At 43.3% G+C, this 120809-nt stretch overlaps 4 protein-coding genes across 10 annotated transcripts; 2 read left to right on the forward strand and 2 right to left on the reverse strand.

The window, feature by feature from the left end:
- Nucleotides 1-15955: 15955 nt before the first annotated feature.
- Nucleotides 15956-34945, reverse strand: TMPRSS3 (transmembrane serine protease 3). Of its 2 annotated transcripts, XM_068179615.1 has the most exons (13): nucleotides 34625-34945; nucleotides 33128-33272; nucleotides 31494-31604; nucleotides 30499-30615; nucleotides 28980-29103; nucleotides 27864-27989; nucleotides 27158-27201; nucleotides 26255-26420; nucleotides 23926-24095; nucleotides 22446-22541; nucleotides 21185-21327; nucleotides 19869-20021; nucleotides 15956-17165 (listed from the first exon to the last, which is right to left on the reverse strand). In XM_068179615.1, exons 1-13 carry the CDS (start codon nucleotides 34640-34642, stop codon nucleotides 17145-17147), a joined length of 1434 nt encoding a protein of 477 aa, XP_068035716.1. In that variant the 5' UTR covers nucleotides 34643-34945; the 3' UTR covers nucleotides 15956-17144. The 2 variants fall into 2 exon arrangements, with proteins under 2 accessions (XP_068035716.1, XP_068035715.1); XM_068179614.1 differs by lacking the exons at nucleotides 15956-17165; nucleotides 19869-20021 and having other exon boundaries at nucleotides 20867-21327.
- Nucleotides 34946-36478: 1533 nt separating this feature from the next.
- UBASH3A (ubiquitin associated and SH3 domain containing A) lies at nucleotides 36479-57461 on the forward strand. The gene is made up of 14 exons (XM_068179616.1): nucleotides 36479-36653; nucleotides 40702-40755; nucleotides 42094-42280; nucleotides 44117-44315; nucleotides 45008-45177; nucleotides 47193-47401; nucleotides 48199-48325; nucleotides 50409-50517; nucleotides 51554-51676; nucleotides 52442-52534; nucleotides 53558-53702; nucleotides 55618-55724; nucleotides 56229-56335; nucleotides 57027-57461. Exons 1-14 carry the CDS (start codon nucleotides 36541-36543, stop codon nucleotides 57162-57164), a joined length of 1881 nt encoding a protein of 626 aa, XP_068035717.1. The 5' UTR covers nucleotides 36479-36540; the 3' UTR covers nucleotides 57165-57461.
- Nucleotides 57462-65512: 8051 nt separating this feature from the next.
- Nucleotides 65513-72136, reverse strand: RSPH1 (radial spoke head component 1). Its single transcript, XM_068178913.1, has 9 exons — nucleotides 72086-72136; nucleotides 71623-71736; nucleotides 71404-71509; nucleotides 70320-70410; nucleotides 69949-70084; nucleotides 69594-69665; nucleotides 67997-68130; nucleotides 67457-67566; nucleotides 65513-65688 (listed from the first exon to the last, which is right to left on the reverse strand). The coding sequence occupies exons 1-9, from the start codon at nucleotides 72134-72136 to the stop codon at nucleotides 65666-65668; spliced, it is 837 nt and encodes a 278-aa protein (XP_068035014.1). The 3' UTR covers nucleotides 65513-65665.
- An 11147-nt stretch (nucleotides 72137-83283) lies between these two features.
- On the forward strand, nucleotides 83284-119048 carry SLC37A1 (solute carrier family 37 member 1). 6 transcript variants are annotated; one of them, XM_068179617.1, is made up of 21 exons: nucleotides 83284-83552; nucleotides 84377-84471; nucleotides 87733-88009; nucleotides 89682-89763; nucleotides 90561-90681; nucleotides 92750-92828; nucleotides 93634-93769; nucleotides 95265-95341; nucleotides 97180-97346; nucleotides 98337-98374; nucleotides 102849-102932; nucleotides 106735-106866; nucleotides 108457-108547; nucleotides 109469-109531; nucleotides 110376-110461; nucleotides 111028-111076; nucleotides 111893-111966; nucleotides 112849-112927; nucleotides 113897-113994; nucleotides 115789-115841; nucleotides 116480-119048. In XM_068179617.1, exons 3-21 carry the CDS (start codon nucleotides 87954-87956, stop codon nucleotides 116493-116495), a joined length of 1581 nt encoding a protein of 526 aa, XP_068035718.1. In that variant the 5' UTR covers nucleotides 83284-83552; nucleotides 84377-84471; nucleotides 87733-87953; the 3' UTR covers nucleotides 116496-119048. The 6 variants fall into 6 exon arrangements, with proteins under 6 accessions (XP_068035718.1, XP_068035721.1, XP_068035724.1 ...); XM_068179620.1 differs by having other exon boundaries at nucleotides 87736-88009; XM_068179619.1 differs by lacking the exon at nucleotides 83284-83552 and adding an exon at nucleotides 83815-83835.
- The last annotated feature ends 1761 nt before the right edge of the window (nucleotides 119049-120809 follow it).

The raw sequence follows: 120809 nt of genomic DNA on the forward strand, positions 1-120809 counted from the left end.
GGAAAGGCAGAGAGGGATGTACAGTGTGACAGGGTCTGTAAAAGAATTGAGGTTAGAAAGTGACCTGGGCTGGCTCAACTGAGCTGATAGCAAAAATTACCTACGGAGCTGGCAGAGTGGAGTCAAGATTATTGCTGTTTTTAGCAAGTTTCACTTACTGCTCTTTTCATTGATGACTGTGAAGCGAGGAAATATTGGCTAGGAAGTGTTTCTTCTGCGTCAATTAAATGTGGTTTAAAATAGAGGGAGAAATATTAAGCTCCAATGTTAGCAAGAGTTGATATATGATGATTAGTGGGAGAGCTATTTCAGGGGAAAACTGTGTCTCTGTTCAGGTCAACTCTTCAAGGGATTTAACAAAATAATGACAGAAAAAACTAGAAAGAAAAAAAAATAGAAATTTCAACAGAAGAAGAAAAGGCTAGCTATGAAATTCCTCTGACATCTTCAGTTTAAAGATTTTAAAGAGACCAGGCATACAAAGTGAACTGTAAAGTTCTGGCAAGAATCAGGAGAGAAAAAAAAATTATCTCGAGATGGGAAAATCTTAACAATAACATCTCATTGTACTGTGTTCTTTCATAAAATGTTACTGCAGGTAAGAGCACTGCAGAAGCCAGAGCTCAGCCTAGAGGGGCACACTGGAGGTTTCCAGCTGGGATGAAGGATGCCACGGCACAGGAAAGGGCACTGAGGCTGCCCTTGCTGTGTCCTGCTTACCTGGAGTAACCCCAGGAAAAGTGCTGCAAGCACTCACTGATCTACAGCTGAGGAGCAAGAACTGGATCAAATGCACCCAGCAGGATCAAAATACAGCTTCTTGAGCTGGCTGGGATCTCTCCAACATAAAGTTTTGTCAGGATGAGTAGATTGAAGCAGAAACTTGATGCCTGCAAGGATTGCATTGGCTGTGACAGCTCTTCCCCACCTGAAGGTGTTTTGGGACAGGGAAGACAGCAAGCAAGAGGGGTCCTTGCCATCTTTACAAAAAGCCATTTGCAACAGCTCCTGGGAGGGAAAATCCATCTGGGCTTTTAAAGCCACCAAAAACATCACACCTGGTTCATGAATTCCCTGAGTCTGGAATAGCCAGCAGCTGGGGGACACGTGAAAAGGAGACTCAGGGGTGACCTTATCACTCTCCACAGCTCCTGAAAGGTGGCTGTGGCCAGCTGGGGTTGGGCTCTTTCTCCAGGCAGCACTGACAGATCCAGAGGACACAGCCTTGAGCTGCACCAAGGGAAATACAGGCTGGATATCAGGAAAAGGTTTTTACAGAAATGGTGATAAAGTTCTGGAGTGGCTGCCCGGGGAGGTGGTGCAGTCACCATCCCTGGGTGTGTTTAACAAAGCCTGCATGTGGCACTGGGTGCCAGGGTTGAGTTGAGGCGTTGGGGTTGGTTGGACTCGATGATCTTGAAGGTCTCTTCCAGCCTGGTCATTCTGTGATTCTGTGAAGGGGACACTTGCCCTCTTGTTGGGGCCAAGTGTGGCCAGGGCCCAAGGCAGCAGAGCTTTGCCCTTCTACACTTGCCAAGGACGTGGCACTGGCTCAATCTTCCCCACTCTCATATAAAGTCCTACCTCAGATCTTCAGGACAAAGTGAGAGCCAGAAAACCTCTTTGGTAGTGAGAACACAAAGCTAGTTTGGTGCAAATAGCAGAGCAATTAAATTTTCATGATGAAAGATTTTGTTCACACTTTCTCTATATGTCACACAGACAATGCAGTAGCCCAAGAGGGCTCTCACTTTGGATCACTGGGTTAAATCTGTCATTTGTAGCACAATAAAATGAATTGTCAAACATATTTCTATCCACAGGAGTAAAACAGCAATTAATCCATGTCCATAAATGCGGGGGGGGGGGGGGGGGTGTGGAATGCTAATACTGCAGTAAACCAAGCAGCTTCCCTCTCTAACATATTTTGCTTTTCATAAATGGGACCTGAATTCTTAATGTCTCTCTGCTAATGGGAAAATTCTTAAAACCTAATTAGAAGGTCTCTACTCAATGGGCTGTGGAGAATTAATAGCAGTGAAACTGCCTGTGTCAGACAGATATGCTACTGATAGTCCTCTGGGAGCTAATGATGAAGGGCTGCAAGTCAGAATGGAGAGGAAAAGGAACTGGAAGAGCAAAAAGAACTGGGCAGCAGGCTGGGCATGGTTTCAGACAGCTGTGGTGGTGTGCAGGGAGGCTGGGGAGGGGACAGGGCTGGTGTCAGCCCTAAAAACGTGCTGGTGAGATCCAGTGGCTGTGGTAAAAGCCACTGAGGCTTCTGGAAGGGCAACAGCACCAGCATCTGTGAGGAAAAACAGATGTGCTGAGAGCAGGCTCTGCCACTGATGAACTGCATGGAAACCTGATGGATTCAGGGGGAGTGCACAGCACTTCTCATTTCAGCAGCCACAGGACAAAGACCGCTTCTCTCCCAAAGTAAAACCAGTTTGCCCAAAGCTGGAACAGGCTCTTGCCCAGCATTACAGGCATGCTCATGCCAGGCAGGTAAACAAAGGAAAAGCAGCCCAGCTCTTTCACCAGCCCTGCCTCACTGAAAATGCTTAATTGGTGGCAAATGTCCCCCTCCCGCACCTTTAGAGAGCCAAGAGTTAAATTCTGAGCTGGTCACCAGCACAGTGCACAGGCACGCAGCATTTTGCAGCCAAGGGTCTCTCACTGGAGATATTCCAGAGCCATCTGGACACAATTCTGTGCTCTGGGATGCCCCTGCTTGGGCAGGGAGGAGGGACCAGATGAGCCTGACCCATCCTGTGAAGGGCTTTGCAGTGGCAGCACCCAGTGCTGACAGGAGACCAGTGGGGTTTAATTGCTAATAAACTGAACTATGAGTTCCTGGTTGCTGGAACCCACTGTTCTACAAATGCTTTCTGGGTTTTAGTCCCAGCCTGGCTGGACTTTGTTTGGAGTGGTTCAAAACCTCTTTATTCACCTCCTCGATAACAAAGGAGAGGTTTGGAAATGTGGAGAACATGAGGCCCCTGTAAAAAAAGGGGACTGATTTCTGAAGAACCCTTCCCTGCCTGCTGAATGTCCTCCTCATTTGGCAGCAGGAGCAGCCACTTTCACCTAATGCCCATTTAATTGTTTGCATTAAGAAGGGCCACCTGCGAGGGGAGAAGCTGAGAGGGGAACTGTGTGAGTCAGAATGAAGCCTTGGAAGTTGGGAGCCCCAGCCAGCTGCTCTCACCTGAAGGTTTCAGGATTGGGGCTTTTCCCCTCATTCTCTCCTCTAGTCTGGACTGGAGGTGATTCCCTGGTTCAGTCCCTTTGCCCCTTAAAGATATTTTTACTTAATTAAATTGCATTAGCAGTAAGAAAGAAAATGTCCTGCCAGTGATTAAAATTATTTGTTGCTACCTCTACAAGCCCTGCTGTTTGTGCTGGGATCTATTCAGAGTAACTGTTATTTAGTAAATGCTTTGTTTGCTATTCCTAAGAGTAGTTTTATACAAACTTTGATTAGAATGTTCCCTACCAGTTATGGGAGTGAACACACTGGTCAGGAATTTTTAGTAAGAGGTTTTCTTCCCAGGCTAGAACTAAACTTGGCCATTGTAACTGCATGATGTAACAAAATAATCACTACTGCAAGGCCTAATTTGGTGAATTTCTTGGTCTTACATTGGTCTCAGAGATTTGCAATGTTCAAAGCAAGTGATCCCTATTGCTGGCCTCAGGGAAGCACAGACCTGCATGGGGTGTGAAATGATGGGATACCCTCAGCTGAAATGCTCCTGAAAAATAGCTCCCACACAGATTTCAGGTGAGAGGACAGCTGGGAAGGTCTTTAAAGGGCAACCTCGGCAATGAGGCTTTGTCCCTGTTTGAAGGAGCCTGTCTGGACATGGAAAGGTGAAATTGATTTGCTTTAGATGTCACCAGGGTCAGGATCAGCCTGGCATGAACATTTGGCTCCCATTCACATTAGGTGGGTCATCCTAGTGCCAACAGGACTTTCTGGGACTTCCCTGACCTCATTCACTTCACCTTTGAATAGAAAGGAAGAAAGAAAACAAGTTTGCTTGAGACCAATTCCTGTGCCATGGTGGCAGCAAAGTGGCTGAATGGGGACAGGATGAGGACAAAGGGCTTTGTGTGCTCCACTGTCATCTTTATGTTCCTCTAGGATATAAAAATGTGAGTCATCTGTCTGTGGGACTGATAGAGAGAAAGTGAACCCTTAAATAATCTCTCTTTCTTCCTCTTTTTAGTTGGTTAAATCCAACAGGCTTTGTGCATAGAGACCTCTACAAAGCAGATGTTTCTTAAATCCTGTGCTTCCCTAAAGTTTGGGCCACTCCTGCCTTGGACTCATCCCTCTCATGACACAGCTCAAAGGAGGGTGAGATTTAGGAGAAGGAAATAATTTTCTTTTAGCATCCTTTTACCTTCCTAGGCATTTTAAAATAATAATTAAAAAAAAATTGCTCATGCCATAGTGAATACTTGCTTTAACTGCTTCAGGGCTCCTTGCACTGCAGGTTACCCCTCTGACTACAAGTCACCTGAAGCTCAGTGTGGGCCACTGATGGCTTGATGTGACTGTTCATGGTCACCAGGGAAAACAGCCCTGCAAAAGCCCCATCCTAATGCTCCTGCTTGGGCTGGTGCATTTCAGTCTGATTCCAGGAAAATGCAACAACAACCCCAGGCTGAGGTGGCCAGTCCCTTTTGTACCTGCCTTCACAGCCCAGGAGGCAGCAGGGCTGTCCTGAGCCCCTCCATTCCTGCTGGGTCGGTGTTTGCTCCCACAGGAGCAAGGCTGGAATTGCTGGATCAGCCTCTCTCCCTGCTTTTGGGAGCCAGCCTTTTGCTCCAAGCTCTTGCCTGCCTCATTTTCCTCACAGGAGAGAGTCAGCAATCCCTCTCCTCGGGAAAGCAGCAGAATGAAAGCAGGTTTCAGCAGGTTCTCTGCTTCACCCCCTTGCCATCCAGCTAAACTTAGATGGTGTCTTTCCTCTCCAGTCCTCCATAACAAGCATCCTGGACCTAAAAGTTAGCAAAACTGGTTTTGAAATCACAAATTATTTAGGTTGGAAAAGACCTCTGAGATCATGGAGTCCAACAAAAGTCTCCTCCATGTGCCGTGGGGTGTGGTTAGTTATTCAGAGCTGAAGTCATGGGAGTAAAACCCATCTGAAATGTGAGATCCCTGCAGGAGATGGGGGCGGATGAAGCCACAGCCCGGCACTTTTTGCCCCACTTTCCCTGAAAGCACAAGTGTCCAGGGATAAAGCAGCAGGAGTTCAGCTTTGACTGGGCCACAGGGAGGGCAGAACCTGCACCAGCCATGGCTGGACCCTGCCTGTCCCTGGATCTGGGGCCATCCCTGACCCGAAGGAGCTGCACCCCTGGAGCTATTCCTGAGGGCTGCATGGGAAGGGCTGATAATTGCAAACTCCATGTTTTCCTCCAGCTTTCCTCTTTTCCAGCAATACTGGGACAGGAAATATGAAGGGGCTAATTATCAGAGATAGGTATTTTTATTTTTTTCATTACAATTTGAAAAAAAGTGTTTTTTCTTCACAAATTGGACACGTTTGGGTATGCCCAAGTCCCTGAGTGCTCTCCCTCAGGGCTCAGTTTGGTTGTCTGCACCCTTGGTGCCAGCTGCAATAGCCCATGGCATCTGCAGCACTCCTGGGAGCTGGGCAGCACCACACAGCACCTGGGGAATTTGCACAACAGCCCGGTGTGAGCATCCCAATCCATCCCCCAGCCTCTCTGCCCTGCACAGGTGGGACAATGCTGCTTGTTTAAAAGATTGTCATAATCCAGGGGTTCTGAGGGGTCAAATTTCCCCCTTCCCCTCCCTCCCTCCACCAGCATCTGAGCACATCCATGCCTGAGCTTGCTGCAGGAGAAAGGAATTGATTTTTTTCTGGTTAATTTGTGTGCTTAATGACCTCGAGATAGAGTTGTTTTCCTTTGGCTCGGGCCAGCACCAGGATTACCCTGAGCTCCTCCTAGCCCTTGTTCTTGCTCCCAGCCATGCTCAGGAGATCTCTGCTATGAGCACACGGTGGCATTTGCCCCCCAAGAGTCCCCAGGTGCCTCCTCCCATGCCACAGCCCCGGAAGAACCTGAAGGCTGCATGTCACAGAATCATAGGCTGGTTTGGCTTGGAAAGAACCCTAAAGATCATCTGGTTCCAGCCCCCTGCCATGCCACAACGTCCTGCTGTCAGCTTCTCCTTGGTCCTTCTATTCCTGTCAGGGCCACACCTGCCCTTGCACTGATGGGTAGCCAAACCTGCATCTAAAGTAGCCAAAAGTAGCCATGAGCTCAGGGCTGCACTGCCACTATAAATAGGCCCAGCACAGGTCAATCCTCTGAGCAAAGGGCTGCTTAGTGAAGTAGGTTATGGTCCTGGCCTGCTGTCAGAAGTAGAATATATTAATCTTCACACTTCAATGCAGTATTTTTTTTTCCTATTCTATGCCTGCAGCCAAAACGTTGCTGTGCAGGCTGGTGTGCCCCTGAGCAGCACCCCGAGGAGCCTCTGAGGGGGTGACACTGCCTTTCCCTGTGCAAACAGGCAGTGCTGGAAGCTGGAAACATCAGCTGTTCAACGGTGTCAGCACAGGGGATGTGCTCAGCGCGGTAAGAGAGCGATGCCATGAGGCTGTGGGCAGTGCCAGGGATGGTCCATGTGACAAGCAAAAGGCTCAAGAAAAACCCCTCAGCTCCAGCGTGGCACTGATGATGGGTTTGGTGGCTGCTTTTGGCCTGCTCTGAGGCAAACCAGCCCTTCTCCCTCCATCCCCTGGCAATGCTCTGCTCCAGCCACCTTGCCAAGGATGCCCCAGGGGCCAGAGGTCCAGCCAGAAGGTCTGAGGCATCACAGCTTGTCTCCCCCTGCCTGGCCACAAACACCTCCAGCACAAATCCTTTCATCCTGTTTGACAGAGAATTGCCCAAACAACACCTGAGAGACTCTGCCTGTCCCTGTGCCTCTCCTACTGCTCCTTTTCCAGGGCAGCTAAAGGCACCTCCATAAGAAACCTTGAAGATTTTTCCAGAAGAAACCTTTCAGTTAAAGGTTCCTCCATAAGAAACCTTGAAGATTTTTCCAGAAGAAACCTTTCAGTTAAAGGCTCCTCCATAAGAAACCTTGAAGATTTTTCCAGAAGAAACCTTTCAGTTAAAGGTTCCTCCATAAGAAACCTTGAAGATTTTTCCAGAAGAAACCTTTCAGTTAAAGGTTCCTCCATAAGAAACCTTGAAGATTTTTCCAGAAGAAACCTTTCAGTTAAAGGCTCCTCCATAAGAAACCTTTCTGAGCTGCCTACAGCACGGATTATACAGGATGGTGCCACAGAAACTTACTTAAATAAACCTTACGCTATTAGCAGATTACCTAAACATTAAGAAAATCTCTTTTCCCTTCTGAATATTGGCTTGTTTTTTGAGTTCAATTATCTTGGGGAATGAAAATTGATTCGATCTTTTGTGGCAAGGTCCTTGAGGCAGGTTCTCAGCACCACTTTATTTTTCCTGATGGCACATACACAACAGAGTGAGAGGCTCCCATACAGAATTTGAAAGCAGCAACAAAGCTTTACTCCCCAGTTCTCTGCTGGTAGGATGGGGCTGCTCCCTTTGAGCTGCTGAATGGTTTCAGTCCAAAATTAAACCAGCTTTTCACCAACTCAAGAAAGAAAGAAAGAAGCTGCAATGATTCCTGATCTGATTCAGAAAAATGTTATTTTTGATCTGCTCAAAAAGCAGCACTGCTGGGAAAGCAGATCTCTGTGTGACCGTGCTACCACAGCTCTGAGAAACACAAATCACTGGTGTCCCAACCTTTACCCTCCCTCCTTTTCTGAGGAGCAATGCTCAGATTGCCTTCATTTGCTGTGCCCATCATGTCCCTCATGATCCTGGACTGAGCTACTTTTCACCTCTGCACATAACTTCACCTCTGCACACAACTTTACAGCTATAAGCACAGTATTTACTCAATGTTTAGTATTTCTTGACAGTGAAGCAAGCTCCCTATGAAGTGTTATGCAGCAGCCCAGGCTAATTTCAGATGCTGGATTTTACAGTTCCTGGATGCTGATAGAGAAACTCCTGAGCTTTGTCTCTGGGTCACTGCTGTCCCACAGCCAGGGAGGTGGTTAGGATTCAGGATAATGTCCCTCTGCAGGCTTTGGGCAGGATTTGTATCCAAAGGAAACAATCCCTTTTGAGCTTTTATTTTACTCTGGTTGCGTTTACTCAAACACGCTGATTTTAATTGTGGAGCTTTGTTACTGTTTTAATTTTTTTAGTCACCTTTGATTAACATGTTATTAGCACATTTAAAGCAGGCTAGTGGCTGATCCTGGGCGAAGGGAAGTTCGGCCATCAAGTTGGGCATTCTCACCAGCCTGGCTCTCATTTATCACTGGGTGTGTGCTCTGCCAGCTGCTAAATAAGTTATCCAATACAGTGAATCACCAGATCAATGCTTTTATATGTGTGTGCAGCAATATTTTCTATTTGCTTCTTAAATTATGCAAGTGATGGGGATCCTTCAAGCAGTGCTCAGTCCAAGGGACAAAATGAACAGGGGCTGCAAGTGATGGGGGGAAGAAGGAAGAAATTGTTTTTTTTTTTTTCTTTAGTGAAGCAAAGATGTGCAGACCCAAATGAGACAGGATTTGCAGAGGGGCGTGTTATCATTCCTCCTTTCTTTTACCAGTGTTGGGCAGATTTGGTACCTGTGCCTTCAGGTAAAAGGCAGAGCAGTGGTGCAGTCCTTCCGCTGCAGGCAGACTGCCTTGCTGGATAATGTGCAGAGGTTGTAGCACTGGGGAAACTGGGATTACGGGGCTGCAGCCCTGCAGTTCTTCCTGCTGCAAAACCATCACTGGCAAAAAAGCCTGGAAGAAGCCCCATTCCCGTGGGTGCCTGTGGTTTTCTGTTGCTTCCTGGGAACTTCCACAGGGCCTGAAGAGAGGTCGTTAAATGTTACACTCATTGCAGTAATTACTATCCACAGGGACTGATTAGGGCTCAGTCAACATTGCAGAGCTGGTGACGTCAGTGGGGTACAAAAGGTGACACTGCTGCCTGCCAAGCTTTGGGGTGGAGGGGTTACCCCAAAGGCACCAGCTGGGTGCAGGCAGGAGCTTTTGGGAAAAGGCAGCCCTGGGGAACAGGGAGCTTTTGGGAAAAGGCAGCCCTTGGGAAGAGGAACAGGGAGCTTTTGGGAAAAGGCAGCCCTTGAGAACAGGGAGCTTTTGGGAATGGGCATCCCTTGGGATGAGGAACAGGGAGCTTTTGGGAAAAGGCAGCCCTTGGGAAGAGGAACAGGGAGCTTTTGGGAAAAGGCAGCCCTTGGGAAGAGGAACAGGGAGCTTTTGGGAATGGGCAGCCCTGGGGAAGAGGAACAGGGACCTTTTGGAAAAGGCAGCCCTTGGGAAGAGGAACAGGGGCCTTTTGGAAAAGGCAGCCCTTGGGAAGAGGAACAGGGAGCTTTGGGGAATGGGCAGCCCTGGGGAACAGGGAGCTTTTGGGAAAAGGCAGCCCTTGGGAAGAGGAACAGGGAGCTTTGGGGAATGGGCAGCCCTGGGAAACAGGAACAGGGAGCTTTTGGGAAAAGGCAGCCCTTGGGATGAGGAACAGGGAGCTTTGGGGAATGGGCAGCCCTAGGGAACAGGGAGCTTTTGGGAAAAGGCAGCCCTTGCAGGACTGCAGGAGCCCTTCGTGGGGGGAAGGATGCCCTGTGGGCTGGGAGCTCTCCCCAACAGCTCCCCTGTCCCTGGGATGGCTCTGGCTCCATCCCTGCCCTGCTGCAGTCCTCACACTTGAGTTGTGTGTGGTATTTGTGTGATTCTCATGAGTGATAAATCCCCCTGTGAGCACGGGTCTCACACTGACATCCCTGGTGTCTTAGAAAGGGATGCTGGCAGCACTCAGAGGGTTCTCAGGAACAGCAGTCATCACCCTCCTCTCCAGCAAATCCATATCTCAGGCAGGGACTAGGAATTTTTTAGTCCTAGAATCAACATCTGCAATGGGAAGGGAATTAATTAATCACCTGAAGCAGCATTTCTGAATTTCCACTCCCAATCTGTCGGTGACCACAGCTGTTGCTATAAATATGAACACATGCCCATGGATCTACATGGGTGAACAGGAAAAGGGAAATCACATAAATAAAGAAGCACCTCTACTTGTAAATAAAAAATCATTTGGCTGCATGGTCCAAGGTGGTCCTGACTTTGTTTAAAATGACTGTGGCCCTCGGGCTGAGGAAGCTGGCAAGGGCTGATCCAGAGGTGCAGCACATCTGGCACTGCTCAGCAGGCAGTGCTGCCAGAGGGAAGGTCTGGCATTTGCCAGCACATGAACTGGGATGCTCCCAGTTTGCTCCATCTGCTGCTGGCAGGGAGGGGAGCAGCTCTGGTTCCTCGCAGCCCCCCGAGGCAGTGAGGTGTGCTCTGCCTCTGCTGCCACTGACCTGGCCTTGAGTTTCTCTGTGGAGCCCAATCTCCACCAAACACACCCTTTTGGGAGCTCCTGGACTGTGAAAGGGGGGAGCAGAAGCTCCTGGATATAAACCACAAATGTCAAGCTCTTTAACTTTTCCAAGGCATTTTTTCCCTTTTTGTTTGCTGGCTTATATTTATTTTCAAGCCTATCTGCAGCTTGAGGCTTCGTTCCTTTCTCTGCCTCCCTCCTTTCTCTGCAAACACCCAGGAGGCTCAGTCCCACACGAGTGAAGGATGGGGTGGCCAGTGGGGCTGTGGCTCCCTTGGGAAGGAGCAGTGCTTGGTGCCCAGACATCACCGGAGCAGGGGACGGGGAGCTGCTGCCAGTGACACCTGTGCAGGGACAGCAGGACAAGTGCAGGGATGCTCAAGGACTGGCTGGGACTGTGACAGGGGCACAGGGCAGCGTGGCAAGAGGCTCCACCCCAGAGGGGTGAGGAGCTGGGGAGCAGGAGAGGGAGCTGCCTTTGCATGGGGATGAAGGCTTGAAGTTATCTCATACCTTGGGGCTCTGCCTGCTTCTTGCAAGCAGGGAGCACATCTGCCCTCCTCCCTCTGGGCTGCCCAGTCCCCCAGTCACCCCATGCCCTGGTTTTGGCTGGGATAGAGTTAATTCTCTCCTCAGTAGCTGGTACAGTGCTGTGTTTTGGATTTAGCAGGAGAATATTGTTGATAACACACGGATGTTTTGGCTGTTGCTAAGTAGTGATCACCTTAAACCAAGGGCTCAGTCTCCCATGCTCTGCCAGTGAGGAGCTGCACAAGAAGCCACGAGGGACAGAACAGGTGATCTGAAGTAGCCAAAGGGATATTTCATGCTGTGGAACCTCATACTCAATGTAGAAACTGGGGGCAGTTGTCTGTGAGGGGCTGGGGCTGGGCTGGGCATTGGTCAGCGCAAGGCGAGCACTGGGCATCACTTGTGTCTCTTGGGTTTTATTTCTCTCCCTCTCTCCTTTTCAGTGCTGTTGTTGCTTTTATTAATATTATTCTTTTCAGTTATTAAACTGTTCTTATCTCAAACCACAAGGTTCACCTTTTCCTTCTGATTCTCCTTCTTCTAAGGCAGCTGCATGGGACTGGAGTCAAACCTCAACACTCCTCATCCCGTTGGACAGAATTTGAGACAGAAACTGCAGGAGAAACTACTGAAACGGTGATACCAACATCTGACACGTTTTGTGCCAATTTGTGACTCTTCCCACTGAGGGAAAAGCAGGGATGTGGCACATTTGGCTTGGCAGCAGCTGCTGGGCTGATGGTCTGCTGCCTGCCCTGCCCCCTGCCCAGCCAGTGCCATGGGCAGGGTACACGAGGGACAGCCAGCAGAGGGAAGGTTGGCATTTAGGGACACAGACCCGTGGAGAAAGCAAAGGGCTTGTGAGGCAAGAAGGTCTCTGAGAGGCAGAGAGGGTCTGGGGTATTGCAGAGGAGGAGCTATAAAAAGCAGGGATTATCGTGGTGTGAGTGGGTGAGGGGATGCAGAGCCACGGAGGGGCAGGGACACAGAGCTCTGCAGCTGCCATGGACATGTTTTCCTCCTTCTCTAGGGAGAAACTGGAGGAGGAGGTGAAGGAAATCTTGAATAGGTGTCACCTTTCCTTCCTTCTTCATTGCAGCCATAGTGCAATGAATTATTTTGTTTCTGGAGAAGTTTAACTTCCACTTCCCTACCAGCTTCCTAAAATTCAGTTATCTGTATGTGGCTGGAAGTGTCTAGCACCAGGTACCTGTGCAGAAATATTTTTATGTGATGGTCTTATTTTTGCATTGAGGCCTATAAGTTGCGATCCCATCCCAGTCCTAGCAAAAGTGCTAATAAAAAGGAAGGTTGATAAACCTTTAAATAAACTTTTTTCTTTCTGTCATTGGTGAGTGACAAAATAATTTCTAAGGAGAAAGTTCTTTTTCACTGTTAATGTCCAATTATAAATTCAGCCTCCACTGGGAATAGACAGGTATTTGGAGATGTGGATAATAAACTGCTCAACAGCTCTCTCTGGATCAAAGCCAGCTCTGCAGTGACACCTCACTGCTATTCCACTGTAATTTTTTATTTTTTTTTTTATATTTTGAAAATAACAATATATCAGAGCATGAGAAATCCTGAGGCTGTGATTTCCAGGGTATCCCACAGCATGAGAAGCCAGCAGCACTAGCACACAGTAGCCACACAATCTGGGGAGCTGGGGCCAGCACCACCAGAGGACACCTGGGGAGCTCTGGGGATGCTCTGACCACACTCCCAGGAGCCTGAGAGTCCCCTCCTCTGCTGGGGGATCTGCATCTCGTCAGTAACCTCTCCTCAAACAGCCAAAAATGTGACAAGTGCTGCGACTGCATTTGCGTTCTCCACTGCTGGTGGCTGAGGCACAAACTGGTCAGCGTTTATTTGTTTATTCTTTTAACAGAGGATGGAGGCAAAATTTTGCTGTATGCTGCCATCTGCTGTGGGCTTCACATGGTTATGAGCATTTCAAATTGGTTTCTGACAGAGATAATGCTGCTTAGAGTAAAGGTGACAAATAAATGACACATGGAGTTGTATGAAAAGCATCTAAAACTCCCTTCCACTTGACCCCCTCTGCAAAATGTCCTTCAAACAGTGGGAAACCTGTAGGAAGGAATTATGATTTACTGGTGATTTTAAGGGCAAATTATTTCTTCTAAGTGCTTCATGCTGTGGTGCTTCAAGGCATTCTTGTTCTTTTCTCTTCCCTTATAATTTCCACACCCCCCCCCCCCCTCCTCCCGCCTTCCCTCTCTCACCTGAAAGCTCCAGGGGGACCAATTTATGGCTGGCAGCCTCAGAGCAGAGCTCTGACATGGGTGCCTGAGGCAAGGCCAGGCTCCTGTCTCAGCTGCCAGCCCTGTGCCTGCATTTACCTTGAGTAAATACACTCCAGCATTAGGAGGTGGGGAAATCAATAATCTTTTTTTCCTCTTGCTCATTGCATATTACAATTGCATTGCTCAGACTATCAAAGCTCTCTTCAGGGAAATGAACTGGTGATGGAGCCAGCTTTCTTTTGATCAGGAAATACTGGTCTAGTTGTATTTTGACAACCCATAAGATTGGTGCCTTTTTACCTCTCCCTTGCCAAAAATGATGCAAACTATTCAAAAACTTACTCATATACCTGGTGTCGATGCTGGGGCCACAGCCTGCTGTCCTCTACTGGGGCTGGAGCTCCACCAGCAAGAAAACATGTGACAAAAGCAACAAAACAAACTTGGAAGCCTCTGCTCGTGTTAAACACATCAAAAGAGAGATTAGAGGCAATGATCGAGTGTGCTCTTTCAGTCCAGATAAGAAACACTTCCTTGTACCTTCCCTAAAGTCAAACACACCAGGTAAGCTCCTTTCTTACTGTGCTTTGTGTAATCTGGGGCTCTTGGTGCCCACAACTCTGATACTGCTTCTCACAGGGCTTTTTGTTGGAGGAAATAAATTTGGCCTGCAGATCTTAAACCAGTGCTGCGCTCCCAGAGATGCTGGAGTGTGGGCACCTCTCAGGGATCAAACTAGGCTGGAAGCAGCACCAGCAGGATGCACAGTGCAGCACTTAGAGTGAAAGCTTTCAACCTGCTTTCTTTGGGTATTGGAGACACTCTAAAAAGTGAAGAACCTTTTTTTAAGCCAAACGTACAGCTGTTAAATTTGCATTTACAGACTTACTTGAACCTTGCCTTGTCAGCAGAGCTGGGCAGATCCCGACCACTGTGCTGGGATGTCCCTGGTGCAGGATGTGTTAAAAGCATGTCAAAAGCAAGTTAAATGCATGTCACCTCTTAGAAGGTACTTTGGCTTCCTCAGACACCAATCATAGGCTCTGGTTTTTATGCTTATCTCTGACTCTGTACAGAAATTTCCTGCTTATTTGTACATCACAAGTGGAAAAAAATATTTTGGATTGGTCAAAGGAGAGTTCATCCATGTGGTATTGCTCAGAATCTCTAGGAAAACTTCATATTGAATAAAAGTCACTCGTGGTTCATCCCAACTTCCCAGCTTTTTCTCTGTTTCTTGGCTAAACAGTCATGGTGACAGGAACAGATGATGAATGGCAAAGGAATTTTTCTTCACGTGCTGGACATGTCTCACAATGTCCAGCATGTGGAGAACATTGGATTAATTTCCTGACAGTCTGTGACATGTTACTGTGGTTGTAATTTAACCCTGTGTCACACCAGTGATCCGAGCTCCCAAACCAGAGGCTGTTTCATCAGCCTCTTTAATAACGTGGCAAATAGACACTCCCCTAATATAAAGATCTTAAACACTCCCAAGGTGTTTACCATGAAACCCCTAATCAGGATTACTTAAACCAGAGCTGCCTTCAGCCCCACCTGCTTTGGCAGCCCTCTGTACCTGCACATGTGGTGTTGAAAATGACTTTTGTTGAATGAAGAGAAGAAATCCCAAGGAAAGGGCAAGGTTTGGTAACCTGCCCTAAAAACTCTTTGAAGAGTTACTCTCCTGTGCACCAGTTCATTCCAGCTGTAATACTGATAGCCAGTTCATCAGTCCCACCTCTCTGAATAAAACACAATGCCCATGTCCATGCAAAACGCCTCCCACAGCAAATGTCCTAAACCCCCAGGTATACTCACTTGGCTTAATATAAATAAATATGTTAATATTGTGATTGTATTTATTTTAAAGCCTCTGGCATGAATGTTAATGGCATATGGAGGGGCAGGAAAATCCAGCTGTAGGGAGTGACTCTTTTATGTAGCAAGGGGCTTGGAGCTGGATGATGTAAGGTCCCTTAGAAACCAAACCATTCCATGATTCTGTGATTCTACATCCTGCCTGTGCATTATTAAGACAGCACAGCAAGGGGTCTAACAAAAATCAGAAGGAAGAATAAAGGAAGATTTGCAGGCTCACAGGGCTGGGTCTACCCATAAGCGACTGGCATTGAACTGGGGGTAAGTGTGTCTTCTGGTTGGGAAGATTTCAGTAGCTTTCCACATTTTACAGTGGATTTCTCTTTAATACAAAAGCAGAACACAATGGATACTTATCATACAGTCTTTTTATAGAAACAGAAAAGTTCAAAAGGAATTTTCAGGGGTCCTTTCAGAAATATGAAATAACAACACTGTCAGCTCCAAGAGCGGCACCCTCGTCTCCAGACTGCTGATAATGCTAAAATATCAGCCATGTTGGGCTGTGAAAATGTCATGATAACAAGCAATGAACATCAAAACTCTTCTGAAAATGTCTTAGCTACACAAGGGTTCAACATACTTTGTTGTAGTTCTGTCATGCTTCTGTCAGTTGAAATTAATTCCAGTTTTGGTGTCAGCTTTGCAATAATGATTCCCTCTTCTTTTTAACAACACGCAGGCTTGGGAAGTGCTGTTTCCATTGCACTGCAGTTTCTTCAGTCGGGGTGAAAGGTTTTGGAGCAGTGTCCTGTGATATCAAGGTTTGACAGTCCACGTGGGTTTGCAGTTTTCTCTCGGATTTGACCCAATGCATTGCAGTAAAAATTAAGTTCTGATTCTGCCGGCGCTTTCTTGCAGCAGTGGTGATGCAAACACTGATTTAGAAGCACGCAGACTGCATCCAAAACCACATCTCAAGCACATCACCAGCACCTGATAAGATGATAAGATCAATTTTGGCTGATATTGGAAAGCTCTGACAATATTATCCATTATTCAGCCCACACCATCCTTGGTGATCAATTCTGAAATTGACAACTTTCACCCTGGGATTTTTACAAAGGGCAAGTGTCAAACAATCAGGCATTTTCCAGCCTAAAAAATAGCTGAGACTGCTGTATTAAAATGGAAATCAGGAAACCACAGCAGCATTTCGGATATTTTGTCCTTTGTCTGGCTGGCATCAGTCCATCCACACACTGATGTCACTAAGAGGCACAAAGAGTGTGGAATCTGTATTGTGCCAGTAGAAGAGAAAAGGAGGGAAAGCAGGGCATAAAGAAGCTCCTCTTCAATTTAAGTTCAGTAATCTCAGAATTTTCCAGTCAAGTTACAACCTGTTGCTCATTTCAGAGCTATTTACTGCAGGAAACACACAAGAATTTTTTATGAACTTTGTTCACAGCCATATGATAATACATTTGAATTCAGAGATTATTTTTTCTAAGAGTTGAACATACTTGTCAAAAGTGCCAACCTTCCGCTTCCTGCTTGCTTTTGGATGCAAAGAAAGCTGCTGCTGCCTCTGCAACAGAGCGCAAACCTCTTGTGGACCTATATGAATATTTTCAGGGAAAAAGGTATTTTTTTAGTCTGGTTCTTGGAAGATAAGTACTAAAATAACAGTGAGCAACTGACCTATAGTTATTCTAGTCTTTTTCTGCAAAACTTTATTGTGACAGCACTCAGGGTTATCAGTTTTAGCTTTTTTCCTCCATGTAAAATCTGTAGCTGACAGTAAACACACATGCTGATCATCCATCTGCTTCTTCCACCCAAAACAAGCTGAATGTGAAACAGTTTGCATCAAGTGCAGCTGCCAGTAACAAAAAGAAACAGTGAAAGGTGCTCTGTGAGGGTCCAGAGCTCAGAGCAGGTGGCCAGAAGAATGGGCTGGGTCCTTCTGTGGGGCTGGAGTGTGATGTGGGTTTTCAGGAGCCCAGAGAACAGCCACTCCCCTCAGGTCTGCAGTTCTTCTCTCTGGGGAAAAAAAAACAAAACAAACATTTCTGCATCTGTTGCAAATGCTGGTGCTGTCACCCGTTGAGCTCAGGAAGGGTTTTCCCACTGCACTCAGGTCTCCAAGGGGATTGAGGGGCTGCAGGAGCTGATCCTGCCAGCGGGATCACAGAAACATGGAAAGGCTTGGGTTGGAAGAGACCTTAAAGATCATCTCATTCCAACGCCCCTGCCATGGGCAGGGATACCTTCCACTGTCCCAGGTTGTTCCAAGCCCTGTCCAACCTGGCCTTGGACACTTCCAGGGATCCAGGGGCAGCCACAGCTTCTCTGAGCACCCTGTGCCAGAGTGTCACCACACTCAAAGGGAAAAATTTATTCCTAACATCTAATTTAAATCTACTCTCTGTTGGTTTGAAGCCATTGCCCCTTGTCCTGTCACTCCAGGCCTTTGTCAATAATTTTTCTCCATCTTTCCTGCTGCTCCCTCAGGCACTGGAAGGCTGCAATTAGGTCACCCCAAAGCTTCTCTGCTCCAGTTTGATCTGGGCTATGCCCCAGTTCAGCTCTGCCAGGTACAAGCCATTTCCTTGGCCCAACTTCCAAAGGCACACTAGTTCTCCTTTCTTCAGGTTTGCTTCAGAGTCCATAAAAACGTGCCCATGTTTCCATGCTGCACCTGAAAATCCTTTCTAAGGTGATAAACTTACAGCTGAAGGATATCCTTCTGAAAAATTCCAATATTTTAGCACTTGGCTCAACAAAGATTTTGCTGTACTTTTTTTCTCCCTTGATCACTTTATAATGGAGATCTGTGAGTTCATGTGATATGAGCTCTTAATCTGAAATGTTTGTAAATGCAAATAAATCACAATGATATATTCAGGAGGAATAAAATAAAGTAATATTACAGGTCTTGAAGATTCAGAAATATTCTGTTTTCCTGTTTTCTTTGAGTGACAGATAGGCTTGTGAGAGCACAAATCATCATGTGCAATGCAAGTTGTGAAAACAGTGTGTGTCATCCAGCATTCAGATGTGGGCTGAGCTGAAATTGCACACATCACCTTGTTTTGGGCATTTGCTTATCTGTGAATGTTTGATATTGGCAGTTTGGTTTGAGGAGGAGGTCTCACATATTTCACAAGTGAGATGGCCACAGGGGTGGTCTCAGCACGTGCCTGCATTGCTGGAGCTGGAATGGCACCACTGCTATCCATGCATGCTCTCATCCCAGCAGGCTGGGTGTGGGAACAGCAGCTCTGTCTGCAAGGGCAAGGCTGCAGCAGACGGGATGCACACTCTGTGGCTTTGCCTCAAAGACAGGATAATTAATTAAGCAATTAATTAATAACAATTAAAAGCCTGTGCACAGCTCTCTACCTGCCCAGAATCCTCCCAGGGCACTGGAGGAGGGTTCTCCTGCCTTGCACTTGCCCTGTCTAGTGCCACTTGAGGTGCCTTAGTGCACTTGGCATCACCCGAGCCAACATAGGGTATCTGAGCCATCCCCATGGGGATGGGTGGTGGATGCAACCCAGGGCGAGCTGCAGATCCTTGCCTTCTGCAGGAACACCTGTGAGCCAGGCAGGACAGCCTGAGATCTCTGAAATGGCTCTGGCTGACCCTGCCTAGGCCAGGGAGCCCTGCCTGGGAGTCCCACCGGGAGCACAGTGCCTGTCTGGGCTCAGCTGACTGAACCCAGCACCTCTCTGGCAGCACTGGAGAGGCGCTGGCAGCAGCAGAGCTGCTCTCCTGTCCTGGGCCACCCTTGGGTCAGGTGAAAGTGGCTGCAGTGTCCCCTCACTTCCCTGTCTCTGCTCTCCTTCCAGCCAACACCATGTTCCCTCTGCAATTTCTTTGGCCCACTCAGCTTCCACTCCCCAGGCTTCTCTGTAGCAGCCCCAGGGCTCCAAACCAAGCACAGAATCACAGAATGTTAAGGGTTGGAAGGCACTTCTGATCAGCTCATCCCAGCCTCTCCTGCCATGGGCAGGAACACCTCCCACTATCCCAGGCTGCTCCAGGCTTTATCCAACCTGGCCTTGGACACTGCCAGGGATGTGGCATCCACAACCTTCCTGGGCAACCTGTGCCAGGGCCTCACCACCCTCACAGTAAAGAATTTCATCCTGTCTAACCTAAATTTCCCCTCTTTCTGTTTGTACCATCACTCCTTGTCCTGTCACTACAGTTCCTGACAAAGAGTCCTTCTCCAGCTTCCCTGCAGCCCCTTCAGACTCTGGAAGGTGCTCTGAGGTCTCCACACAGCCTTCTCTTCTTCTGGCTGAACAGCCACAACTTTCCCAGCCTGCACTCCAGTCCTCTTAGCAACTTTGTGTTCCTTCTCTGGACTTGCTCCAACATTCCCATGCCCTTCCTATATTGGGGGCACCAGAACTGTACACACTGTAGTCCCCAAGGATCTCTTTCCTTGACCCCCATCTCCTGACGCAGCCCTTCCACACCTCCCTGCTCCCTGTTCTGCTCCAGTCCCCCTCCCCAGTGATTCCCACCTCGATGGATGTGCTGTCTTCTCCTCTCTGTCCCTGTGGGGTGGCCCCAACCCCTCACCAGACCCTTGCACCCTGCTCTGCCCGAGGGACAATCCCCAAACACCCCCTCCAATTTCCATACAAGAGAGCTCAGCTCTGACAAATATGGGCCAAGCCCCGTGTGGCACAAAGTGACAGCCAGAGGTGGAGGAGCAGAGCAAGCCCAGACCTCCATCTGCTCGTGGATCCAGTCCAGGAAGGAGGTGGTTCTGCTGTAGACGCCCGGCTTGTTCTTCTCTGCACAGCCCACTCCGAAGCTGGTGGTCCCCACCAGCTTCCAGACACTCATATCTTCACAGGCTAAAGGCCCCCCACTATCTCCCTGAGGGAAAAAGAATGAAAACAAATGTCAGTGTCCCAGAAAAGGAGGGAATTGTCTGTTTGGGGAGGTAGGGGGAGAGATATAGTCCAGTAATTCAAAATCTCTTGTTTCTGCTGGGCTCTGGGTCCTGGGAAAAGCACATTACAGCAGGGCTTGGAGACTTTTGAGACATGTATGAGACCATATTTTTCTTTCCCTGGCTACTGAGCTGAGCTGAGCCCAAGGTTGCAACACCAAGCTCACATCTCACCTCCTCCCCTGCCTGCTCCTGCCTGCTTTTCCAGCCCTTCCCAAACACTTTGCTACGCAGATTCAGCTCAATGGGCTTGCATCTAACTACTGAAAACTTCCTATTTCGTTATTGCCGGGGCAGTTTCCTGCCCTACAAGAATCAGAGCCAGCACAACAACTGGAAAAAAGGGAATTTGGAACAAGCCCATCCCATGGGTGAGCAGGGCTCCTCCTGTCACGTGCAGCTGTGTGCTGAGCATGCTGCCTTTGGGCAGGTCTCCTGGGCAGACCTGGTGCCAAGTGCCTTCTTGGGGGGGTTGTGTGCAAAAAGGGGATGAAATGTAGATCTAGGCACCCACTGCCTTTGTTTTTTTTTTGGTTTTTTTTTTTTTTTTTTTTTTTTTTTGTTTGTTTTTTTTTTCCCCAGCAAATCTGGAAACATGAAGTTCACAGAATCATAGAGATTTGGGTTGAAGGGACCTTGAAGTATGTGTAGATCCAAGCACCCTGCTTGGAAAAGGGACATCTTGCACTAGGAATTCCTCCCCAGCCCTATCTGGCTTTTCACCATGGGCTTTCTGCACCTTGCATGTCTCTGGAGCTGTTCAAGTGCAGGGAAGTGCAATTCAGTGCAGTGCAGAGGTCACAGCCAAGGCAGAGAAAGGATGGCACCGTGCTGCAGCACATGCAGCAAAATATGTCTTAAGCAAATTTGGCTTCAGAAGTATCAGATAAGGTCCAGAGGAGAAGTATAAAAAGGAAATTGTAGCGTGTGAATGCACACGGTCAGTGATTGATAATTGTGGTAAGCAGAATAAATGGCACAAACCCAAATGTTTGCCCAAGAAAAGCCTGGGAGTGCCTTCTGATAACTTATCACTCATGTTTTTCCATTTCCAATGAACACAGTTGCAGTTTGGAAACTTCCATACCTGGCAGGTGTCCACTCCTCCCTTTAGGAAACCAGCACAAAGCATTGAAGAAGTTATGATCCCACCGTAGACATCCCTGTGATTGCAAATTGCATTGGAAATCAGAGGGACACCTGCATAATTCATGGTGTCAGATGTGTCACCTGTTAAAAAAACCAAGAAAAAACCTTCCTGTCCTTGAAAATAATCTCCATGTGTAAACAGAGAATGTTTTATATACAAAGAATTGGCAAGGAAGGATGGAAGAAACGTGGTTAAATGGCAAGACAAAAGTAAGGCAACTTGGTGTCTCATCACTTACAGAACACAGCAATTATCCACTCTGTAGAGATGTGGATTATCACAGTGTATAAAATAACAATGAAACCTGGACATTGTGTGTTTCCACTTCAAACTACACAATTAATGACACTAATAAACTAAAAAGCTTGTTGAACATTGTGTTCAGTACTAGCGCCAAAACCTGTTCTGAATTTATCGCCTGTTCTGTTAGTCAACAAATCATCTGCAAACAGCTGATTTACTTTATAAATATTTATTTTATTTCATTCAGAGCCTGAACAGATCCTTTCTACAAATGGGAGTATTTGCACACTGCCTATTGTCAATTTAGGGCTGTTGTTTTTATGTGGCAAACCTTGCTTTCATTTTCTCCCCACCTTTGGCTGTTATCTGTGGGTCAGGTAATGTTCTGTTCTTGTTCTCTGAACAACAGGAACACATTCAGTGACATGAATGAAGAGTGATAAAAAACAATTAATGGGTGACAATTCACTCATTTTCACGTGAAGGTGGTTCAGTTTATATTATTGATTAACATGACCGATGAGTCATGGTAAAAAAAAAATCTCTTTTCTTTTTGATATTGTTTTATCCAATTTCTACATCGCCCCACCTGCCTTAAAATACACATATGCTTTCTCTAAAAAAAAGGGATGGTTAATTCTTGCATTCATGCTGTGCTTCCTATGCTTGGAGTTCTAAAGGGCACAGCCTGTTTGACTGAGGCTGAGAACAACACTGGGGACATTTTATATGTGTAATTTTCAACTTTTTCAGAGGATATCCATCCATTCCTTGTGATATGACTTTGCACAGTGCTTTTGCAGTTCAGTTTGTGCATAAAATTTAGTAACGTCTTCTTTCCCCCTCCAGATATTCCAGAAAATTTAGTGTTAAACAGTGCCCCAACCAAATCCTGTATTTACTGTATGTAAGATGTGTGCATGTAGTGAAATCATCAGCATACAATTTAAAATACCTCCTTCCACAGTTGCTCCCCATCCTGATACCCAACACATTTTCCCTGCTGGGAAATGTTCACCAAAATTGGGCAGACAGATCGGTTCAATGTGACCTATTAAAAAAAAAAAAAAAAAAAAAGGGAGAGGGAAGACACTCAAAATTTAGCATAAAAAGTTTATATGTCTCAGGAAAACTTGAAGATTTGGCTCGCAATGAACTTGTGATGAACACCACCCACTCCCCACATAAATAGCCTGGCAGTTTTCTGCAGGCTTTTTGTCTTGTGGGCAACACTGAGGGTTTGAGACAACACCCACAGTAGCTCCAATGAGTTTTGGGTACGAAGCAACACAAGGAGGTATCAGCAGGTCAATAAATTGAAGAATGAGCAAAGAAGAAATACAGCTGAAAGGCAGATCAGAGGCCCCGGGGCTGCTGGGGTGAGGCAAGGAGCTGGGTGTGCACATCCCTGAGAGGGCAAAAAACTTCTTGGATTCTTTGCTTCCCACCCATCAGCTCACAGAGTTTCGGTGCCTCTGCGCTCCGGGACATGGAATTTCATGGGATAAAATCAGAGCTTGATGCTTGCAGGGACAAATGGGTGTTGAGAAAAGGGAGGGAAAATACAAAATATAACTGGGCAGCTCCCAGTGGTTCTGTTCTGCACAGTGCAGTGATCCCAGCTCAAGGCATCAAGCCCCCAGCATGGAACACAGTGGGATCGTGCTCAGGTGCAGAGCCACTATTCCTTACTATTCCTTCCTACTATTCCTTATTCCTTAAGTATCCCTTAATATTCCTTATTCCCAAAGCTATTCATGAGCAGAAGAAATCAGCAGAAATCTGAGAGACAAAACAGAACAAAATCGAGATGCATTTTCATTAAAAGTGAAATTTTAAACCATTACAAGAGAATTGATTTAGAAAATTATTGCCTAGATGTGTCAAAGAACACCAGCTCCTCTCTGCACCCAGCTCACAGTGATTAGGAGGTATTGGCAAATATTTCAATTCATACAATATTATTGCATATTATTTCAACTCATTGAATCAACTGCAGGTAGCATCCAATCAAAAAAAGTAAGAGTAGTTTTCATTTAAATCATCATTATATTCAAATTGCCTTCTCTTCTCTTTGAAATTCAAGCTTGATTTTTAGCTTTGGACACTTCTGGATCCCCCAGTACTCATGGAAAGGACATGATAAAAATCTCTGTGACCTCCAAGCAGAATGAGGCAGGGTGTTTATTTTAGATAGGAAGAATATTTAGAAAGAATAAAGTTAATGTTTGCCTATTAATAAATGCCTGCAGTAAATCAATACCAGAGTGGACTGGGAACATTTTGCAGCACGTTGTTGCTGTCCATGCCTGGATATGGAGTACAGAGGAGGTGCTCACACTGAGGCTGGGGGGTTTCTGCTGGTGTTGTGTGGGCAGGGGTGTTTTAGCTGGGACGGTGAGAAAGTCAAATGCAAGCACACAGAGATAAATTACCATTGAGAGCGAGAGGTGCTGCCAGTTTCATCAGTGCTATGTCATTCCCCATAGTCTTGGGTTTATAATTCCGATGGTAAATGATTTTTTCCACTGAATGTGGGTGAACCTGGGTGTCCTGCTGAGTCACAAAACCGACCTGAACGCTCCATGAGCTCGGCAAGTACAAGCTGGAACAAACAGGTAGAAGAGAGGGTCAAACCTCCAGGAAAACCCTCAGGTTTTTCTAATTGTCCCCTGAGCTTACACATGCAACAGGCAAATAACTCCAGTCTGCTGTACTGGCTTACCTCTCTATTAATAATGGCTATGTTTTGCATCTAATTTTTTAAATGTAAAACTAATTTTAGTAAGACACTGGGTGACTAACCTTAGTAAGACTCTGGGTCACTGGTACATTATCAGGGCAATTATATGTATCTTACTACAAATATCTGAGGGTTTTTCATCAGCCCAGCTGTCTGTGCTGCTATGAGACCCCACAGCTGCTGCCTGGCACACCTGCACTCAGCCAGACCTCAGCAGCACTTGTGGCAAGGCATTTTAAAGGAGAAACTTCCCTTCTGGAAGGTGTTTCTACCCCAGTTCACAAGCTGGCACATCCTTCAGCCTGCAGCACATGAGCAGCTCCTCTCCTTTTGGCCTCACTCCCCTGGAAAAAGGCTCCAGGGGAATGTGGGTTGTGTTGCCAGCTCTCATCCTCATCACCCTTCAAACACACCACAACCACCTGGGTCGGGGGGTCAAAGTCAAGGACTTTCTAAAATGCTGAATTCCTAAGTAATTATTTTTGTGGCAACACAGGGCTCTAAAGAGGAACTAGGAGAGGGGTTTGTCTATCCCATCTCTTCTCTCTACTGGGTGTAAAAGCATCCTATAAGACCTTACTCAGAAGAAGGCATCCATGTGGTAGGTGCTTAAAAGTGGTCAGACAAATCCCATTTTAGCTGCCTAAATGTCTTTGGTGAAAGTGGCCTGGAGTTTGTAGGAGCAATAGGTGCTCCTGCACTATTAGCATCAAACAAGACGGCAAAGCCAGACAGCTCATTATAAATATGTTTGTAATTACACAAAGAAGAAGAGCTTAAATAACTATTTAGCATCTATTTACAGCCTGAAGACCTCTTCAACTGCATAGAAAGGAGCAGTGAGTAACTGGCAAATTCTGTACATGCAATTTACAGAAATTGCAGGTTAGGATACCTAAAATCTAGGATACCTTAAATCTTGTTTTGAGATGTTTTCTCAAGGAGCTGGGAGTGGCCAGAACATCTGGAAACTGGGGTCCTGGGTTTAGACCGGGGAAGCTTTTTTTCAATAAAGACTCATGCAAAAAGAGAGGAACCACTTAAATTTTATGATGCCTTTTTGGGGACTACCTTAAAACAGATGTCAGACAAAATTAAGGGAATAAAAAGCAGTTCTATTTATTGAAGGGCCTTCAGGTACATTTCAGGCAGACAAAGCCCCCCCCAGGGGCTACACCCAAAATGGATGATGGGTCACAGTTTTCACACTTTCGTAAGTTTGGTCCATTTGTATATTGGGGGTGTGATAGATGAGTAATGCCATGGCTGAGTCTCACAATTAAAAGGGAAATATCATGTATATATGTTCAGAGAAGTTTTATAGATTTACAGTTATGTTTTACCCCCCTTGTGTTGTTATTATGGGGTGGCCTGGGTTTGGGACATTTGGGAGGGTCAGCATGTTACTATGGCAGCACCTGACCTCCAATCAAGATTTAAGGATGTGATCTCCACCACTGGACAGCAAAGAAGGAGTCGATAGACAGAACTTTGGGAGGGGCTAAAGGGTTAAAAGGCAAAACTTCCATTGTGTGGATGAGCACATGGTGGGAAAGATCCTCTGCTCCCAGGGCTGTAATATTTTCTCTATTCAGTCTTCTGTTGTATTTTTTATAAAGTTTTAATAAACCTTTTAAAATTTTGGAAGTGAGTATCATTTCTCACAGGGGTTAATACTCCAATTACAGCTTCAGGTAATGAAGAAATTTAATCCAAGTTTGCTCCCCCAAACTCACTTTTGTCTGCATTTCTTGAGGCTCAAGACAATGAGGTGTCCTTGATTCCCAGGCCTAGAGAGGAATTTTTTGTGCCCAAAATGGGAAAGCAGCAGCTCACACTCTATGTGGAGTCTAGAGCTATACACTGAAGAATTGCAGGATTGCAAACACATGAAAAACATAAAAGCCAAAACCCTAAAGCATCAGCCACGGATGAGGCAGTGCGTCCTGCAGGTTATTTTTGAGAGCAAGCAGAGTGTCCCCCCTGGGGGATTTGGGGAGCAGGGGGATTTGGGCACTCACTCGTAGACGCAGTGGGCGGCCGTGAGGATCCAGAGCGGGGTGATGACCGAGCCCCCGCACAGGTGGTGGCCCTGGAACTGCAGGCTGACCTGCCATGGCCACTGCCGGGGGGACGACGCGTTGCCCCCCACGATCCGCGGCCCGTAGCTGGCCCGAGTCCCACACGCTGCCAGGAAGCAAAGGTTACAGTCCAGAGGGGAAACACAGCCCTGGTTTGGGTCACATTCAGCCCCTCTCCTCCCAGCCTTGCTGGGGGTGGGAGGTCTCTGCAGCTGGAGCGTCCCCACCCCATCCCCATGGCCACATCCCAGAGGTTTCTCCTGCTCCCTCCCATCCCTGCAGGTCACTCATGGCCTGGGTTTTGTGGGTTCCATGTCTCTCCCTTCCATGCAGGTGCAGTGCTCAGCTGAGCTGTAAACCCCCCCTGCCCTGCTCTCCTTCATCCTCAGGGTCCCACACAGGCAGGCTCAAGCATCTCCTCTCCCCTCGTGGTGATTTTGCTGTTGTATTTTGATTTTTTGTATCCCAATCTGAGAACTAGGTGTCATGGAGAAGTGTGGGATGGAAATTCCATTAAGGCAGAATTTCCCTTTTCCTGCCAAGATGCCAAAGACTTGGAATTGCAGTGTGAGTCCATGGACTCAACACACAGTCCTTGAATATACACTTCCTACTGGGATTCTCACTGAAATGCTCCTGCTATCTGATGCTCCCAATCTGCCCTCCCAGCCTATTTTACCTTCTGAAATTCTTTCAAATTTTACATAAAAAATACAATTTTTCTTTGGTGTGATAAGCTGATAGTATAATATGCTCTGAGTAAACAGTTGCTCCCAACTCTTTCCATGCAGTGGATAAAGAAGGAGAGTTTCTGCTTTTATTTTCACTTTTTCTGTTTCTTACCCAAGCACTTTAAGATGATCACATTGCCAGAAGTACATTCCTCCCTGAGATGAGAAGACAGTGCAGCATTACTCCCAATTCACAAATACCTTGTGTTTTTTTCAATATTATATCATTTTCCTGTACACATAAACATAAGTAACTTGTATATTGAAAGAGGTACAAAGGCATGAACTCATCCAATCGAATCAGGACCTTTAACTGGAATATTGAAGCTGGGAGCTTGGCCACCATCAGGAGGCTGCAGACCATCTGCTGCCCTGCTGAAGAGGGGCTCACTCTTCCAAGAGGGAAGATCTGAAGTCTCTTTGGATCCATTGCTCCCTTCTCACTGGAAGGTAACTAAGAAAAACCAGCATTCGTCAGGAGGAGTAAATGGACCCACTGGGAAACGTGTAAGGATCTGCAAACTGAAACAAACTGCTTCATAATGGAAAAACAGAAGTGCCTGGTGCCAATCCATTTGCAAAAATGGCATCATGGGACAGTCATTTCAAACAGCTCATTTGAAAGCCTTTGTTGATTTTAATAGGTCTTGGATGAGACTCAGTTAATATTCCAGCAAGACTGCTGTTGAACCTCAGTCTAACATGTGTAACACCACCAAACACAAAGTCCTACGTGCCTGAAAAAACAGCAACAATCCCAAACTATTGATAAGTCCCCTTCTATTGATTGCTCCCTTCCTGAAGCAGCTGAGGCATACCTGAGGTTGGTGGCATTGTGCAGGGATGTCACTTGATGAGCTGAGAACCAGTGGCTGAGGGATACGAAATGTCTTTGGAACTGTTTTTCAACTGCAGCCACGGGCAGGTAACCTGAACTCACGTAACTGCAAATAAACCATAAACACAGCTTCCCCAGACAGCATTGCAGCAATCTGCTTAAATAATTCACCAGTTCTGCTAATGAAAACCACAATAATCAGATGCTGGCATTCGATAAAAGTAATTCTTTCCTCCCCCTATGCTCCTTACCACGTGCATGTATTTTTGACATAATTACGTGTGGAAGCCACACATGTTGAGATGCATTTAACTGGCAGAGAAAGTAAATTTTAATTGTAATATTACAATGAAGCTTTTTATTGTAAGTGGCTGGCACATTTCCTGAGCCACTTACAAGCTCATTTTCTCCTTTTTCTAGAGTTATGTTTTGCGGCAGGGAGGATGAATAATTTTTAATTTTTTCTTCTCTTCTTTGTTGAAAAATTGAGATGTATTTTATCCTAAAGGCAGCAAGAATTTATTCAAAGCGTCTTGATAACAGAAATAAGAATGATGCCATGGTAAGAAATAACAGAGCATCATGCCAAATCATGACTCCAAATCTTTCTCAGTTTTATGAAAGTTTGTGAAAGAAATGGTGCTTTTTCAGGAATGGGATCAATCCAGCAAGAACTACCTTGCCACGTTCTTCTCTAATTATGAGGTGGACCTTAAATCCTATCAGATATCATGACATGAATTGTGTATACAATTTACCTACAGGGGAAGTAAAAGAAGTGGAAAATGCTCATATGTTTTTAGTGCCTCTCTAAAAGGCACTAGAGTGACAAGTAGGATTTGGACACCTGCATCACACAGGGAAGATTTAGCCAAGCCATTATATTTAGCCATCATGCAGGATTTATAGCAGTAATAAAAGGCATTTGCCATGTACAAGTACATCATCTCAAATCTCCTCAATCATATGACTCACAAAGGTGGACTGTCAAGTCATTTTTAAGGCACAAAGTAACACAAAGTTTCCTTAGCAAGACAGAAGACCTCAGAGTTTGTTCAAAAGGCCAAATGAAGTTGCTGGCACTTGGTGCCCATACCTTGAGAAGCCCAGGTGCTTGCAGGTCGTGTTCCCATACTCTGCCCTCCAGTCGTCGGAGCAGACCGTGCGCCAGGAGCCGAAGGTGAACACCTGCAGCACTGCCCTCTTCCCACTCAGCCTGACTTTGGGATTCAGGACAAGAACAGCCTCAGTGAGCTGTGAAGATGAACATCAGGCACACAACAGGCACACGGCAGTGCCCAAGCACCGCTCTGGTGTCTGTGTTTTCTGGTTCACTGAGACACTGCTTATCTTTTTCATCATTTGGATTCTCGGGCAGAATTTTTCTGTGCTTTTTCCCTTCCATTAAAGAAGGGAAATAAGGTGCTCTGAGCTAGGACAGCTAGGGAAAAAAAAATCTTTGCTCATGGGCATGCCAACTCTAATACAGGTGGTGGAGGCTGCCTGGCCCTGCAGTGAGCTTTAAGCCAGTCTTGGTGACTGCAGTGAGCTGGAGCTGCAGATGCTTTGCCCTGAGGAAACCCGAGGGCAGGGTAAGGGATGAAGGTGCTGGGCACCTCCTGTGTCAGAGTGATGGATGCACTAGTGCCCAGCTGTCCTGGACCTGGGAAAGGGCACATCTGTGAGGGAGAAGGGAGGCCATGCACGTGGTCGCTGCTGAACAGGGCTTTCCCACATGTGCCCACAATTCCAGTGTTATGGAATTGCAGAGGAAGACAGGAAAAGCAGAGGTGTTGCCACTGGCTCCACAGACACCTCAAGCCTCCCTGGGGAAATCTTTCCAAATGCTGAGCACATTGTGCAGGGTTAGCTGGGGACAAAAGCTCATGGTTCTTGTCACTCCTCCTATTGCACAGATGGAAAGCTGTGCTGCCTCCTTACCTGTAGGTTCAGGAGCCAGGATTACAAGTGCACTGAGCTAAAACCCAGTTGTTCTGTTTGTTAACATTAGAGTCCTTTCCCTCCAGGGGCTGTGAACACCACAGTCACCTTCCATAGCACAGGACATGGAAGTACTATTTAAAACATCCCTGTGATTCCCAAAACTACCACATAAAGAAATTCAGAAGTTATACATCTCACAGGTGAAGCAGAAAATGCTGCAGCACTGAATGCACAAAAGGCTGATTTCTCCCATTCCCATATCCTTTAAAATAACACCAGGATTTTGCAATCTTCAAAACTGACACAGCACAACGGTGTGCCAGTGAATACAGAGTATTCTGAATTTACACATCTTAAGGCAGTGGGGTTACACCTTGCAGGCAGAAGAAATGTGAGCAGTCAAAAAGCATCTAGGCTTCTAATGGAGAAAATTATCAAAGATGGCAGTGACAATGTTCAGCAATCATCACATTTATCTAAAAAGCAGTTTGATTTTTCATAAATTGTAAATCAGTACCTCAGAGAGACTGTTCCTCTGAAGTGGTGATTTAGATATTCCATTGGTCTCTGTCTTCCTTGTCTCACCCAAAATCTTTACAACAAGCATTCTTTGATAACTTGCCACTTCTAGAGGAGGAGATAGGAGGGATTTATAATCAAAATTGATTTACCACATCTGTACTCATCCTCCCCTTCTTTACAGTTGAAGACACCATTGCACCTGGCTGATTTCTGGATACACTTAAAGGATGATCGACAGCGGAATTTCCCAATGCAGTTGTACTGGACTAAAAGGAATGAAAGCACACAGGGTAATGAAAACACACTTGGATTTTAATTTAACAGTTCTGCATTCCATTATCTGTTCAGATTTCAGTCTTGCTAAGGAAAAGCCAGCTCCTGTACTCCAGGAACTTTTGAAATACAACCTGGAGGTTGCTACGTGGTGCTGCTAAAACTCATTTATTAGTAATGACTCATAGGAGGAGTCAGCCTTGCTGTGTGTGCTGACTCCTTCCCAGCTCCCTTTGCACAGTTAAAGTTTCAGTCGAGGGTGAGTTCCTGCCTGGTACTTCAGACCCTCAGCAGAAAATTAGGGAGACCCTTGTAAAACACATCCAGTGCTCACTCTCCCCAGGGGGATGCCTCAGCCTCCCACAAGCTGCTTCCTATTCCAGGTGTGGAGACACAACAACCCCTGGACCTGGGCAGGTCACACTTCCCAACCACAACTAAACTCATTCTGCATTTTCTTTTCCTTCATAGAAGTTGTTTTTGATAGGGGAAAATTCTTTAATTCTTTGAAAGCAAACTTAGAGAAGTGAATTACAAGACAAAAATATGGTGTGGGCTACCCACAGGAGCTTTTTTTACCCCCAGTTTCAGCTCATTGCCAGAGGGGAGCTGACAAAATTTTTCTAGAGAAAGGTTTCCTGATGCTGCAGGTTCCCCAGGGTTGTAAATATTACACCAATCCTCTCAGGAGTGCCAGACCTATTTTATCCCTACAGGTAAATAAAATTTAAAGCCATCACCTCAACAAGATTTTTTACTTCCACAAACAAGCCACAGCAGCAGTTTAATTCCATTCTCAGTAAAAGGCCCATGAAAAATTAAGCATTTGAATGGCTAAGTGAGAACTTAATAAATAATTAATGGTACTCACCACCCAGGCCAATGGCAACTGCTAGGATTACTGCAAGGAATAAACCACAGATATATGGGAAGTATTTTAGGGAGACAAGAGCATGGCACATTGAAGGTGGTTCAATATCTCCTGGAAAAAAGAGAGAGAGAGAAAGCTCCTGTGAGGTTAAACCAGCTGAACTGGCAATCAGAAAGATTTATCTAACATTATACTAGATGTTGTTAATAACTCCTGGATATACTTAATGAGCTGACCTCACCAGAAGGGATTTAGATTTGCTCTTTCAGAGAATGAGAAGGTTCCAAGTGCTTTGGGGCTGCTGCTGCTCTATTATTATTATTATTGTTATTATTATTATTATTATTATTATTAATGCTCAAATCCCTTGAGCATTTGCCTTGGGAGGGTCTGAGTTGTGCCCCTGCAGAGCACCTGGCCTCTCCTCAATGCAATCAACAATGTGAGCTCCAAATTTTCATTTTCATGGGCTATGTCCCACTGGGAGCTTTTCAAACATATGAGCACCTCTGTTGAAAACTTGAGCCCTGGGATAAAAATGAAATTCAGACCTGTGTAATCAGACCTGTGTACAGCTCATAAATAGAAGTTCAAGACAAGAAGGAGGAAATTCTCTGATCCCTTTGGACTTGGAAGCAAGGCTAACTGAAAAAAAAAGTCATCTGTTCAAAGTTTTGCTATAAAGGCAAGAAGAGAACTGAGTGATGACTCAAGGCTGAGTCTTGAATTTTCAAGTACAAAAAGCTGCATCTAAAGTTAAAATATACATCAGTAGTTATTGCAGAATACATTTCATGAGCTGGACCTCTTTACCAATCACTGACCTCTACTCAGTGGTATTGCCAGTCTGGAAGACAACAAGTGATTCTGTGAAAATAATGAGTGGTTCACTTGTGTCAAATGTGTTCTGATATACAAAGGGCAAACTGTGGGGAAATAGCAAACACAGCTGGGTTATGAGTGCACACAGGAACTGACAGAACCTTGTCTTTAATTTTAGTTCATACAGCTCTTCACTTCCCCGTTCCTCAGGCTTGGCAGATACAATCAGTCAAGGATAAGGAGTGTCTCCAAGGGTTTATAGACTCTCTAGGTAAGTCCCAGCTTCCTCAGACTCTCAGGAGCAGCTGAGTAACTGGTTTTGGCAATGGAGTTGGTGTCTGGTATACCAAAAATTTTAGACAGCTGTAGCAGCTAATGGACTAGAAAATTAAATTGCTCTGTTTTCATTCTGGAGCTCAGCCTGCCTCTGTTGGAACCCATGGTTATTTTGAAACCAATGGGATGCAGCAGACAGACATGCTAATCCTCTAAGGCTGCTGCATTAATGTCAGGTTTTTTAATGGACCAATTTCCAGGTTGGCAAAATTTCAAACAAACCATTCAAAAATGTGTCTGCAAAGTGTGGGGAAGCGTTTGCTTCTGTGTGAATAATCTGGGTGTGGAAAATGCTTGTGTGTGCAAGTTGACACAAGATGTCATCACATCACTGAGCTGGCAAACCTCACACCTGGGGGAGGGAAGTTGTGTTTCCTCCTCCTCGGTGTGATTGCTTGCTGTGGATGGGCAAGCACAGCTTGGCACACAGTGGCCACTGGGATTGCAAAGGTCAGGGGGCTGTGGATTGTCCCTACCAGATCCATCTGCACTCGGGTCCACTCTTGCTTGTGGTATGAAGAAAAATCTTTTGAAGGTAAACTGAATTTGTGGTACTGGTGGTTCATCTTCTGTAACGGAGATGATTTCAAGACTTCCAGTAGTGGGATTTGTCTCTTGAACCTGACTCAACAGGAGAGGAAAATAAAAAAAGAAAGAAAATAATTATTATTTTATAATTATAATTATAATTATAATTATAATTATAATTATAATTATTATAATGTTGTCATTGAGTCACAGAATGGTTTGGGTTGGAAGGGACCTTAAAGTTCATCCAGTTCCAAACCCCTGCCATGGGCAGGGACATCTTCTACTATCCCAGGCTGCTCCAAGCCCCAGTGTCCAACCTGGCCTTGGACACTTCCAGGGATCCAGGGGCATCCAGAAATTCTCTGGGCACCATGTGCCAGGGCCTCACCATACTCATAGTGAAGGATTTTTTTCCTAACATCTCATCTAAACCTTCTTGCAGCCCTCTTTGAGTACTGGAAGGCTATAACAAGGTCTGTCTGGAGCCTTCTCTTCTCCAGGATGAACAACACCAATTCTCCCAATCTTTCCTCATAGCAGAGGTGCTCCAGCCTTCTGAGCATCTTTCTGGCCTCCTCTGGATTCACTCCAGCACTGTCCATGTCCTTCCTGTGCTGGGCACCTCAGAGCTGGACACAATACATCGTTAGGTACTTGATTTTCATGAGAGAAGCACTTATAATTAATTTACCAGCAAACTACTGAGGTTAATTTTTGTTCAGATTTGTCTAAGCACTGGAGCTAATTTTAATAATTCACACTGGGGCTGTGAATCCATCCCCTGCTCTATAATTGCAACAGGAAACAAGAGAAAGACTAAAATGCATAGGACAGCAGCACAGCACCTGACAGGATCCTCATGCAGGGGAATTTTACTCCAATAAACTTTTGATGACTTACTACACAGGGAAAATACTAAAGTTAGCTACACTAGAATTTGGGGCAAATAGATTTGAAATGCTAATTTCTAACTCTGGTTCTGCACAATGGCAAAAAGAATCAGATTTTTGAACTCAGAGTGATGTGAAATAGGTCCAGGTTTGTTAAAGACAGTGGAGCTAGTGAGCTGTAAAATTAGTATTTTTGCAGAGTCAGTCCCAGAAAATGCTTACAGTGACACATTTTAGGCAAAGAATACATGTTTTACCTATGACATTATATCTTTAATGGAATATACCCTGGAGTATTTTTCACCTTTCAGCAATAAGGTTTATGCTCTTTCATTTGGTAAAATTTCACCTACATGTCATCGAACATAAATTAAACTTTGTAGAGAATCTGCCAGCATGATTGTTGAGTATTAAAAGCAAAAAAGCCTTCTAGCTGGGACATAATTTGCCCATCAGGAAACAAAACAGCATTGTGAACTAAAATACATGCAAGCCAAACACTGACATTTCGCTTATTCAGAGGCTATCACAAGCTCCCAAAGCTTCACTCACCTCTTCCTGAGAAGTCATAGTTAAAAGCAAAACTGTTTTCCTTCTTCATCATCAAAAGCAACCCAAAAGAAACTCAGAGTTTGCTGAGCCTCTCTGCTCCAGGAGGGTTTCCAGCCGGCCGCCGCGCGCGGCATCAAGGCCGCAGCCCGTGTAACCCAACCTGAAGAGGGGTATCGGGTGGCCCCGGATGGCATGGCTACGGAAAGGGGCAGATAAAAATTCAGCACGCTGTTTAATTAGCTTAAAAACACCAGGCAACATTGTGGGATCTGCAAACCTTCCCGTGAGCCCTTAGCAAAGGAGCCCCGCGAACTCCACGTGAGCACTTGCTCGTCCTCTGATGAAAGCAAGGGCCCTGAACACCAAGAGCTGGGGCTGGCAAGGAGCAGCAGCCCCAGGGCTTCATCTCTTCATTTCTTCATCTCTTCAGCTCTTCAGCTCTTCAGCTCTTCATCTCTGAGCACACACAGCTCACAGAATCGCCTTGCTCCTCCTTTGCTGAGTTTAGCCTTCGCCATGTGCCTGCACAGGGTTTGTGAAAAAGCGGCGTCTCATGTTGCTGAAGGATCAGCTCAGTTGTACTCTGGGATTTAGAAAATGGAAATGCAAGTTCAGCTGCAAGGAATGCTCAAGGGTAGTAAAAATTTGGCTGGGTTGTTTTGACTTAGAAGAGAGATTTCTGATAGAGGGAAGGATGGAAGAAGGAAGGAGAAGCAAGGATGATGCAAAAAGCCACAGGAGTGTAAGTGAAACAACTTACACTCTGAGAGGCCAGGGAGGAAATGAAAGTTTTCCATATCCCTGGAATATGACTGAGATGAGAGAAACTCTTCAGTCCCATTTCTGTGCACGATGGAGACTGGCACTTCCAAAGGAGAGGACGCCACCTCATGATCCTGTTAACTTCAGCCATGACATCAAGAATCCTTCATCATCTCCTGTGTCACTTGTTCAGCAGCCTTCCCTGGAAATGGGAACACTCTCCCCACCAGGCTTCAGATAGTTCTGAAGGTTCTCCAAAGCTGGTCAGGTGTCCCAAGGGGAACTTCAGCCAAAGTGGGGAAAACATGAGGGCTCATTTCAGATGACCAGCAGTCCAGGTGATCTTTTCAGTCCATGGGGTGAGGTGTCCTGTCCTCCAGAGCAAACACTGATACCTGCAATGAGGACAGAAGAAAACTGTCTCAAACCAATTCACCTGCTCTGGCCATGCTGGAAAGGCTGGGGACCAGCCAGGGCAGCTCTGCAAAGGCTCCCACAGTGGGACTGGCACCACTGGAAAGGACAAATTATTCTCCCTGCTTCCACCCTGAGCTGCTCAAAGCTCAGCCTCAGGGTGTGATGTGAAATTTGGTTTAATATTCCACAGTTTGGTTGCTCATTGCCTTTGGCTGAGAAGACCAAAGCAGGAGCCACATAAAGTATGGGCAGGAGGACTTGAAAACTGAGCCCAACAGGAAGGTTTTGGCCTCCAGACTAACTTCCTACACACTGAAGGACAGCCCCACTTGTTCCCCCTGGTGCAGTTGCAGCTCAGGTGGATTTCGTGGCTTTCAGGAGACAGTTTATAGAGAAAAGCTAAAAGATTCCACCTCAGCTCCTTCAGCAAGCTCACTCTGACTGTGGTGGTTGCATCTGGGCTCCTCATCTTGTTCTGCCAGGGCAGATAAGAAAAGCTTTTGCTTTTTCAGCCACGCTATGACAAAAATTCAGAGGCGCAGATTCTATGAAAACAGGATGTCAGGTTTTGTCAGAAAAGATCACAAGGGGTGTAAGTTTTGGTTTTTTTTTTTTCATTTTATCTGCCTCCTTCTCTCTCTCTGTTTCATTTTCTGACTCCCTCCCTCCTTTACACCCTCCTCCCACCTCCCAGTGTCAGCGCTGTGAGCACACGGAGAGGGGAGGACACGGAGGAGATGGCGGAGGCTGAGGCACAGCTGTACGTAAAGGTGTCCAACAAGCCCCGGGGCAGGAGCACCTGTGCCCTCCTCGAGCCTCTCCTGGCCAAAGGATTCCCGGCTCATATCGCGTGAGTAGTGTGCTCAGCTGCCCTTGCACAGGGAGATTTATTTAAGATATGAGGTGTTTGCCATAAAATCCCAACACAGGCAGCCTGGTTTTTGAGATCAGGAGATTGTGCTGCTGCTGGAGGTGATGTCCCTGTGCAGGGATCAGACCTTGCTCTGAATTTCATATATGAAATTCTCATATATAGTATGATATATGAGATATATTCTCATTTACATATATTCTCATATATAGTGTGTATTGCTCACACAGCAAAACCAATCTGCTCAACATCCAGTATTTTAAAATACTGTGTAAACCTAAAATACTGTGTAAACCTAAATCTATAGTATGAGATATGAGATATATTCTCATATATATATTTTCATATATAGTGTGTATTGCCCACACAGCAAAACCAATCTGCTCAATATCCAGTATTTTAAAATACTGTGTAAATCTAAAATATTGTGTAAATCTACATCTATAGTATGATATATGAGATATATTCTTATATATAGTGTGTATTGCTCACACAGCAAAACCGATCTGCTCAATATCCAGTATTTTAAAATACTGTGTAAATCTAAAGACATGCACCCTTCCACATCCTGAGTTTTGAGAGGCTTCTCAATGAGTTGAGAAGTTGACCATAGTTTGCTCTTTGGATACATCCTCTTTCATTTTTTTCTGCTTATTACTCTTATTATAAGGGAATTAAACATGGGTGTAATTTCTAGCCAAAGGTTTTTTCAGGCCTGGCAAAAATTTCCTGCTGGTTGGTGTCACTGGAAACTGTTTTTTTCTCATTAAGATGCCCCCTAAGTCTGTCAATTTTTCTTCCTGTCTTGAATGAGGATCTTGTTCCAAAAATCATGGCTCAATTCTTGGCAGCTCCAATGCATGAGAGAGTAACTGGAGGCAGGTAAAGAAGTTAATGCAAAAGAAAGTGCAGGTCATTCCTCCCCCAGACATGTCTCATGTTGGACAGGCAAGTTTTGGGGAGGATTTTCCAATTTCTGGATAGCAAGTAGGGACATTTTGGTTCAAACTGTTCAAAAAAATAGATCTTATTATTTAAATATCAAAGAACCCCTCATAAAAATATTTTTGAAAGAAGAGCAAAATCTCTCTACCTTTTGACTGAAAATTGAGTGGAAGAGGTTCCATTTGTAAGTGCTGTGTTGTTTTTTGTGAACAGCTGTGGTAGCAATCAGTATCAGACACGATGGGCACAGCTCACAAGGGGACAGTGAGTCCCTTGTTCCCAGTGATGCACAATGGAATTTTAGCTGAAAATATGGCTCATAATTTCTCTATTAATGCTGTAACTTTGGTCAGCTCAAAGTAATCGCTACTTTTTGAATTTTTTTCTGTTTTATGTGATGCTTTTCCAATCCCCTTCAAATGCTGTTACTGAGATGACTTTGTGCTTCCCAGTTCAAAATCAAGAAGCAGCAGCAGAAATACTGTGCAAATTGATGTAAGATAACAAGATATCAAAAAGCAATTTTTAAACGTTTTATTTCCTATTATTGACCTTAAGGCCTTCAAAATTTTGATTGTGTTTTTAAAAAACCTTTCAGCTGTCTCTGTTGTCCCTCAATTAAACCACGAATGAAAGTACTGAAAAGTTTCTTTTGAGATGTCCTGGCCTGAGAAATATGAGGTGGGGTGGAAATATTACAAAATTTTCCATCATGTAGAACCAACAGGCCAAAGCAGCATTTCCCCAACGAACAAAACTCAAATATGTGAGGGTCAAGTCTAGCCTAAGATCAAAAAATTTCCACAAGAAACTGTGCCAGCAGTTTGTTTTAGGGAAGAGCCAGCTTATTCTCACTGTAGATGCATTTTTAATCTACTTTCATTACAGATTCTCAATGGTTTATTCTTCTCTCTATCTGAGAGAAATTGGTACATGCAGAACTTATTCTTTGCATTATTTTTCAATTTTCACTTCTCATCCTGGAAGTGTAGGATTAGTCACACCCTTAGTGGTAAGGGCTCTATAAACCTTGCTGGAAACCATCCTACAGCCAACATGTGACAAGAGAAAAGGTGGGACAGGTATGGAGAAGAGCACGAGAGCAACGAGATGGGATTGAGCAGGATGGCAGTTCATGGCCTCAGGTTTTCCTTGTCTTATTGCATTTAATTTTGTAGGCCCCATGGTAAAGAAAAGCTGAAGCCAAGCTCTGTTTTAGCTTCAGAGCTGTTTGCAGAGTTTGTGCCCAGGTAGGAGAGCAGCATGGCATGAAGTGGTAAAACACTCCCCTGGAGGTGCAATGAGTGCTTCTGAGCCCTGGCATCATTGCCACTGACACTTCCACAAGGCACAGTGTGGGAAATGGATTTGTAGAGGATTCTCAAAGCTTGACAGAAGGCTCACACAGTGTGCATCTCTGTGCAAACCTTGAGATAAGAAATGCTGACTTAGAAATACCATGGAATAGGACAGATGTTGGTGAGAGTAAAATGGAACTAAAAACAAGTTTCAAAGGATGGCCTTGCAAATAAGACTAGATATTTTAGAGAAATAGAACTATGAAAGATGTGTTGTAGTGGGACACGAAGGGTAATTTTAGATGATTGGCTTTAAGGCATTACAGCATGGTGTGGCTAAAGCTGATAGGCCAAGAAACACTTAGAGTGTATTGTAATTAGGAGATAGTTGGCTTCTGATTGTGATGGCGTGAATTATAACATCTGCATTGTCTCACCCTTCACATGAGACTGAAAATGGAATAAAAGCTTTGAAAACGCCTCTCAGTTGCCCTATCTCTGGGTCAGAAAAGGGCTTAATCTGACAGCACAGCAGGAAAGGCTGAGTGAGGAGAGGGACAGAAGGAGGGCTCAGCTGGGGCACAGAAAGGAAATGTGCAGTATTCAGTCACAGAGGGCACGAGCTGGCTTTAGACCTCATGGTTGTGCATTGATCTGGCCATGGGAGCTGATTTACTTTATGGAGAAGAGAGGTAGAAGGTAAAGTTTGAGTGGAAGGGCTCATGTTTGTCCTCATCCCTGTTGACTCCCACTGAAGAGCCAGCAATGGCTGCATAGAAATGTTATTAACAAGCCCAAGAGTAGTTTTTACACTGAAGGGAGGACAGAAGACTGGGAGGGAACATAAGGATGAGCCTGAGTCCTGCAACTCAGTGCACGCACTGCTCATGTGTGATGGTGTCACGGGGATGGATGAAGAACAAAAATGGGAGGAGACAACATAACTCAATGACCTCAGGAGCCAGTGGCCAGAAAAGATGGCCTCAAAATAGAAGGAAAAACATCAGCAGATGCCAAGAAATTCAGTAGTTTTTTTTCCAGTGTCCTCTGTCTCTACACCCCCTTCATGCTTCTTCTGAGAAGTTTGTAGGTGTTTCAGGGGTTCATGAGTGCAGCTGCTGCTTGAACACTGGAATCCTTCACTCATCACCCAGTATTTAGGCACTCATGTGAAAAATGTAGCTGGCTTTTTGAAAGCCCAAGTTAGAAAAGGAAACGTGAATCAAATCCTGTCGCAGAGAACGGAAGTTGCGTTAACAGAGAGAAATGAGAGATTTTGTCCCTCACCTTGGACTGAGCTGCTGGCTTAGATCTTGCTCTCTGCTGGCTCTGGGGGTCCTCAGTCCAGATTCCAAACCCCAATATAATATTGCTTAGTTTTAATGTATGGGCATTATTTTAATGTATGGCCTGGCATCTTGAAACAGACCCTTTTTGCTATGAACCAAGAAAATCCTGTTCTTACAGTGCTTGGATGCATGGTTTATCTAAGCCCAAGGAAATTCATATAGTCAGTAAGGCTGCTAAGGAACACCTCCAGAACACAAAGGAGGGCATCTCATGGGGAGGACAGGTTGCCAATCTTCCAGGAATTAAAGACCTGCAGTGAGAAAAAAGCTATCTGGAAGGCTTCAAGAACAATAACATTTGCTAGGAAAAACTTTCTTGCTAAAGGTCCTGCCTGTGCTGGAAAATAGTCTTGATGACCAAAGTCACTGAATGCCTTTACTTCATAGAAGTTTTCTCTCAGGAATTCTGAGGAACCAATTTTGTGCTTTTTCTAGGCAAAAAGCCTTGGTTGCTACTGGACAAAAGACAATAGAAGATGCAGTAAAATGGTAAGTACCTGTGATTTCTAAGGTGTGCCTTCAAATTAAAGCGGCCTAAGAATTCTTGTTGATGTGCTCATCCTGTCACTGAATTTGAAGTTAGCTGCCATAAAAAACACAAACCTGAATTTGAGAATTTTTTCATTTATTTCACTCAGAGAGAGAAATATTTATATTTGTACTTATTCTGGGACACAAGGTAACTTGCAGAAGGTCCAGGTAAATTTTTAAAAAGCAACTACTTTTACTTTTATCAATGAGTGAGTTCACAGGACCATCTGGTCTGGTCAGAAAATCCTCCCCTGCTTTAAGCCTCCTGAGAGAAAGGAACAAGGAAATAGGGAAATTTCTGTAAACCCATGACTGCACTTAGAAACATGTGCAGAAACAACAACTGAAGGGGAACAGAAAGGCCCATCAAAAATAAAGGTGAAAGGCTGATGGTCAGAGGCAGGTATTATTACAATTTAAATAACTTCTCAGTTTTGAACACCACAAAGTTTTCTCCTCTCTACCAAGACTCTCACGGAGTATTTATATGTCATTCATGTGCTGATAACTGATTTTTTTGTTGTTGCTTTAATTCACCATAACATTAAATACAGTCTTTCCTTGCACTTTCTTTTGGGTTTTCTTTTGCTTTTTTTTTTTTTTTTTGCTTTTTTTCCTTGGTTCAGTTGCTTTTTTCTTTTTTCTTCTGTTTTCTTTTCTTTTGTAAAAAGCCAGAGGAGGCATTTGAGAATGGCATATGCTTTCCAAATAATTTTTTCAGGGATGCTGCCACACTTCCCAACAGCCATTCCCAATCCAACAGCTGCAAAGACAAACATACATCATGTGAAAGACATGGCGAATGATATCATCACATGGCATATAAAATCCTGACCTTTCCTTGTGTGTTTCTGATTTGTCTTGCTAGCTTTTCTTAGGGCTGAATAAAAAGGCTCATTTTGAGTGTTTTTTTAATCTTCAGCTGGTTTTAATTTTGTCATTCTTCAACATGTTCCACCCATTGCCTTTTTCCTCCTCCAGTTCTCTGTTTCCAGTCATGAAAAAGGGGGAAAAAAATCCCCAAACCCTAAAAAGGTATTTTTTGTTTACTCTCATTTTCAGACGCTGACAGAAGGCACATGATAAAATGTAAAGTAGTCACAAAATAAGCAGAAAAAAATTTTCTCTGCTATTTAGTGCTGCAGAGAGAAATATGAGCATTTGCTTCAGCTTTTCATTTGAAAGAAAATAATAAAACTGTATTTCCTTTTTGTGATCTCTACTATGGAGGCCTTCAGCCACAGGAAACCAGAGCCGTGCACACCCTCACCCGCAGTATTACGCTCTTGATTTCAGGTTGCATTCCCACTGCAACGACCCCTCCCTGGATGACCCAATCCCCCAGGAATACGCCCTTTACTTGTGCCCCAGGGGCCGCCTGCACAGCCGCCTGCAGGACTTCTGGAGGGAGAGCAGGCGCCAGTGCGGGAAGAACAGAGCCCACGAGGTCTTCCCACACGTCACCCTCTGCGACTTCTTCACGGTGAGGCAAGGAGAGTGCAAGGGTTGGGTTTCAGCTGGGCGGTGTTTGGTGAAACTGGGCCACCTGCTGTGGTCTGGCGCCAGAACTTGTTAGTGATCAAATGACGTGACCCAGGTCCAGGCACGTTGCTTAATGTTTGAGTGATGATTAATGCCTGAGTGATGCTGAATGTTTGGGTCACAGTTAATGTTTGGGTGGGATGTTTCGGGGTAGCTGGCAGCTGGTACTGGAATCAGATTTATTTCATTTCCTGAGCCTTTCATTTTCTTGGCTACAGTCATCTTGCCTTTGCCATAAGAAAACCTCTACCTGCTCAGCACAGTGTTTCAAAGAAGTTTCCAGTGCCATTTTGGTAGATCCATCTAGAGCAGCCCTGTATTGTAAATGCAGGTGAACCCGGTAGGAAGAAATGCTGATGTCTGACTCCAGTTCAGAAGGCTGAATGATTTATTTATTATAATTATACTATAATACATTAATATACTATTTAAAGGAGATACTAAAACTACATACCTACTTTTCTAACTATTATATCTAACTAACGCACAACTCGTGACCCTCTCTGAGAGTCCAGACTCTGGTGAATTGGATTGGCCATCAGGCTCAAGCAATCTTCACCAGAATCCAACCAAGCAATCACCCCAGGTAAACAATTCTCCAAACACATTCCACATGGGAAAAACAAGGAGCAGAAATAGAAATTGTTTTCTCTTTCTTCTCTCTGTGCTCCTCTATGAAAAAAATCCTGAGAGAGAGAAGAATGGGACTGCCACAGCTCTGTGCAGTTCAGTTGCTGTCAGGCTTCCATGTGTCCATTGCTGCATGGATTTAGGATGATATACCTTCCCAGCCAGGGGAGCAGTGGCTGCCATCAGCCGGCTGTGCAGCAGGGACAGGGTTATCCTAGAATGCAGACAGCTTTGGTACAAGCCTGTGGGAATCTCAGGAAAAGCTTTGCCTTCCCAAGAGAGCCCCGTCAGCCGGTCACTGCTATGGTGGCATGTCCCAGATTTTACTCTTTTTATTGAAGCTGAAGATTTTGTGAAATCTTTTGTGAAGTCCAGCACTGGACTGGTCTGGAAAAACTCTGGAGCCTCCTGGAATCCAGTTATAGCATGTTGATGGTGAAACACATGAACATCAGCTGTGTCTGGGATGTGCTGAAACAGGCTTGGGCTAGAGCAGCTGGACAAAAATTACTTTGTTCCTCATACTTTTATGTTAAACCATTAAGTGCTTCCTTCCCCCTAAGGGTGGGTCATCGCAACCATGCCAAAAAGTAGAGACAGTGAAAATAAGAGTATTTTTTTGCAAAATACTGAGTGGTGCTCTGTGACCATTAAACACAATTATACAGAATAAAAATCATTCATTAATAATGAATGCCATGCTCTTGGGAGGCATCAGGTTTAAAGGCCTTTCTGGAGAGATGACTGCATTGCAACCCTCACCTTGCACATCTCAGTAAAGGACTGTAGGATAACAGTAACACAAATTCCTACTTAGAATTGAAGAGGGAAATCATGATCCCTGTCTCATTTCAGACTGGTTCCTGCACACCTGACAGATAGTAAAATATTTTGGCTTTTTCCTACCCATCTAGATATACCTTGGGTTGAAGGTTCCATCTCCTGTTATAGCACCAGGACACTGTGCTGATCCAACTGCCAAATACTGCTGGGTTTAATGCCATGAATTTCAGGCAAATTCCTAGGTATTTTGTGTTTCTCAGGAAATTTATAGCCCCACAGTTTTCTGGCAGTGCTGTATGACAGAGGCTACAACACTGGCTGTGAGCTGGTGGGTAAAGCCTGTTCCTCCTCTGTTTTCTTTCAGTGTGAAGACCAGAAAGTGGAATTGTTGTATGACATCTTAAAGCAAGTTGGTGACAGATTTTCCCAGACCTTTCCACCATCCATTTCCCTAACACTACATGCATCTCCCAGCTACCTTGGCTTCTTCATTGATGACAGCCAGGCAAATGTCCTCAAAGAGTTTGCTGTGGCATTCTCATCAGAGGCTTCAGCCCTGGCAGGTAGGACCAACACCAGAGGGAAAACGGGTGGGTTGTAGCACAAAAGCGTAGCCATGGTACTGGAAACATTCCCTGTGTCTCCAGGGGAGCTTAGATTATGTTGTTCTGCCAGCAAACAGCCTGTGCTCCTACAGATTTGCAAGCAGAGTAGCCAGAGGAGCATGCTTTATTCCTTGAAGACACAGCACTTTTGCCTAGACGCTGAAATGATCCTGTGTGCAACTCGGCAGGTGATTGATCAGGATATCCAAGATGGGCAGGGACATAACACTCCCCAGATCTCCACCCTCATGGTACTGTAGCACTATGATGGCTTGGCTCCATCCCTAGGAGTAGGGCCTAATACTTTTCCCAAGGGAAACAGCATCACCAGTGGAGACTGAAAGCGCACAGCCCCACCACAGCTTTGTCTGGGAGAAATGAGTTCAGTACACCTCAGCCTGGGAGAGGAAATCCAAGCATGATCATTTCTTTTCCTCACAGATAAAGCCAGGAAGCAAATCCAGTCCACATTTGTGAATGATTTTGGCGTGATTAAAACCATGACACCCTTCAAAAACATTATTCAGTAGAGCTACTCTACCACTAGTTACTATGATATTGCCTGCATCATGCAGATTGTGTAGGATAAAACAAGAGGAGCTTTAAACAACCTTTGTTCCTGTGTCGTGATGTGATTGTTTCATCCCTAGACTGCCACGTGAAGCCCTCCTTGAAGCAGTTCCACCTTACCTTGGCTCACAGGTTTTATCCTCACCACCAGAAGACTTTGGAGCAACTGGCCAAATGCATTAACCCAGGGGAGCCCTGCCAGTGGGTGGCTGCTCTCTATTCACGGGACATGCGTTTTGTGCATTACCAGGTACGGGAATCAGATTTATTTTATCTCCTGAGCCTTTCATTTTCTTGGCTACAGTTATCTTGCCTTTTCCATCTTTAAGAAAATCTCTGCCTGCTAAGCACAGTGTTTCAAAGAGCATGGTTGTTTCCAGTGCCATTTTGGACTGAAAACCTCCACTCCTGAACTAGTAGATAATACCTTTATTTTGGTAGGTTGCTTGACCTGCATGTCTCAAAATCTAATTCCAAACCCCAGTGGAAAAAACCCCAATCTTACCATGACATGAGAAAATAAGAGACAGGAAATCATGATCCTTTAATATTTTCTAAGATTTGTCAGTTTGCAGTTTTGCAGCAAAATTCCCTTCAGCAAAATTAGTTTTCTTGATTGTTCCAGCCATGATGAAAACTGCAGCTGTGAGCAGGGGTCAGTTCTCGCTGATGATTTTCTGCTTAGCAGACTCTTATTTGAAACCAGTCAACATTCTTTCAGTTCTCATTTCCAAATTTAAATTACGGAATGTTCAACAGCTTTTTGTCAGATCAGTAAATCACTTTGTCACAAGTCTCGTGTTGGATTTTAGTCACACTCAGGAGAGCTGCAAGCAATCACAAAAATAGGTCAGATCTATGTTTGCTTTCAAATAAGTCTGTGCCAGTTAGAGGGGGGAAAAAGTATTTTTGTGAAAACTAAGTGCCTGTTTTTACACATATTATAAGTGTGGTAGTGTCTTCCTTTTCTGCAGGGAATTCTCAGAACTTTGGGCCTGTAAGTCAAAGCTCAGAATTAAACACAGGACTTGATCTGAGACTTTGGAACAGGCTTCCAAACTTAGGTGCTAGAAGCAAGAATGTGGATTTATAGTTTAAAGCAGAGACACATTAAGTAGAGGAAAGTTTAGAGTTTTAGAGTTTAAGATATAGAAAAAATAAAAGTAGTTACAAAGGTAAACAAGGAGTTTAGGATGCAGTACTGTAGGTTTGTGTGTCATAACATGATTGGTTAAGAAAGCCGCACTGTAGCATGGGGCCATAAGATGAAATATTTAAGGATTGGGTCAAAAACATAAATATCCTTGTTGGCAGTGTTTTATTGGTCAATAAATCCTTAAAAGATCTTGTAACTAGGGGTCTTGTGACCTTCTGAGCCTTGCTGTGAAGATGTGAGCCAAACTCACCCTTTCTGCCTATGTAGAAGATAAGAAAAATAAATCACATCATCTAAAAAAAGTCAGAGGTCCCGTCTCAAATTCTTTCCAAAATCCCCATACTTTTCCTCTGCCAACATGCCACTAAGGAGAAGGTCACAGAGTGGAAAACAGAGCTGGTTCTGTGTCCAGGAGAGGTGAACAACCATCCCCTGAGTCTCAGGGTCTGCAGATCGAGGTGACCCCGAGAATGTAAAAGTCCTCGTTTCTCAGCTCGCGCAGCCAAAGAAGGAGTCTGGAATGCATAGGGTCGGTTTCTCAAGGCTGTTTATTTTCTCTTATCTATAACATTCTTTCTCTGCCCTGCTGAGCTCTGTCCAGCAGGTCATCCATGGCATTCTGTCTGCCCTCTAGGGCGGTGTTCACATTTTATACCAAAAACGATGTGTACTGTGTTTACAGTCACGTGCCAATATTGATCATTTATGTTAGACAGTGTGTCTCTACCTTAAAACAACAGAAAAGTGTCACCATCACAGCAAGACATGGAGGGCAAGAAGAAGGAGAAGAAGGTGACATGACCAAATCCCTCCATCTTGTTCCCTCAAACCCCATTCTAAAAAGCCCCAGAATTCTACTTTTTCACCCTGTGTCAATTCACCTATCACACTACTCAAAGCCTTGTGGTTTGTAATTCCTCGTACAAAGTTGGCAGTTTTTCCCATGAGCTAAAATCGAAGCCACAGGTGTTTCTGACTTCGTGCCAAGGTCCCCGAGCCCCCTGCCAGGGTCTGGAGACAGCCAGGGCAGCCAGAGGGATGTCCTGGGTTCCCACACCTGAGCAGCTGCAGCACGGGGAACACCCTGACCCTGCTGTGTGACCCCACAGAGGCTGAGGGCCCTCTTCCAGTACAAGCCCCAGAACATTGACGAGCTGATGATCAAGGCTGGGGATTTGATCTACGTGGACCCAAGGCAGCAGAGCGATGTGAGCGAGGGCTGGGTGATCGGCACCTCGCACCGCACCGGCTGCAGGGGCTTCCTCCCAGAGAACTACACCGAGAAGGCCCACGAGTCAGACACCTGGGTCAAGCACAGGTAACTTGGGATTTCATGGGTGTGGCTTTCCTTGGCAGTTTTTCCTTGCTGGGGTCTGTGGACAGAGGGGGAATCCTGAGGGTCTGGGTGGGATATCTGAGAGAAAAGAGACAGGACACACACCTGCAGGCACCCAGAGTTCATAAGTTCAGCTGCTCAAGGGATGACCCCTGTTCACTCTTAAAGAACCTGAACGCCCTAATGAATTTTGAAAGAGCACATTCTACCAGGGCAGTCTCAGCCTTCAGCCTGGCTCTCTGCTCTCTTCTTTTTTTTCTCCTCATTTCAAGGGCTTGTAAAGTTAGCTTGAAATGAAATCACACAAAGGTTGCTCCACCACCTTGGCACCACCCTTATCTTGTTGATGTACCCTGCATCAGAAGGCACCTGTCTGGCTTCCTGCACTTCATTCTGCAGCTGACATTCTGCAGCAGAGCTGATGCTACTTGTAGATTAGAACTGATTTTTCTAAGCTGGGAAGTTTTGGTGCACTTCTTGATGTCTCAGAGAAAGGGAGGAGGCCATCAGGTAGTTATTTCCTGCTTGAAGGTCCCACTTTGGCAGGGTTGCACCCAATATACACCAGCAGTTCCTCATATTTTAACCTCATTTTTATGGGGCATATTCTAAATGAACAGCAAAGCTATGAGGTGGATTGCAAGTGTGCAAAAAGTATTGAATGGAACACGAGTCCTGACCTGCTGATCCTGTAAACAACATAATGACACAAAAGTCTCTTCTATTTGTGTGCCTGTATGTTTGTGTGTGTGTGCGTGTTGCTTCTGCTTTTTCTGCAGGGAATATGTTTTTGACACAGCTTCAAGATCCTTCACCAAAACAGAAAAGGAACCCAATGTAAAGCTGAATGGGGAAGCCCAAAATCTCAGTATGTCAAGGAGTGTAACCAATGTTCTTTCTCTTCAGGTAATTGTTTATTCAATTTCTCATCTTTGCCACATGCTTTGGCAGATATGCTATTAGTTAATAGCATTTGGTAAATTTAGTCATATCTTCCTTTTCCTCCCTCATATTTTCATGTTTTGTTGTACATTTATATACACTGTTTTATTTATTATGTTGTACATTTATATATACATACACACTCATACAGTATTGTATAATATCTCATACATTTTTCTGTAATGTATATGATGTATATCACACTTGTCTTTCATAAATCTTTCCCTGTTCCTGTCATAATAGCACAGCACAAGAGTTCTCTGCTCAGGTTTCTCTGAGCACAGCCTCAGTGGCTATGGAGACAAGTCTGACAGGTGAGACACAGGCACAACCTCCCCTGACTTCCACATGGCTTCAGGCAGAGTAAATAAATCAGAATTAGGCTCACTGTTCACGGCTGCTCTTATGTCTGGATTCTGTGGATGTCATCTTGGAGGCTTCCATGGCCCCAGATGACATTTAAATGTTCAGTTTTCTTCTTTATTTTTAGATATGTAGCTAGTGCTGATAACTGCACAGAACAGCTAGCTGGAGTGGTTAACAGCACTGGTAGGATCACATTTTTCGCCCAGATCCAGAATCTACAGGTAGCAATTTTTGTCGTGTCCACTAGTCTTCTGGTAGGAAGAGCAAAACAAATAAGAACTCTGATTTTTTCCTACAGCACATTTGCACCTGCTTTGCCTTTTTGGCTCTGTCAGAGACACCAAAATGCATTTTCAGCATGCCTCAGAAACCCCTTTAGCTTGCTGGCCCCACAGCCTCTCTTCCTGCTGTGCTGGGCAATAACCCTGGTCTGGTTTGTGCTAACATCAGAGAAACTGAGGGCATCTTGAGGGAACTTCCATCCTGGAGCCTCCAGCACACCATGTATATGACTGTAAGAACTTTCTGAACAAGTCACACGTCCTTCCTCTGGCTCTTGGCCTCTCTTATCCAGGTGAGATCTGTGGCAGAGCCAAGGCTTGGCCTGAGAAACATGTTTTGCAGAAGGGCACATCTCCAATCTAGAGTTTCCCTGGCCTCTGGGTTCCTCTCAAGGAGAAGAGGAAGACCACAAAACCTTGGGTCTATACTCTGTTCTTGTGGCAGTTGATGGGCATTTCATGGCAGAAGTACAAGTATTTACCAGAATGCATGAATATCAACCTCAAACGGCTTCTTAAGAGTTCCCTTCTCTGTAGAAGAAGATGCAGAGCACTTAATTCAGTACAGCAGCAGTAACACTGTTTTAAAATTTTGAAACCTTTGCCCTGTTTCTCCTTATCTTCTTCTCATTTGTATTTAATGTGCATTGTATACTTACCCCAAACTACTTCAAACGTATTTGTAATTCCATGCAGTCTAAGTTAAAAAAGGGGCCCTGTAGGAGATCTGGGTTCACTGTTGATTTGGCCACACAGTTATGAAATTGTAGTAGTATTTTCACTAGGAAAAGAAGGAGAAGCTTGGTGTTAGTCCTGGTGTAGAAAAGGGCATTTCCAGTCAGATCTTAGCTAATTTTCTGGTTTTTGTTTGTATCACACATATGATATAAATTAAAGTTATGATTCCTTCCCACACTGAGGCTAAAAGATCTGTTACCAGCACTGCCTTTCACTTGTGCTAACACAGAATTAGAACCTGCAGCCCATGAGGGTCAGGGATGTGACCTCTGACAGGAGAAGAGGAAGTGGCCTTAAGCCACACCAGGGAAGGTTCAGGCTGGATATCAGGAAGAATTTTTCCACTGAAAGGATGGTCAAGCATTGAACAGACTTCCCAGGGAGACGTTGAGTCACCAAACCTGGAAGTGTACAAGAAACAACTGGATGTGGCACTCAGTGCTGTGCTTGAGTTGACAACATGCTGGTCAGTCAAAGGTTGGACTCAATAATCCCAAAGGTCTTTTCCAGCCTTATTTTATGATTCTCTTTCCTTCAGTGGAGAACCAGACAGGCTTATCACTGTCCTAAGGACAGGCACCTATTGTGCTGTCTCTTCTCCAGGAATCCAGGCTTTTCCTGCAGGTTGTAGGTAACATCCTTATGAAACTCCCTTTTCCCAGCTGTCTCAGAACTCTGCCCTGAGGAGAGGGGTGCTGGTGATGTGCCACGGGGAAAGAGTGGATCAGGTCTTCGGCAAATCTTGGCTTCAGCAGTGCCTGACTGCAGATGGTGAGTAAGGTAACAGGGAGATCTTCAAAAACCAGGACCAAACCAAATTAACCCCAGTAATGGGCAGAAGAGAGTCAATCTTTGTGTAAATGTCAACGCTGGTACAAAGGAGTGGTAACAGTGCAAGTCAGGCACAGCACTGCTTCCACCTGCACGTAACCAGGTCACAATGTCCTAAAGTCCTTCATGTTTATGCTCCCTCCATTCTGCAGATAAACAAAGCTCTTGTGCTGCTGATGGAAGCGTGGCTCACTGGTACATGAATAAATCCCAGGAGCACCCTCATCACCTCTCATTATGTGAGGTGACGGTTGTCAGACCCCTCCACCTTTCTGGGCCTGAGTCAGAATCACAGGCTCTTGATCAGCCACACTACATCACTAGTCCAGCCTGGGCAATCTGTGGTGAAAATGAAATGTCAGCGCTGACATAAATTAAAATCTGAATTTACTCTCTCTCCCTCAAAAAATAAAAAGAAAAATGTATGTTTTCAGGTGAAGAAAACTGACCCAAAACTGGGAAATGTGTGTCAGGAGGAAGGAGGGGAACAAGAAGGTGGGAGTTCACAAGTGAGAGCTTTATGCTGAAAGTCTGCCTTGCTATGCTGGAGATTCCCCATGTTTATTGCACGGAATTCACAGCAGATAAGGAGAGTGGTACCATATAGCTGCATAATCAATGCATTGCTTTCATTTTCATTCAGTGGAAATGGGGTTTTTTGGTCATTTTGGCAACTGTAAAAGAATATAGCTAGGGAGTCGATTTTTGTTTCTCTTGAGTCCCACAAAGCCAAATTCTCCTGATTTCTTGTTCTTTCCCTCCTCCTCCCCATTTGCTCCTTCTGAGCTTGAAGAAGAGGGGCTGTTCTCTTAGGACAGATGATTTCCCAAGCCAGTGTTGTGACCTTAAAACATGATCCCTTCAAGGTAACAGCACTGGCTGTTTTTCATCAGTGAGACACAGACTGTCTGTAAAACAAACATGACACAGCTGCTGCCTCCCTTTTGCCACAGCAAAATGTCCTGCCTTGTTTCAGGGAAATACTACAGAGCAGATCTGAACTTTCCCTCCTCCCTGCCAAGGCAGAAAGACAGCATGAAGAAGTTTGAATGTGATCCTCCTTTATCTTGCTGTGGTGTTTTCCAGTCAAGGCTTATAGGTAAGCTGGATATTAACCTCCTGTAAATGTAAGGGTTTGGAGAGCAGCCTGTCATCATCTGCCAAAGCTCACGCTGGCCTTGCAGCAGAAAAATTTCCCGCCAGCACTCACTGTGGCCACAATTCTCTGTGGGCAACCACTGCAAGATCTTCTTAAATAGTAAAACAGAGAACACAGCTGGTTACTTGTCTTGGAGACCCCCTCTGCCAGCTCCTGGAAGAAGCCTGTGCACTACCCGTGCCCTGCTGCTTGTCTGCAAGGGATGAATGTCTTATGCAGTTGTCCCTGAGTGGACAGTGAGGAGTGAAGGGGCTGGCCAGAGGAAACAGCTCCATGGTCAGCAGAGTGTGGTCACCTTGCTGCAGGAGGATGGGTGGTGTGGGCTAGGCTGACTCAATTCACTCCGCAGATGAAGTTGGTTGTGCTCCCTGAGCAAGATGCATGACTGTGACAGGGCTGATCTGCTGCAATTGCTTGTCTCTGATGGCTCAGATATATGGGGACAGCCACATGCCTATAACTGCTGTTTGCAGATTTGGGGCGAATCTTCTGTAATTATCTTACCAACATCATTTTAGAACTGATGTTTCCACCAGAATAAGCTTTCTAATGAGCTCAATCAGCAGATAATGGGAAGAAAATGAATAGAAAGGGACTGTCAATATATCCCATGTTGATGAAATTGCAAAGCTCTGAGGGTTTTTTTTTTGCAGAAAGTGTTTTGTAGTAATTTCTCATCTGTCACACTTTGCTGTTGCCATCCAGGGGAAGCTCTGCTGGACCAGGAGGTGACAGTCAGCTACGTGTACTCGTCCCCTGCCCTGGGCTGCGTGCAGACAGCTCAGCACATACTGCAGGGTAAGGCAGCAAAACCTGCCAGGTGCTTCTGCCACCCTGCAAACATCTCCAACAAACTTCTGTGAAGCATCTGACATGAGCAATTAGGAAGGTGCACAACTGTGTGGTTGGTTGTGGTTTTCTTTAAGCAGGCAAGACCAAGTGGTTTTGACTGCTGGTATTGCAGGCAGCAACAAACCTGCTGGTGTGTGTGCATTCTGTGGATAAATCAGAGTGCCTCTGGGTCTTCCTAGCTAGAATGGAATCTAATGTTATATGAAACAGAGTGGAATTCCATTAGAATGGAATCTAATGTTATATCTGCTGGAATTCCACATTAGTAGCTGCTCATCAAATCACACTGCCACCTCTTCCAGAAAATATTTTGACCCAAGTATCAGATGTTTCCAGAGCTCTGAAGGATCTGAATGTGAATCAGGGAAGGCTGCTTCCATGATTCCTTTTGTGAACCGAACTATTTTAATTTAATATTGCAGAACATCTTTCTCTTCCTTTCCTCTCCCTCTAATCTTTTTTCATCTCCTGTTCCTTTCAGCAAGTTCACAGTTCTTTACCATGTTTACATCAGAATGCATTCACTGACACTCATTAACCTCTCTTGAGAATACTCAAAAAATAATGTCTCTTTTGACAAGATAATTCCATTTCTAATACTGGACAATTTGGACAATTTACTGCCCCACTGAGGAACATGGAGCAAAATGCTATATAAAAATGGTAAAAATATTTCCTGTCTGAAGTTTATTCAGATTGCAACATTGCAAAACTGAGTTTTTTTCCTTCTAGCAGAGCATCACAAGAGAGCTTCAAAATTTATGATCATTATAATGATGATAATAATTTGCAGTCCCTTTATGTTAGTCATACAATAATATAATTGTGGCTTCCTTTAATTAATTGGTTGATAATAAGTAATTCATTTTCACTAATGAAAGTGCAACAGCAAAAAAAGGCAGAATGTATAGCCTGAATGTTGCACTTTGAGTGTACCTTTCTGCTAATATATATTTCTTGTTCTTGCAGGGCTTAAATTAAATCAAAAAGTCAGAATCAGGGTGGAACCAGGACTGTTTGAATGGACCAAGTGGGAAGCAAGCAGAGCAATCCCTAACTTCATGACTGTGGAAGAACTGGTGGAGGCATCTTACGGCATAGATACAAGTTACAGGTAATTGCTCTGTGTCTGATAAAGCTGTGGGGTTTTTCCCTGAGCTGTCTTGTCTTTTTATGTGTCACAAATCATTACAAACACTGCAAAGATGGGGTGATTCTGATCAAATTCAGATCAAAATATGATAGAAAAATAAGATATGCTGTGCATGGCACCAGCCCTCCTCTGGTGTTGCCTTGACGTTATGGGCATCAATGTCAGGTCCCAGGAGCTTTGCTTTTACCTTTGGTTCATGTGAAAAACACTTTGGGAATGTGAAGAATAACCTGATTTTCAGTGACAAAGAAATGTGGCGTTATATAAGGTCAGTCAGCCCTTGGCTGAGGGTCTGCAGGGCAGCAGCAAGAGGTTTTGAGGACAGGCAAGATAAGAGCATTTCGCTTTAACTGATGTTTCTGGCATCATTTTAAGTTGCTCAAAGATTAATACTGTGCTCAGCAAGGACTTTTTGGAGCCCTCATAACTTGGTGGGGTGAGGGTCGATGCCTTTTCTGAGCACGTGCAAACCACAGCCTGACAGGAAATGATAAACCTCCAATTCAGACTAGCTCCTCATCTTGTTCACATACCAGGCTGCTCAGTGTTTGCAGTGCACAGCCAGATCCAGGAAATTACTCAGCTGTCTCTGGGATTTCCCATGTATTCAAGAAAGGGGGAAAGGAAACATCTCATGTATTAACACATTCCTTACAGCCAAGGATGTATCTTTGTTTGAGACTGCATAAAGTCTCCAAAATCCTCTTTTTTTTTTTGAGCACAGGTCTTTCTGGTGTGTTCTTCACTAACAGACTGTATTCTCTAGGGCTTTTTTGGTACAAAATCACTTGCTTCAAAAGAAACTGTGCAAATGCCCAGCAGTGGGAGGTTCAGAGGGGAATCTCTAAGGCAATGTTAACTACAGTGTTTAGGCCCCTCATAGCTCGCTCAGGTCCAGGGTGGATGAACTATAAACTTGCACATAGAATGCCAGTTTCTTCCCATCAATTGCAGGGCTAAAAAATCCTTGGGTGCCAGGTGTTATGAATGAGTCTTTGAGATAACTTAAAAAATCACCAGCAAAGGGTATCAGTAAAAACCAGATATAAAATCAAGCATCAGCACAACAAAATTCATTGCCAAGGTTCACTCTACTACTGAGCTCGTGGGACAGCAGGGTCTGGCGTTACCAATTCAACCACTGCAAAAGCTGTCCATCACCCAAGCCCCACCAGACCTCTGAGGCTGCCCTGATTCACAACAGTGTGAAGGTCTGGCTCTTAGTTTTTTTGGGTGCCTGGAAAGCCTTGGTCTATAAAAGAAAGAAGAATGCCTGGTCTCAGCAGAAGTGCTCAGATACTTTGTAGTGATGCATTGTGATTACTGTCCCTGGAAAAACCTTTTTTTAAAAATCTAGCAGTGGAAGTCTTTACTATCCATTTGGCCAGCAATGCAGATAAGCTTCGTTCATTGTAGATTTTATTTACTTGGTTTATTGAGGAGATTAATGCTGAGGTACCAAATCTTGCAAGCATTCACATCATTATTGTCTCTTCTTTGTTTGAACTCAGTCAGGATTGGAAGACCCAGGCAGCTCTGCAGCTCATGTCTGGGAAGTGGTCCTGGCTGGCAGAATTTCTCAAAGCTTTTCTTAGGCACAAATCCTGCTTTAAATAATCTCCACTGTAAACTACAAGTTTAATTGAAGCCTGGTTTTCCCTGCATCTGGTGCTTTATGAGCTATGAGACTTAGCCATGAAATTTAATGGAAATTTCTCAGAGAGAAGCTAATGCTTCAGACAAGCAGAGGTAACAGCGTGTCAGCCAAGCCAGCAGATAAACCTTTTAACTAAGTGCCTTTTCTCTGGTGTAGTCATTCAATGCTGCTAAGAGTGTATTCATCTAGATTAACATATATTTGTGATTTTATTGTCAGGGGTAACTTCCCACTGTCTTCTCTGGTGCCATCGGAAAGTTACGAAGATTATGTCAGCAGAAGCTCTGCAGTTATAAAACACATCATCAGTGCCTGCCCCTGCAAAGGTAGAGTTTCAGGTCTTTAAATATTCTGTCAGACCCTTGCAATAACAGGAACTGGCAGAGATTTGCTAGCAGATTTGCCAGCAGATTTGGCACTGCACAGAGCTTAAGGTAGACTCAGTGCTTGTCCTGGGCTACACTGAAGTAACATAAATGTAATTTATGGAATAGAAATGAAAAAAAATAAAATAAAACTGAGACAGTAGAGTACTAAAATTGCAAAAAATATATGCTTTTCTTCATCTTTCTACATCAGGATGGAGCTCAGCAAATGAAAATAGGCTTTTCTGGAAAGCTTTTTTCTCTTTCCCTCGCAAATGCCTTCTCTCAGTAGCTGGTATGCTCAACACACCAGCTATTTTCTGCCCACCACAACATGCCCTGTCACATTGTCAAAAAGGTCTGCAAAAATGAACAGTCCCAAAGCCACCTCATCTCTATCTGATGGGGAACGTGGCAGTGCTGCAGCTCCCTTACCATGGTTCTTTGCTTTTCCTGCTGTGCCAGGTGTCATCCTCATCGTGGGCCACGGCTCCTCCTTGGTACCTCTCACCCAAGCTCTCACAGGGCTCCCCAGCAGAGACAGCAGAGACTTTGCCCAGATGGTGCAGAAGGTGAGAGGATTTTATTCCATCAGGAAGCCTTTGTGTTGTTTCTTTATGTTTTTAATAAGGAGACTGCCTATGCAGCAAGACGTGTAACAGCATGCCAGCACCAGTGACATCAGCTCTCTTGTTCCAAAGGGAGTCTCACAAAGTTTTAGCAAAGCACTGGAGGTAAAGAGAAGGATTTTATTCCGGGGGCTTTGTATGTGACTGGCACTTAAGTCTTTGGAGAAGATTTTCATCTGGAAAGTCAATGTCACATAACACCTACAGACAAGAGGCACATTTGGAAACCTCTCCACTTGGAGCTAGTCTCCTTCCTTTCAAAGTGGGAAAAGAAGGCTTTGGGGTGACCTAATTGCAGCCTTCCAGTACCTGAAGGGAGCCTACAAGAAAGATGGAGAGAAACTTCACGAGCCTGGAGTTACAGGACAAGGGGCAATGGCTTCAAACTGACAGAGAGTAGGTTTAGATTGGATACTAGGAAGAAATTCTTTACTGTGGGGGAGGGTGAGGCACAGGAACAGCTTGCCCAGGTATGAATTTCGAGTGGTGACACAAGTTCAGCTTTCACCCCTCAGGCTTCCAGCCTGGTTTTAGCTCATTTCAGAAGTGACAGAATATCAGGGGCTGCTCTTTTCTGTAGCAAAGCCCCTCCTTCAAGTCAAAGTAATGACCCTGCTGGTAACTTCCTTCTCAGATCCCTTCCCTGAGCATGTGTTTCTGTGAAGAAGAGAAAGAGGAGAACAAATGGCAGATGGTCAACCCACCAGTGAAGACATTAACTCATGGAGCAAACGCAGCATTTAACTGGAAAAATACTATCATGGAAGACTAAAAGGTCATCTCTGCCTTTGCAGTTCTCAAAAAGGAGCCAAAGGCAGGCTATGGTTCATCGCAGTCCAGTGATTCATCCAGAAGACACACAGAGGGTGGGAAATGCCCTCTCAGAGCTGTCAAAACACAGAAAAACACTTCCGAGTTTGGTGCCTGGATTTTGTTTTTATTTTGGTGACTGAGAAGAATGAACTTAAGAAGTGGCGCTCAAGTGAGAAATAACACTTCTGGTGGTGGTGAGGAAAGCACCTTTTAACCTTTCCTGAGCATAAAAAAAATGTTTAATAAATATGGATATTTAACTATTTGATTATAAACTCCACTCCAAGAGGCACTGAAGTAAACAATGCTGTATTTTTAAGACTGAACTACATCCAGCAAGAATTCCCTTTTTTTTTTTTTCCTTCTTTAGTTACTTGGGTATTTTCAGACAACAGAAAAACTGGGACTGAAAAAAGTCAGCTCCTACCTGAAGAGGAGACCAACTCTAGCTAAAGCCACTGTATTTCCTGTTCACTCCATCAGTTCTGTGAGAGCAAATACCACACTGACTCTTTATTCACTCTTCTATGAAGGGAGTCCATTTTCCATCACATCAGCTCCTCATCCAGCAATTCTCAAGTGATGCATATTGCCAAAGGGTCTAAATTATTTCTTTTTGAAGGGAAATGAGCCAATTGCTTTACTGTTTCTGGGACAAAGAAAGATGCCCTGTGTTACTGTACTGGTGATAAAACTGTGACATGAGAAGCTTTAACTCTGAACCCTTCCCGAGGTGGCACTTGCAGAACAACAGCTTTACTTTGTGCTGAATTTATAATGGTGACCCACCTTCCCAGTGGGTCATCTGGAAGGTTTCTGCAGCTCTTCTCTAGGTGATGTGTTTAATTAACAGAACGTAGCCCTGAAATTTTATGCACAAACAGGAACATGCCTTTCCACTGTCTGTTTTTCTCCTGCTTTTCCTTTCTGCTTTTCAGATAACTGCCTCCAGGAAAGTACAATGTTTCTTTCAATGAAAGGAAAAAGTGAAAATATTTCTTTCAGAGCATAACTAAAAAATGTTTTCATTTTCACTCCTCACTACCTGCTCCTATGTGACATCTCCCTGCATGCCATTAACCATCGGGGCATGCAGAGGAGCCCATCCAACATTCCAGCTTTGGGGCTGAGAAGTGCCTGACAGGCACCTTTATCTGTGGGTGTAGAGATTTTGTTATCTCAGCTGTGCAGCTGCAATGATTCATTCTGACTTTCCAGCTCTGGTGGAGTTGCTTGAGCTCTCAGTTTTCTGACAGTGCTGCAATTTTACAGTGAAAGTCAAATGTCCCAGGGCTAAGACAGGAGCTCTTTAATGAGCAAGGGCACAGGACTCAAGCTCAGGAGATGGTGGCTACAGCTGCAGTCCTAGAAAAAAGAGAAAAACACCAAATGTCACCACAACTTTTTCTTAATCAGGGGAAGCAGGATGCCACTGCAATGCTGAGAGGACTGTGGCTTGGCTACTTCTCCACATCTCAGCCCAGCACACACTTGTGTCAGCCAAGAGAGGCAGGTGTGGTGAGGGATGATTTTGCTCTGAGCTCTGAAGATGGTGGCCAGGCTCCTCTGTGGCCAGCAGGGAGGGCAGTGACTCACAGGTCTGGCTGAGAAAGGGCTGTATTATACAAGAAAATCAGCAACACCACTTAAAAGACTGGTCATTTTTAATGTATTAGTGACATTAAATTTCATTACAAATTTTCTTCTACCTTTCTAGAGATAACAAGGGTTATTTTTTTCCATAATGCTGTTATACATTAATCCTAGACTGGGCTGCAAACACCAGTTTGGTTTAAGAATCTGTGTCTTCCTTTAAAATACCAAAATAAAATACCGAGTGAGATCTCTCCCTTCACCCACTGGAATCACATGTATTGTCAGGGTGGGTCAGTTGTGAAAAATAACCTGTAAGAACAGCATCATCTCATTTCTTTAACAGCATCTTCTCCTTTCTTTAACAGCTTTCCTATGCTGCTGTCACTGTGTATAATGTAACAATGAAACTGCTTTTTGCTTTTCAGTCCTTCTAGTCTGCAGAAACAATGTTGCTGAAAGCCAGTTAATGGCACTCTAATCCTGTTATTATCCATCCAGCTCCTATCTTTAATGAGTGTGTGCAGCTCCCTAGAGGGAGGTGACAGAAGGGGAGAAGGATGTGGCTGGGGGAAGTGTGTCTGTCTTTCTCTTACAGGGGATGGATTATTCTGCTCCACCCAATCTTGGCATCTAATCAGGTACCCATAGTGCATGGACAACACTATTGACAAGCTAAATATACTTAACAGGCAGATTCCTAAAGCACTCAAACCAGAATCCCACTGTGCTTTTCTTTTATTCTCTACACAGATGCACTCCAATGAATTTTACTTCAGTGAAAGCAATTAATTAAACTTCAGAGCATGTTTAAAAGAGGGTTTGGGAACTTTAGGTTTCTTTTGTGGTGAAGACAAATGCCTAGCCACAAAATACTGTACTAAAGTTATAAAGACCTCTCCATGTCTGCTGTTTGAGTCAATTGAACAGGAAGAACATGAACAGAAAGAACAGGCAGCACACTCAGGAACCCATTGAAACTATCTCAGTCTTAACAATGGAAGGGCAAGGACAAGCTCTTCTATTCACAAGGACCCTGCTTTTGGCTTTCCTGGGACCCCATGAGCACAGATTCAACTCTAAACACGTTTTAAAATCAGAGCTGAAATGAGGTCCTTAACATACAAGGTTTCTGGGTTGTACAATCTGGTGCTTGGGAGAGAGAGAGAATTCCTAATGTGGTGTGTACACAGCATGAGACTAATCACTAAACATAGGTGAAATTAGGAAAATGTCCTTGGAATCTTCCAAGTTATTTTTGTGGTAAGCAAAAGAAATAGGAAAATCTTTACAAGTTTCTTGGGGGTTTTTGTGATTTTTATTTGGTTGGGATTTTTTTGTTTTGTTTTGTTTATTTGTTTGGTTTGTTTTTTAATGCAACTTCTAAAATTAGTTGTTGCTTTACTCTATTGCAGTTTTCTTTCACTGGATCCATTTTATTACAAAGTTATGTGCTTCAATAGATGCTTTTAGTTCTGCCTTGAGAATCTGAATGTTTTCTTTGTATCTTAAAATGTGAGAACATAAATTCTTTTGATGAGGACCTGCAGTGAGGCTAATCTATGGTGACCCCTTGTGGGAAAACAACCTCAGCTTTATATGGCTAAACAGAGTCTGGTGTGATTGAGGGATGAGGAGGAAGAGCAGTATTTTTTTTTAAGAGTAATGCTTCTTCCATACCCTTTGAAAGGATATTAACATCAAAAATTTTATTGTTTGGGACTACTTTTAGGCAGAGGAGCTTGGAAAGACACTTGAGACAAATTCTTCTGAAAAGTGAGATAAAACATGCTATGAATGTTCTGATCCTGATTTTTCCAAAGCTTTTTTCCTTGTGACAGCATTAATACTGGTGCAAGGAAACTGTTCTGCTGAGTCAGAGAAGTAGATATTTCTATACTTTGCACAATTTTAAGTCACAGATGAGGAATAAAACAGTTGAGTGGATTTTTTTACTCCTTTTTTACTTACTGGGGATCTCCAAAAGGAGCAAGTCCTGCTCTCAGGAGCAACCTGCAACACACTAGAGATTTGCAGATGTTCTCAGGTTTCCTTGATTGTATTCCAAGCAGGAGGATTTTATTTTTTTCAAGAATACCACAGGAGGTCACTCATGTACTAACAAATAGTGCTGCAGGGGAAAAAAAGTAATTTAAACTATCCAAGAATGAACTCAGCTTGACTTGAAGATGATGCTAAAATGGGAACAAGTTTGGAATTATGTTGGGAAGATATTCCTCACATTTACAGTAGACTATGACAAAAGTAGCAAGCAAACTAATTATCTTAATTTTCTTATAAAAAGAATAAACCCTTCTCCACAACATTAGCTGACCAAGTTAGCTTTGATCTAGCTACAGTAATAATGGAAATGCAGCACAACTCTTCATCAAAAAAAGCAAAAAATAAGAAAAGAGAATTAATCTAAAAATGCTCACTTGGGCAAGCATTGGGGGACATCAGTGTGACAAGAAATTGCAAACAAAATGTAAGATAGGAGAAGAAAGATTGCATGGGAATTTTATCACTGTGATATTTTGGACAGCAGAAAACAATCGCAAGGACATAATAAACTCTATTTTATATGACTGTTTTCCCTATCTCCACTTTCTTTTAATCCATTTTTATCACTAACTTTCAAACTTTCAGATACATTTTTGTTGGAATTCTGAGTTGTAGAGAAATGGAAATTGTTAAAATGTTTTTCCTCTTTCTTCTAAACTAAACATTTAATATCGATTTCTTGCTCTGGGTTGAAGAACTAGGAAATGTAAGTCCTGTTTCAGCAATACCAGTACAGTGTATCATCCCAAATCGGCCCAACCTGGTTGTTTCACTTCAAAATCAAACTGCTACTGGCTGGCAATTCTCTACCTCAGGCTTCAGGTCCATTAATATTCATACCAAAATTGCTGCAGAATGAGAGAGCCAATTAAAACTACACAGGTATACATAATAACTAAGGTATTGCTTGCAAATTATCAGGGAAGAAAAGTTTCAGAGCAGCTTTATTCACTTGCAGAAAGAGAGAAAACCATCTGTCAGTGGAATTCAGTGCTTGTAGAATACTTCGCACAGCTCTGCCTTGCTCTGTACTTTTAATTTACTATTTATGTCTTTCCATTTGATTCTGGAAGCTTCTAGGAGGGTTCTGCAGCTGCTGTGTCCCACCAGCCACTTCCTGATTGAGAAGTTTTTTGATTTCAAAAAGCTGCATTAAAAAAAAAAAAAAAAACCTTTTTTGATTTTTGATTTCAAAAAGCTGCATTAGCTGCATGTTAAGTAATTATCTGCCTGCTGATAGGGACAGCTGGGGTTTGTCTGCTCTGTAAGGATGCCTCTTCCACTGGGAGATGGGAGCAGAACAAGCAGAGCTGTTGGTGATTTGTGTGGGTGCTGGGCAATGGCAGAAACTCTCCTCCAAGCAGTGGCAACTGTGCAACACCAAGGCTGAAGAACTGTCGGAGTCCAGGACATCCCTCTGGCTGCCCTGGCTGTCTCCAGACCCTGGCAGGGGGCTCGGAGACTTTGGCACAAAGTCAAAAACACCTGTGGCTTCGATTTTAGCCCGTGGGAGAGGTTGCCAACTCTGTATGAGGAATTGCAAGCCACAAGGGTTTGAGCAGTGTGATAGGTGAATTGACACAGGGTGAAAAAGTAGAATTTTGGGGTTTTTAGAATGTGATTCAGGGGTACAAGATGGAGGAATTTGGGTGTGTCCTTGCCTTCTTCTCCTTCTTCTTGTTGTCCGTGTCTTGCTGTGATGGTGACACTTTTCTATTGGTTTAAGGTAGAGACAGACTGTCTAACATAGGTGATAGGTATTGGCACATTACTGTAAATATAACACACGTGATTTCTGATATAAAATGCAGATGCTGCCCTGAAGGGCAGGCAGACTGCCACGGCTTCTTTACTAGATGGACCTCAGCAGGTCAGAGAAAGAGACAGTGAGAGACAGAGAGAGGACAACCAGCTGGAACTAGATGATCTTGAAGGCCCTCCCCTTCATTCTGTGATACTAGAAGGTGTGGATTTTGATATTATTATTTATTACTACTACAATTTCATCTTCATCTTATTATTCTTATTCTTATTTACTATTACTAGTATTTCTTTTTCTTCATCGTAGTCATTCTTGTTCTCACTGTTTTTCTTATTCTAACTCTTCTTATTAATTAGTACTACTACTATTTCTTATCTTATTATTCTTATAGTGTTATTCAACTTATTATCCTTATACTTTTTGTTATTCTTATTTTTACTATTTCTTCCTCTTTATCATAATCTTCTTTACTACTACAATGATTTCTTCTTCTTTATCTTCTTATTCTTCTTATTCAACATTTTTTGTTATTCTTTTTCTTATAATTATTATAGTTTACTATTAATATTTCTTAATCATCTTATTCCTCTTAATCTTGCTCTTATTTGTATTCCTATTCTTTTTTTTTGGGAGGGGGGGTTTGGGGTGGAGGGTTTTTGTGTGGTGTTGTTTTGTTTTGTTTATTGGGGGGGATTTTTGGTGATTTTTGGGGTTTGATTTTTTTTTTTTTTGTGGGTTTTCTTTTCTTACTACTACTATTTCTTAAACCAAACTTTCATTGTTTTGGCTCTGTCTCCCTGCCTCTGGCACCTGCTTCTCGAAGGCAGGAGAAGTCCTGTGCTCAACCCAGGCCTCCCAAGGGACAGGGACTGGGAGCCCATCTTCTGCAAAAACTTCCAGTCTTTGCTCCATGTCTTCTTCTTCACTCAGCTCCAAGTTCTCAGTTTGTGCCATGCCCTTCTCCCGCAGCAAGGGCTTGACCCCACTGCTGTGGAAGCTCACGTGTTCCCAATTGTCCTGAGCAAGCTCTTTGTCACCATTGTTGTCCCGACTGGACTGCAGCAAGGGTCTTCTACCATTGCCTTGGGACAACTCTTGGCCAGCAGAGTCTTCCTTTTTGGAAAGCTCTTGGCCAGGAGAGTCCTCCCAGTCAGATGGTTCTGGGAGTCTTCCAACTGCTCCTTGGGACAGCCCTTGCTCCGTGCATTCTTCCCCATGGAAAATTCTTGGTAGCTAAGGGCTTTTCCCTGGGACAGCTCCTGCTCTCCTCATCCCAGCTGGAGAGTTCTCCACAGCTACTGATATCTCCTTGGGAGAACTCTCACTCAAGAGATTCTTCCCAGTCAGAGATCTCTTGGCAGCTCCTAACATCTCCCCGTTGGGAAAGCTCATGATCCACGTCAGATTCCCGCTCTTCCTCCACGCTGAGGCCCCCTCCTCAGGCCCTGACAGGGGCAGGACTGAGCCACACACTGCCCTCACCAAGTGCCTGCTGAGGGCCTGGTGTTCGGCCAGCTGGGCAAGGGGCTGGGTGGCTGCGAGTTGGGGTTCACTTTGTCCTCTTCCATCTCTGTCATACTCTAGCACAAAGACATCCCAGGAGCCGCTTCCTCCTGAGAGCGGCCCCAGGGCTCTTGAATGGCTTCCCCTATGACACAGTGGATCCAGCTCTCCCTCAGCACGTTTGCAGGGGACAGGAAGCTGAGCAGGGCAGGTGAATTGCTGCCTTTGCCACCTCTTGTACCTCAGTAGCTACAGAAGCACGGTGCTCCTGCTTCGGTTTTAATCACCATGGCTCCCTCTTTGAGCAACAAAGTAAGAGTGTGTTTTCCAGCAGGGTTGAAAATCTGATGAGGAGAAACTTGGTATCTTGGAGGATGGTAAGAACTGCTTACAGTAAGGAATTAAGTTGAGGGTTGCTACATAAATGGAGCAGGATGATGGTAGCAAGATACTCATCATGAAGATAAAACAACTCAAAAGGGAGCCTGTCTTAGAGTATATGTATAAACAGGGAAAAGAAGGAACTAGGAACTGTTTCAGATGCAGAACAGTGACATCCTCGGGAAAACTGAAACACAGTGGGACAGCTCACATAACCACAGCTTTCCAATGAATGAAGGGCTCATTAATAAAGACAAAGGTAAAATTTGGAGGAGAGTTTTCCTCCATGTGAAGAAGCTGCTTGAATGCATGAAACTATTCTGTATATGGACAACATTTTTGCTAAGAGCTTGTGGATCACTGATGATCATTATAATGACGTGGCACAGTGCCAGGAATTTGTTACAGAGCCACTCCCTCACCCTGATCAGTTGAGTGTCCTTGAAACAGCTTAAGGAAGGGATGTGGTAAAGAAGTATCTTGGGACTGAGCTGTAACACATCAAAACCAAACCAAACCAAACCAAACAAGTAGTATACAGAAAGCAGAAGGAAAACCAGCCAAAAAAAGGAAGAAATTAAAAACATTGCACCAGTGTGTTAGGATAAAAAAATTCAATTGGAGTTCCAACTGGCAAGGGAAGATTTAGGGCAACAAGAAGAACTTCTACAGATGCAAGGAAAACAGCAAAATCAACAAGGAAAATCTTGTTGTAGGCCTGGAATTGTGCCCTAGTGACAGGGAAAATGGAGAGAGCTGGGAAATCCACTGCTGCCTTTGTCTTCACCAGCAAGACCCCCAAATCTCTGTGCCCAGAGGCAGGGTTCAAGAAAGACAGCAACCACCAGGAGTAGAAGATTAAGTTGTGAGGACACAGCTTCATGGCTTCATGAATCCAGAATAATTCCACTGGATTTGACACCTCATTACTGGCTACATGGAATAAAGGAAGTTGCTGTGAGAATCTGGGATTATAAAAGGTCCAAAGGTACACATTCCAGACAGAACACTGACAGAAATGTTTATTCAAAGCATCTTAACACATCCTTTTACAAATAAAAATATTGCAGGCTTATCACACTAAATAATCTACTTTGAAATTTGATTTTTTTGTGTCTTTTCCTTTAGTTGTACCCAACTCCTCTGTTTCCTCTGGTTCATCCTCCAAAATCAGTAATTTCTGTGGAGTAGAAGGAAAGACAGGGCATAGAGATGCATTTTATTACAAAACACTGGAAAGTAATCCCAGTAATCTCAACCACAACTCTAGAACTTTGCTGTCCACCTCAGTCATCCTCACCCACTGCCTTGCATTGCCAGTACTTGAATTGAAGTTGTTTCCATTGTTTGTCAGCTGGCAGACAGACTCAGTACACCCACACCGACTGCCAGCCAGCCCATATGTAACTCTGAACAGCCAAAAAATGCCTCCTGGTTAGATGATGTCATAAAGAATGCAGAATAAAAAAGAGGGAATTTCTGTGTGGAAAAAGAATGATGGTAAAGGGGCAGGGAGTACCAGGTTGCAAAGAAAACAGAATTTTTTTTATATCTGCTCTTCACAGGATGCATATTTTCTTCAAATCATTCCCTTATCCTATAACTTAATCTTGCTAAACCTTGAGACAAGGGGAACAATATGTTGCCTCATTAATTATGGATGGAGACCTATGGTGAAAAATGTTGAAAATCTTCCAACTCCTTGATTCTGGAAATAAAGAGTTGGAGGGAACTTTGAATCTATCACTTTGCTGTGTTTTCAGGCATTGGCATCTGCCTCTGTGCCATATCTGACAGACACCTGGGCTCATTTGTTCCCGAAAACACACTAGAAAAGCCACTGGGAAAACCAGAACTGCTTTGTTGCGGTGGGCCGGAAAATTGATTAGAATCAAGTTCAGTCCAAATGAACTTGAATCAAATTTGAGTCCAAGGGTCTTTGAGACAAACCAGGCTCAATGCACTTTTGCCAAATGCAAAGCAGAGCTATAATCTGCTGAGATTTCTGATGGATTTGACCCAAGCCCAGGGACCCTGTAAGATGTCAGTCCTACACATCAGGTCAGCCAGTTGCTTGTTCTGCCCTGAAGCTGGAGAACACCTTCAGAGCTGAAAATTAAAAGCAAATAAACTGAAAACTACAAGAGCTGACCTAAATGTTTAGTGTATACTTCCAGGCATTTTCATATGGTTTAAGAGATATTCTAATCCCTAAATACAGTGGTTGGTTTAGATTCATTGTAAAATGGGCTGATTAAAAATGGATAAATTTATCTGATATTTTCATATCAGATAGGCAAGCTTGTAAATTTTAAGGATAAATACAAAGAACACAATTGGCTGGAGGCCTATAAGCTAAATATGAGTAAACATGGATGCATCCCTGTTGTTTCTTGTAACTGTATATTTAAAACAGGCTTCTGAACTGCCTGGAAGAAAACCTGAGCACCTGAATTTCAAATCTCCTTGGTTTGTAGGAGAAACAGACCAACCAGAGACTAGTCAAATCAGAATGCAAAACAACACCAAAAATTTATTTCTTCATATTTGTTTTGCCTGCTTTTGAACTACAATGGTGAGAATTAAGAATACACAGTTGTATTCTTGAGAGAAAAGTGAAGTGCTCAGAAGTCCCTGAACTTCTCAGGATCTGACATATTTTCTCTCATTTTTGTTTAAAAAAAATAGTTTGGAAATTCAATCTCTTACAAATTCAGCTCTGCAAGTGCTGTCAAGTGCATATGCACAGAAGTGTCACTTTTAATTTGTTCTGTAGCAGTATATGAATTTAACCTCTCATAGTTTACTTCTCCAGAGGACTGCCCTCATTATGAAAGGCAGAGATTCCCATGGTCTCCCAGCAGCAGCATGGCTTCAGCTGATTGACATCCACAATTTCAAACCCTGATTGCTAATTAAAGAATGAGCACACATGCCCCATTTCTCACCTTGATCCTCCTGACCTTGATTTACTTCTTCCTCTCTCCTTCCTTCATCTTCCCCTCCTGCATCGCTTGCTGGGTGATCTCCACCCTCCTCAGTGACTGAAGTATAAGAAATTAGAAATAGCAAAGAAAACCAATTTTAGAAATTTGCATTCAGCCTTTGTTTTCATTTAATAGCTCCTAACTCCTACGGAAGGCTGCAGTTGTTGTTCACATGAGAAATCCCACAACATCTTCTCTGTTTATAATCAAGTTTGTATAACAAGCCATGATATAGAGTCAAATAACTCACAGGCTTCCCAAGACAGTTGTATCTCATGCTATGTGAAATAAAACAGATACATGCATATTGTACAGTTTATGAATGGACTCTGAAGTTCCAAACATTCAATACATGGAAAATCATACAAAAACCAAAACAAAACACAAAAACCCTCTCACATCACTTGATATTAAACCTGTAAAACAATGGTCACCATACTCAAATCATGGAGGTTCCAGATGTTTCCAGAACAAACCTACATTTTCTCCTCTTCAGCTACTGTACCTGCTGCTTCTCTGGGGACTAGCAGCTCCTCATCATGGGGAGACCAGGGTGTTAATTTGGTAATTTCAGATACCTTCCATATTGGTTCAAGAGGTAACGGTGGTTCATCCTCTTCTTCCTCCTCTTTTTCCTAGAAGAGAATTCATGAAATCCAGTATCTCATCCTACAGACAGTAACTAAGATGATGGATTAGTCTACTGAAACCTCCTTATCTGGGATCAAAATGGCAGTGAAAGTATTCAAAGGTGGAGGAACTTCAGCAGCTGCAAATCTTGGACAAGAACTACACTTTGAATCCTGATCAAGTCTGTTGGCTGTTACTGATGATTGATACCTGATGCTCTGTCTGGTAGATGCTGCACTGTCTGTCTCACACAGAAGCAGAATGAAAAAACAGCTGTTTCTGCCTCAATCTTCGCCTAGGGAGGACATTTGAAAGGATCTAGGAAGGAGTAAGGTTGTGCATAGGGCTTATGGTTTTGAAATGTGAAAATATTTTTTAAATTTAAAAAAATCATGTTTTTTCTACAAATGTGAAAGAGTCAGTAATTGAATCATTGTCTGTATTATTAGCTAATTTCTTCTCTTTTTTTTTAATGGGCTTTGTTCTGTAATTACTTCAGCTAAAGCAAAAGGGTAACATTTAATCTTACTTTAGTGACAGCACTGTCCCTTGCTTTAAAAACTCATCTAAGAATTCCCAGCTGAACTAAGGAAACACACATTACTCTGGATCCTCCTATGAATCTGATACTTAATTTGAGGATCTCTTGCTTATAGCCAAAAAAAAGCAAAACAGTCTCCAAGCATTGCATATCTCTATCACAATTGGTAGGATTTTGATGATTATTAGTTTATCCTTCAGAATAATAGCTGCATCACAGAGTTTTCAAAGAGTGTGTAACAGGAACTAATGTGTCAGACAATAGACGTAGCAAACTCTAAGCTAAAATGTGACAATTTTTTTTTAATCAAACAGTAATATTAAAATATATTTCTTACTTCTGTAGCTATTTTTGCACCATATCAAACAGATATGTTTCAAAACATTCATGCATAGAGAAGGGAAAACGGACTTCACTCTCAACCTCTTCCAACAATTATTATAAGCTGTGGATATTAAGCTCCTAACATGACCAGAACAACAACAGGACATATTTCCCAAACATGACCCTGCTGGAAATTACCATTTGTATGCATAGCAAGTAGTGCAGAAACACAAAAAATATTGCTCATTGTCTTCTGGTGTTCAGAAGAAAATCCAGTAGAGGCTAAATGTGTATACAAATATATCTATATTCCTCTGTGATTTGAAGCTTCAAATGTTTTGGGAAGGTCCTGATTCTTTTTAAGTAGAAAGGATTCATGTCTGCAAGCAGTGCAAAATCACACCTTGTACTTTTCAAAGCTTACACAGTAGAAAACATTTTAGAAAAAAGCAAAATGAAACTTCATTTAGTTCTTAAGAATGCATGAGTTTACACCCTTTTTGACTCATAAGATCTGCTTTAACATCACTGTCTGTAAGACATTTTATATATTCCTCCTCAACAGATTTGATTTGCTGAGTGCTCTTGCACTATTTCTTCTACCTGCACTGGTTGTATGTATTCACCATGCTGCTCACATCCAATATCAAAGATGAATTTGCCACGACCTAAAGGCTGCATAAAAACACAAAAAACATCAGGAGAACTGAATAGCTAATCCATTCTAAGCACAGAAATGTAAAATATCCTTTACTACAAATCCCATACAATAGTCAGTGACACTACAGTTTGAAAGCAACATTGCAAAGAAAGTTGGCATTGTGTTTATAGATTAATTCAGTTTCATGTGTTACACTTATGGTACAGGAAATACTACAAAAATCAGAAGCCTAGCTTCTTATTTTACTTGGAAATAGGTCATATTAAGGCAATTCAGATGAATAGAAAGCACACTTACCTTTCCATTGAGAAACCTGCCCTTAAATCTGTGGTTTAGGTGGACAAGTTCAGCTGGTCCATCCTGGATTCCATTTACCCAACAACCAACATACTTAGATCCCGTGTCTTTATAGACATATGTGCCTTGCCCATGCCTAGGGAGAAAATAATAATTTTGTTTTATACCAGTGAATATTAAGAATTTAGGCTGTTGTTATAATTAAGGTATTAAAACTGTATTAATTAAGCAGCTGAAGCTACTCAAGCTGGACTAAATTGCCAAGGTCACCCCTGGACCTCATTTGCTGCAGTCAGACATGCTCTGAAAATAATGTTTGCATTTTAATGCCGTTGGGTGACCTGAAACATTCCTGTGAGAATGCAACAAACCTCTTGTTGTTAGCCCATTCTCCAGTATAGGTGTCTCCATTTGCATACAGATATTCTCCATAGCCCTGTCTCTGGTCATGCACCCAGTCTCCTTCAAGGACAAAAGGATAAAAGCAGAGTGAGAGCTGGTTTATTTCACTGTGTGATACAGTGGCCAGTTTGTAACGTTGTCATATAAGTATTAGAGAAGGAAAAGAAAGCTATGGCACTGCTGGGACTCCTCACTCTTCCTTACACCACTCCTTACTCTAGAGTCCCTTGCTCTTTTTTCATCAGTCTGTTCCTTTCCACATGTATTTATGCTGCTGCCTGACCTCCCTTTCAATTTTCCCATAATTATCTGTCTCCATTATCACTCTCTATTACCATTATGAACACATAACAATCCAGTTCTATCTTTGAGTTGGGTAATGTATTAGAGTTGCATTAGATAATGTGACATTTCAACACAAATTTAAAGAGGAGCTACTTTAATTTGACTCATTTGCTGAAGTTGTCCTGTCACTATTGGGGCACATCTATTCAGATGCTGCTAGATGGTTTCTATCTTAATTATTCTTCTAATCAAACTTAAAATAAATTTTAAAAAACTCCAAAAAACTCAGTGCATATGTTCCTGCAAGGCAAGATCGGACTGCTCTTTTTGCCCTCACAATGTGAATGTCTTTTCTTTCCTAGTTTAGAAATGAGGGGGGAAATATTGTCATTTGAAACTTAACTGATAAGATTCTGATTGTTTCAGGTACTCTCCAGCAAGCAGGGGAACTCTAAATTTCATTACTTCTTCAAACTTCAGGTGTCCCAATCCCTAAATAAGGGCTCTATTAAGAAGCCTTTTTTTTTTTAATGATAGACCTAATAAATGTCCTAACATAAATCCCCATAAATAAACCCCAAGCTTCTCAGTACTGTTACTAAAAAGAGAATAAGAGGAAAATATCTTGTAGCAATATATCTTGGAAAATATCTTGTATCTTCTTAAAATAAGACATTCTTCAATTCACTCTCTTTTTTCTTTTGTGGGGGGAGGAGGAGAGAGGGGGGGAATGCGTCCTTTCGACTACAATTGCGTTCATTGCTTTACCTGCATATTTTGATCCATCTGGATAAAAAAAGACACCTTTGCCATGCTTTTTGTTTTGAAGGTAGTTCCCGGTGTAGAGAGCACCGTTTTTAAACCTGTAGGTGCCCTGAAACACATTTGGTACAGATGAAATACCCGTCAGTTCTCACCCTTGTTTCAATACAGAGCCCAAACAGCGCGACTGCAGAAGCAGAACCACAACCAGGCTCGGTGCCTTACATGCCCACTCCTCAAACCATGCTCGTATTCCCCTTCGTAGGTGTCACCATTGGGCAGCCGCGCCTTCCCAAATCCGTGCCGCTGCCCTTCGGCATCGCGATCGCCTTCATACTCCTGGCAAACGCGGAGGGAAAGGGTTAAAGGACTGGGCCTGGCAGAATCCGACCTCATCAGAGGGAAACAGGGGCTTGAGGAGAGCTGCTCCAGCTCGCCTTCAGACCCCGGCACCGCCATCCTTCTCGGCACACAGCCGCGAAGCGTGGACGCGTTGTTCCCAGCCCCTGTCAGAAGCCTGCAGCGGCACCTGCAGTGGCACAGCCGCACTCCCCAGAGCCCCGTGCCGGGGCTGCCCTCGGCAACTCCGCCCGGCCCGGCCCGGCCCGGCGGCCCTGAGCGGGGCTGGTCCTTTCCCTTTCCCTTTCCCTTTCCCGCTGCCCTCCCGCTCCTCCCGGGCCCCGCGGACCCCGATGCCTTCCCCGGCCTCGTCGGCGTCCTCGGAGCCCGGATCCGACATGGCCGCGGCGTCGCCGTCGCCGTGACAACCGAGCGAGCGCGGCGGGGCCGCCCCGCAGCCGGGCCTGCCCGGACACCCCAGCACCGAGCAGCGGGAAACAAAAAGCAACTCTCCACGCTGCTTGTTAGGAAGGCGGTGTGAAAAGTGCATGTTTTATGATTGGCTTTTCGCAAATATTAAATTGAATACTGTATGTGTTATGTTATATTGATTAGAAGTGCTGTATTAACATTTTAATAGTATGGTATATGTAGTTTTGTAGTTAAAATAGAACCTATGTGTGAAAAATGCATATTTTATGATTGGCTTTTCGCAAATATTAAATTGAATACTGTATGTGTTATGTTATATTGATTAGAAGTGCTGTATTAACATTTTAATAGTATGGTATATGTAGTTTTGTAGTTAAAATAGAGCCTATGTGTGAAAAATGCATGTTTTATGATTGGCTTTTCGCAAATATTAAATTGAATACTGTATGTGTTATGTTATATTGATTAGAAGTGCTGTATTAACATTTTAATAGTATGGTAAATGTAGTTTTGTAGTTAAAATAGAACCTATGTGCGAAAAATGCATGTTTTATGATTGGCTTTTCGCAAATATTAAATTGAATACTGTATGTGTTATGTTATATTGATTAGAAGTGCTGTATTAACATTTTAATAGTATGGTAAATGTAGTTTTGTAGTTAAAATAGAACCTATGTGTGAAAAATGCATGTTTTATGATTGGCTTTTCGCAAATATTAAATTGAATACTGTATGTGTTATGTTATATTGATTAGAAGTGCTGTATTAACATTTTAATAGTATGGTAAATGTAGTTTTGTAGTTAAAATAGAACCTATGTGTGAAAAATGCATGTTTTATGATTGGCTTTTCGCAAATATTAAATTGAATACTGTATGTGTTATGTTATATTGATTAGAAGTGCTGTATTAACATTTTAATAGTATGGTATATGTAGTTTTGTAGTTAAAATAGAGCCTATGTGTGAAAAATGCATGTTTTATGATTGGCTTTTCGCAAATATTAAATTGAATACTGTATGTGTTATGTTATATTGATTAGAAGTGCTGTATTAACATTTTAATAGTATGGTATATGTAGTTTTGTAGTTAAAATAGAGCCTATGTGTGAAAAATGCATGTTTTATGATTGGCTTTTCGCAAATATTAAATTGAATACTGTATGTGTTATGTTATATTGATTAGAAGTGCTGTATTAACATTTTAATAGTATGGTATATGTAGTTTTGTAGTTAAAATAGAGCCTATGTGTGAAAAATGCATGTTTTATGATTGGCTTTTCGCAAATATTAAATTGAATATTGTATGTGTTATGTTATATTGATTAGAAGTGCTGTATTAACATTTTAATAGTATGGTATATGTAGTTTTGTAGTTAAAATAGAACCTATGTGTGAAAAATGCATGTTTTATGATTGGCTTTTCGCAAATATTAAATTGAATACTGTATGTGTTATGTTATATTGATTAGAAGTGCTGTATTAACATTTTAATAGTATGGTATATGTAGTTTTGTAGTTAAAATAGAGCCTATGTATGTGGGTTTTTTTTTTTACTAACTCAAGCAAGAGATGAGATAATGAAGAAACTCTTCACACAGAGATGACAATGATGGGGGCCCATAAAGAATTACTGCCTCCTTATCGGAAAAGACAAACATTCTTCCACCTTCTCTCCGTCTTTATGGAACCACCAGGATTAAGGGGAAGAAGTTGACAAAAACCAGAAAAGTTCTTAATTTGCAAGGAATTTATGCATCATGTATGAGATGTATGAATATGCAACAGGCTACTGCTTTTAAAGGTTATTCCTTTGTTCACAAGGCATGCTTATCGGGCTTAAGTGCCCGAGAGCATCCGGACATCCGTAATTCTTTGCTTTTTATTGTCTTGTAATTGTCCTAACTCTAAATTTTCATTACTCTAATTGTATTACTATTTTTATAACCATTTTATTATTATTAAACTTTTAAAATTTTAAAAACCAAGTGATTGGCGTTTATAACAGGCGGCATTGATGATTCAGAGTTAAAGGAACACGGGAGGGCTCCCCGCAACATGCATGCCAGTCATCAAAACGCTTATCCGTTTATCTCGTTTCGGCAATGAGATTAATGTTAATTAGCTTACAATTCACATCGTTCTCTTCATTAATTAGTATTCTGTCTTCTATTCGGTATTGATTTCTCGCTTCTCATGCTAATTAGTTCTCATTTTTCAGTCTTTTTATTATCTTTTTCCCAGATAGGGCATCTCTGCTTTATGTAATGTGGTTTATAAATTCTGTTCAGTTCTCAACAATAAATTGCCCTCCCAGGCTCTGCTAACTTCCTTCTCCAGGTCTGAGAGCACAAAGTATGTCAAGCCCTAAACTCTTAATTGGTTTTGCTAACACATGGACATCATCCAGCATTTGCCCATCAACTGTTAAGTGTATCACAGATTAAAGATCTTCTCAACATTTCCCACTACTGCTGCACAGGCTCGTTTCAAAACAGTGCCAGACTCTTTAAAGTGGTGCCCAGCATCGGGATGAGGAGCAATGGGATGAGGAGCAATGGCCATGAAATAAAACACAAGAAGTTCCACCTCAACATGGGGAAGAATTTCTTTACGTGGAGGTGGCCGAGCTCTGGAACAGCTGCCCAGGGAAGACACTCGGAGACATCCCAGACCCACCTGGATGTGTTCTGTGTCACTGCCCTGGGTGACCCTGCCTTGGCAGGGAGTTGGACTGGGTGATCTCCAGAGGTCACTCCAACTCTCTGCCTCTCCCCCTCAGCTCTTCCCAGCCAGTGCCTTTTGTGTGTTGAAACTGGTGACATCTGGGATGTGACCTGAGACCCCCTCAGCCTTCTGAGAGCTCCCAGCAGTTCAGCTGGTGTGGCCTGAAAACAACATTTCAGATTTTAAACCCATTCCTCCACCTTGATTCTCTCCTTTTTGGGCGGGTTTACTGATGTTCAGAAATACCAGTACACTTTTTGTTTTCTCTCATACAGGAGTCAGGAAAATCACCTTACCATCACTTTGCACAGTAATTTAATGGCCAAGGATTCACAAGAGGAGCCAGGCAAGGATATGCTTGGTGAAAAGCAGTGAGCTAGACAAGCACTGGGCAAAGCAGGTGATGCTTCTGACGTAGACAGGATTGGCAAGTGGCTGGAAAATGGGTGGTGGTCACCTTATGCCCTAAATCAAAGCTCCACCACACAAACCAGAAGAAAAACAGGAACGTCACTATACAAAGATACACCACATTCAGGTGGGTTTCTTCCTTTTCATAGGTAGGAATCTAAATAGCCAGTATTTAAATAATGTATGAATAGTAATAAGGTGTCACTTCTGTGGCAAGTCTCTTTTTGTCTTCAGCTGGGTAAAGAGAAAAAGGAAGAGACTATTGCTAAATACCTCTGTGTTCATAGGAACCCTTCCAGCTTTTGAGTTAACGTCCAGTTACTCATTTGAGAGCACTCTGCCTTCGAAGCAGTTAAGAATGCTGAAATTAAATTTTGTTAGCAGGCAGAGCATTACACATTTATTGACTTCAGACTGTATGGTTATTTCTCTTTTCTGCACACTTCCAGCATTTGACTAGGGAAGCTTAATTTGCATAATGTACTGTTAATAAGCAATTGCAGAATGTGAAAACTACGGCTCTGCTCACCTCCTGCAGAGCTGACATGAGTGCACATCTTGATGATGCCTCTGTTTCTCCCCTGCACCTAAGATTGGCTAAATTCTTTTATCTATGATAAGGTAATGTCTCTAATTATAAAAGTGCTCACTTGGTCTGTCATGGCAAATAAATTCCAAGCAGACACTGAGGCTCAGATTGGCAAGGGAATTAATGTTGGGAATGCATAGGGAGGTGCTCCCTGCTAACCTCGATGACAATAATAACCAGACGTGTCTTTTGGCCTGGAAGGTGACGTGGCTCAGGGAACAGCTGTGACACAAACAGGAAGCAGTGACAAGACATCAGTGACAAGACATCAGAGCCTCTCCCCTGGATGACCACTAATAATGATCATTAACTGCTCTTGCTTATTGTTTCAGAGTTCTGAAGAAGGAAAAGGGTCTGAAGCAGCTCAGTTTTCTGGAGAAGCAGCTAACAACTCTTTCTTTATAGAAGTTAAACTGCTCAGCACCCAGAAGTGGCAGATAGACTAAATGTCTTTACAACAGGATCATTTTTCTTAAATGAGGGAGGCATCATTTAAAGTTTTCTATACCTAGAAACTGTCTTGTGAGGACATCTACAGCTTCTATATAATTAACGACAAGAAGAATTTATTTTGTATTTTCTTGTCTTCTAGCTGAATTTGGATGTATTTCAACGTCAGATGAAAGTTAAACTTCAGGTACCCCACTGTTGAAAGAAGGTCTGCTATCATCCTTATTTTCCTGTTCTTTTCACTTTTCTGTCAGAGAACCAACATTCCTAAAGTCCTGCTGATCTGGTATACAAATTTCATTTGTCCAAAGTCCCGAGAGGGTAATTTGTGCTGATTACCTTCTCTGCCCTTGCTGCTGGCTGAGCTGGCAGCTGCCAGCACTGCCTGCCAGTCACCCTGGCAAGGACAGCAGAAACTGCCAGAGCTGTGAGTGGCCCTGAGGAAGCTCCTAGTTTGAGTTTGACAGAAGCCCCACAGGGAGCCAGAGCTCCACTAAAACCCAAAGCCATTGCTGCCAGAGGTGCCTAAAAACAGAGGGAAGGAACAACAACACAGGGAAGGAAAAGGCTGCTGGAGTCGATGTCAGAAGGTGCCTCCCCTGGGAGAGGACCTTTATCCTGTCTTGCAGGTCCTCACTTTGATTTTAAGTTCCTCTTTTGGTTTTCAGCTCCTCTGCAGAGAGAAATGGCCAAAATGCACTTTTAAGGCCAGTTATGCTTGTTTCTCCTTGGACTTTACTCTCTCTTAGGAGGGGGAGACTTGCAGTTCAGGGATTTTGCAGGGAAAATTCTGCTATGCCAGGCCTGTGAAACAACCTGAACACTTCCTTCCAGCACTGACCAAGCTCTGAAAATGCACAATGGACATTCAAAACTACAGGACTATTTGTTGACCTCTGTGTTACACTCAATGTCCTACTTCAAAGGGGTGATAAAAATACAGCAGGGTGCACACATGGCCTCTGATGTGGTAAAGGCAGCATGCTGCTTCTTTCCCACTCAGTGCACTTGGGAATTCCTGCCCTCCAGGAGCTTGCTGATCTCTGCCCCTGTCCTACCACGCATCCTTCTTCCAGGGACAGTGCCTCCTGAGCCAGCTTTTCTCCACCCTGCCAACAGTGGGGCTCTAGGGAGCGGCCTTTTCATCTTCTGCCATCAAAATTAACAGGACGAGTGGAGATAATTTGCCTGACTCACAGGTTGGTTTCCTCACTTCACGCAGTACTCAACCATTCCTGACAGAGTTGGTGACTCTGGGAGGGCCAGTCCTTGGCACTGAAGTCACTTTGAGTTTTGCTCTGGGCTCAGAGATGCAGGTGATCCTTCATTGCTTTTGGTAGGACAGACCTGGGCAGGATTATGTCTTTTGACAAGACTTTAAAGAACAGAAATCTGCAAGGAAATATTTTTTTTCCCTCTTAGAAGACAGTAATTTCCATCTTTCTCCTTACAAAAGTGTAATGCATGGCTGGTAACAGATATTAGCAAAGTGTCAACAGGAGCTGTCAGGAAAAACTTAATGAAACGAGATCTGTTCCTCCTGACACTTAAATATAAACCAGATTGTTTTCAACAGCCCTTTTGGAGGAAAAATGTAGGATTAGGGAATTGAAATAACATCCTAAGGGGAGTTCTTGTTTGGGAATACACATTTCAGGTCTTTTAAATATTCTGCAATATCATCAGGCACACTCTCAATATTTTCTGAGATAATGGGAACAAACAGTGGACAAAGTGGAATTTACTGTCGCTAACTTCCATATACTGGGGGTTTTTCATCCAATCGAGAATTAAGCAAGATTCTGAAATGTCAAAATCCTTTGCAAAATGGGAACTTCTCTCCACACAGCTCTTTTTAAGCTCTTTACAGGCAAAATGAAATCTGCTTACTCTGTGTGTATGCCAAGTAAAGACGGCCTCTTTTTGTGCTCCTAATTAAGTCAGAAGAACAAGCAAATGACCTTTCTAGCCACTCAGTTTACAACTGCCTCCTCCAAGTACAATTAACATTGCATATCCTGAAGGCAGGACAATTCAAAAACCTAAGTTTGTGTGAAAGCCATTCTTGAAATACAGATAATGCTTTTTTAGTCTCTTGTCTAAATATGACCTTTCATTTCCCTCCTGCAGATTATCCAAGGGAAAGTGTTCTGTATTTTTACATCCTGCCTCCCATTTCTCTGACCTCACTGCTCAATTTGAAGTACAGGCTGCATTCCATTCTTCAGACATCTGGGAAAACTGACAGGTTTTTCCTTTTACCTAAGGGGTCTCCCTTTCCACTAAAGTGCAGTGGGGACATACAGAGGTCCCTTTGGTTCCATTTAGGAGATTGTTGCTGATGTCTTTTCTCAAGACTTTGACAACAGTCAGTGTTACTAGTGATACCAAGAAAGCAGTTGGCATTCATGAGAGAAAAAAAAATCTTATGGTCAGTATAAGAATAAAGCAGCACCAATATTACAATTTTCTCTGTTTTTCTCTGGAAGTGTTTTTGGTTGTTGGTTTTTTTTTCACATTAAATAAAACCCCAAGCCTAAACTTCTTTATTCAGGCAGAGCTAGTAATGACTTAAAGCTCAAGCAGCCCAATCCTTTTGTCTATACCCCCTGAAGTCCTAATCTGATAATTCCGAATTGATTCAATAGACAATAATGAAATGATTGAGGTAGATGAGACTAATTTTCTTTCTCCTCATTCCTGTCAGCTCGAATACCTTCGAACATCCTCTTCTTATTCATGACTTGCAAGGCAATTGCTTTAGTGCAAGCTCTGTTCTGGTCTGCTTTCTATTTTACCATGGTTCTGGTATTTGATTTGTGCTACAATATGCCTCTGCGCTCCCTCCTCATCTAACTACCTTTCAGTGATCAAGTCTGCAAGCAAGGAGAAAGGAAATCTGCCAGCAGCCTACCTGCCTAATTCACTGTTTACTCCTCAGCAATTGCTTCTGTAGCCGTATCTTGTATTCCACCCAGTTCTCCAGGAAATCTAAAAGTAGAAATAAGGGCAAAATAACAAGAAAAACTATCCCATTTCCTGCAGGAAACAGAATCAAATTCTTCAAAATAAGTTCCTCAAAACAGATTTGCATTTTTTAAGACGATGGTCTACTTGATGTTTCACAGATTCCATCTGTAATAATACAGCTTGGTTGTGTTTTGGCTTTGGTTGTGTGTTTGTTGTTTGGTTGGTTTTGTTTTAAATTCTTCATTCTCCGAACATTCTTGTTCATTTTTCTGTGAGCAGGTTGCTGAAGGTGTGAGAGCTGCTCCAGGGAACCTCCACCCCTGCTACAGGAGCCACGGATCCCAGGCCACAAGCAGCGGCTCTGCCCAGGGCTGCCTTCAGCAGACCCCCAAAAATCACCACTGCTGCTACAGCCACTTTTTAAACACATCCTTCCTTAGACAGCATGAGGGGGTTTAACCATCCCACTCTCCAGCCCTCTGGAAAACCTTGGGAAGGGTCAGAGCAGGCAGAGTCCAATAGACAACTCACAGGTTTCAGACAAATGCTGTTATTTCTAATTGTCTCCTCCAGGCTGACCAGTATCTATGCCGGCATTTTTTAATACCGTTTTACTGCCCCTCCCTGCCCGTGTTCCACATGCTGCAGGGTGTTTTCTTTGTAGGTAATTTTAGTACTCAGGTACTGCTCTGCTCTGTTCTGCCTGGGGAAAAGCCTGTGCTGGCCCAGTGCTCTTGTCTGCTGGTGTCTTCCTAAAGCTACCAGCTGGTGATTCCCACTGGATTTCTGGCAAGATACATGCAGTGAAAGTGTGAAAATTCTGTGGTCATGTTAGTGTGGCACTGAGCCAGCACTAGAATTTCTCAACAGGCAGGACATAATGTGCTAACTCAGAGCTCGACAGGTTCCAGCCCCTCCAAGTGCCCATCTACTCCCAAACATACAGGCACAGCCTTCAAAGCCTCTCTTTTTTTGGCTCCTTTGGATATTTTTTTTTTTTTTTGTCTGCCAAAGCTCAATGGCAGATTGTATCTGGATTGCACACAGTGCTGATGTCAATTGCTTATACAGTATTCCAGCTGCTCTGTTGGGAAGACAAAGCATGTAAAACTAATAAAGGCAACCAAAAACCGTGATTATATCAGTTCTCAGAATCCTGCTACTTGTCAGGAATAAGTCTAAGTAAATATCAATTTTTAGATAGTCAAATACTATTTAACAACCCATTATTATGTAAATAAGTTAGGAATTTTTTTTATTCCCTTAAGACAAAGCGATCACTCTGTGGCCAAACAGATTAATCTTTTCCAACTGTGAAATTATGAATCAAAAAAGATTTTTTAATGCAATTTACTGGAAAGAAAATAAATCTTTTAATCAGCTAAGGGATGCAATAGTTGGCATCCAGACCTCTGCTCAGCCAGCATCACCTATTCAGTGAAGGAAAGACCACACTGACATCCACTGACTTCAAAGCGTTTTGCTTTGTCTGGACTTGAGGAGTTAAGAGCACCACTTGTGAAAGTAAAATTTAACTGTCAACTGGGAAATTAGATTATGTCTTCTGAGAGAAGCACCATCACAAGCACATGAAAGCATCTGCCAACTCATACATCTTTACTTCTGTTTGCTTTTGCAGACAAGAACTCATCCTTTTCTGTTTCCTCTGGTACGAACATTGCCAGGGCTTAGGAAGCCACACTTTCTACCCAACACAACAACTTCCCGGACCAAACCCTTCATTTGTGTTTCCTTCTGGAAAGCAACTTGCAAAGCGTGATTTCTGTTTGTTTTTTCTGTGAGGCTCTAGATTACACATGTTATTCTAAACGTTGTGGGTGTGTGTTCTGTTTTTTTAACCATGTAGATCTCCTTTTATCTCCGCCCGACCTCTGGCCCCTCTGTGAGGTTGTTGTGCAACCAGCAGCATGACCTCCTGCTGCTGCCTCTCCCTGTATTCCTACTTATTTCATGGCTTCTGGCAATTGGAGCTGCTGGTGACCCACACTGGCATAGCAGAGACAGCAGCTGTGCCAAGTGTGGCAGCCAGCAGGTTTCAGTGATGCCAAGGGAATGGATTACAGGAAACATTTATTTGAACGGGAGATGCAGCTTCTACTTTGAGTATGAAAAATATCAGGGTTTTCTGGGGCTCTTTGGCTCGTGTTTTTTGCAAGCTGCTTGTAACAGAATAGTAAGATAATCAAGCAAGGTTAAATTCTTTAAGGAATTTAAAAAGGGCCAAGGCAACAGTAATTTTTTTAAAAATGAGAATTTGACATGATGATGAATAGTTGTTATGATAATTTGGGGTGGCTAACCATGTATACAAATGTGATGGGTCTGACCTTTTCTGCTGTAAGAAGACAAACCTTTTTTCTTGTGTGTGAGTCTGTGCACCAATCTGAATAGACAGTGCCTGGGTTCCTTCTGGTGCAGAAATGCAGCCTCATGATTCATGCAAATTATCTCCTCAGAAGGTAAGACTGGTGATAATCAAGAGCAGTGCATTAACTTTCCAAGTAGGACATTTGTAGCATTTGGACAAATTATTTCTTTTTTAAATCTCTGATATATTACTTACAAATCTCAGCAAGAAAGATGAAATCAACATTTGCCACCAACAAGCTTTAAAAAGCAGCAGATTTTACAGCACCCATCTGCATTTGCAATGGTTCAGGTAAGACTCTGAAATCCTGATTCTGCAAATGTGAAAATAAGGGTGAAGGGTTCCTTAATTGCCTGGGAGAAGGTGAAGGGAAGATGCCCTGGGATCATGGAGCAAAGCTGAGCACGTGGCTAAGTGTTTGACATGTGGGGCCTAAGGAACATCACACTGGGAGTCAGAGTTTCTTTTCTTGGTATTCCCAGCACAGGCAGAGCAAGGTGAGAGGGAAAAGAGAACAACATCAGGTACTTCAGTGAGCACATTAAGGGAGTCACTTGTCAGGCACATGGTGCTCTACAAGGGACAGACTTACACAGATAAACCTTTATGAAGTAACTTCAGCAGCTCTTCAGTCATGGATGAAGGAAATAGCACAGGGGTTTTTTGCTCTGGTGAGGTGGCCATGATGAAGAAATACACCTACAGCAGGAAGTATGCATTTATATAAATAAATTGATCTTTCTTATAGGGTTTCTGAAACACTGTAGGATCACGAAACCAGGAGACAACTAAAGTAAATGCATTCTTTCTTCTTTAATGAAGTCCTGCTGAATGTTTCCCTCGGCTTTCAGATGATCTGGGAATGTCTGGCACCAGAAACACCTTCGTGTGTGTCTGACAGTGCTGCAGGGAAGCACCTGTGCACACCTGCCCAGGCTGGGGGCTGCCTGCCTGGGGATCCCACCGGCAGTGCTGGGCAGTGCAGACGGGTCCAGCCACCACTCTGGAGCACGTGGAGTGGAAGAGGCTGCCGGGGTGACAGATGGGGACAGCAGGTACGAGGGAGCATCTTTTCCCTCTCTGGCAGGACAGGGGTGAGCTGGTGCCCTGCCAGAGGCCAGGGGCAGCAGTTCACAATCACAGAATGGTCAGGCTGGAAGGGACCACAGTGAGTCACAGGTCCAACCTCCCTGGAGGACATGGCACAGGAATGGGTCCAGATGGTTCTGGAGTATCTCCAGTAAGGGAGAGTCCACAGCCTCTCTGGCCAATCTGTCCAGTGCTTGGTCACCATTCAGGTGGAACTTCCTGGGCATCAGTTCCCACCCATTCCTCTTGTCCTGTTGCTCAGCATCAACAAAGCAGAGCCTGGATCCATCCTCTTGGCTTCTTTGGATATTTATCCATTATCCATTAATGAGGTCCCCTCTCAGTTGTCTCCTTAGAGGTTGAACAACCCCTGTTCCCACAGCCTTTCCTCAACACAGAGATGCTCCAGTCCCTTCATCTTCGTCGCCTCCGCTAGACCCGCTACAGGAGCTCCTCACCTCTCTTGTCTTTAAGAGCCCAGACCTGCACACAGCACCCCAGAGGCGCCTCACCGGGTCTAAACAGAAGAGCAGGATCACCTCCTTGACCCGCTGGCACCGCTCTTCCTAAAGCCAAGGGTTCCCTCCGCAGGCTCCTCCTCCGCGGCGGGGAGGGGCCGAGGCCGCCGGGTCCCGCCGCGCAGCTCCGGCGGCGGGCGGCGATCCGCAGCCGCGCCCGGCCCGGCCGCTCGGCTCGGCAGGCTGGCAGCCAGACGAGAGGAGAGCAGGAGGCAGCAGCGGCGCCGGGAGCAGCAGCCCGGGGTAGGCTGTGCGGGCGGCGGCGGCCGCGCACCTGCCGAGCCCGCGGCGGGGGCGGAGCGGGGGCGGCTCCTCGGCCGCGGGGCCGCTCGGGAGCGCCGGCCGGGCCGGGCCGGGCCGGGCAGCGGCGGCCGCGGGGTCGGGCGTTCCGTCACCCTGCCGGCCACCGGCGCTCCGCCACCTTTTGTCTCCTTTTCTCCCGTTTGTTTTTCCCCGGAGCCCCCATCCTGCTGGACGGGGAGGGTCGTTTGGGAGGCGCTGCTCGGTTCCGGGGGTGGCACCGCGGGTTGGTGCCGCGGGGCTGCCGGTGGGACCCGAGACAGAGCCCAGCCCTGCCCTGCCCAGCCCTGCCCTGCCCTGCCCTGCCCTGCCCTGCCCTGCCGGTGGGTCCCGGGGGAAGGCGGTGCCTGTCCCTTCCCCGGCTCGGCTCCCGCTGCCCTTGACCTTTGGGATGGCCGGAGCCGCCCAGGTCGGTCCTGCGGGTCCCAGGGCACCGGCTGCTCACCGCGGCTGTGCTCCTCTGGGGCTAAGGCACGGTGAACCCTTTCCCCCCCCTGTAATAAATAGAAGGAACGCGGCTATTTAAGGCGCCGGAGAGATGGATGTGGCAGGTTGTGGCTCAGGTGCAGAGCTGCCGGGTATTAAGCACAATTCGCATTTGATGCGAAGGCGTTCTGAGCCCTTAGGGACACCCCGGGGAGGGTTTGGTTACCCGGTGTCTGCAGACACAGAATTCATCTCAGCCCCGGGGGAGCTGCGCTGTGGCCGGGCAGGACCTTCCCTCTGCCTGTCCAGCACAGCTGATCCCGGCTTTGCCGTGTTTGCAGGGGGAAAAAGCCGCTCCCCAGTGACTGCTTTCCTGAAACAGGGAGGAAGGTATGCTTCAGCCACTGCAGCCAAGGAGCAGTACCAAGTTTGGAAGGTAAATAGGGTTTCAAAGTAAATACGAGAACATGGCTTTGTACATTGTAGTGCAGCAAGGAGGAAGTGGAGGGGTTGGTTTCGCTGTAGGCAGAAATAGTTGCTGAAAATGAAAGAATGTAAAACAAATTTGAGTGATTGAATGGGACATTGTCCTTGGGCTTCATCAGTAAAACTGAAATATAAAAAATTGTATTGATAAACTACTGGTTATGTGTTGTAGCCTATTAGTGTGGTTTCTGAAGTATAGCTTGGTTTTTAAAATCTGCTGTAATCTACAGTAAAAGGTGAAATGTACAACCTTCTATCTCTGAGAGCAGAGGCTAGACAGTGTTAAAGGAATAAAGCAAGGATTTATTAAAAAGGCCTTCAAAGGATGCACCTTGGGCAGTACAAGAGCCTGGCTGAGGCTACACCCAAGATGGGGGACAGGTCACAACTTTTCACACTTTTAAGTTTTGGTCCATTTCCATTTTGGGGTTAATTGTCTAATTACAGCTTCAGGTTATGAAGTCCCATTCTCCCAGATTGCTCTCCTCTATTTGCCATTGTGTATACTTTTTGGGCCTGAAGCTGCAATGGTTCTTGGGCTGGAAAAGGATTTTTTTGTCTCAAAACACTTGCTTAACACTTTATATGAAGTTCAGAGTTCTATATTAATGCAGTACAGAATCTGGAAAATATGAAAGCTAAAACTTAAGGCATCATCTGGAGGATGCTTTTTATGTTTATTAAAATGCAGATGTCAGAGGAACTTAGAAATATGTGGAGACAGGAACAAGTTATTGAGATGTAAATGAGAACTCAGGTGTTTCTGCCTGCAGCACATAAAATGAAATCAACCCCTGTCCAATAGAGTTAGGCTGCAGTTCTCTCTGTGCTGATAGTCCAGTCATCTTTGCTGGGAGTGACTGGGATCCTCGTGATGGGATTTATCCGAAGGATACACTGCTGGGAGGAGGTGTGAGTATGATCTGTGCAGCAGGTGCACAGATGTGCAGCCTGGCGTGACCACTGAGCACTGAAACCTTTTGTAAGATGTGTGAAGTCTTTTCCTGCTTGCACTAGACCTGTTAAATAGTAACCTTCTAAACAATTGCTTTGCTATAATGATAATTGCTCTGCCCTAGTCTATTCTAAGAGAACTGTTTAAGGAAATGTTTGACCTCAGGTGTTTGTTCTTTACTGGCTTCTCAGGTTTTTTTCCCACTTGGTATTTCTGTCACCTCACTTGGTGTGGTAGGTGAAATCATTTTGGTGTTTGGAGGGGACTGTGAGAGAGGAGAAATGGGGTTTGGGAGCACCGTGAAATGAATCTGTTACTGCTGGAGGAAAAATTCACTCCTGCTGTGAGCTACTTGTGCCAACGTCTTTTTCTCCTTACCTTTTTTTCTCCCACTTGGAGCTATCTGCATCTCATTTCAACCAAACACAGATTACTGATGAGAAATAGTTGTTTTGAAATTGGAATTTTGAAATCTGACCTAACTAGCCAGCTGTGACTGAGGGGGCAATCCCATTTTTCAGTCCTTGTCTTTATGGCCCTGCTGCCTTGGAATTTATTCTGTGTGGCAGTTTTGTGGCCATGGAATGAGTTAATATTCTCCATTGGATCAGCTGTATTTCAGGGCAGGATTTCTGATGGATCAGGCACCTGAACCATGGCTGTAGGACTACAAGGTCTGACACAAGGGAGGCAAGGATCTTTATCTGGAGTTGGGAGAAGGGAGGAGTGGGTAGGGTTGCACTTTCTCTAACCTCAGCAACCTCTGAGAGGAGATAGGAAACTCGTGTTGGGCGGGAATGATTATGGGGTTTGATTAATTGCACAATCTGATTCAGGGCCAGGGAGGGGGTGGAACATGCCAAACGAGATTAGCAAGTCAATTCACTTTTAGGGTAGGAAGGTGGCAAACTGAACCAGGGTACTGTAGAAAAAATAGAGGTATGACAAAAAATGTGTTAGCATCAAGGAGCAGAGCCTTGATCTTTTGGTGGGATACTCAGTTATATAAGGAGGGGGTAGTGTTCCTCTGTTCCTGGGGAGAAAGCCTGTGTAGGTGGTGAAGCTGTCAAGTTGCCACCTTGGACCTGGCAGATCCTGTTTGTTGTCACTTACCTGGCTGAAGACAAGCAGCTTTGATTTCTGTAGTAAGATGGGGCAGTGAAGATGAGAGAGTCTCACACCTTCACCTGCCCTGTGGCAGCCCCTAAAATTCCCAGGTGAACACCAGCCGTGGCTTTGGCAGTTCTGCTTTCTTGCTTTGGCTCACCTCCCATTATTTACCAGGAGAGCTCATCCTGAATCCTACCTGCTTCCCATCAGGAGCATGGCAGTAGCTTGTGCTGGCATTAAAGAGGGCTGCCAGGAGGGTTGTGGGGTCCTGGAGTGTCCCTGGCATCCTGCTGGGTTTGCGCGCCCGAGTTGCGGTCACACCTTTTGCCTACAGCTCCTTTTGCCACCTGACTTGGCAGCTGCCAGGTAACAGCACAGCCAGCTCCTGTTGCAGCAGCTGGAATCAACTGGGGGAGGTTTATTGTCAAGGGGCTTCAGAGCCCACCTTGGAACAAACAGGAGGAACTTCGTGAGAATTTGAGCCAGACTGCCGCAATCTCGCTCTTCTCTGTATTCTGAGGACGCACGTGGTCCTGCCTTCTCCCTTGTGCTGCTGTAGGGAGCTCAAGTGGGGAAAAAACTTGATTTTTCCTTTTCCAAGCCTTGCTGACGATGTGGAGCTTTGTGCAGTGCTGCTGCTGCATCAGGGAAATGGGAGTGCTGGTCAAGCTTTGCTGGCAGCATTGTTCAGCAGCACCCACTCTCAAGCTGGAGGAGTCTCTGGTTCCAGGCTGGAAACACTACAGCCGTTTCTGAGCAAATTGCAAGCTCATGAATGTTTCTGATGTGCTCAAACAGATCTTTGTGAGCTGGGGAGTTGCCTGTTTGTAGTCATTCTGGGACAAAAGCTGAGTGTTCTGATACAAGCTGGCTTTGGATCAAGTTCTGAGTGCATCTCTCCTTTGTGTCTCCACTGCTTTGTACCATGCCCAGCTCTCAAAATAAATTACAAATTATAAAAAAATCAGAGAAGGCTGCAATTTATACAGGCTTAAAATTCTCCACTTCATTTTTGATGTGAAATTTAGTGATGTGAATTACTTACCTCTGAAATGGATAATTGCTGATTCAAATGTCATGATTAGAAAATATCCCAATAACTCAACCAGACTATTTACTTATCAGCTTCTCTTATTTGAAGATCAGCAGTAAACAAAGGCAGAGTGAAGAATTTGCCACGTGGGGACTGAAGGTAGAAGGAAAAAAAAAAAAAAAAAACCTGCAAGGACATCAGCCCAGCAGCAGATATTCCACACTAGTGGAATCCAAAGGCTTTGGGGGATCTTTGTTACACTTCAGAGGAACAAATAACTCTGCCACACATCCATAATCGTGTCACCTGAAGTCTGGTAGCAGCTGTAGTGTAGATGGCTCAGCTTCCTCCTGGGATCCGTTTCATCACTTCATTCTCACGAGATCAGTGGTAAGTCTGGAAGTGGTGGTGGTGGTGATCCTTGCTGTGGACAGTGTGAGTTTGTATCTGTTGCCTTGCTCAGAATTCTTGCTTTTTCATTGCTTGATACATAGAGGAAGAACATACAGTCAGTTTTATGATAAATAAATATTGCTGACATTTATAAAGTGAGATTCTTTGCAGGGAAACCCAGACAAACCCTTACTAGTCAAGCGTGCTAGAAAATAAAGCCTTTTGTCCTTTTCTGTGCAAGGTATGTATTTGAAAGAATAAATTGCATTTTCAAGACCCTAGGTGGGAGGAGTGCCCAAGATTAGCTTTCTTTTCTTAGCCAGAGTGTATTTTCTCCCTGATAATTTGATATGTGGTATAGACTTGTAGATTACAGTTTTAGTTCTTGCTACTGCAATAGTAAAAAAAAATTAAAAAATAAAAATCATCAAAGCCCCCCAGCAAAACCAAACAAAAAGCAAATCCTCCTTGCATTAGGAAAACGAATTCTGGAAGTTTTATGGCATCAGTTCATGTGGTTCCTGAGATAGAATACTGAGTCAATTGTGTGTGAATAACAAATAACAAATGAAAGACGGAGCACTTTCCATCTCAGCCATTTTATGACATTTTCACTAGTTGAGCAGCAGGAACAAAGTAATTGCAGTTTTATCCCTTGTGAGGATCTCTTCAGTCATGAGGGTGAATAACTCTTCTTGTGGGATGACTTTTTCCTGTGAATATGCCAGAATTATAAAACGAGACCCTGGTTATGTAAAAGTTCATAAGGCAAAACATTCTTGAAAAAGGTTAATTAAAGATCAGGGACTGTAGTAGGCAGTGTGATATCAGATATTTATATGTACAATGTACTTATATTTACAGATGTTAATTTTAAGATCAAGGCTAGAAGGAGCCAGGAGACACACTTTGGGTACTTCTAAAAACACAAATCCACAAAATGCTCTCCTTAAACAACTGAAACCACAGTTAGGGAATAGAATAGATCAGATTATTATCTTTGTTTAATGCTTGCACTGACAGTGAAATCAAGATGCCTTTTTAATTCAGCTGAACTGTAGAGAAAGACCCAAGGATCCCAGTGAGGCACATAGGAGAATTCCTTCCCAAGCCCAAAGCTGCTCAATTCTGTTTGTGTGCTGCAGTGTCAGTCCCATTGTCCATCTCTGGAAATGACTGATTTCTATTGTTAGAGGAAGGCAAAAGTCAAGTAAAATCCTGAAAGCAGTAAGAAAAGAAGGAATTCTCCAAACTGATAATGAAGAGAGCCATCACTTATGTCCCAGCAATACCACCAAACCCAGCGAGACAGGGAGGTGTGGAATCTGACTCTCAGTGTGTAGAGCTGATGTTTAATAATTTTGAGCTGACATTTAATAGCCCCCAAAGGAGGGTTGCACACCAGGCAGGTCAGCTCTGTGGATTCAGGGCGCTGCCACGTTGTCCTGCCAGTTCCCATGTGCCACCAGGCTCCTCCCGAGGCCGCATCAGAGCAGATGGGAAGCAGCAGAACTGGATTGGTGGTTCTTCAGGCTGCTGGAGAGCTCAAAAAGTTTGTCTTCCACTATTTCAGTATTATCAATGACTTGTGTAATGGTTTTGTGTGACTTAGTGCTAAAAGAAAATCTAAATAAAATAATTTTCAAATTTTTTTTCTTTTCTATCGTAGGTATAGAGCTTTCATTTTCTCTCTCACTTTCCTGCTGTATGCCAGCTTCCATCTATCAAGGAAACCTATCAGTATAGTGAAGGTAAGAGAGGTGGTGTCCTTGTTTAAACATCCTCCTGCTCCTGTCAGACACGGATGTTGTTGGCTTTTTCAGTATTTCCTGTTGTGAAAGGCAGGGTTAACCTTTAACTTGAAATGCCTTCAAGATGAGAGACCGATAAAGCTGGCACACAGTGATATTTGCTTGATAAACTTTAGTGAGACCACACCTAGAATATTGCCTGTAAGTCTGGGTTTTGGGCTGGAAGCAGCTGTGCCTACACTTAATTCATGTGAATGAATCTAATTGGAGATATTTGAGAGGTTTGCATTCTAATGGTTGAGAAAAATTGCTCTTAACTGATGAGTTGAACATTCCACTGGCATTTACAAGAGTGTTCCCAGTTCTGTTCAGCATCGTGGTCATCATTTTCTGTACCCTTGTGGCTGCTCCCAGTGGAGCTGATGTCACAAATTCTAATTCTGGGTTTGTAACTTTAATCTTCAGTGTTTATAACTTGCCAAACGCAAACCAAATCCCCCAGTGCTGCATTGCATAAAACTGGGCAGTAACAGTGGGCAAAGTACTTGATGTTACTGCACAACTTCAAGGATTTTCACTGTCAGAAACACCAGTTTACTGCAGAATGTTTATTTCTAACCATGGCTTCACCCAGCAAAATACCAAGCAATTAACAAGGGCCAACAATTTTACTGATTTTGGTAGGTTTGACACAGGTACATATAAATCCAGAATTGTTAAATTTCTTGCTGTAGGAGAGTTATCAGTCCCCAGTTTGCAAGTGAATTTTCCATTTTCAAATGTCCTTTCTGTTTCAGGGAGAGCTGCATAAGCATTGTGCAAGTCAAGTTGAACTTGACTCCTACAAAGAATATGCTGCCCAAATCCAGCCTGTCAAAAAGCCATTTAATGCCTCTCAATGTGGATGGGAGCCATTTGGTAAGGCTTGGCTTTTTTTGGTTTTGTATCTTTCTTTCCTAATAATGAGCTGATACTCATAATTAGATTATTAATGATTATATAGCCATAATTAGCTATTTCCTCACATATGAGGGATGTGCATGGAAGGGGTGTTTTGTTTTCCATGTCCTCACTGATTTCTTCTAATAATGAGCTGATATTCATAATTAGATTATTAATATATATTCATAATTAGCTATTTCTTCACATGTGCGGGATGTGCATGGAAGGCGTGTTTTGTTTTCATGTCCTCACTGATTTCTCTTCAGAAAGTGAAGTTGTGACTTACCTTATAAGATTTTTTGCTACTTAAAGTCCCTTATACAAGTGATATTATTTTACTTGATATATCTAAGAGATGGCTTCAGTAGATCAGTTTTCAATCAGAAAATGGGTTTTGTCTTTAGCATGTCTGCTTAGGAAAAAAGGGTGAAGAATAAAATCAATCATTATCATTTTCTGCTTGTTTAATTCAAGCAGTCTTTTAAGTGAAATTACTTGGTGCTTATCTAAATTAGAAGTTTGCAGAGTCCTTACCTGCCTGAAGGAATATATTTCTCTCCATTTTAATGAAGAAAAAGGTGAGACTTCATTGCAGGAGAGACTTGACAGCTTACTGGATAGTTTATGAACCTGGCCTTTCACTTGAATAGAAAAAAAATATTTGCCTACTGGACAATTAAATTTTAATTTAATCGTATTTGACTTTAAATGAGACTTTTAATCATTCCTTGACACTTTTAATGCTACCAGAAGCATCAGTGAAATAGATTAGCCCATTCTGTCAACGTGCCAGTCCACCCCAGTAGGTGTAGCTATACATTCTAATTAGTCTTTAATTAGCAATTTTAAAAAAAGTCCCGCTCTCTTCAAAGATAATTAAAGATCTGAGCTCTGCGGTTTCTGTGGACAAAATCCAGTGTATTAAGTCCTGCTGTAGGGTCTACAGAAAAAATTCAATCCCCCAGGTGGGATGCACTTAAACCTGGGGAGTGTTTCTTGTCCGTTGACCAGGGGGAGATTGAGTTTGTTTGACTGAAATATTGATTGACTTTTTTTAATGAGACTTCTCAGCCTAAATGTCCTCCTTTTTCCATGGCCATTATTGCCAAGCTGCCCCTTTGGAATGGCATTTAGACTTGTTCTTTCAGGTATTTTTCTGGCACAGCTGGGAGTTTTGCCAGAAAAACACTGGAGGAAGGAATTTGCTTTAATAGCTGCGACTTCTTGCTCAAAGCCAATAGCAATTGTGGCAATTTATTGCAAAATAAATGCACAAACTGTGTGGGTATGAGCTCAGGTCCCTTGAGAGCTGACTTGGTGTTTCCATCAGGGTGGAGCCCCTTTGCTCCCTCTGTCCTGTCTGCAGTTCCCATTTAGGTGTGATTATGGTTGTTTGCTCTACAGGGCAGAACTGTGGGGTTTTTTGAAGCAGAACTTCTCTGTGCTTTGTGAATAGTTGGAAAATGAAATGCATAAGGCTTTACCCATTTTTTTAAAAAATAACTTCATATTTTAAATATTTAAATAACTTAATGTGTTTAAAAAAGATAAAGCTGATGATTGTTTAAAAGCCTCTATGATGATGGATTTTTTTTAGACATTTTGACTGTTAAGACCTCATGCTTTTGCAACTCATCTTACCACTTTTAATCAAGTCTGTTAAATTGGATTTTGGATTTTCTTTTGCCTAAGGCCTTTTAAGAAAAGGGCATCTTGCTAATAACTAATGAAAACAAAAAAAAAAAAAAAAAAAAAAACAAAACAAAAAAACTTGCTAATAACTGATTAAAAACAGCCAAAATGCTGTTTTAAATAAGGTAGAGTTTAGGATGGGCCTACCAATATTTTCCTAATATGTTAGAGGCAGAAGGGTATTTTTTTTGTTAAATAAAACATTGGCATAATGTTTGCTGAAGTCTAAATGTGCCTATTGGAAATTGAATGTCAGTGCACATTCACTGACATTTTTCTTGTTATATGTAAAAATGGTTGGGAAGTAATTAGTACATTTAAAGTGATGATTTGTTTTGAAAATTATTCTTAGATAAGAGCAACTACAAACAGCTACTGGGAGCGCTGGATTACTCATTTTTGTGTGCATATGCAGTTGGGATGTATTTAAGGTAAAACCCCACTCTCTTTGCTGTTTATTTATGGGGTTGTTTGACTTCTGTGATACTGATACTGCAGAGGTTCTGATGGAGAGTGAGAAATTGATTGCTGAGGGGAAAAAACCAGCAAGATTCTGAGCCCCAGTGGTATCAATCTCTGATACACTGAAAACTTTTTACCTGCACCAATCTTGACTGCTTTGTGCAGGAATATTTTCCAGGTTGAAGTCTAGCCTGTCTTTTTTTCATCTGGAATGTAAATGAAGCGGTCAATGAATCTCCAGTCAGTCTCCAAATTGCACTGATTGGCTTAAAATTATTGTCCTGGCTTTCTTTAGTCAAAGAATGGGAGCAGACATCTCCTAAAAATAATACCAAACCCATCCTGAAGTGTGCAGTCTTAGCTGCTGTTTGGAGATGATTCTTTTTATTGACTAAAGCCAGAACCTTCATGACTTGAATCGTTAGCAAGGGAGACAAGTCTCACTTTCAATGGCTGGAGACACATAATTTGGAATATGACTCTGTAAGTAAATGACTTTGAATGTGCTCCAGATGTGTGTCTTCCTGAAAGATCCTTGTGCAGATGTCAGAACTTAGCAATTTATGAACTTGAAGTGTTTTGTTAGGGTTTTTTTTCCTCCTGTCAAGTGCTAAAAATGGCTCTTTTGCTGCTGCGAAGGCAAGCAGCACTTGCCAGTAGAGTTTCTCCTCAACCAGAATTAAACAACACAAAATATCCTTCATTTGTGAAGGCTTTTGGGGTGTGATCTCATTTTTAATGATGGCTTTTCTCTGTTTCCTCCCCTGTTCCAAGTGGACTCATTGGAGAGCGGCTGCCCATCCGCTACTATCTGACAGGGGGGATGCTCGCCAGTGGACTCTTCACTGCAATGTTTGGATTGGGTTATTTCTATGATGTGCATAATCTGTGGTTTTACATCATGGCCCAGGTAGGCAGAGTGTTCATTTAGACACTCAGAGTTCCTCCCATGGTGCTGTTTAGGGTAATGCTGGGGGCTTTTCACTTGCACACAGTGATGAGTTGTTGGGTGGGAGGATGTAAATGCTGGAATATCTTGTTGATGACAGGCAGAAGTGATAGAGTGGGTACCCCCAGGCTTGATTTTTGAGAAATGGTGGGGTTTTTTTTGTTGTTTTTTTTTTTTTTTTTTGTGGAAGAAATCTTTGAAAGCAAATTAATGTGTTTCACCCTGTGTCAAATCAGCAATCAGATCTTTGCAAGCTTAAATGTGTGTGAGTTTTGAAACAAGCGGTGTTTACTTCTGTCAGTCTGCCAAGACCTGAGTGACACATCCTGGCTTTCTCTGCGGGAAAATTCCATTTACACTGCTAATGATGAGCAGTCTCCCACACTGGTGTGGCTGGGAACAGGCATCTTATGTAAGGAGGTTCACTGTGGGAGATTTTTCAGAGCTCTGATCAGGTGTCACAAGAATTTTTACCGTGTGCCAAAATGGAATTTAGGTCAGGACCAGGGTAGGGTTGGCCCTGGGGCCATTTTGTTCAGGTCTGCACCTTGCACTGCTGCTTTCTGTGTTGTTGCAGTAACATTCTCCCCTCTGGCACATCTGCATGGCAGTGAGCAAGGTGGCACGGATAGATACTAACCTGACACAGCACTCCTGTAACCTTGTCACCAATTAATCTCTGGGATCAGGGGTTTTCCAGGACAGGAAATTCCTCCTTTAGGGTTGAGCTGACTGTCTCTGCCCTGTGGGATGTGGTCAGTGAGCCCTGTAACTCCAAGGGGGGGTCTCACACCACCAGCCCCATTGGTTTTTGTTGGGTGGAGTGAGGTTGGTTTTTGTTGTATGTTCAAATGCTGGTTGTGCATGTGAGGTTTTGTATTGTGATCTTTGTGTTATGGTGCAATTGTAGACAGGGAGCTTTTTCGGAGTTGAGTTAATGTTCTGTGCTATGTGGAGACTGAAATAGTTCTTACTTCACCCTGAATATATTAAATTCAATTCCTCCTCTCAGTTTATTTACAGATGTCTGTTAAGCATTTTAAAGTTATCCAGTCTCCCCTAAAGTTGTCTTTTTTCTGCTTTATTTGATTGCAAACAAGCTTTGCCATATGCTCAAGTTGAGCTAAGTGTTATGCTGCTGCTTGAGTGTGGGGAATTCTCTTTTCAGCTCAGAGCAGTGTGATTTTTGGTAAATATGTGACTGAATTACAGTATTCTGTAATTTCAATCATAAACTAATTATAGAGATGTAGGTAGAAGGAAGAATCTCTGTAAAACTTTGTAACTTGTTTATTCTTGTGGGGAAAAGAAAGGCTTTCGAAACTCCCCCTTAAATTTCTAAAATCAGTGCATTTGTGTAGACTTCCTTTTCCCAAAGCAGCACTCAGCAGGAATTGTGTAGGAACCTGGTTTATGACAGGAAATGTTTATTTATTAATTTTTAATATACTTTCAGATAGCCAATGGGTTGGTGCAAACCACTGGCTGGCCGAGTGTCGTTACATGTATTGGCAACTGGTTTGGAAAAGGAAGGTAAATGATACATGATCCAAAGGTTTGGAAGAGCAGATCAATTAATTCTGGGCTGTGATGTTATAATCTATTTACATGTCTTTCTTAGGCTTTTGTGTTGTTTTGGGTTGTTTTTTTTTAATGAAACAAAGCAGTTAGAATTTTGAGAGGAGCTGCCTTTGTTATGCTGCTTAATTTATATTTATTTATAGTTTATATATGGGTTTGAAACTGTCTCCCTCATGTCAAAACAGTGTTCTGTGATAGCTCTTTTTCAGATGAATTATTTCGGAATTGTATTAGAATAATTATTGTAAATATAAACAGTCTAAAACTACTCTTAGTAAAGGCTGTTATTATGCCATTTTAATGTGAAATTTCCTTTGTTTTCATTTCTGTTTCAAAACAGTTGTCAGGGCATAACTGTAAAAAACACCTTTGTGTAATGTCTTTTTTTCTAACACGCTTACATAAACTTGAAAACTTACTTTAGAAGACAAAATATATATGGCAACTGATTTAACCTTTATCACCTTCTTTAAATCATCTGCTTGGCTTGTTTTTTGTTTTTGGTTTTCTTTTAATCTTAATCCTGCACAGTGACCACTGATGATGTTTATTTTGTCACACTATAAAGTAATTTTCCATAAATTTTGCAAGAGTTACATGCCAAACCCACTGGCTCTGGTAATGGTTGATGCATGTAGCATATAATAATGCTACTGTGGTACCACCCTTTGTATATGTAGAGCGTTATTGTTAATCAGTTCCAGAGAAGGATGTACTGAAATTCAGTATTTGATGTTTATATAAACCACAGGATAGTTAAAAAGATGTTAGATAAAAAGATAGCTAAAAATATGTAGCCTCAAACTAATTTTCCATTAGGAAATGCAGACAATGGTAACTGTCACATAATATTGAACAAGACTGGGGAGTCTGTACTAAAATAAATACATTTATTCAGGCTTTGCTTTGTGCAAAAACAACATCCTTTACTTTTAGGAGGTCACACTGTGGGCTGGTGAGTAGGGCTCTGGTTTAAATGTCAGTGACCTGGTCCTTGTTTTCATTCTGCTCTGTTTCCATGAAGCATGAGCAGAACTCATAGATTTTGTCTTCAGACCATGGAAGAGATTTGGGTTTGTTCAAGTTAGGCTGCTCCAGGTAAAATCCTGCTGAGGGCAAGGCAGTTTTCCCATGACTTAAAAGGGAAAAAAGAAATGCTTGCTGTCATGACTTCAGTGGGATTTTTGTGCTTTACCTTAGCTCAGATGGAGCTGATGTGCAGCAGCTCCAGTGTGGGATTTCCAGGCAGACAGGAACCTGATGTGTGTTTTAGCCAAGCTGGTGCAGGTGTCATCTTCTACCAGAGCCCAGCAAGTCCAGAATGGGATCAGAAAATACTGAATTTGCTCCACATATCCTCTAGTTTTTCTTCTGCATGACAAATCTGCTATGTCCTGCAAGCATCAGAGTATCAGTACAATGTGTTTGCAGGAGGATTTATTATTCCCAAAAGCATCAGACTTGGTGTCCACATGCTACACAACATCAGCATATTTGTTTTAATCAGAGAAACTCCAGAAATATGGAAGCCCTGGCGGTGTTTTTAAATGCCAGTAAGTGCAGGATAAATTCTGTCATGCACAGAGTATTTACAACAGTTTTATTAATATTGAGGTGCCTTGAAATTGCCAGGTGGAGATTGTAGCATAAGTAAATGATCAGTTAAAGAACAATATGATATATTTCACTGACACTACAGCTGCACAGCCATTTTGATACACTTTTCTCAAGAGATTAATGCTCATAATGAATATTTGTGGGTTTGTATGTTTTGTTTCTTTTTAATGCAGGAGAGGTTTGATCATGGGAGTCTGGAATTCACACACTTCAGTGGGGAACATCTTGGGATCCTTGATTGCTGCTTACTGGGTGTCCACGTGCTGGGGTCTCTCCTTTGTGGTGCCTGGGGTCATCGTGGCTGTCATGGGGGTTGTTTGTTTCCTGTTCCTTATTGAACGTGAGTGCTTCAGTGGGACACGGCCATGGAGGGCTCATACTCCTCAAGCTGTGCCCCTGCTTAGAGAGCTTCTTCCCAGAACACTTGGTGGAGAAGAGCCTGTGTGCCTTCAAAGAGCTTATTCACTCAGAATCACTGAGGTTGGAAAAGCCCTCCAAGGTCATCCAGTCCAACTTTGACTTGCCCACCTTGTCCCCAGCCCAGAGCACTGAGTGCCACGTCCAGGCCTTCCTTGGACACCACCATGGGGACTCCAAACCTCCCTGGATAATGGGGCAGCCCCTTCCATTATTTAACAAGCCTTTCAGTGAAGAAATTCCTCCTGATGTCCAAGCTGAGCCTGCCCATGCCCAGCCCGAGGCCGTTCCTCTCCTCCTGTCCCTGTTCCCTGGGAGCAGAGCCCGACCCCCCGGGCTGTCCCCTCCTGGCAGGGACTTACAGACAGCAATAAAACACCCCTGAGCCCCCTTTCTCCAGGCTGAGCCCCTTCAGCTGTTCCTCCTCTGGTCTGTGCCCCAGAGCCCTCCCCAGCTCCCGTGACAGAGTGACACTCCAGAATTGAGCCCACTGTCCTGTCAGCACCCCCTGTGCTGGGAAATGCTTTCAGCGTCCCTTGGCAGAAGGTCCCAGCTGGCTGCAGGGCACGTTCTGTGCTGCCATCCAAGCCACACCATCATCCTCTGTGCCATCAGCTACAGCAGGCAGCTCAGGGAGCAGCTTTTGGCACTTTAAACTAGAAACTGAAGAGGAATGCCCCATCCTGTCCCTGTGCAGACTCAGAGGTGTGAATGCTTGTTTTACTCTTACTGTCCTGTCTCAGGAGGTAAATTGTGGCAGATACAACAAGAATTCTGTAACTAGCTGGACCGCCAGAGTAGCATTTTATCTCTACTGTCAGTTTATTGGCAGTCAGTTACACTATTTAAAAGTGTTCTAAGAGATTTCTTAGGCTTGTTTTCACTCTTAGCTATGTGTGGTATTTTATTTCAGATCCTAAAGATGTCAGTTGCTCCTGCACACCGTCCAGTGTAAGTAAATGTGTTTTCTTTTTTGATTTTTGCCATAGACATGTTTATTAAGATGGTTCTGTGAATCAGATTGGGTGTGTGGCTCTCTGTGCCAGGCTGTTTTAACTGATGCTGTGCTTGAGGCAATGACTGGCCTTCTGTGCTTCACTGATAAACCAGGAGCTTATTTTCCCTCAAAGTAAATGAATCAAGAGGTGAATTAATTTGTTTTGGAACAGCTGATCTTACAGTAAATCAAGTAAAAATTGTTAATTTTTTTTTTTTTTGCTTTTTCTTGAGTTTTCTTACTTCTTTTCTTCAGTCTTCTTGAGCATCTTCACGGTTGTGCTCAGAATTAAATATTTTAGAAAGTGGTGTCAGTGGTGGAAAGATTTCCCTAGGAAATCCCAAGTTACTGTGTGAGTTGATTCCTTTTCTGCCTTGTAAAGCTGTGAACCCAAGAAGAGGAAGGCAATCCAAATGGAATTGGAGAAAAGTAAAAAGCAGGGAAAGGAAACAAAGAGAGGATTAGGAAGACCAGCTGTGTGTAACTTCTCATGACAGAATTGTCATTCCTGGCCCAGTTTTGTTCAGGATTGTGCTCACAGGATGATCTTGTTTCATGTTCCCCGAGACTCTGCTCTGTGTTTGCCTCTACTGCAGCCAAAATCTGGAGCAGTTCTTGCTCCAGGCTCCCAGGAACTCTTGGGCAGTCGGGTCTGCCACATTTCCAAGTATTTTTTTGGAATAGTAGAGGGGATTGGCCATGAGGTTCCCCATGTCTGAGGGCAAATCAGGGCTGTTGGTGAAAGTCCCAAGGGAATCCCACATGGAAATTGTCTGTACATGTGGATTCATGTGAACTATGCATTTTCTTTGCCAGTCTCACAGGTAGATGGTACAGGGTTGATTGCTCTTTTTTTTACTACCTAATATTTTAAAATCAATGGTATTTTACGTTTTAAATGCTCTTGAACAGGAACTGAAGGCAGCTTTTCTGCCTGTGTTCTCTCTTCTTTTCCAGTTAATGTTTTTTTTATCTTCATATGAAGCACTTCTGATAAAGCTTCTGAATGCTATTGATGGTCTGTGGAACTCCTATTCTTATTTTATTCCTGTGAGACAAGGTGGGCTCACACTATGCTCTGTATTTTTCTTTTTTTTTTTTTCTCTTTCATTTCTTAGAAGTAACTTCTGTCAAATGTGAGAGTATTTTAAGTGACTCTCATTGCCTGCTGTTAAGGAGTCCCATTTTCCTTAGATTTTATATAGTTCAGAGCATTGTTTTTACAGAATATCCAGTTAAGCTTTATGGAAATAAATATTTATTTGTTTCAAATACACTTTAATTGGGGAGCATAACTAAAGAGCTCTGCACAATATGTTGCTCATATATCTTAGTGAGCTAGTGTGGAAAATTCTGACATGGAATATCTACTTATCATGATACTTCCAACAAAAAATTTAGTATTTTAGGAACAAATTGCCCCAGTTGCAGAAAAGCAGGAGCATTTGACTCAGTCTTCACAGGTACAGCAGCAGGGTCACTGCCCCAGGCTCACTCTCACTGTGTGAGATGCATTTGACCTCCTGTTTCCCTGGAAACCTTGCTCTGCAGAGCAACAGGTATCATGTCTTCCTTCCCTATTCCCATTTCACATCTGGAAATCTGGGAGGAGTTTATCACAGGGCTTCCCCACTTGCCTTGGAGCCTTCCCAGATGGAGATTTGCCTTGTCCTGGGGAGCTTTATGTCATTGGAACTGCCCAAATAACTTCACTCCTGAGTGGTCTGCAAGGATTCTAAACCCTTGTGGAAGGGGCTCACACCTTCTGTTCACCACAGGCAGGTGGCCTTAGAAATTAAGGAAATCAATTAGGTAGGAGTTCAAGATGTCCAGATGTAGATGTGGTGATGACAGCTTCTGACTGTAAAGAAAAGTGAGTGCTAATGGAAGGGAGGTTGATGTAGTAAAATAGGGAAAAAATACTTGATCTGTGTTGTACAAGGGATAGAATTTGGCAGCTGTAAAATACTTGCTGTCCTTTTTTTTTTTGTCCAGTCATTCTGGTAACAACCTGAACAACCTGATGTGCTTTTGCAAATAATTAGAATTTTTTTTTTTTTGAGGCATTAAATATGCACACTTGCATTTCTCATAAGGCTGTGGCAGGAAATTTTAGCCAAATGTCCTGGGCAGGTGCGGGCAGCTCTGCTGGCTGGTGCTAAAAACTAAATCTCCTTGTGGAAGAATGAGGCCAGTTAAATTTAAGCAGCACTAAAATAAGTGCTCAGCACGAGGGAAGGACTTAGGGTTTCTATTAAGATTGAGAGATCACAGTCCCCTCTGTGTGATGTCAGTCTTGGATGAATTTGGTCTCATGTTTATTTGCAGCATGGTCGTGAGCCCAATATTTCCACAGAGTTTGTAGTGGTGAGTAATCTGATTTCATTGAGCTGTCCAAAACCACAGATGGAGAGTCAGGCACAGAGCCTTGAGTGTGTGGTTCTTTCTCTTTATTCTCTTGGTTTCCTGGGCTGTGCTTCATTTGCCTCAGTTCATCTTGGCTCTGATTTACCCATCTGAAATTTGTTTCCAAATAAATACTTGAGGACAATAAAGTCCTTCTAAATGCTGGCATTGGAGGCTTAATCTTGACTTTCTGAAGGGCTGTACCTATGACAAATGCAAGTGAGAAGTCAGTGGGTGTTCTTCAGAATTGCTGCACTTCCTTTATGAAAGTTAAAGAGGAGAATTAACTTTTTTCCCCCATTTTGGGAAATGTGATTTAGAGCTGGTTTTATTGCTTCTCATCTTTTCTCCCTGTGCTTTTTTCCCCCCATAGTTACATCATGTTCGTACAAACCTGTCTTTGTACTCTAAGAGCTTCCTTTGTCTCCACTTTGCATTCCCAGAAAACTTCCCTCCCTTAAACTCCTGTTGCAAAGTGCTTGTGCATTTAAAAATTAGCAGGCTGCAATTTTTATCTCCTGAAAAGGAGGAAGAAGCCTAAGTATTAAATGTGCAGCCTCTCAGTCTAGTCCTTTTCCCTAGACATTTTCTCCTTACCATAATAAATCTTATTTTTTGACAGTCAAATGAAAAAGTCATTCATTTTTCCTCTGCTGAGCTGCTGATTAAAAATGTAGATGACTTGTCTCTAGGTGATGGATTTTCTTCCCTGTGGATTCTTGTAAATCACATTTTTGACAAGAGACAGATTTTCTGTAAGATAAAACTTAAAAATCTCTTCCATCAAACCCTGGAGGCTCGAGTGTTGTTGGTTTATTTTGAGGAATGCATGTCCAAAACTGCTTGTGCCTCAGCTCTGTATTGAGCTGCAGAATTACCACAGTTTATCCTCAAAAGTATATTTTCTTCTTAGAAGGATTTGATTGATGAAGGGCAGTTTGTGTAAAAAATACTGAAATACATGTTCTTGATTTTTCTGGGGGGAGGAAGAATTACTCAATGATTGATTTTTGATCCGGATTGTTCAGTGAGGATTTGCATTCTTTTTTTATTTGTGGTGGAGAGCTTGAGGAATGGGTTATTTGGGGCAGAGTTTCTAGGGGTTTTTATTGTTCTATCTTGTTTGGGTTTGTTTTTTTTTTTTTTTTTGGTTTTTTTTTTCAATGTGGTGTGCAGTGTGTGATTAGACACTTCAACATCTCATCCCTGAGGAATGCACAGTGCTTCTTTTGGACTTAGCAATAGGTTGTCCATACCTGAGTGCAAGCCTACTTTAGAGCTATATATTTAATTCTGCAGACAAATCTGAGTGTCCCTGGTAAATCTTTTTAGACTAAAGATCTGAGAATGGTGCTTTCCAGTGAATGCAGTGAATTCCAGTGGAGTTTTCCAGTGAATTTTGGTGTGAACTGACGAAGGAATGTACTTGTTAATAAGTAAGGATAAAAAGCAAGTCCATCTGGTGCCTAAAGTGTAGCTTTTTGTCTCATTTTTTCTTCTGGAACTTGCTGGATTCCTCATCAATACTCCTGTCCACAAGAGCTCAGTGCATTAATGGGCTAAAAGAATACAGTGTTATAGAATATAAGCTAAAGGGATGGACTTTTCTCTTAAAGGGATTAGGAAAGTGAAAAATCAAGGTTTTCATGAAACAAATCAACTTCTGTAGTTGCTTAAGAGCAAAAACTGTGTTTGCAATGTCAGTAAGTTCAGTAGAGGAAAAAGCAGCTAAAGAAAGGGGCATGACTGTGCTCCAAATTCAGCTTCTTCTGTATAAAACCAGTGTGAAATAAGCCTTCAGATCAAATTGTGAATGCATTTTATGTCCATTGCCATAGGTCTGTGTAAGCACTTGAAAATCTCAAAACACACGGTCATCAAATTAAAGATGCTCCAGCTGGGGTTATGTATATGTTACAATGCACAAAAACTTGTTCCAGAGAGATGACTGACAATAATATAATCCTTAAAAAAAAAAAAAAGGCAAAAATATGAAATATGGAGTTTGTTTTCTTTTTCTAGAGTTCTAAAACCTTCCTGAATGGTGCCTCTCGGTGCAGAATCCAGATGCCAACCTTAAATGCTAAGGAAAATGGCAAACCTCAGGTAAAATATAAAATATTGCTGTTAAATAGCATAGAAGACTTCTTAAGGCTCACATGAAACATCTGCTGTTTGTCAAGATTATTCCTCTTTTTGTGATGCTGAAATCTGCTTCCATCTTCACACACAAATGTAACTTCAGAGGAGGGAACTCAGCATTAGCTACCATAAATAATGCAAACTAAGCTGTGTGAGATGGCAGTGCTAGATCAATTTGTTGGGTTTTTTTGTGGTCTTGACACCATTCCATCAAAAATAATGCACTGCAAAATACTTTAAAGGGAGCCCACTTGAAATATTTAAATTATGTATATTGTGACCCGTCCTTGCAGTCTCACTTCTCTCCCTTTTCCTTTCGAAAGCTGTCTGTACTTAACAAGATCAGATGTGGAGATGGAGAGTTCTAAATATACACAATGATTCACAAAAATCTTGCTTAAAACTCATAAACATAAGGGCTGCTATTTCTCACTAGAAAATGAGTTCTGGACTTGCCCATTTTGTGGGCAAAATACCATTTTATCTTGTGATGGACGTGAACTGAAAACTTCCATTTGAAATTTCATGTTTGTATTCAGTACGCTTGGCACATTGTATCCTGAGAGGATAACTTTTTTTTTTTAACTTCTTTCAGACTTTTCCAGGAAAATAGAAACTTCCTGTTCACTTTATCCTTTGCCCGTTGAATAATAATGAGCATTCACAGGGTGGAATAATTAGTGTTGGTAAAAAAGTTTTGCAGTTTTTGCTAAGGAAACACTTCAATACACCTTAAACCCCCTCTGTACGGAGTTAATTATTTTAGTTTTGAGCTGCCCAACAACAGTCTCCAGCCCAGAAACCATTTGTCAGTGCTATTTCACAGCCAGTTGGAAGGTAAGAGGAGATGTAGAAATATCAGCAGGTGTCTTTAGACAGGATGGAATTTATGGAAGAAATTCTTTTAAATGTGTGGAAGAAAGGGTGGTGAGGCACTGGAACAAGTGGCCCAGAGAAGCTGTGACTGTCCCATCCCTGGAAGTGTCCAAGGCCAGGTTGGATGGGGCTTGGAGCAACCTGGGATTGTGGAAGGGGGTTGGAATTGGATGATCTTCAAGTCCTTTCCAACCTCAACCAATTTGTGATTCTAAATCATGATGACAGAGCTAAAAAACCACAGAAATCAGCAGACAGAGATTTCCTTTTAAGCTCTGCTACTGCCACCCTGTGAAGGGTCTGCCTAGCAAAGGGTGAGGAAAATGCACCCTTGTCCCACTGACTGGTGGCCCTTGGGAGCAGGACAGGGGGACAGCATGAGCTGGGGAATTGCTGGCGATCCTGGGAATATCCCCCCTTCTCTCTCCACCCTGCCAGCTGGGATATGTTTGTAATACAGAGTCTCAACAAGGTTTAAAAAGAAAAAAAAAAAATCATCAAAACCCCTTCTTTGTTGCTCTTTGGGCCTTCCTGGTTTTCTGCCAGTGACAGAAGAGCTACTTTCTCCTGTCAGAGCCAAGCTGAGCATCTTCCCCTGTTCACAGGGGTTGTGCTGCAGTTACTGGGAGCTGATTTTCACAGTCAGCTTTTGAGCCTCCACAAACAGCAGATGTTTTGCATTTATGGGTTGGTCTCCAAGCACACTGGAATGGCAGCTTTTACTGGGTTTTCATTGACCTCTGCAATTACTGCAAAAAGGAAGCAAATACTCAGGATCTGCAGTGATTGAAAGCAGAATGTGTTTTTGGCTGCGTGACTTGAATACCTCTGTGCCTTATTGCTGCTTATGGTAGGTTGGCCTCTTAAAAATGACACAAAACTGTGGGATAATGAATCCTTCCCCAGAGATCAAGAATGTGCCATATGCCTAATCATGCTCTGAGACAAGCTGGCGAGGCTGTACAAGTCATCTCTGCCAAGCACAAACTGCTGGGTTTATTTATCCTTCAGCTCTGTGCGGCATAAAAACCCCCAAATCATCGACAAAAGTTCCCAGCATGAGTTTAAATAAGTTATTTGGACTTTGGTCACCTCTGCTGCAGTATTTACCCACTCTTCTAAAACAGATTGAGAGCTGCTTGTCTGAGAATTGAGCAGCATTGCCTCAGACAGTCCTGGCTGGCTTTGCTGTGCTGATTGTGCAGGAGATACTCAGACACCATCTAGAATCCAGAGGGGAGCTTCACTGCTTAAACCCTTCTTTTTTCCCCTCTTTTTCTCCTCTCTCTCTCTCATATTTTCAAAATTTTTAATAACTTACAGTTTGAATTGGTGCTGTTAAAATAGTTTAAGTTTTGAAGTTGCTGCAGTAATTCAGAAAAGAAATATTTTTTATGCTGATGGAGTGACTCCTGGGCCATGACATAGGTTTGCAGGGCCATGTCAAAGGTCTTCAGATGTATTTTCTGTCTTCTGGTTAATGCTTTATCACCTGAGCCCAGACACTGGACTCCTCTAAGTCCTGCATCCCATCTCACAATCATGTCTAGAATTTTGGATGCTGCATGGCAGCTTCTAAAACTGTGCTTAGTGTCTGGGCTTAGGTGTCCAGATGGTTCCCTGGTGCCCTCTTCTAAATGATGTTATTTAAAAACTGAATTTATTTAGAATCACTGAATGTAAAATAGCAGAATTGAATTTTTTCAGCACTTTTTTTTTTTCCTTCCCCCATCAGCTGAGCAAATATTAATCCAAGTTTTCATCTTTGCAATAAGCACTGGAAATGGAACTGCCTGCTGTTATATCCTTTCTAGCCTACAGTCAAATATATATTTGAGGCTTAATTCTTCACTGAGGCTTTGTTCAGATGCTGAAGAATTAGGAGAAGAGAGACAGTGTGTAGAATACATAAATAGGAAAAGTGCACAGCTTGGTAAAGCCTCTCAGCAAGCAGCTGAAAGGGAGGATAGCTGCATCCCATCCTTTTTCCAGGTTGGGAAAGAAGTACTGAGGTCTATTTATACCTGATTTATTTTTTTTTTCTGTGTACAGCTGTAAGATGTAAATTTCCAGTTCTATTCTGAGAGTTCACTTCAGTCTGGTAGAGGATTAAAAATAACATAAATCCTCCTGGCTACACTGGGATGGCTTGTTCTTGTGCAGTGGTAGCTTGCTCCACAAGTATTCTTAGCAGCCAGTGGAATTCTAGGAATAAAATCCTTCCTAGTACTAGAAAATAATTCAGAATTCACAACTTGGGCAATGCTGGTGAGCTCCAGGCTTTTATAATTTGGGGATTGCAATGCTCAAATGGAGCAGATTTGGGGAAAAAAAAGCGATTGCTTAACATGAAGCACTCACTGTCCATAATTCACGTGGAAAGATGGCCTGTACTTAGATCAGTCAGTAAGATGATGTTAGAGAGCCTGAAAAACTGGCTTAGTGTTGGTACAGAAAGAAGATAATACATGATTTTATACAGAAATGTATCCTTGTAGAAATTTCTTGTACACAATGTTGTAGGACTCAGCTTTAATTAGACCACATTTATGTGGTGGGGTGAGGGAAGATTGGAAACTGTTTTATTCCATCGAGTGTACTCTTAATATGTGGGGGGTTTGCGTCTTGAAATTGTTCTTCAACAGAACAGAAACTTGGTTCTATTATGGACTGTATGCACAAAGACAGATACCACCTGATATTCTGAGCACAGTCTCTGCTCTCTCTGTATGCTCTGGCTGTCCACACCAAGACATTTTTAAAAGCTGTAACTTTCTGTGCCAAATTAGGTATTTGTTTTTAAAAAAATTATTTTGGAGCTATTTGATTCCTTGATAAGTACTTTCTTTGTTCTCTTCTCTCTCTTTTCTGTTGCTGGGGGACGTTGCAGGATCCAGAGCTGCAGCTTTTACTCACTGACAGTGAGAACTGCAGCGTGTCACTGAGCTCCAGCACTGTGGCCACTGGGGAAGGCAGGCATGGGACATCAGCCATCAGCTTCCTTGGGGCCCTGAGGATTCCTGTGAGTGCCTGTGCTGCTCCTCTTCAGAATGAAGTTTTGCCTCAGAATTCATATTTCCATGAAGTTCTAGGTGCAGCAGTAGTGGGTGTTAACTTTGCATCACAAAGTTATGCAGGGGCCTTTGGGCTTGCTTCATTTGGAGGAACGGAGGCTGAGAGGGGACCTCACTGCTCCCTGCAGCTTCCTGAGGAGGGAAGGTGGAAGGAGAGCTGCTGATCTCTCTCTGATAATGTTCAAGGGGCATTTGGATAATGACTTTATCAGCGTGCTTCAACTTGTGTCAGCCCTGAAGGGGTTTGGCAGTGGGACAGGGTGGTTGCTGTATGTCCCTTCTGACTGAAATAGTTTCTTCTGTCCTAAAGTCCGTTCCAAAAGTTGACTGAACCTAATGACATGTAGTTGTTAAGGGTGGAATAGCAAACTGAGTCCATAAGCACTTCTGTGTGTCAGAACTTCCTTCTGTGGCTCCCCTTTTTACATTCCTCAGCATTGTTTTAAAAAGCTTTAATCTTAAAATCTCTTGTCTGAGAAGTTTCAGGCAACCCAAACATTTGGACTGCTGGTAAAGGAAAAGTTTCCTCAAGGTCAGAACCTGTCATTTTTGATTTTCCTCTCAACCTGAACCTAAATCCTAGCCTGCAGAGCTAGGATTATTTGCAGATTGATTTGGACCATGGGTAGAGTAAAAAAAAATCCTGCACCCAACCACTGTATTTCTGCATCTTCTCATCGTGTTCAGTCTGGTCCTCTACTGTTTTTCCTGTAGCCAAGTGGAAGTACTGGGTGAAAAATTGCTGCTGCTGCCACCTGGGATCTCTGAAACCCTGTGGGATTTATCCTGCCTGTTGTTGGGAAGGGTCACAGCTGCATGTGGAGTGTGTGTGCTGTTCCTCAGGGGAACTGCAGCCCTCCATACCAAGGATTTAAGAAACCTGGTTTCAGACAAGAGGTTATCAGATGGTGAAGGGAATGAAGATGGGTTAATCTGGCAGTTTAGTTGCAGCTCTGTGCAGTAAATGCACTTTTATGTGCTCAGCAGGGAAGAGGATGGAGCAACTGGAGCTTTAAACAGGTCATTGCTCAGTCTGTGATGTGATCTTAGCACATTCTGATCTGAACTGTATCAGACTGGTTTACTGGCTTGTTATGGAGCTGAACAATAAGGGAAAAATCCTGAAGCCATCTGAAGGAAGGAGATAAAGAGCACAAAAAGATGCCAGTTTCTCTGGAACACACTCCAAACCTGCTATAATGCTGTATAACAACTTGATTTAAGGGAAATAAGTGATGCAGGTGTTCCTGAACAGTATAAAATCCTTCACATTCATTTCTGTGTCCTCTGCTCAGGTTATTCAGTACCATTTTAGTGTTCTCTCTTCAGGCAGTTCAGTACAATTGAAAGGAAGCATGTAAGTAAAATACCACAATCTGCTCAGAGTGCAAGCTTTGTGCTCTTAGGGGAAGAATGCTTCCTGGGAATTCATGAGAGAAAAAGAAAAGCCTAAATGCTTCCTTGAAACCATTTTCATGATGGACTGTGAAAACAAATAGCTCCAAGATATTAACTCCCTGTTTTCATTGTTCTCTCAGGGAGTTGTGGAGTTCTCCCTTTGTCTCCTGTTTGCAAAACTGGTGAGCTACACTTTCCTCTTCTGGCTTCCCCTCTACATCACAAATGTAGGTGAGTATTACAGGAAAGGGGTACAGAATTATGGCTGCAGAGTCTGCAAATATGAGCTTGGAATAAATAAGAAAATAAACATTACTGCTTCTGAAAGAGGCTTTCTCTGCTGCAGGAGCAGGGGAGTTGTAAGTCACCAAGCAGGTTTATGAATCCAGTGTTATGAGAGGGCATTTTCAAAACAAACAGAAGTCTCTGGCTTATCTTCAGTAATTCCAGGCATAAATGCTGTCTCTTTGGCTCTTGCAAATAAATCAAAAAGTTTTACTTTCTAACAATATTTTTCAAGATGGAAGTGCCCTATTAAAACAGATACAAAATAATGTAAATGAGTTTCTTTATCTGTTCAATACTGATGTTTTGACTTTTTTTATACTTTTACAGTGCAAGATGGACCAACTTTTTAGCAAGGTCTGTTGTGGTAGGAGAAGGGGTAATGATTTTAGACTAAAAGAGGGTAGATTTAGATGAGATATAAAGAGGAGATCTTTTGCAGTGAGGGTGGTGAAATGGTACAACAGGCTGCCCATAGAACCTGTGGATGCCCCATGCCTGGGAGTGTTCAAGCTCAGGCTGGATGGAGCTCTGAGCAACCAGATCTCATTGAAGATGTCCCTGCTCATGGCAGAGGGGTTGGACTGGATGACCTTTGAAGATCCCTTCCAGCCCAGACCATTCTGTAATTCTGTGATTATAAAAGTGGTAAAAGGTCTCTTCCAATGAGAGTAATTGCATTCAACAGTCTCTATTGCTGAATGCCTACTTTGTGTTCTTATTTCTTTTACACAACGTCACCTTATTGTGGATTATCTGAATAAAGAATTCTGCTGTAAGATGCCTTTGCTCCGGCTTTACAAGACTGCTGAGATTTCCATGTTTTATAATCCAGAAATGAGACAGATGTTTTGCTTCTCTCACCAGAGCATCTTGATGCCAAAAGAGCTGGGGACCTTTCTACGCTGTTTGATGTGGGTGGGATCTTTGGTAAGTTTTAATGTTATTTCACTCCTCATCACACCAGTTCAGGAAAGGATCTGGTGTACACAGCTTACATATTTTATAGTTCATATTCATCATTTCTACTGAAGAAGAGTAGCAATAAAGGTACTGAACTGTGAGTTGTGTTGAAATGTGAAAATCTAGTAAAACACCTTCACAGCCAGTGCTGCTGTCCAGTACAGATCAGAATAGACAAATTATGGAATCTTTTATTTCCATCAGCTCTGGCCCATGAGTCTTGGTCACCACCCATCAAAATACTTCTTTTTGTCAGTCTAACTTAAGAGACACTGTCTCTGTTCAGGGGTGTGAATTTCCTGGGCACAAAGGTTAATGGCCAGAGATGTTTTGATTTGTTTTTTTCTTGATGCCTTATATAACTGTATGTAATAAAATTGGGAGTTCATAGTAATAAGGCCTAGGCTATTCCTTTATAATTTTCAAGGTGACCACTGAATAAATTTTCATGCCAGTGCAGACAGTTTAGTTCATTTCCCTGGTGGCGGTGGCACATGGACAGAGAACCAAGTTTTCTATTGCATGTGAGGAATTAAGAGACCAGCAGATACCAGAGCTCCAGCAATAGGGCCATGTGGCACCTGGTAAAAGCCTTTTGCCTTGGATATTTGGAATAAATAATGAGGAGGAACAAGTGTCTGCTTCTGTTGTCTTCGGGCCAAAACTGGTTGGGTTCACGAGGATGTTGCTGTGTGAATTGTGTAACTATGCGGTAAAATCCATTGGGCTCTGTTGCATTAAATTAAATGCAGTGTGTGTTTTGTGCAAAACACACACTGAATGTTTTCCTCACGCCTGTGTGTTCTTTCAGGTGGGGTCTTGGCAGGTCTGATTTCAGACAGGCTGGAGAAGAGGGCATCAACCTGCGGGATGATGTTGCTGCTTGCAGCTCCCACAGTAAGAGCCTACATGTAAAGAGTCCAGGCCAGATCAAAAACTGGCACGAAAAGTTGAGCAAGTATAGATATTGGGGCTAAACAAGCTAACAAGCTTGTTTAATAAACAAGTCTAATGTGGTTTTTTGTTACAGAATATATGGAAAGTTTTGCTCTTTTTTAAAAGTTGATGTTCAGTTGTTAGCCAGAATTTTAGCTGCTCAAAGGCTAAAATTTCTGAGATGTAACTGTTGGAAGACCAGCAGATGGACATGAGAGAGACATTTTTATTTGATTTTTCGTGAGTTCTATTCTGTGCTGTGCTGAAGCTGCATTTGGAGAGTTTAAAATTGAGTGGTCCCATAACACAGCCCTTCTGGAAGGACATAGAGGAATGGGATCCTACCCCTTATCTCCTTTCTGTGTCCAATCAAACAGTCATTCTACTGTGGCCTGAAAGGGTTTAGTAAAACCTGGAACTTTCATGTAATACCAACTAAGATATCTTGTAGTTAACATGGGGCAAATGGGGAACCCAGGGTGAGTCCATATGTTGGTATTCTGAGTGCTTATTTATTCTCTTTACAGCTATACATGTTCTCTGCAGTCAGTAAAATGGGCCTTGAGGCTACTGTAGGTGAGTATTTTTAAATTATTCTGCCTAGCTTTCCATGAGCTTTGCATTTATGACCTTTGATGCTCATTCCTTTTTTCCTTTGTTTTCTATTTTATCTTTTCCTTAGAGGAGGAAGTATGGAATCAAATTCTTTAAATTTGGTCTTTCAGGCTTTTTACAGGTTGAAGTGGAAAGGCAGGAGATGAGTAAGGAGTGGCAAGAGAGCAGATCCAATTAATATCATTAGTCTTCCTGGAGCTTGTTGTGTCAGCACAGGCTTTTTTAAAACCCTTGTGCCAAATGTCAGAGATGTTTAAATATTGCCTGTAGCACTTTTAACAGCAGCATTAACTTTACTTGAATAGGCAGAATTCACCTGTGGCTTTCTGTGTGTGACCTCAAACCAGAAATGGAAACAGGAGTGCTGGCAGTGGTGTCTCCCCTGCCTGAAGGCCTCCTTCACTTTTAGGCTCCCCTGCTGCTGTACAAGGAGAGAGGGGACTTGTGGGTGTATCTTGTGAGCAACCCCTGCCCTCATGGTCAGTTTGGGCAAATATTCCCCTTTCTGTGACCTCCCGGGATCAGTAAAGACCCTGGGAAGTGCTTTTTGTCTCAGCCCCATCTTCTGGTATGTTTGAGAATTCACATCATGGAGTGAGCATCGAAAAGGGAGGAATGGATGTTGGTTTTCTTCCTTTCCCAATTCTGTATTGGGTCAGGGGAGCCAAGGAAGGATTAAACCACTTGGGGAGCCATGGGCTGTGATGTCTCCTGTTGTTGTGGTGAACAGTTTCTCATGCAACTCACATTTTCCTTTTTCATTTTAACTTGGAACAGTGATGCTGCTTATCAGTGGTGCCCTGGTGAATGGCCCTTATGCCCTGATCACCACTGCTGTCTCTGCTGACTTGGTGAGTTTGGCTTTCCCTGTGACATTTGGCCTCCAGAGGAGAGCCCTTTGACTTCTGCAGGGTCACCGGGGAAGGGGCTGCATTGCCCCAGAGCAAAGGAGTAAGGAGCAGGAAAAAGGCAGTGCTGAACTCAGCCACTGAGATTTGTTTTAGAATTTGTGTTTTAGTATGAGTGAGTGCCATGCTTGTGAGAGGCTTCTAAATTATTCTTGACCACTCACAAGACTGGGTGACAGCCCAGATTGAATCTGAAGGTTGCATGCAAAGCCAGGCCTCTGTACAAGTGCCTTGTCCCCTTTTATATTTTGCATTTTTAAATGGTTGGAGGAGCTGTACCTGTGTGAGACATGAGCTGGTGATTTAATTCCCATCAGAAAGTTATATCTGGCACAGACCTTAACACAAGTAAAGGTATGTGAAAATAAAAAGTCCAGGTACTTAAGCTGCCAGCACCTCCAGCAAGATCAGATCAGCCAAGTCACAAATGCCATGTGAAAAATCAGCATTGCTCAGCAGGGAGACTTTGGAAGTTTGTTTTGTAATATGTTCGTTCTTTAGGGCGCCAAGCAAGAGGCAAAAGTCCTCTTATTGTCTTAAATGCAGGAATGTTTTAAATACAGGACAAAGATCCAGGTAGAAACCTCCAAACATCCTCTGGAGCCCTGTCCTTGGCCTGGAGGTGTTGGCAAGACCAAGGTGACCACCAGGCAATGCCCATTTCATCCTTGGCCTTGACACTGCAGGGTGCTTGAGGCATCTCCCCAGCACAGATCCCATGTGGAGAGGTGGGAGAGGGATGGTGCTGTCAGAGGGATGGTGGTGTTATCAGGGCTCTTTCAGAGCTCAGCTCAGGCTGGGTCTGAGCCATCTCTGTCCCTCCAGGGTACCCATAAAAGCCTGAAAGGGAACGCCAGGGCCTTGTCCACAGTGACGGCGATCATCGACGGCACGGGATCTGTGGGTAAGCCAAGGCCACCTGCCCCAGCTCTAACAGGTTAAAACAAAGCATTTTCCAAAAAATGGGCTCTTCGGGTCACATTTTGCCAGGACTCGGAACAGTTTTGGAAATGGGGACTGGCACAAATGTCACCTGAAATGTCCAGTGGTCCCACCGCTGAGGTTGGGAGGAAGGGGGGGCTCACTGTGATGTTTAAAGTTTTAGTTTTCATATTTTCCAGATTCTCTACTGCATTAGTGTTGAACTCTGAACTTCATAGAAAGTGTTAGCAAGTTCTCAGAGAGCAGTCAGACAAAACAGTCCTTTTCCAGCCTGAGAACCAAGGACAACATTGCAGCTTCAGCCCCAAAAATGCAAACAGCAGCAAATTGAGGAGAGCAATCTGGGAGGATGGGATCTCATAACCTGAAGCTGTAATGAGACAATTAACCCCAATATGGAAATGGACCAAAACTTTTATAAAAGTGTGAAAACTCGTGACCATCTGGGGTGTAGCCTCAGCCAGGCTCTTGTACTGCCCAAGCTGTATCCCTTGAAGTTTTTTTTAATAAATCCCTACTTTATTTCTTTAGCACTGTCCAGCCTCTGTTCCAGGTAGCCTCTCTAGGCACCAGCTGATACTGGGCACAGACAGCAAGAGGAGATGGCACTGGGGTCAGGGATATTTTATTTATGCCCTCCATGTAGGAGGGAAAATGGAGTAAAATTCAGCTTAATATAGGATGAGCATTTTGTTGAGCCAAAGGCAGATGTTTATCACACATCCAAGTCTTCCAGTTTCCCATCTGTACCAGTAATGTTTTGCACTTCCTGGGACTTTTTAATCCATCAGGTAATACTGAGTTAACTAGGTGGAAAAATGGATACTCTGATTCAGAATAACTACATTTTGGTACAGTGAATCTTACATTGCACAGTTCTGATAGTATGCAATATAAAATACCAAAATATAATGCCAATATCATGTTTTAGGTGCAGCTTTGGGGCCTCTCCTGGCTGGCCTTATTTCCCCTTCTGGTTGGAACAACGTGTTTTACATGCTCATGGTGGCAGATGCATGTGCCTTGCTAGTAAGTCTAAAAATTTAGATGATGTGTATTTCCTCTGTGTTAAACTACCCCCAAATGCAAATTGTCCTTTTGCCATTTCAATATTCTGTGTTTTGTTGGACTTCTAGTTGTGTAGGAGATTTTCAGTCTAACAGCAAATGTGCTTGTTTTGAAATTCTCATCTAATTTTAATCAAAAGTGCAGATCAGTTCTGATGAGCTTCAATTCCTGAGCAAATACCCAGCTGTTGATTGCTGGCTGAGTAGCTTAGGGCAGGCATAATTGCAAGTAAACCTTCACATTTAGACCTAGAAGTTGCCTCAGACTCCACTCAGAGAAGAAACACTTCTGTTTTCTTTAAAGCCCGTTTATCAAAGCCATAAAAAATGTTTTCCTACATTGCTGTATCACCAAAATCAGCCTGATAATGAAGCTGTTGAAAGTTAATACATCACATTTTCCAGATGGGCCCTGAAACAGCTGTCCTGAGGTAGATGAAGTACTGGCAATCCTGGCTTTTGACAGTAACCAGGAGCAGATGTTTGGGGAAGGAAGAGCATACAGATGGTGGCTTGGTCCAAAGCTCTGGGCTCCTGCAGAGGAGCTGAGAGTGTCAGACCATTCCCTTCCTGACACTAGAAAATCAGAAAGCCTTTGAGTTACAACTGAGGCTTTTTTTTTTTTCTAAATTCAATTTCAACACCAACTTTAAAAGTATTTTTTTCATGTATAGGAGTAATTTCTCTGGAAATTAAATAAATTAGATAAGTTAATAGCTGAAGTGTGTTGCCACTAGTAGTCAGCAGCTTGTTTCAATATTTGGTATTTCATGCTGCAGAGTGAGGCTTGGGAGGTTGTCATATTTTTCCTAGACAAAGTTCTCATTGTTTTTCTCTTAGAGTTATTGATTAAAATGAAAAAAAGCCACATTTATTTGAGGAACCAATTAAAACACCTTTGCAAAGCTCTGGTTTCGAGAGGTTTGACTCTGCAGTTGCAATAGATCCTCTTTTGCATAACTGTTCTGCTTGTCCTGGTTTTTGCAGTGCAGCATATGGATACCTGGGTTCAAATGTTATTTCTCCAAGGATACCTGGAGGGGGCTTTATCCTCTTATGTGGCATTCAGTTCTGTCATTCTGTGCCTCTGAAAAGGCTTAACTTCTCAAAACATTCATATTTACAGCAGTGAGCAAACTTATATTTATAATAGTGAGATTCTGAGGACAACATAACCTGAAATGGTGAGGAACCCTGAAAGCTCCCGTTGTGTCTTTAATGTACATGAGAACCATCAAATTGTATCTGTAAAATCACTTTCCTGCTGCTATCTCAAAACCCTTTTAAAGTGCACTTGGAATCCCTGATGCTGCACAGACAAGCAGATGTGACTGTCTGTGCTCACCTTGACTAATTGTGGGATTGAAGCTTTTCACACACAGTTGTTTTTCCAAATAGCAGCTAAAATACTTCCATGCTCCAAAATTTCTTTTTGACACGTGTTCTTGAAGCCTCGGGGTCCCTCTGCTGGTTTCTTTACACATTTGCTGCTAAAGTAAAACCAGAAAACCGTTGTGGTTTTTATGAAGAAATTGATCTCTCAGATGCAAAAAGGAAATTATTTTCCTCTTGCCTGCTTATTGTGAAAGCTCTTCTGCCAAACATTACTGAGCATCTGTAAAAATTAATTTTTTTAAAACAAGCTCAGCATTACAGGGTAATGTTTCAAATGAGAAACTCTCCAAGTAGCAATGAATAATTCTGCTTCTTGTTTATCTGGATGATACTAAAGGAGATTTTGTGATTGTTTTTGCAGCTCTTACTCCGTCTTATCCAGAAGGAACTTCAGTGTCATGCAGATCACACCCTGTAAGTGTTTTCTATGGCTGCTGCTCTTTAATAACACCTTGAAAACACATTTCTAAGCCTTCCATATATAGCCATAAATGATCATTAAGGGTGGAAAAGACCTCCAAGATCAATTCCAGCCTTTGTCCCTTAATACCTAAATGTAGACTGGACATGTTAAGGTTTGTGTAGATCCATTTCTGTCTGGTTTGATTCTGCTTCAAAAGAGTAACCTCAGTTTGATGTTTCCAAACCATGGAGATTTTCCTTTAGAGCATCTTCTTTTAAAAAATATCTGAAAACACACCTCTGTCACAGTCTCTCGTTTGTGGGAATTCTTTTCCCAAATATTTAATCCTCCATGGGTTTCATTGTGCATGTGGGGAATTGCATGCCCTTTATAATAGTTTAAAATGTAACTTTTCCCAAAAGTTGTCCTTAATGAAAAGGGTGACTCTGAATTTACAGTATTTCGAATTGAGGAAAAAAAATCCACTGAATCCATACACAAAATCTAAATTGAGCCCCTTGACTGTAGAATTTTGGAGAAGTAAAATGGAGAGAATAGAAAAATGCACAGCGGGGGCTGGATCCTGCCTTTTGGTGTCTGTTCTGCCCCACACCTCAGCCTTTCCTGCCTGGTTGCTTTTCTTCCCCAGGTTCAAAGAGCACTGAGCTACCAGAGCTGGGATGAGGAGCGTGCCAGTGGATGGAGCTGCTCCCTGAAAACTCCATGGGACACCTTATTCTGTATTTAAAGAGTCTCTGTGTGGTGAAGAGCCTTGCAGGTTTCCTGGGAGCAGTGGGAGACACGGTAAATCCCTGAAGCTCTGATTTTTGCACATGAATAAGTACCTCAGGATGGCCACTGTTCATCAGAGAAGAGATGGGGACTTGGGGAAGGTTTCAGCAGCACGCCTCAACTGAGCCAAAGAGGAATACCAAGTGCCTTTTTTATTTCTTTTGATAGGATGTTTTTAATTGAAACCATGAATTTTGTATTTGCCAACAATCGAGGCAAAGCCAGAGCAGGAGGAAGTTGAAATTTTAACAGTCTGTGAGTGACTGTCCCAGGGCCAGTGAGCAGTGTGTCTCTTACGTCGTCCTGTGTACACTGAGAGCATCACTTTATAGAGGACAATATCAGCTGGTTATTAAGATGTGCTGCTGTTAGGGTTTGAAGCTGCTCAGACAATAATCACCTGGCTGTATTACTAGTTTTTAGCTACAGTGCTACTTCCCAAGGACAGCAGCCAGCCTTTTGGTAGGTTATAAAAAAGAATTTACTCTTGCTGTGCACTGCAGTTAGCAGTTTTCACAGATCCTCTGGAAGGATGTTAGTCCTCCATTAGGATTATGCAAAAAAAAAAAAAAAAAAAAAAGAGTCCTAAGCAACGAAAAGCATTTTATGAGGCAGAATTTCCAGTGAGGGCCCTAATGCTTTTTCAGGGCATTATAAACTGGTTGTGCAAACATCATGGAATTGTGCTGCTCTGCTAGGCTGGGCTGACATGAGAGGGGTTTCTTTGGGGTGGCAGAGAGCTGTGAGCTGTCGTGTGTTCAGCACCACAGGACTGAGCAGGTGGAGCTGCTTTGGTGCACAGGGGTCCCTGTTTTGTTCCAGTGCTGGTGTGTGCACGTGGAAATCATCATCAGATCTGGGCCTTCATATCCAGAAATCTCTCTCAAGTGGCTCTGGGTTTCAGATTTGGAGCCAGAATATCGAAGAAAAATTACCTGTGTGGGTGGTAGTTAGTAAGAGAACATTTGAGTACCTAGTGCTACCCAGAAAATAGATGGTTTAATGTCTTCAGAACATATCATTTCTTTGTACAGCTGTCTGCTTTGCAAACAGAATGTTTCTGTGATTTTTTTTTTTTATTAAGATCTACAAAGTGAAAAGAAATCTTTTTTTGTATGGGGTGTTTATACTTAGATCACAAAGATTAGGTAATTTAAACTGTGTGTTATCCTTAACTGTATTTATTAAAGCTCTAGGCCTTTGTCTTGCTCTATGCTCTTAAGTTTTGTGAGACAGTGCAAGAGTCTTTACACTTGATTAGCAAAACACTTTAAAAGCCCTGCAAAATATTCAGGAATGTCCCATCAGCTGCTGCCAACACTTAATTTCCAGGGCTGTTTTGTACCTCCTCAGTCTTTGAGTTGCTTCACTGGTTTGATCCAGCACCTGCTTCATGCTTGACCTGAGCAGGGTCAGAATGGGCTCATTTTTTGGTGCTTTGCTGAGCAGAGGTGCAGGGATGACCCCACAGGGACTTAGGGAAGGGGCCAAGTCCTTGCAGGGAGCTCTAGGAGGGTCCTGTACCTGCCCTTATCTGGATGGAAGGTTGACCTCACACATTTTGAGTAAACCAGGGGAGATTCTCAACAGCTGAACTCCAAAATCTGTGCTGTGCTTGTGCTGTGGTTAAATGTGGCAGAACTGAGCAGCAATGTTACTTGAAAGGACTTCCATCCTCCTGGAGTGGGAAACTGCTCCTGGAATGTCAAACTGCTCCTCTGTCAACCAGGCTGAACCTGGGGCACTGCTGCAACAGCCTCTGATGGGACAAAAATAACATTGCAACCCCAAAACAGCTGTCCTGGCACAACTTCAGTGCCTGTGTGGGGAGGGAGAGATGGATGGAGGACCACTTCAGCTGGGGATCCCAGTCCTCTTCCCCAAAAATACATGCAGAGCTTTATTCTAGTTTACTGAAACAGTTCAAGCTCTGCTGTGCTCAGATTTTGAGAAGCTATACCCTGTGGGCTGAAGTCTGATGTTAAAAAGCTTTTGGTTGTATTTCTGAAGATATTTAAGTGTGTTTTGGGTTTTACTTATGGGGCTGCTGCTGCTATTTATTTATTTATTTGAATAGTTTTTGCACTGCAGTGGCTCGCTTTTGGGGTAATGACAGATTACATTTCAGTTCCTCCAAGCTACAAATTTTTTGGACAAAAAGATTTGTTTTTCTATTTTAAAAAACCCTAAAGGTCCCCCAGATAGTGAATAATCTGTGTGTTTTGTTAGTATCAGGTGTTTATATCTGGAAATGGGCAAGACTGACAAAATTCTGTATGTAAAAATGTGAGTGACCAGTAGGTACAGCCAAATTTAAATGTGACTTCAGGGTTGGTTTGTTGGTTTTTTAAAATGCCGATTATTGTGAATTTTATCCATTCACCATCCTGTGTTGAATAAAACTAGATTCTATTCTAAAGAGAGAAGTGTTGAGTACTTTATCTTTTACCATCTCCATGAAGAAATGCTCCATTTATTGGTTGGAAGGACAGACAGATGACTTTTAAGGTGACTTGCTTTGTTGTCTGCTTTGCTTGCTCTTAAGTATATATGGAATTGACATGGAAAAGCTTCATCCTTTCTCTCTAGCACTGATCATCTCCAACATTTACTGTCTTGATTCTGTTAAAATGTTTGGGGGTTTTTCTGTGCCTCTGCCTGACATACAATGTCCAAACCACAGATGCACTGGGGAAAAACTGACTGGAAAGGAAAACAACTTCTGGTCACAGAAATTCTGATCAAAATGTGCCTGAGGTGCCTCCTAGGAATAGGCAAATGATAGCTGGGGTGCCTTATGAAAGAAGGGAGACTCAAATCCCAGTTTCTGTTCTGCCTGATGGGGAGCAGGAGCCTCCCTTGTGAAAATCCTCAGCAGAGCCCTGGCTGTTGCTGGACACACTGCAGGGGGGGTTTGTCTCTGTGTGTAGGAAGGGTTTATAGGGTGGGGAGAAGGTAAATAAGTAGCAAGGACAGCAGTGTTGTGTTCATAATTTGCTTTGAGACTCCTTTTGCCTGTAAGTTCTACAAACCCACTCCGTGCACCAAGACTTAATCCTAGTGTTTTGCTAGTAAGGGAAATTCCAGAAGGGATTCTGCTACTCCATTAAGGAGATTATTGCATGTGCTTCTGGCATAACATCCTTAGAATAACAGTGGGAATCCTCCACATGTGCTGTGCCAATGCTGTGCTGCCTCAGACTCTGGCTGAACTCATGTTTAGGCTCGGGTTTTTTGGTTTCTGCAGCAACTGGTGCCTGGGGTGGTTTGTGCTGCTCAGGATTAGGCAGGTGCAAGATGGTGTAAATTAAATCAGAGGGTGTTTAGAGCTGTTGGAGGCTGGTGGATTTCGTACAGAATTAATGTGGGGAAGATTGCTCACAATTCCATCAAAGGATGAGGTCCAGGATCAGCGATGGTGGCCTTCTCTGGTCTGAACTAAATTTATGGCCTGTGTATTACGTAAATGTTAGATTATATTATGTCATGGTTTGTCCCAACCTCTGACAGGATGTTCTGATTGCTGACCTACACCCTTTTCACCTTGGAGCAAGGCTGGCTGGGTTTTGTTTTGCTCTCTGCTGAGCCAGTCAGGGGCTGGTGGGGACATGTCCTGCCCTGCTGTCACAGCCTGCAGGGGCTGGTGGGGACATGTCCTGCCCTGCTGTCACAGCCTGCAGGGGCTGCAGACACTCCTGGGGGTTGTGTCTGATGCTCTGGGGACCTTGAACTGCATTTGCTGCCATGCTGAGTTAAAAATGTGGCTGTCATCCTTACGGCTGGGAGAGGGAAGGGGAGGGTTTAACTGCTGCTATAACTCAGCCTCACGTCCAGTGACATTAAGTGCTGGGTCATGTCTCACTGCCCAAGAGTTTAATCAACTGGGTTGTTATGAAGTGTCCGTTGTTTCCTCTTTTGTCTCCCTTTTTTTGGTTATTTTCCAGTTTGGAATAAGGAGATAATTAGTTGATGCTTGGGGTGTTTTTTTGTTGTTTTTTTTTTTTTTTTTCCCTCTGCAATTCCTTTGTCTACCAATTCCCCTTTGGCTGCAGTGAAACACTGCTCTGTAAACTGGGAATACAAGAGCCTAACTTTCTTCAGCATATTTCAGGATCCTGTTCAACTCCTGCATCAGGAGGTCGGCTACAAAAATCTCTGCCAAGTCTCTTGATGCTGTACTTAATGTT

This window comes from Anomalospiza imberbis, chromosome 2 (assembly GCF_031753505.1).
Source record: "Anomalospiza imberbis isolate Cuckoo-Finch-1a 21T00152 chromosome 2, ASM3175350v1, whole genome shotgun sequence".
Lineage (NCBI taxonomy): Eukaryota > Metazoa > Chordata > Aves > Passeriformes > Viduidae > Anomalospiza > Anomalospiza imberbis.

What these genes read in the sequence shown, in the direction of transcription:
- TMPRSS3 (XM_068179614.1), bottom strand. An exon ending in CCCGAGTGCAGATGGATCTG is followed by an intron (nt 31,605 to 33,127) that starts GTAGGGACAATC and finishes TCTTTTTTCCAG; the next exon opens with GAGATATTGAACCACCTTCA. An exon ending in CACAATGCCACCAACCTCAG is followed by an intron (nt 27,202 to 27,863) that starts GTATGCCTCAGC and finishes TTCTCATCTCAG; the next exon opens with GGAGGAATGTACTTCTGGCA.
- UBASH3A (XM_068179616.1), top strand. Translation starts at nt 36,541, where the DNA reads ATGGCGGAGGCTGAGGCACAGCTGTACGTAAAGGTGTCCAACAAGCCC. An exon ending in GGCATAGATACAAGTTACAG is followed by an intron (nt 53,703 to 55,617) that starts GTAATTGCTCTG and finishes TTTTATTGTCAG; the next exon opens with GGGTAACTTCCCACTGTCTT. An exon ending in CAGTGCCTGCCCCTGCAAAG is followed by an intron (nt 55,725 to 56,228) that starts GTAGAGTTTCAG and finishes CTGCTGTGCCAG; the next exon opens with GTGTCATCCTCATCGTGGGC.
- RSPH1 (XM_068178913.1), bottom strand. Translation starts at nt 72,136, where the DNA reads ATGTCGGATCCGGGCTCCGAGGACGCCGACGAGGCCGGGGAAGGCATC. An exon ending in AGGCCGGGGAAGGCATCGGG is followed by an intron (nt 71,737 to 72,085) that starts GTCCGCGGGGCC and finishes CGCGTTTGCCAG; the next exon opens with GAGTATGAAGGCGATCGCGA. An exon ending in AATACATACAACCAGTGCAG is followed by an intron (nt 68,131 to 69,593) that starts GTAGAAGAAATA and finishes ATTCTCTTCTAG; the next exon opens with GAAAAAGAGGAGGAAGAAGA.
- SLC37A1 (XM_068179617.1), top strand. Translation starts at nt 87,954, where the DNA reads ATGGCTCAGCTTCCTCCTGGGATCCGTTTCATCACTTCATTCTCACGA. An exon ending in GGTTTTACATCATGGCCCAG is followed by an intron (nt 93,770 to 95,264) that starts GTAGGCAGAGTG and finishes ATATACTTTCAG; the next exon opens with ATAGCCAATGGGTTGGTGCA. An exon ending in CAGATGCATGTGCCTTGCTA is followed by an intron (nt 113,995 to 115,788) that starts GTAAGTCTAAAA and finishes TTGTTTTTGCAG; the next exon opens with CTCTTACTCCGTCTTATCCA.